General features: G+C 45.6%; 1 protein-coding gene across 1 annotated transcript; it reads left to right on the top strand.

Annotated features, from left to right (window-relative positions):
- Positions 1-4,410: 4,410 nt before the first annotated feature.
- On the top strand, positions 4,411-85,510 carry POLR1D (RNA polymerase I and III subunit D). The gene is made up of 3 exons (XM_069639046.1): positions 4,411-4,598; positions 31,872-31,946; positions 83,737-85,510. Exons 1-3 carry the CDS (start codon positions 4,507-4,509, stop codon positions 84,011-84,013), a joined length of 444 nt encoding a protein of 147 aa, XP_069495147.1. The 5' UTR covers positions 4,411-4,506; the 3' UTR covers positions 84,014-85,510.
- The last annotated feature ends 36,386 nt before the right edge of the window (positions 85,511-121,896 follow it).

Genomic DNA, 121,896 nt, shown 5'->3' with positions numbered 1-121,896 from the left:
AAGATATCTTGGATGGATGCTGACAACATCCCCACAACCCTGACCAATTGCCTGAGGGAGATCCTCCCTTTCCTGAGGATGTATCAAATCTCCTTCCTTATCTTTAAAAGTCTGCTGTCCGGGAGAAGGAGGATGCAAAGCTTTGAATCTATATTGAAGCCCAGAAATTGGATACATTGCGTAGGCTTCAATATGGACTTTTTGACATTTAACACAAAACCTAAGCTCTGTAGAAGGGTCACTGTAAACTCCAGATGGGCACACAGAATCTGAGAGCTCTGGGCTAAAAGGAGCATGTTGTCGAGGTATATGATAATCGAAATCCCCTTGGACCTGAGGAGAGCCATCATTGGCTTCATTAGCTTTGTGAAGCACCATGGGGCTGATGACAGGCCAAACGGAAGGGAGGCAAACTGCCAAACCTGACTCCCCCACTGAAATTGAAGAAACTCTTGGTGAGGAGGGAACACAGGAACCACTAAGTATGCATCCTTGAGGACCAACTTGACCATCTAGTCCGCCAGAAGAAGGGTGTCCCTGAGTAGATGGATCCCCTGCATCTTGAAATGGTGGTATATAACAAAAGAGTTGAGGGCCTTCAGGTTTATGACCGGGCGAAACCCCGATCCGGTTTTGGAACCAGGAAAATGGTACTCAGAAATTGTGAGGCCGTGTAGGAGGCCGGGACTATCGCTCCCTTGGAAATGAGGTCCTTGACCTCTGCATCTATCAGAGACTGCTTGACCTCGTCGAACACCAAGGGAAGGAGATAGGAGAACTGTCAAGGAGGGGAGTAAAACTCTATGCGATAACCCTGAACTGTCTGCAACACCCAAGGATCCGAGGTGAGGGCCTCCTACTGCCGGAGGAACCTGGCCAGTCTGCTCCCTAGACCTCTGTGGGAAAAAACTTTTAACACATGAGAAAGTACCTCTTGACCTCACAGCACCTCTGCCGCCACGTCCTCTCCAACTTGAATTTTGCTGAGGGAAAAATTGTGTATTCGCTCCCCGAGCAGAGGAGGAATTGTGCGCGCCTCTAGATGGGAGCGGGAGGAGCCCTGGGAAAAAAACGGCTGGAAGAGCAGGCTCTACCTCGCCCAGCCTTGGGGAAAACCTTAGGTGCAAACACTTTCTTAATGTTGGCTGGTGCCTTATCCAGAGCCGTGAATGTATGAACATATGCAGAAAGATCTTTCAGAAATCGATCTCCAAACAAATTGCCTTGGGCCGAAGGACCCCCTTTCCTCTCTGACATTTCTGCCAGCTTAGGATCCAACCTCGTAAGTAAGAATTTACGCCTCTCCTTGGATATAGAGGCATTCGCATTGCCAAGCAGGAAAACCCTTCTTTGGATCCACCCCCTCAAGACGTGAACGTCAACCAGGGTATGAGAGGACGTCGCCTCTTCAGCTAGTTCAAAAATGTGCGTCACTGGACCCAAGACGTCCAACATCTTATCCTGGCAGCTACGCCAAGCTTTGTCCACCCCTTTTTTGGGGCCTTTCCTCTTTTGAGCGAGAAAAACAGCCATGGACTGATCGATCTCAGGTATAAGAGCCACCTTGTCAGGAAGCACCAGCCTAGGGCATTCTGACTGTAATGTACTCCTGTCCCCCTTAGGCAGGGGATGCCTGACCCAAAACTCCAGAAACGAGGAAACTTCCTCTCAAGGATGCCACTCGGCAGACCTAGGGTGTAGGATGAGGGCAGGATCAAATAACGGTACCCCATTGACATCCAGGACCGGACCTTTTTGTGGAGAGACTGGGGCCACCTTCCTCTTGCGCCTTTTAGGAGGCGAATATGAATCGTCTGAGCTATTGGAGGTGGAAATAGAAATAGGGGGTGCACCAGCGGGAAGCTGTGAGGGGGCTGGTCAAGAGAGGGGCTGCTGGGACTCTTCCAACCTGCGTTTTTGACCTCTCCTAGGGGAAGAAACAGATAACGGCACAGGACTGAGTTGTCCTTGAATATGTTTAGTCTTACTCGTGCATTTTTTAGGGGACTGAGCTTGGACAGAGGGCCCGGCTTCCTGGGAAGGGTGAAAATCAGCAATGCGATTAATCAGCTTGTCAAAAGCTGAAGCAAGGGTGTTATTGAGGTCAGACAAGGCAGTGTCCAATGATGACTGAAATGCCTGTGCCACTGACAGCTGAGCATGAAGGGACTGGTCACCTACACCCTCCCCCAACCTATCACTTTTCTTGGAAGGGCGCACTTGAGTGCTGGCATCTACAGAAGAGGGGACCATCCTCTTATCCATGACAGCACTGCCCACAAACATGAATAAGTAAATATTAATAAAAGCAGAAACAACAATTAAAATGAACGTGTCAATGACAGAGCCTTCAGCTGACACTCGGACAAGAGCAGCCGAGCAGGCTCTCTTTAAAATGTACACCCTAGCAGGGTGACAACACTAGTGGCAACCTTGAGGTAGTAACAGGCCTGGCCTGTATCTTAGCTGGCAACTGTAATGTGAGCAGCGTACTGGTAAGGCACATGAAAAATTATTAATATTAAGAGAAAAACGTCTGTGACGCGCGGAGGCTTGAATCTAAGCATCTCAACAGACCGCGCGTCACAACAACAATGGGCATTAATTACAAAGGCCCGGAGGCCCAAACGGGGTCGCGTCCCTCAGAACACGGACATGGATTCCTGAGAGCGAAAAAACCTCTGCTACGCGCGTCACCACTTAAATTTATCTGAGGCAGGCGACGCGTGTCAGTAGCTGGAGGCGGTACACTGAAGGGAGAAAAAACGGGGTTCGCCGCCGTGAATACAAGGGAAGTGGAACCCAATACGTTTTAACCGTAACAAAATAACAAAGTTACCAGCTATTATAAAAGGAACAACCACGTTTCAAATCGAACGCCGAGCAAAACGAACGCTGAGAAAAGCAAACGTTGAGCAAGGCGAATACATCACAGTAATAGACAACGTTATTCCATACATATAGGCAACAAAGTAACACACAAAACCCAGTTAACAGTCTCTAAGGAAACAAATAGGAGGTGTGACTTAGCTGTGGTGTCAGCAGCAAAGAAAGAGGAATTGGTGATAGAGGAATGGACCTTTATTGGGTTGGCTCTAAGCCCATTGGTTGCCCCCCAGGGCCTGACCTGCCCTCTATTTTGGATTGGGATGTTTCCATTACACTGTTGGAACTGTTATGAGTTTATATTACAACTTTTTTATTACAAAAGTTTTTTTCTTCTTTGCTGCTGTGGTTTCAGAGTAAAGATTGTTATGCATAATAGGAGCCTCCGGTCTTGCCATAGAATTATGCCTCCCTGAAGTGTATTCCATTTGTATTTTTGGCACGTAAAATGACCAACACATTTTTTTTGTTAAATGGAAATGCGCTGTTTGTCACTGCACTTGCAGCATTTCACTTCTAATTTCAATGCGCTTGTCCTCTTTTTGGTGCGTTGTGTCCTTTTACACAATGTGGTGCAAGCTGGATAGATTAGTTAACTGCATGGGGTCACGTCTCAGTTTCTTTGCTGTGTCTGTCGCTGGCACCTGTTTTTCATGTGAATGAACAGATAATCACAGGGCATTGCTTTTAATCACACGAGCCACAGCTAACAATGAATGCGAAATGCCTGAAGATATGTATTGTTATTTAAACACTGGGTCTGTGGCCGAAAACCCAAAGGCCCCACGCTCTTCCCCAGAGACGAGTGTGAAAACCCTGAGGTTAGGCAGGAAAGGCTGGAAGGCAGGAATGCACAATCTTGCACAGAAGAAATAATGCATTTTACAACTTGAGATAGTGTTTGTTTGTAATACATTAATTATATGTGTTTCTTTGAACAATAATACTTAAACCCCTAAACGCTACTGAAGTGTAGTGCCTTGACATCCACTATCAAGAGTTAGCCCTACTTTTATGTTAAGTGCCCTGTCCCATTTTTTTACTTTTTTAACCTGGCCACCCTGCCCCGCCCTGTTACACCTAACAAATCCACAAAACACCCCTCTCCAACGGGCAGGACCCAACCAAACTCCTCCACGAGAAAAACAAATATCCACATTCATGTAAACTGGTAATTGGCCTGGGAACTGAGGGATACCATTGCTCAGCTCCACTGCAAAAAAACACCTCCATGCACACACAAAATACCCCTCCTCCAGCAGGCCAAATCGCCCCGCTAAACTAAAAGAGCAACCAAGTATGCGACCGATTTAAGACTTACTGCAAAACAATTTCGCTTGGAAATGGAGGTTCATCGGCTCTTGACCACGATGCTGTCTAAAGCTTCGGTCTTTCCCTCTCTGCCACGAGGCTGCGCCACCTTTCCCGCTCGTTCCCCTCCTTGCAAAGACGACACTTACATTCGCAACCTGAGGCACATGACTTGGAAACACGCACAAACGTGCAACCCACGTGACGAAGACTTGAAAACACGTTCCTAGGGTCCGTTTTTCGGATAGAAACTAGACTCTAGGCTGCCAAGTGCCAATTCGTGGGTATTAGATAACCGAAGAAGGACGGATGTCGGCTGTGAGAAAGAACCTGCAACCTGCCGTAGGCAGAGCGCCACTGAACACGACGGCGCCTACGGCGGGGGAGGAGGACCTGGAGAGGTAAAGGTCGTTGGTTGCTTTAAATGGGGAGTAATCAAATCACTAGCGGTACTAGTTATACTCTTACCTGGGAAGAGGTGCCACTGCCTCATCTGATCTTCATAACGCGAGTAGTACTGCCGAGTTTGAAAAGTATAGTTGCCAAATGATGTCCCACTTTGTACCCACACTCTACAGCATGACTATCAGTTGTGACTCGTGAGTTAAGGCTCGTATGGGAGGTGTGCCGCCCCACATACCATAACGTATACACAGTGCTTTAAGTGGGGTAAGAAATTGAGGGGAGGGAGCCTCATTTGGTAGTGTAGATTGTCTGATGGGCGTGGTCTAAGACGTGCTGTGCGTGGTCTACAGAACAACATGTGAGAATGAACAGGTGGTGTATGGCCTACATAGTGCATGTGGCAACACTGACCGCTTTGGATATCATTCATAACAGGCTCCTTGGCAAATCAAGTAATTGTACTGTTTCTGATCTGCAGCCTTGCAAGTGATTATGTTTTACTTCTTCATAGCTTACGTTAATCCTGCTATTATTTATTTATACGACTGTAAAGTTGCGTTGTGGGACTGGGGGGGGGAGACTAAATGGTAAGAACAAAAGAAAGTGTTGAGAATGAAAGGGGTTGGAAAGGATCAGAGAAGAGTAAGCAAAATAAAGGAGGCAAAGAAGAAAGAACAGGAAGGCACTGAGGTCTTGATGCAAGAAAGAGTACGGAAAGGGAAGAGAAGGCAACAAAATTGACAGGAAGAGAGGAGGCAAAGGAAATAATGGAAACTAAAGGAGGGGAGAAGGGAAAGGCAGGCAGGATCGAAGTGGAAGGTGATAACACAAGTATGAGGAGGCAAATGAAGAAAAGGAGGTAGAAAAGAGTGCAGCGGGAAGGAAATGGAAAAGGAAGGGAGAAGGAAAATCAGCAGAGGGGGAAATGGGAGGTGGAAAGACGAGAGACATTAAGAGCATTGAAACAAGTTGGGAGAAAGAAGGGAAAGGGAGTAGGGAAAGGGGAAAGATGCAGAGTGGATGGGTGAGAGGAGGAAGAGTAAACGGGGAGAAAGGACAAAAGGGAGTGCAAAAGGGAAGCGGTAGTGCTGCACAAAGCTTTATAGTTGGATCAGGAAGTTGGGGTAACAGGTTAGCTCCTGCTTCGATGTGCGAGTTCTTGCCCCCAGTGGATTGGTGAGAGGTGTTGGTGACGAAGTGTAAGGCCCACGGGAAGCGAGGGATTTGTGTGTGTCAGTCGGATGGAAAGGAGAAGGAGAAGGATAAGGAGTGAGATTAAAGGAAGTAGTTAGAATGACAGGCTGCAAAGGATACAAGCAAATGGAAAGAAAGAGAACAAGAAGGGTAAAGACCGAAGGGGGGAGGACGAGAAAGGAGAGTTTATTGCTAAGGTCTGCAGGCATGGTGTATTTATAAATGTTGTGCTTTAGCCAGATGCACTGATCTGTGGAAGCACTGGCCCAAAGTTTTGGGTTCGGCTCTGGATAATTCTTTTTCAAATCGGAACACCTGTTCCAATGAAGCTGTGCTAGAAACAAAAGCTGAATGTAGCATTATTCTGGCCTGGTTTACACAAAACTTAGCTACAGCACGGGGCTGCAAAAATCGAGAATTTTACATTGATTATGGTTTTGAAATGCAGGAGGATATCTGCAAGCCTTTTTGGAACTCTCGGTGCTTGAGGAAACGTCTGGAAGACATAGATCATTGAAAGGAGAGAAGGGGAATGGAACTGGGAAAGAGGTCGAGAAAGGGTGGAAATGAAGCAAGGGAGAGAAGGGGTACTTAAGATAAGGGGGAGGAATTGAAGGGGATGATGATGTGAAGGGGAAAGGTGAGGCAGAGACGGGTGAAAATAATTAAAAAGTAAGATGGGGAAGAGAACGGAAAGAGAAGGGCAATGGGAAAGTGAAGGGGGGGGAGAGGAAACGAAGGGAAAGCTGGGAATGATTCCGTGAAAGGAGTACATTTTTCCTTTTCTTTGCACCTTTATCAGCAAGTGACTTACTGATGTGCAAAGAAAAGGAATTTTGATTAACTTAACTGGCTGTGGGGTATCTTGTCCGGTACAGCGTGCAATCCTCTCTTCGGTTCCAGGCGCAGCAGGCAAGGCCAAAATGGTCGCCAGGCTTTGTGCTTCAACTTCCTCTGGGATACCAGAGGCAGTTACGTACCTGGCGCTTTCCCCTGCAACAATTCTCTTGGCTGCTAGTGCTGTGACAGACAGCAGTGCCAGCCAGTCACAGCGTCGCTGAAAGTTCAGCCACTCTGTGGCAGGCTGGCCCTTCTGGATACAACTGGAAGGTGGTGGCTGGGGGAACAGAGTTAAAATCAGGATGGCTGAGTCCTAGGCAGGCTAGAGGCAGAATTCTCACCAGAGGTGGTCAGCCCATATTGGAAAGTGGGTTCCAGACAGTCGGTGAAAAGGAACCTTTGAGGCAGCAGTTCCAGATTGAGGGTTTAAGCAAGTGGTCTGCAACCTGTGGCGCTCCAGATGTTTTGGAATACGACACCCATGATCCCTCTCCATTGAATGTTGGCTAGGTCTAATGGGAGTTGTATTGCTAAACATCTGTAGAGGCAAATGTTGCAGACCCATGCTCTAAAACTGTGTTCCCAAAATGAGAAGCCACATTTAAAATGTAACTATGCAAACCTCCAAAATAAATCCAATTGCCCATCGTATTATCCATGGTAAAATCCTGGGAATGTAGGGGAATTGTAACATGGATAAAGATGCAGTATTAAATCTAATGCCCTATGTCTGCCACTTAAATGCAGTACAAAGCGAGATACTATTTCTTCAAAACCCATGGTAATGCATTTTTGGCCGATATGCACAATTTAAAACTGATAGCATTTTGGTGCAACTTAAATGCTAAGTGTTTTGGAAAATTAAGCACCATTAAATGGAATCCTCAGCTTATCCCTTCATAGACTCACAGGTTATAGTAATTCATAACACCCTATGGTCTATTGTGTAATCATGAAAATTTGTGCCTGGAGGTGAGCATCATAATTTGTGCAACAGAAATTAGCACAGAGAATTGATTCTATTAACAGAAAATCGTGCTTGTGCTAAGTGTTTAACCCCTAAAGTTCCATATCTGGAAAATGCATTTGATAGACCCATCTGCAATGTGACAGGGAGAGGGTGCTTTAACATAGTACCTGTTACAAGAGAATATTGCACCGCCAACCCAAAAATGCATATAGCTGAAGGCAAATAAGTGGGAATAGATTAATTGCACAGACGTGTCCAGAGAAGAGTGCACATTCCACAATGCTTTTTATGCTCCTGCTCTAAACCTGCGAGTTTGATGCAATTGTTTGTCTATATGTAAAGGACATGCACATGGGCAATACATTTCCCCACCCCACACTTGTACAAGAGAATCTAATTGAATGAATGTGTTTCTAAATCTTAGCCTAGGACCCTCTTGGATCCTGCAGATCAATGCAAGATCAGCAGGGGCTCATCAGTATGACCTTTAAATAACAATCTGGAAGATATGGGCCCATGTATATCTTTTTTTTGTGTGTTCTAGACCTGGTTTTCGCCTAGCTCTGACCCTGATCTTTGTCAGACGCTGCCAGAAACCTATGTGGTACTGCGCCTAGACAGCCCCCTCCCCCCAACCCTCTCAGGGTGATGGCATAGCAATAATTAATCTTGCTTCCTTCCAATGCCAGCGTATCTTAATGGAGCACTCACTGCTTCGTAAACTTTTTTTGGCCAGAGTGCAGGTGAATTGTAACATGGTATGTAGACCACCTTGGTCGAGCACATTTTTCTGTTAATTTTGCTCGGTTGGTTGCTAATTAGGTTTTGATACATCACAACTTAGTTGTGCTGGGGTATTTTAACCTTCATCTGAATGACTCTACTGATCTGTGTGCCAGTACTCTGGTGACTAGCCTATTCGACTTATTGTTAGGCCTGTGTAATCATCTTCCCACCCATAAGAATGGGAATCTGCTTGACCTCATTTTCTTGGAAGAGAGTCTGACAGCAGGTTTTACTTGTTCAGGTCACCTGGTCTGATCACTTGGTACCATATTGCTTTCCTTGGGTCTCTTTTATGGCCTGCAAGCTCACAGGTTATGGCACAAAGTGGACCCGTCCCTTTTTTGCAGATCAGTTGTTTGGGGCTGATGTGATGTAACCACAACTGATGTCTAGAAGAAGTTGGCTGCCTTGAGAAGAGCTGCAGGACAATTCACAAATCCTAAAAAGTTATCGAGAGATTCCCCATGAGGTGACTGGGTGTGCTCCCATTGAGAGTGATCAAATATCAGCTGAAGGACCACATTCCACGGCATGAAGCTTATAACTGCATAAAAGATGAAGCAACTGGTGAGAAGGAAAGTGAAATAAGAAAGGACAAAGTTTGGACCGCTTTTAAGAGAAGAGCTGAAGAACATCTGATGCCGGTAGATGAGGGTATACTAGGGGGCAGAGTCAGCGAAGGAAGATGGGCTCTAGTTGAGTCAGAGGGTATACTAGGGTGGCAGAGGCAGCGAAGAAAGATGGGCTCTAGTTGAGTCAGAGCCCCTAACTGTGACGTCTGTTAAAAGGCCCATGGTCACTGACATGAGGGATGGAAGTGAGTTAGCTGGGGATGCTTTGTTCTCATGCAATGTTCCTGGATGATTCAGATGGAGGAGAAACATGTGAGGAAAGGTGGAATGAAGAACCACATGAGGGGCGGGGAAATGAAGAACCTGTTGGTCTCATGTCACTCAAAGACTGTGGACATTTCCACCTTGTTTGCCTGGCAAGGGAATTCGAGGGGCGGCCACTATTCGGCCTCAAAGATCTATTCGTAAACCCTTAAGTCTTATTGGACAGATTGAGGAGTGAACTTGTATGATAAGCAAGGGGGGGGATGTTGTGGCTGGTAGAACATGGAATGTAGCTGGAGTAGAACCTGAAGGAGGAATGGAATGGGGATAAGGGAAGGCAGTTGATGAATAAAGAAGTAAAGATGTGTGGGATGTCTTATGTTAATGGTGACACTATAATTATAGTTGTATGATGGAGGTACACACAACTATTGACCCTCATATGGTCTTGGTTCTCTCCCATCTCTTCCTACCCCATTAATGGTGGTACTCAGTGGGAGGTCCTCTTGGCCTCCTTCAACTCCTCCACGACCATCATTAATGTCTATCTGATTGGCACAGTTTTGGTCCATGGCCCTCAGCCCAATCTCAACCTTTTTGAAAGGCATCCCCCACGGAAGTTGATTAGCCGGAGATGCCTGTCAAAAAGAAGGCTCCTCTGCCGCCTCTTTGGCACCTCTCTCCTCTCTGGCTACTATCCCACCTCTGCACACTCTCTGCCCTCTCTACCACTTCCGCTGGGTGTACCTCTAGCCTGCACCCCACCCCGGAAGACTTTTTTCAAATGTGGCAACCTGCTCCACGTTGCTACTTTCAACTCTTGCTCTGCTGTCCAACACTCCTGACATCTTCCACCTCGTCGAAGAACTTGTCCTTGATGTCTTTGCTCTCACGGAGACATGGTTCACGGCCAGCTTTCACGAGTTTTGACTTTCCCATCCCTGATGGTTGCAAGATCCTCGCCGAGCCCAGAACCAACCGACCCGGAGGTGAAGTAACGCTGATCTTTCCAGAGGGGGTCCCCGATTCTGTCCTTGTTCCCCAGGCTTACTCCTCCTTCGAATGCCTGGTCTGCAATCTCTCCTTGCCTCTCTCGGACTGTGGCCACCATCTACAAGCCTCCTGGCCAGGTTGCCCTCTTCCTCTGTGTGGGCTGTCCTCTCCTCTCCTCGCCTCTAGCTCTGTGTGGGCTGTCCTCTCCTCGCCTCTACCTCTCGACCTCTCCTTCTCTGAGACCTCAACAGCCACCTGGATGTTTCTAACTCCTCCTCTGGGTTCTTCTGCGACACACTTTCCATTCTATCCTATGGTCCGACACATACCGCTGGACACACCTTGGATGTTCCCATCTCCTCAGATATCCCCCCCTCTTTAACCCTCTCACCACTGCTCTTGTACTGACCCCATTCTGCTTTCCTCTAACCTGAAACTCTGTCCCTCATGCAAAGTCTGCCCCAGAACTGCCACCTACCTTCTCGATCAGTCGTCCATGAAGTGTGTCAATGAATACCTTTGCCTCTACCTACTCTCCTGCGGCTGACTCTCACTCTGATACATCCCTCTCTAACCTGCATCTTTTTATCTCTAATGCTCTGCAAATCCTTGCCCCTGTCATGAGAATCCGTCTGAAGCCTACCTCCAAGTGGAACTCTTGGAATGATTCTGACCACGCCACCCTGAGACGCCAAGTGGGGGGCTTCAGGCACATTCTCTGACAAACTGGCCCTGCCGCCCCCTCCAAAGGCAATACAGACTGTCTTGTCCAAGAAGAGTCTTCATCCAAGCCAGCGTCTCCGCAGCCTCTAACAAAACTGCAGAACTCTTTCAAATCTGCAAGGAGCTGGCCAATCCTACTGCAGTCTCCAACTCTCCTGTTCCCTCCCAGGCCCTCTGTATGGCACTGGCTTCTCACTTCACCACTAAAACCCAGTACATCATGTCCTCGCTCTCCCCTTCCTCTTGGACCCCCTCTGGTCACTTCTCCCTCTCCTCCTCCATTCTCCTTCTCTCTTCCTCCATTCTCCTCTTCTCTCTGGTAACACCTGACCATGTTTCTAGACCGGTCCGATCTATGAGTGTCGTCCAACAGGTGCTCCCCTGCTCCTCCAGGACAATCAAGGACCACATTGACACAGTCGCTCCGGCCTGGTTCCTTGTGAACCCCCTCTTTTAAAAGCCTACTGCCGACCCTACCTGTCCAGCAAACTATCGCCCGATCTTTATTACTCCTTTCCTGGGCAAACTCCTGGAAAAGCTGGCCATCTCCCAGCTTACTCTCAATGCTGAATCTGTTGGTTGTCTCCATAAACATCAGTCTGGCATCAGAGCAGCCAGATGGAAACTACTCTTCTGAACACACGTGAAGATCTGCTCTCTAATCTTGATTCTAGCCTTCCTTCTGTCCTCATCCTCCTTGACCTTTCCTCTGTTTGTGATGGGGTCAATCACGCCATCCACTGCAATCGACTCCGCGAGAACCTGGTCATCACGGATCAGGACTTGGAGTGGCTAACGACCTTCCTTCTGGACCGACCATCCCAGGTCCAACTTGCGTCCTTTCTCTCCTCCACCTCTCACCACATGTGGTGTTCCCCAGGGCTCTATCCTCTCACCCTGGCTCTTGGCCCCTTTGGCCCACCTCATCTCTAACTTCTCCAACTTTTATTGTTAATGCAGATGACACTCCGCTCCCCCTCAGCCTCCTCTCCTCTATTGCTCATTCCTAAATGTCTATCCGCAGTTCAGGATTGGTGCACCTCCAACAATCTCTGCCTTAATGTCAGTAAGACTGAGATTATTCTCATTGGGACCCCTGCTCATGTTTTTCCTCCTCTCACTCTGAGCCCTCTCCTTGGGCCCTCTTCCTTCATCTTACTGTGAGCCAAAAACCTTGGTGTCACAGGGTTCAAAAAGATTCAATGAGCAGGAGCTAAAACCATCTCATGGATGTCGGGCATCACCCAATAGGTAGGAGCTAACGCTGGGGAACCAGGAGGGAGTACCCAGCACACCGCAAATATAACTTCCACATGAGATGCACATTTTAACTTTTTGTATGATTCATTGTTTAAATGTGTACTATATGTGCCATAGTTCTTCTTTGTAAGCATTCTCAAATACTCAATGTTGTCGTCACATGGGCATGTTTGTAAGGCAACAATTGGCCTGGGAGTCAAAAGTAGCTCCTGGTAGATGTTGGTTTTAAGCTAACCAGGCTCTCCTATGCTAGAAGCATGAGCCTAAGTAGCTCCCAGTTCCCTCAATTTCGAACACTGTCTCCTCTTGATTCCATGCTCTCCTTCTCTCCCCACATCCGACCTTGCCAAGAAGGCCTACTACCAGCTGCACCTCCACAGAAGTATTCTTCCTTTTCTTACTTCCCCCAAGAAGCTTGCTGTTTCCAGAGCCCTGGTTCTCTCTAGGGTGGACTACTGCAACATCCTATTTCTCAATCTGCCTTCCGCTATTCTCCTCAACTAATCCGGACAGGACTGCGAGACTTATTCTTGGCCTCAAGCCCAAGGTCCCCATCTCTCCAGCCCTGAATCTCTCCACTGGCTCCCAGTGGCGGCAAGGATCAATTTCAAGCCCCTCTGCATTGTCCACAAGGCTTTGTAGGATGTATTGTCGTCCATGTGGCTATGGCCCACAATACATCTAACTCTCTTCCAAAACAGCTTCCTTCTTGAGCCCTTCACTCGGCTACCTCCAATTCTCTGAGGGTCAGACACTGTTACAGGCAGAGAGTGGGAGGGTAAATCTCTCACTGCTCTGTAGGTGCCTCCCTCTGGAATGGTCTCCCTGCTGCTCAAGACCTTCCTTTTCTCCTCTGCCTTTTCTCTCACCTGCTGATCTACCGGTCTGCTGCGCCGACTGGTGGCTTGGCTACGAGTCTCACTGGGTACCAGTCTCCTCCATGATCTGTCCCCCCTGAACTGATTAGGAATCTAGGTATCGGAAGAAGAGAGATGGGTAGGGAACTTCCCACCCCCCCATCCATTCTACCAGAAAGGAGAAACCTTTAAAAGCAGCTTTGCTGAATGTCAGATTAGCAGGAAAGCATGCCATAGAAATCAATGTTTTATTGAATCTCATGATTTACATTTTGTTCTTACTGACACCTGGTTTAATGATACCTCACATGCTATGTTTTATTTATTAGTCCGCCAAACTACTCAATACAGAGTATAAACGGAACTTCAAAGAGGGGTGGTGGAGTGGCAGTGATTATTCGAGCTCCTCTAAAGCTGTCCCATTTATAGACACTAGACTGGGACGAATCTATTGAAATAGGGCATGCGCATATCTGGTGTACCCCAACCAGGACTATACAAAATTTGGGTATCGCCCACCAGGACCAGCAAAAAACTTGTTGGAAAAACTGGACCAATTCCTCGTTAGCAAGCATAGGGAACTACTTTGCTTAGGTGACTTTAATATCTGGTCTGAGGATTTGACTTTGGTTGAGATCAAGGAATTATTAGAAATCTTCGAGACTCATGGTATGAGAACTCTGGGTACCTCACCCTCTCATAGCCATGGTCACTGTCTTGATGTACTGCTATACAGAGGGGAAATTATACACTTTTTAGACACTCTGCCAGTCTCATGGACTGACCATGATGCCAGAATGTTTGGGATGAATGCCCGTAAAATTGCACAAGGAGAATGACGACTGTACAGCTAACAAATTTCGCAAACTAAAAGATCTATTGAAGATATCGGGGAATTAACTGAAATTTTGCCTTCGCACAAACTGATCCTCCTTTGCCTTGTGATGAATTATTTTTAAGGAAGGTGTAGTATTCCAATTGTAATTGCTAATGTTAAATGTAATCCACTCATGCTCCTCGCCTGCGTGCGAGTTCGAAGGTTTGTAGAATGTTTGGTGTGAGAGAGAGCGTTCGATGGAGGACGGTTGGCGAGAGACAGAGCGGATGAGAAGGACTCTGTGCGGGGCGCCGGCTAACTTTAATGTACATAAACAAAGTTATTTACTTACCTTGACTTCGCATACTTCAGAAGGCACATAAATTATTGATAACATGTGCAAACAGTTGGCTCCTTTTCAACAAGGCAAACCCGGGAAAGTGGTTAATTCATAGTTCTCACAAGAACTTGTCTTAAAAGCCGTCCGCTGAGTTCTCTGGAAAAGAAATTGAGGAAGAAGCGACCTGATCACTATTTGTGAAAATAACTTGGACAGATTTATAGAAAGGCTATCTTCCTTACTGACAGGATTGAGAAAGCTACTAATGGAGCGCAAGAATTATATTCGGTCATTTTAAAGTTTGTGGAACCCAAGTATGCTTAAGCTGCTTTAGAAGCTTCTCAAACACAGGCAGATGCCCTTTTAATAACTATTTTGGAAAAAATAGAACTAATTAGAGAAATGATTACCCAATCTCTAGCAACAGAACCGGAGGAGCAAACGGGAGACAAGGTGGTTATTAATTCAGTTAGCTTACCAAGTCAAAAACGTTTCTCTTTTTCAAATGTTTCAGAAGAGACTGTATATTCACTACTTTCTAACCTGAAACCTACAAATGACGCTCTATTTGTGATATCATAATTGGTAGCAAAACGACTGGCGTCGGCTATTTCTCCTTATCACAGATTTTCTGAATAAATCCCTATCCACAGGTATCGTACCAGCAAATTTGAAAAAGGCGGGTTTTGCATGGCCTGGGAACATTCTGGGAAAAAAGTCACATCACAGCTACAGGAACACATGGAAAAATAATTATTAGAGCCTTTACAGTCGGGTTTCCGACCAGGGTTTGGAACAAAGGCCGTGTTACTGACAGTCTGGAATGACCTCTCTGAGACAGCAGATCAGGGCGACTTATCATTGTTGATTATGTTGGACGTGTCTGCCGCATTTGATACAGTACATCATAATATCCTGTTGAGTCGATAAGTGGAAGTTGGAAAGGTCTTTTGTACAAGCCTTACAGAGGTTTAAGTCATTTCTGACTGCAAGAGAACAGAGGGTCACATTTGAAGGATTCCTTTCCGATTTTCCTATGCAAACCTGTGGTGTAGCACAAGGCTCCTCACTTCCCTCTCATTTTCTATATCTATATCCTCTCGTGGATATCTTGAGGAAAATTCCACTCTTATGCTGGTGATACTCTGATATTGTTGAGAGAGAGGAGGAGACTTTTGAACTAGTGGAACACTGCTTAAAGGAGGTGCAAGCATGGATGAGTGCTAACCAGTTGCTGCTATGTGCCAACAAGACAGATAGCGCTGTTTGGCTCTAAATATCATTTGTAACATAATAAGCAGGTGCTGTTGCCTTACTTCCTGGGCTCACAATTTGATTTCTCCTCAAAAATAAAAAATCTGGGATGTATCTGGGAAGATAACATGGGGAGTGGAACCAAGGTTAGTACGAGAAGTTCAGTCTGTTTTATACACTACAGATTCTCATACAGATGATCCGTTTATAGCAGAAAAGGACCGGGCCACAGTCGTGGGTACTCTGATCAACTCCAGATTGGACTACGGAAATGCTATGCTGACAGGTATTCCAGGCTTCCAATTACAGAGACTGCAAGTAGCACAACATGTGGCAGTTGGATTAGTTTTCAGGGTGGCAAAATCATCCCCTATTCCTAACCTAAGGTGGTTTTTACATTGGCTTGCTGCGACAGAACACATAGATGTCAAAATTCTCATGTTTAAATGCGAGAACCAGCTAGCACAAAGTTATTTGGTGGGAAAAATTAGGATTTACACCCCAGGCTGCCAACTATGCTCGTGCGTTCAGGTATCGATGGCAAGTGCCACAGTCTAGATACCTGAATAAAGGGGACAGAACGTTCGGAGTCTATGGTCCAAAATGTTTTGTACCGTCTCCCGAGTGCCATTCGAGAACTCTCATTTCATTCTGAAGGGCGGTGAAGACCTTTCTTTTTGTTAACTGCAACACTCCAAGCCTGGTCGTTGATATGTGAAATTCTCTTAACTAAGTGTCGCATAGATGGATGATTTGCAATCAAGTAATAATTCAAAATCAAACTGCCTCTGGGCCTACCTCCCTCTTTCTCACCACAATACCTCCCCACCATACATCGGTCGGATCACCATTTTGGAATGGTAATCCGATTGGTGTATGCAGTTCAGATGGGTCTGTATGAGATTGGTTTGGAGATTCTCTGGGATAGATAGATGGGTGCCGTGTTATGGTTGCATCTGTGCGTGAGGGTAAGTGTTTTTAAAGATGATCCGCTCTTTGGGGAGCCAGTGCACTTTCTTCCTGGCTGGTGTGACTTTTTTTTTCCCTTTTGGAAATGCCAGTGGCTGCTCTAGGGCATTTTGTACGGTTTGGAGTTTACTGATTTTTTTTTTTTTGAGGAGGTGCCTACTAGGAGTGCGTTGCAATAATCGAGCCGATAATTGCTCTCGCTATAGTGAGGCAATTGGGCTCTGAGAGGAATGGTCTTGCAGCGTTTAGTTTTGAGTGGTAGGCCGCAGCAGAAGCCATTGCGTTCACCTGTCTGGACATTAAAAGGTTTGAGTCTAGACAAACTCCCAGGGTTTTTACTGATTTTGAGACGGGGATGGTAGTGTTGTCGATCTTGAAGGAGCAGTATTGATGGTCAAGCTTCTTTAGGGAATCCAGGGATCGTTAGTAATTCAGTTTATTTTTCCCCATTAAGGCACAGCCAATGTTCTACCATCCATGTTTGGATCGTAGAGTAGATGAAATTGATGTTTTCATTTGTCGGAGTCATAGTCCCCGGAAAGGGAGCCGAGTATCTGCGTATCATCGGCATAATTGGTATAGGTGATGCCTAATGTATCTAGGATTTGGAAAAGTGGCCTTGTGAACAGATTGTATAGTGTAGGGGATATGCAGGAGCCCTGTGGGACTCTGCATTTGAGGCTTGGATGAGCACAGGCTTTGTCAGAGTAGACTTTCATGACTGTCATGAAGAAAGGAGGTCATCCAAGCTGTGACCATGGGATAGAAATTGGCAGCGGAGGATGGGTGGTGGCAATGGGTTTTATGGTCTGCCAAGTCGAAGGCCACTAACCAGTCCAGGAGCAACAGGAGGGCTGGTTGGGCTGAGTCCCTGAGATCATCTATTTGATTTTTGAGGTCTAATAGGGCAGTCTCAGTGCCGTGGCCAGGACGGAAGCATGACTGGCGGAGGTCGAAGTTTTTTTAGCCTCAAGGAATTTCTGGACCTGCAGAATAGGCTGCTTTGACCAGATTTTAAGGAGGAACGGGACGGTGGTGACCAAGGATGAATGGGTCTAGCAAGGGTTTTTTAAGGAAAGGGCATACTCCAAGCTTCCTTGAGGCTAGTTGGGATAGCATTAATGAAGACGGTGAGGAATGGAGCAAGGGTAGAGGAGCATTCTTTGAGTTTGGCTGGGCATGCGTCCCCTTTGCAATTGGACAGTTTGAGGGCAATAACTTCCTGTTCACTCATTTCTTTAAAGGTGAACAAGGGGAGGTCCTAGGAGATGAAATTTTGGATGTTGGCGATTTGGTGGCTGAGGGCCTGTTGGTGGGCGAGGATGTTGCTTTGAAGAGGGTTAGTTTGTCCTGCAATGGAGATTGAACGCTATTGCACCAGTCTTCATCTTTGGTGACAGTAGGCGGGGTGGGAGATTGGGATTCAAGCTCTCGGAAGATTGCAAAGATTTCCTTGGTATGTGATTTAGCATTGGCTATCCATTTGTTAAAGGAAGCGGCTTTGGTTTTGATTATGGCAGATTTATATTCTCTGCAGAATATTTGGAATGCTTGTTTAGATGAGTCGTTGGGGTTGGATTTCCATCCAGAGAGAGCAGCCCTTTTCTTGTTGGATAACTCAAGGAGCTGGGGCGAGAACCAGGCATTGGTGTGTTTGGTGCGCATGGCATTTCTATGGGTGAGTGGAGCAATGGCGTCAACTGATGAGTTGTAATGGAGTTGGAAGTGCTGGCTTAGGTTTTAGGATCATTGGAGAACTGGGCAGGGGGTTGAAGGGCAGGCACCAACAAGTAAGGTGCGAGTCTGTCTTTGGTAAGTTGCGTGGAGCTCCTGGTGATGGCAGGGGGGAGTGGAATCTCTTGCTTGAGCGATCTATTGGAGGTGTTTGTTAAGGTGAATGGTATGGTGGTCAGACCATTGAATGGGAGATATTGCTGAGATAGTGAGAGAGCAGTTATGGTGGGCAACCCAGTCAAGGGTGCGTCCTTTGACATGGGTATGCATAGCGATGGCCTGTGCCGAGCGTGGCTGCATGAGTCATTTGGGTCATTCAGCCGAAGTTCATGTCTCCTAGTAGGATGGCTTTAGTGGAGACCTTGATGTTGTCGGAGAGGGTGTGTATGAGTGCATCCTGGAAGTCTAGGATTGGCCCTGGGGGTCAGTAGACTATAGGGAGGGCAATTGTGCAATTAGGTGACTGGTTAATTTTAATGCAGAGGTAGTCACTTCATTGCCAATTCCCCTTCCATTTTCTTGATGGGTATGGATTCTTTTGCTATGAGGGCAACCCCTCCTCCTTTCTCTAGAGTGTGGTTTTGCCAGAAGATATTGTAACCTGGAGGGATAGGAAGGGCAAGTGCTGGGCCAGATGCTTCGCGGAGCCAGGTTTCTCTGAAGATGGCCCAATATTCATCTTAGTGATCACTGTTGACAGAGGTGGTACACTATAACGGGCCGAAACATATGTCGACTGCTAAAGGGAAAATCTAATGGTTTTTTCCCCTGTCACTAATGCATATCTTGATTTACCGTTATGCACAAAGCTGTTTAAGTTGTAGTGTTCCCCTGTTAGAATAGATGAATGATGACTAAATGGTTTGATTAAATATGTATTAAGTTTGTTACGTTTTGTCAAGTTTGTAATGTTTTTTAGGTATTTTTATGACTATTAAAAAGATAGAATTTTTTTGTACTTAGTTGCATTTTTGTGCAATTTTTCCCAAAAAGGCGATAACCTTACTAACAAAGTGTACAGGTCAACCTTTATCTTCACCCGTGACCCATACAGGACTTAAAGAGAGGGGTAGTCGATCTGTTTTTCCTAATAAATAAAAGGACATCTACGACCCAGGATAAGATCTTCGTGGCTTGCTAGTCGTGAACTAATGTTGACACCCGCCGTATTATGTTCTGATGGCGGATCTGTAATCGTGGAAATAAAGGAGCAACTGCTGCTATCGCCTTCCTCAGCAAGTCACTCTGAAGGTTCCACAAGATTTGGTCCAATAGACGGATCAGTCCCAAGGACCCCTAAATCATCCAGTTTTAATTTGAGCATAATCGGTGGGAGCTGTGGAGTCTAACTTGGCTGTAGTTGGAGGGGAGGTCACGGTGAGCAGTGAGGGTAAAGACAAAGCCTCATTAAGTGTCTTGGAGCAGACACCTTTGTTTTTACCTCAGAAAAAAATGTAATTTTAGTTGTCAGCTTGAGGTGTTCAAGTTACAGTTGGCAACTGTCCTTGGGGTAGCTAAGGGTCTGCTGGATGCTTCTTTGCGGAGGAGCGTGTATGTTAGAAAACCTGGACTTATTTACACATTGAGGGACCACCGTTCTCTTGCTATGTATTCCACTGATGTTAAACCCAAGCAGCTTCTGAGAGCGTACGCACGCGGCACAGGTGGCTTATCAGCCCTTCCGCTCTGTTTTTGTTGCGCTATTATCGTCATGGCTTTATATTCACACAGTTCTCAAAGCAAAATTATATAAAATAAAATGACTTTTCGCCATTGTCCTAGGCGAGCAGTGTCGGTCACAGATTATTTCAATGTGTGATATATCTAGTAGTTATGTAAAACCTTTGACTCCCCCGCTCACTGGCACTGACTGCAGGGACTGCTTCAACTCACGTGCTGTACCAGCCTCTTTATAGTTGTTTCCAGACCACACTTGCCGATTTTCAGGAAACCAGTAAGGCAGGAAAAATCAGTCCAGAGTATCCACTACAAGCGTCTCTGGCACTGACTGATTCAACTCAACTCGCACCTTATATTTTAGTTTATGGTGTGAGGGTCAGAATAGAACTTTGGACACAAGGGCAGTTTTGATTTCGACATCCTGACCTAGACCGATCTGAGATTTGGTTTTAGGTAGGGATAGAACTGGGTCAGAGGCCTTTTCCCAACGCTTTTATTTTCAATAAGTCTTTAACCAAAAACATGGTTTACTTGTCTTGAGTTTCATTCCTGATTCCTCGCACTACCCAGATCCCACCATCTACCTCAAGGCATAAAATAAGTAGTGTTGCATTGCAATTTGCTATGCAAGGCCTGCTAACTAAATTGACACTTGTGTAGCACAGCTATTTATATTACCTTGATCAATGAATGCACAGCTCACACTGCATGCCACTTTCCCTTGCCTTTAGGGATCCTGCCACCCTCTTTTCTCTGTTAACTGCAAGTTTGAAGGGGCTAATGGAGACCGAGTGCATTAGTAATCATCTGCTCCAAGTGCCACATTTCTGAGTTTCAGTCAAAGGTTTGCTCTTTTTCAAATAATTCCAAACAAAAAGTAATTGGGGATGATACTTTTATGAAGCCAGCTATATCTTGTCTGGCAAAGACCAGTATGTTAGTTATTTTTTTTTTTTAAGGCAGTCCAGCCATTCCATTCCCAGGAATGTACGTTGTTGCATAATTACAGTATTACTATTGTAAAACGCTCTATTTCATTGTTTCAGTAAAATTTAGGGTTGTGTGTTTAAATCTCATAGTGTAAATTGGATTTCATTTTGGTGGGGAATGTGCATCATATTGACCAGTGAACACTTTTGAAAATAGGGCCCAAATGCTTTTGATGGCAAACCTAGTTCTGTGGTCTGCTGGTTGCATACATCTGTGCAACTGGTGCTCAAGCCAGGAGCGGAACTGCTTGACATTCTATCTTATTGTCCTGTTGCTTTTTGCCAGCTACCCTGAAAGTGAGATGGCCGCAAACTACAATATTCCACCTGGTTTGCCCAGTTCTCTGCCTGCTGTGCCATCCACTCTGCTTAGTCTTATTTTCATTTCTTGCAAAATGAATACACAAAGCAAACTAGATGTTTACGCGAAGTAGTGACCAATAGTTCCATTCAGTCTTAAACATCTACAGATCTACTGCAGCACCATACACTGTAGTTGGCCTCCAGAGCTCGCTTCTGATTTACCTTATATGTTAGCACCTGCAGGACAGAGCTGGCTAACCCGAAGGACATGAGTGCAAGCGGAATCTGTAAGTAGCCATCCGTATTTCATGCCGGGCTGCTGCGCCTCTATCCAGCCTTCACCCTGTCCAACGAGGCAGTGCCCCAGGCTGATCCTCGACAACAACCCTACACCCTCCAACTCACCTGCACACCACCTGGCTCACCTGCTGGTCCTGGAAACAGTGATTTCCAATCACAGGCATACGAGTAATTACTTTATAAGGGAAGAATGAATTGCGCAAATCTGGTTCCCTTTAAAAATGAACTAAAAAAGGTTTGCTGCCACAGATGGCGGCTCTGAGTGCTAATGGCGATAAATACTGCTTTCATGGCTGCCCAGGGCTAGAATGCTGCGCTTGTGCCTACCTGACTCTGGCTCGAGGACTGTTGGCGACCCTGCCCTCCCTACAAAAGTTGTATTTAACACTATATATTAACAGTGACCTCGATGACCGGCAAGGGCCATTTTAGCCACCTGAAGATGACTTTTACCCTGTCTGCCGCAACACCATACTAGGTACTTGGCCTTAGACTATGACTTTCCCTTAACCGATTTGTGAAACGTCTGCAATTTCCCTTACACAGCAAGCATACAATAAATGCAACACTGACTACACAGAGCCTTGCACATTTTCAGAGCCTTTTTGTCAGACCTAAAATGTGTCCATTGATGCAGCTAACCTTTTACAGACACTCCCCTACTTAATGTCTGTCTTAAATGCTGTATTGTTGCTATTTTTTGGGTACAAATAACTTCAGGTGGCCTTAAAAATATGAGTACAAAATTGCTCAATAAGTTTGCTAATAATTTATGCTTTTGTACCTACCAACCATTTATTTATTTCATTTGTAAAGCACACATAAAACCCAGATGCATTGAGGCGCTGTTGCACATACAAGTCAGGTACAGGTATGGGGGGGTACAATTAGTCAGAACAGTAGGGCATAGGTGGAAGGACAGGGAGAGATGGGTACGGATACATAGGTTGCACAGTGATACATACATATTAGTCATTCTGAGTCGTACTGAGGAAGGGAGACAAAGGGGTATTTGAATAGATGGTCAAGGAGGGGAAATTGGAAAAAGAGCTGGGTTTTGAGGCCTTTGCAAAAGACCAGTAGGATTTCTCAGTCCTTAATGAGCAGGGGTTGGGCGGGAGAGTTTGGCTGCAGAAAAGGGAAAGCTAGCTCCTCCTGCTCTACATCTTCTCACTTTTGGCACAAGCAGTCGGTCTGAGTGGGGGGGGGGGGGTTGTTGTAGGTCTAATGGAATGGGCTTTTGTGATTTATTTATTTTTCGATGAGGTAAGGAGGGGCTGTATTAGAGAGGCCCTTGTGGACAATAGACAAGGTTTTCAAGTGGATCCGTTCCTGGATGGGCAGCCAGTGAGCTTCCCTTCTGGCATTGGAGATGTGTTCCCATGTTGGGATGTTTAGGGCTGGTATCAAGGCATTATTTTGACTAGCTTGTAGTTTTCTGATATTGCTGACGGATTTGCCTGTAAAGAGGACCTTGGTAGTCTAGTTTTGAGCCACTGACAGCCCGGGAGATGGTGAGAGTTGTTTGTGAGAGGAAGGGTCTGGCTGCATTAAGGACTTTGGTTGCATAAGCTGCGAGGATGCAATGGCGCTCACGTGTCTAGATGGGGATAGAGGAAGATGCAGATTGTCTTTACTGTTGTTGAGACTGGCATCACACACTGGTCGGTTTGGAAAGTGGTGTATTGAGGATTGAGACTTGTGGGCATGGGGCGAGCAGACAATACGAATGTCAGTCTAATCATTGTTTAGGCATAGGTGGTTCGCTGCCATCCATGCCTGGATAGTGTAGTAAATGTTGAGAGTATCTCTAGGTAGTTGCCTGAGAGTGGGGATTAAGATTGGCGTGTCATCTGCCTAGTTGGTGTAGGCTATGCCGGGGAGTCTCAACCATGCTGGTTGGCTCTCCATATATAATCGATCCCTTTTCAAGTTCCTTCTCCTTGTCTAAAAAGCTGTTGGTGATCTTCTTCAGTATGCCTGTTCACCATCTCATTCCCTCCACTCCGCCTTTGCACTCAACCTCGCTGTCCTCTTCCTTCCCCCTACTCCCTGCTGCTCCACTTGCTTCCATTGCTTCTCTACTTGTCCTACTGCCGAAACTCAGCTTACTTTCCAGGAGCTCCCTCTACTACTTTCTTCAGCCCATCCTCCATCCCCACTTCTCCCTCCAAATGCAGTGTAAAAATTAATTTAGTATATTTGTACAGTACAGCTCCTTAGTTTGAAGCACCTGTACTATATATAGAGCTTTTCGGCAATGTCTGTGCTAACTGTAAATGTGTTTTGGTCACTTATGATCGAAATGCACATCCCTGTTCTCCAAATAAAATCAATATAAATGTCAATTTACGTGGCGGTGGTCAAAACATTTCCTGTGGAACAAAGTGCATTCTAAGAGTCATGAACTAGAAATACCTCATTTTATCAACCAAAAAAAAAAAGGAGCCTGTTAGAAGCATTTTGTCTATTTGCGGGTGTGTATGCACAGTGCTGCGTTTATGTATTTAATGGGAACTATTTTTGAATAAGAGTACACTTGTTAGTGATTTACTATAAGCTCCTTGGCCTAGGTCTTCGGATGTACTATCCTGGTTTAGATACTGTTTTCTCTCAAGCTCGCCAGGCTCTCTAAATGATAGTGGCACAGAGCAGCCCAGGCCTATCTTTCTCAGGGGATGAGTGGGGTGGCTTACAGTTACAGTATAAATATTTCATTAATAGTAAATGAGAGCATGCACTGGCTCACACACCAAGCATAATTGGAAAAAAGGGTTGGCCAGCCATCCCTCCATGCACGGCTTGCAAAATCTACTAGCCCACTAGCGTTGGCGAGTAGGTTGTATTATTTGGCATTTATAAAGCACTCTATAGATCATTGGTATGATCTGAAAGCGCTGGTAGGTTGAACACCCACTGGAACCGCAGTCCAGGTCAGTAGAGCGAGATAATGTCGTAGGGTGCATGGGTGCACCAGTTATGTGTGCAGCTGATGTAATTTTCGGATGGTAGCTGCATCATAGCGTTAGGTGTGGTGGTGAAGATACCAGTTGAATGTGTGCAATCTGGTTGATGGACACCCAGACTGGGTTCTGGCTGGGTTAGGCCTGGAAGACGCTTATGTGAGCAACTAGGCTGGATTGTCATGGTATAGCTGCGTTTTATGAGGGTGATGAGGTGTTCATGTGGTAGTGTTTTCGTATGTGAACAGCTTGGCCAAATTTATCAGGGGTATAGCTGTGTTATAATTGTGTGATGGTGTATAGTAGAGAGTAGGCGTAGTGATGTGATGATTCATCTTAAAAGCGCCCAAGACCAGGCCGGTGAACAGGAAGGCAGGGGTACACAGCGGCACACAGTGACAGGGGGCTGGGCTTACAGTGACCGGGGGGGGGGGGGGTTGGGCAGAGGGATATATAGCGACAACATGGGGAACAAGAAAGCGGGATATACAGTGACAAACGGGCACAGTGGGCACACAGGGACTAGAGAGTAGGGCAATACAGTGGGATACATAGCAACATCATGTGAGCAGGGGGGCAGGGTACACAGCGACACATGGGCAGAGGGGCATAAAGCAACAGGGCTGAGCTTACAGCGACAGGACGGGGTGGCAGATGAATATAGTGAGAACAAGAGGGAGGGAACACAGCGATGCGTGGGCATACAGTGACATCACGAGGGCAGGGTACACAGCAACATACGGCGACACACAGGGTTTACAGTGACAGAGGGCTGGGCTTACAGTGACAGGATGGCAGAGGGATACATAGCGACATCATGGGGAACACAAGGCAGGGTACACAGCGACACGGGCACAGTGGGGGATATAATGACATCACAGGGGCTAGGTTGATGGCAGTATATACAGATACACGGGGGGGATAGAGGGGAGGGTGATGCAGTGGGCTATATAGTGACACCACAGGAACAAGAGGGCAGGGTGACATTGCAAGGGTGAAGTAAGGGCACGCAGTGACATCACGGGGACATATTACGGGCTGGGGATACAGCAGCCTAATGGGGGTAGGAGGAGTTATGATCTAAGGAGATCATTGCTCAGTGTTGAGGGATACGGTTGTCTATAGCCAAATCAGTGGGTGTATTCATTGAAGACATGGTTGGGGGTCCCATCATTGGGTTGTTGGAAGTTCAGTCGCATCTTAAGGTTGAGGTTGGTGTTCTGGAAAGAGCCACTTTTTAGTAATTTGTGGAATGTCATATAGTCTTGGGAATGTCGAATGTGTGGTGGCAGCGAGTTCCACAGTGTCAGGACCAAGACTGAGAAACAGAATCCTCCGATCCTGACAAGAGTTAGTGGTTGGGATCACTAAAAGGAGGGCAGTGCCTTATTTTAGGGTGTGGAGTGGGAGGTAAGATTTTAACTTGTCTTGCAGGTATAGTGGGCCAGTCTTGTGCACTACACGGTGAATGATGCACAGGGTCTTGAAAGTGGCCCTTCGTCCAACTGGGAGCCAGTGGAGGGTTTGGAGAGCCAGAGAGGTGTGGTCTCTTGGACCCAGGGCGAGGAGCAGTTTAGCAGCAGTGTTTTCACTCTTTGGAGTTTATTAAGGTGGTATGCCGAGACCCCTAGGTATAGGGTGTTGGCATAGTCCAGTCTTGACATTACAATAGACCGAACAGCGCAAGTCTGTTTGGGAAGGAGAGGTATGGGAAAAATGCATCTGTGAAGTTTGAGATGGTAGTGACAACATTTAGAGATGTTGTTGATCTGTCGGGAGAGGGTTAGGCCAGAGTCCATAGTGCACCGTAGGTATTTTACTGTGACGGAGGGGGTGGGGGTGTTGGCCCAGGGAAGGGGGCCATGGGAGTGGACGAGGTAGAAGTGTAGTGTTGCTGCACACCATGATTTTGGTTTAAGAGGAGGTGGTTTATAGTCCTCCATCAGTCGATATCTATCTAGGTGGCAGGCTTCGAGGTTGGGCTGGAGGTTGGAGTCTGGGTTGTGGATTTTAAGGATGATTTGTGTATAGTCTGCATAGTTGTAGTACACGATTATGCATGTGGATGATTCCAGGAAGGGTGGACATATAGAGGTTGAATAGGAGAGCAGATAGACATGCAGTACTCCAGTATTAACCGAGTGAGCAGCTGAGACAAAAGGGGAGAGGAGGGTTATTTGTTTCCTGTTGAGGAAGGAGGCAATCCATTTGAGAGCGGTGCCACGGATTCCAAGGGAGTGTAGACCGTCAAGGAGCATTGAGTGGTTAATTGTGTCAAAGGCTGCAGAGAGGTTGAGGAGAATTAGTGCAGCGCATCCTTCAGAGTCTACAGTTATCTTAAGATCATCCCAGATTGAGGTCAGAGTGGTTTCGTTTCCATGTCGTGGTCTGAAGCCTGATTGTGCGGGATGGAGGAGGTTGTTGGATTCCACAAAGGCGTTTAGTTGGGAGTATCCTGTTCGGTGGATTGTGTTCGAGATGGGTCTGTAGTTTTTGGGGCCAAGGGGGGGGTCGAGGGATGTTTCTTTAAGGAGAGGCTTGACATGCGCAATTGTGAAGGCACCTGGGAAGATTCCAGAACTGAGGGAGTCATTTAGTATGGTTCTTGCATGTTCTTCGGCGCAGGTGGGTGAAAATGTTTCTTAAGGACTGAGGCGGGGCAGGGGTCTAGGGAGGGAGCCAGAAGGTTTGTTAGCAGATAGGTCAAGAAACTCCTCTCTGGAGATCGGTCTGAAGGAGTCAAAGGTGGTTAAGTTGGCGGATGGGGGGGGGGTGTCAAGGAGGGAAATTGTTGGATTGGTCTGTAGTTGGAGGGGGTGGGGCAGTTTAAGGGATGTCGTCCTGTCAAGAGCGGTGGTGTAGACGTGGAGGGAGGGTCGCAGAGCAATTGCGATGGGGCAGATTGGGAGGAGGTGCCAGTGGGTTTGACGAATAGATGTGATTCTATGAAGTTCTTTGCTGCGGTTTCCACACTCGAGAGTTGTAGCAGGCTTTTTTGGCTTTCCAGATTTCGGCTTTGTAGTTGCGATGGTGCAAGGCAAAAGTGGATCTGTTGAGATTGGTTGGTTTTTTGCTCCTCACCATTTGCGTTCCAGAGACTTATTTAGTTTTTTGGCATTCCTCAGTTCGGGTGTGAACCATTTGGGGAATGGTCCATTGCGCGAGGAAGCTGGGCGCAAGGGGATGAGATGAATTAATGATTCATCGAGCCATGAGTCAATGGTTAAGGATCTGTCAGGGGCGGGTGGGGCTTCGGCCAGGTCAGGAAGGATCTTTACTTTGTTCCAGCATTTGAGGTGGTGTGGGGAGGCCACGTGGGGGGTAGGGGGAGGGATGGTATGTGAGAGAATGGAGAAAGGCACGACAAAGTGGTCGGAACAGATGAGTGGTATGGAGCAGATGAATCTGGTCATGGGAGCTGAAGATGGCATCTAGGGTGTGGACTTTAGAGTGGGTTGGACCAATCATATGGAGGGAGAGGTTGAACGCATCAAGACTGTCGACCAGTGGATGGGTCATGGGGTTGGTGAGAATGTCCAGCCATATATTGAAGTCTCCTAGGAGAGTCGAGATGGGGTGATTCACTTGAATGGTGGCTACAGAATCACAGAGGTTGGTTGAGAAATGTCTGTCGTAACCAGGAGGTCTGTGAATGAGTAGGAAGCTGTGGGAGAAAGGTGGAGGTAGTGAGTTTAACGAGCAGGAATTTGCATGATGGAATATATGTCTGAGATTCAACGAGTGAGCCGGAGAAAAGAGATTTGAAGATAACTGCCATGCCGCCGCCTCTTGAGAGTCTGTTGAGTGGGATGAGCGTGTAGCCAGGGGGAATGCTTAGTGTGCAACGGGGCAAAGTCGTCAGAGCCAGGTTTCAGTGATCCGGTTTTTCAAAGTAGAGGAGGTCGAAAAGTCTGTTTTTCACTACAGAGCAGGCATTAAAAAGGATGCACTTCGGAGTGGGGTGTGGTCATCGGGGGGGGTGTCACACTTCAAGTCAATGAGACTGGGAGAGTAGTGGTAGTGGTGGGGGGTAGGGTGCCGGGGGTTCTGAGTGACCAGGGATGGGGTATATCAGTGGAGGCTGGGAAGAGTAGGCGGGCTGAGGAGGATATGTGAGGGGTGTGGGTAGAGCCAAGGAGGGGTGGGCGAGTGGGCAGATGGTCAGTGGGTGAGTGGGGGGGTTTAAGGGGAGAGAGTCTCAACGGATTTGGGGAGTCCGGTGGGCAGGGTGAGACGTCGAGAGAGAGGTTGGAAGCAGGGCGAGGGCATGGGGGAGTGTAATGAGGGAGGGATTGGGAAGCTAGGTTGAGATAGAAGTGGTGAGGAGTGACAGTCGAGGGGGGGGTGGGGTGGGCTCGTTTTCTACTTTTTCTACTTTTCAAGGTATTTCGTGCAGTTGTGGTGTGAGAGGTTGGGGGTGTTGGTGCTGCTTTTAGAGAAAGGAAGGGATCAGGAGGGGGGGCTACAGAGGGGGGTGTGGGAGGAAGGGGGTTGTGGGCGAGGGGTCTCCGAGGTAAGGGGGAGAGGGAGGGAGGGATGTTCGGTGGAGGGTGAAAGGAAGGAGATGAGGGTTTGAGTTGTTTGGAGCGCCATCGGGCTCCTCTGGCTTGGGAGTTTGATGGGGGGTGGGGTATTGGAGTTCTCAATAGCGGTCAGAGGGAGGGTGGGCAGGGATGAGATTGGTTGGGAAGGGGGAGAATAGGCTTCTGAGTACATGGGTAGTTGGCGCCCAGAGTGCAGCTCTGATGAGTTCGATGTGGGTGGTGGTAGGAGATTGGGTGAGTGGCGATATGCTGTAGTGAGGTGGGTGGGGGTTATTTACAGTTGTCCTCGGGGAAGGAATGGTGGGGGGGCTCGAGAAAGTGGGTGCTAGAGTGCGGGTGGTGAGCCTAGGGGGCTGAGTGAGGATGGGGGGGAGCAGGGGATTCTAGGGATGTGGACGGGCGTGAGAGGTGGATACTTGCGAGACAGGGTCTCCATCTGGTGAAGGGAGGGTGACCTAGTGGAGGTAGGTGGGTCCCGGATGTATTGCCTGTTCTTAGGATCTGGACGCCGTGGGCATGGGAGAGGATTAGGAGGTTGGGATAGGGTGGGGGTCAAGATGAGGAGGGGGTGCTTGGATGTGTAATCAAGTGAATTACAGTACTATCTCCGGCGGCACTTGTAGTTGTAGGGGAGGCACCGCAGTAATCTATAGAGCGTATTAAGTGGATGCGGAATAGGCTAATATGGGGCAATTCGAGTCAGGCAGAAATGACACAGTAATTTCTTGTGCGCTCTCTGGATGTAAGCTGGCTTAGGAAGGACAGTTTCTAGGCGTTACTGACTGTCGGAATACAGCACAGTAATCTCTAGGTGCACACTATCTAGAGGTGATCTAGGCATTTGGGCTGGCAGAATACAACGCAGTCACCTCTTGGACACACTATCTAGATACAACATATGCTAACGGAAGCAATTTCTAGGCGATTCTGGCAGTGTACAGCACAATGGACATAGTGGTAATTAAAGTTCAGCAATCCTAAGAGTGAGACAGGCAGGACCAATCACAATTTTAGACTGGCAGAATACAACTCTGTAGTAACGAAGGCGCAATAATCACAGTATTCTTTAAGTGCACTAACTAGATGTGACAACAGTCTTAAGGGGCAGAATACAACACAGTAGTCTGTGAGTGCACTATTTAGATTTGGGACGGGCTAAGAGGGTATAATACAAACTTGATATCTCTTGTGCACACTAACGAGATGCTACCAGGAATAGTTTCTAAGCGGTTAAACTGATAGAATAAACACTGAAGTACCTTAGGCGCAGCAGTCTTGGGGGTGAGATACAGGAAGGGAGCAGTACAGTGGTTTTAAGGGTGTACTGTCTAGGAGTAGAGAAGGAGGTGGTAGTTTTAGGAGTTAGTGATGTATACCTTTTACCACAGGTCGGTCTGAAATGCTTAGCAAGGATTGACGTAGACTAACATTGCATGAGGTTGGGTGTTTTGTGAGGTGGGAGTGGCCTTGGCTACACTTGCTTTGTTTGTTGAATGCAGGTTGATGGCTGGCCACTGGCTCCCCCTGCTGATACCTGCAGACACGAACTGGAGCCGCCTCAGTGGGCGCTGCCCTTTGCTTTGGGCCCTTCGCTACATGGGCTGCCGGGCAGAAGGCTGCCCTTGTAGGCTGGTTTAATCCAAACACACGGAGCAAAGCTCCAATCAGGACAGAGGGGCAGTGGGTTGGTAGGCGGGAGGGGTAGGAACCAGTAAGAGGGAGCTTGGAAGGGGAAGCAGGGGTAGAGCGGTTCTAGGCGCAGACTTTATTTTTTTCTTCAAATGGTCAAATTAAACGCACGGCAACAGCATGCACAAGGGTGGCCTTACCTTGCTTGTGGCGGCAAAGAGCCGGGCAGAGCCACGCAGGTAGCTGGACCTAGGGCACATGGAGCAAAGCTCCAATCAGGGCAAGGGTGCGGGATGGTAGACTGGAGGGGTGGGAACCAAAAAGGAGCTTGGAAGAGGAAGCGGGGTTACCATTTGCATGATACTCTACCTTGTTGGCGACTGGGGATGTAAAACGTTTACTGCAAACACACTTCAGTAAATGGCAAATACAAGTTTCTGTGGTGCATACTTGACAAAACTGCACCAAATATGAAGTGTGCTTATGATGACCTGCACCATTTTACAAAAAGTACTGGTAAATATTTTGTCACCAGTCACCTTGCGGAAAGTGCATTTCTTAGGTCGGGTATGTAAAGTAAGGAACTCTCCCTTCAGATCTAGGGGGATTTTTAAGAACTTGCAAGGCCTACCTCCATGTACACAGGAAGGGCTTTCGCACAAATAAGTGAATCCACGCTGCCAGTCGGAACTGGTTCCAGGCTGACTGGAGTCTCAAGTCTTGGGATGCAGACATCCGGTGTGCACCTCTACTTGTGCACGCAAAGTGGGATGAGGGATACACATGTGACCCCTCTGGTCTTTGAGGCAAAAAAAGCCTCCATTTTGTGATGTGGAGGAGGATGTCCAAGAAGGACCCAGCCAGGTTTCTACCATGTGGAGAAATTTTACATGGCCGAAAGACACCCAGCCTAGGCACACGATGAACCAAGAAGAACTTCCTCTGCACTGCTATGGGGTACATTTTGTGGTACGCCTGTCTGAGGAGACCTAAGGACTCTTAAGGTGAAATACATAAAAACCGAGCTACGTTTTGTCAGGCTTGGGATGAAACCTAGCTGGAGAAAATAAAATCCAGAAAATTGAGCAAAAAGTACAGGGGCTGCTACCAAATCAGGTAAGAAGTGGGCTATTTACATAATCGTTTTTCCACCCCTTCTTTCAGCATTAGTTTACACATTGATTTTCACTTCCACTGTTATGCTGCATTTCGCGAATTTCTTATTCTAAAAAGTTTATTGAACATTCCAGTCAAACATTGAAAGATGTGTTCCCTTTTTATTTTCAAGGAAAGCAGTTGAAGAGCTTCTTACCGAGGCAAAGCGTGGGAAAAGTAGAGCTGAGACTATGGGTCCAATGGGCTGGTATGTTAAAACATATTTATATTTATCCATGAATACCACTGGTTTCATTATTACTGCATTGTTTTTCATGTTCTTAATCTTGCAAACTATTTCTTTCCTCCTATTAAAGTTCTTAATCATTTCTTTCATTAAAGTTGTATTTAGCCATGGTCTATTCCGATCTACACCTAAATCAGCAATATGGAAAACCTGCACACTATCTTGTTCTGATAGCATCAGAAATAGGCCTGCCATACTTTGTTTCCATTATCTCCACTTTGCGTCGTACATTAGCATATATAAGACTGTGCAAATGGATGTGCTGGTTATGATGGAGCCCTATGATCTGTAGATGCTCTCCTTTACAAGATTGATCTGTTATAACCATTGAGATCTGCTACTTTTTCAATTAATAGCTGCCTCTTTGGTGGGCTCTCTCCCTTCTGATAATGTCAGTATGTTTGCATAGTAAATACCTATATTTTCCTGCTTGTTTTTACGCAGTTTTTGTTATTTGACCTATTGAGATGCAAATGCAACGTCCCAAACATAAGGGAATGTACAAGTTAAGGAAATCCCTGTAGCATGAGACATAACCACACAGAAAGCCAGCCACCTTGCACGACATAGGCCTTATGTGAAGCTGACAAAGGGATAGACGAATGTACTGAGCAGTCCATGAAGAAATGCAGATTAGAAACCTGAAGCATCTAATTTATGAGAGTGCAAAGCTTGTAGAGTAATGTAGGTGGTTAGTAGTATGTAGTAGTGAATTAGAAATAAGATAGACTTCTAAGTAAAGGAAGGAGACAAATGAGTGTGGAACATAAAATCATGTTTTCAGCCGGCATGTAGCAGCTGGAGTTTGTGCCATTCTAAAATAAAATGCATTTCGACAAGCAGCCTTTTGCAATATTTGGAAAACTGGGACACATTCACATTTCTTGTGGTAAGATGCACTTCATTCCTATTTTTCTCGGACCCTGCAAGAGTCATGGTCTGAACCCTTGAGGGAAGTTGAAAACAGCTGCACAGGGATTGGTTAGAAGCAGAGGGTGCAGCAGGTTCCAAAACCCTAATCTAGTGTGTTCTTACACATGGCTTAAAACCAGCAAGATGAAGACTACGTTTTGGTTAGATGTGCACAAAGTTGATCAGGCAGGAGAAAAACCCCCTGCCCCCTGGTGGAAAATGGGCACTTGGACCAAGCAACAAGTGTACTTTGTCAATAGAGGCAAAACGATACCTCTTTAAATGCAGGGAATAAAGTATAATATCATGGAAAGATGGGGAGGGGGGAAATGAGTGACCCTACTGTCTCACAACCAACTATAATCATAACATCTACTGATTATACACACATCCACATACAGCTGTAATTTAATATTCGCACATGGTCCTGGAGTAGCACAAGAAATCTGCCACATGAGATCATGTACTCACACAATTGGAAAAGGAGATGTTCGGAAAGGTGAAACATGTTTCTGAAGACCAGTCTCAATATTAGGTCATTTGTACAGTCACTAGCTGAGAACAATCAGATGGTGCCAACGTTTGAGTCTCATGACAAAGCGATGGAACACTCCAGGTTGGAATAGCCAATGGGGATATTGAGTTACATGTTACAAAATGTAGTAATTTACATCGACCAATTGGGAATGGGGAAGCTGGATAACCTGATTATTAGGTCATTGTTTAATAGAGTACATTAGATTGGTCACAAGGGGTAGTTTAGGCTAATAGGGCTAGGTGTTCTTATAGATTTCTTTTAAGGACAGCAACCAATGTCCAATCAGGTGAGCAATAATTTACATGCATTGCTAAACGTTGTTTGGCGGGGGTGCTGTGGAGTAGCCATCCAGTATGGCGGCTTTCAGCTGAGCTCTATCCAGATGAGTTGTAAGCCGTGGTGTGGGCTGGTGCTGTGGAGGTGGTGCAGGGAGAGGGAGAGCTCAGTGACGATGCAAGAACACCTCCGCTGCACTGCAGGATAACCTGCTTGCTCTGTGGGCACCGGCTTCACCTTTGGCACGGGACGCCCACTGCAGCTGACAACTCTGCGTATCCCTCTTACCCGCTGGGATTCGCCCTTGGTGTGCTGCAGCTCCCCGCCCACTGTCTGCTATAACACGGAAGTGCGGACTGCAGGGGCGCAAGGCCTGCAGGGCCTGCTTGGCATGAGGAGCGCGGATGGATGGGGAGATGGGTGGGTGTTTGGGTGGATGAGCTGAGCTGCTGGTGACCCAGTGGCCCTAGGAGTGCCCTGACTGGACGGTGGGTCCCTGAGATGAGGCAGATGGAAATCATTCAAAACGATTTTCTCAGATCTGGTGACGGGGCCCTCTTATCTCACACAGTAAATCCGGATAACATGGACCCAGTAAACATTAAAAAAAATTACCAAATCAATTTATTTGTAAGTATGACACATTATACAAACTAAACACCTAACCTAAAACAAAGCATCACATATACCTATACACTGAATCGCATATCAATAACAATACATCAACACTAAACAATTAGACACCTTTAACTCCATCAAAATAGTGTCCCTATTTCAAAATCCCAACATGTTTCTGTTCATTGCACCACGTTGGTAGAACATTCATCGGGGGATGTCCTTTTGGCAATTTATGGTAAATATGACATGGCGTCATTATCAGAAAATGTTTGCCCTACAGTGAAGACTTTTATGTAAAAAAAAAATACTAGATTCAGCATCAGTCCTGTCCAGTACAGGTAAGAATGAGCGACCACTGGAATAAGCAAGCCCAATTTAAGAAAACGGCTCGTATGGATTGAGTTACAAGGGGCAATAATGTTGGAGTATTTAAAAAAAAAAAAGCATGCTCTATCCCAGGGTCTGGTCGTAAAATATGAGCCACACTGGTTTTCTGGACAATAAGGACTTTAAGATCTGGAGCTATATAGCCAACAAACGTGGTCGTGATTGGCTCATACCTATCATTGACACTGCTAATGAAGTTTCTAAACAAATATAAATAGACGTTAATGAGATGAAGGACGACTTGAAGAACTGGATTTGAAAGCCTTTTAAAAGAATGAAAAAAATACTTCACAAACTTTAATCATGAAAAGGCGTTTCCATATGTGACTGATGGTCATAAATTCGGCAACAGCTATGTGGCACCGAATGGGAAGAGATGGGTACACTTTTGAGATACCCCCTTTAGCTCCAGCGATGATGAAAATAATTCCACAAATGGGGGCACTGGACAACCGGGTACTAATGGAGGGAGAGGCCGTAGAGGAAACAATCGCTCATGACACAATGGACCTTTTTTAGGTCCGAGCCCCAACAGGGGAGACTGAAACGTTCAAATCAAGCACGTAGTCGGTCGATGAAACAATGTTAATGAATTTGTCTGCCCATGTTTTGGAGTCCATCTGAAGAAGAGACATTGAACAGAGGTTTAAACTATGTTCTTACAAAAAATCATGATCCCTTTGAGTTTAGGACGGAATTTCAAACGTTTGAGGAAGGTCCATTTAAATTAATTTTTCACTAACCAACCTGATTTTGAAATTACCAATCATAGTGGCCTATGTAACAAGTCTACCTTCAATGCACCGACACACCGTTTTCCCCCGGCTCCTTAGTCTTTGAGACGAGTGTTGGATGAAGTTTTGAAATTGGGAAAATTTGGAGAGCGACTCCTTCCAATTTCAGTTATAAGCAGAGAGTTGATGGTTAAATCGGCCAAATCCCACAAGGTCATTGTGCGGCAGGTGGACAAAGGTGGGGCAATTGTGCTTTTGAACCGCACAGACTACCTTAACCCTTTAAGTGCCATGGGTATTTCTCCCCAGTGCCAGGGCCTTTTTTGGTGATTTCGGTATGTGGCCATTCAATGGCTTGTAACTTTTTTGTTACATGAGATATCTCGGCCAAATTTGGCTTCTATTTTTCCCACATGTAGGCGTTCGTAACGCCACCCAGGAATCCTAGGTTGCTGTAGGGGGGTGAGAGAAATATCCAACAAGGGGGAACTTTTTTTTTTTTTCTTTTTTTTTTAAATGCCAATAAACTGATGTACACAGTAGCCTGTGGTTTATTTCCTTGTAAGAGCTAGGAACGAATGGTTTGCTGTGCTGAATGCCCCAATTTCCTGGCTTTCAAGAACAGGTTGCGTGGAAACTGAACATTTTTTTTTTTTATGTAGTTATCAACCATTTTGTGAGAGGTAGGCGATTTTGGCCATTTTTGACAATTGCACATGCATGGACGGAATGGAAGAAAAGGGTAGGAAAGCCGATTTGGAGGACGGAAAGGCATATATTTCTGAAAAGTAGACGACATTCCAAGTTTAGGAAGGGGTGATTTGCGTAGGTCAAGCAACAACTAGGTAGGGGAAACTGACATAGATTGGGAGGAAAAGCGGGAAAATGACCGAAAAAATGTATGTGTTGACATGGTTGCCTGGCTTCTATGAATTTTGAGAAAAGCAATGCTCTGCTACATTCCCCCGACTCTTGCAGTTAGGAGAGCACACATTTTTTGTAGTGTTTTACAAAACGAGCAATACCACAAACCAAACGCTGAGCCATGGTACACAGGAGTTTTACGCTCACGGCCCGAACAGACGCACTTAGCATGTGTAAATCGGGAAAACCAATGTGGTGAGGAACGGCAAGCATACATCTTTTGAAAGAGCACAGGCAGACCTTTTCAAGGGTAGGTGACTTGTGCAGGTTACAAAAGTGTATGGTGCCTAAAGCAGCGACTAAATGTAGGTCACATTTGGGAAATGAAAGGGTTGTGTGACAAAGGGCACCATCAAATGGGTCAAAACGTTATGAAAACCACACAAACGCAACACATGGCCTACCGTCCCGCATTCCCACAGGTGTCCTGATGAAAACGGTACCTCACATGTGTAGGTGCACCTACCTGGGCGCCAAGGGGAAAGCCTAAAACACAAGTAACCCAAGTGTTTTCAGACCGGAATTTCAGACTCTCTGCTGACCGGCACACCATACAGAATGGGCCTCGGGTGTCCAAGCCACCAAGGAAACAGGGAACCCCCATGCATTTCCGAAATGAGGACACCCGTGGGAATCCGCAGAGGTACGATTTGGGCAAATCGCCTCAGAATTTAGTATCCAGACACCCCCGCAAATTCCAAAATGTGGGGGGAAAAAATGCATTTTCCGCACATTTCACTCGGCTCACCCATCGAAACACGTCCCCAACAACACATGGCCTACCGTCCCACGTTCCCACAGGTGTCCCAATGAAAGCCAGACCTAGTATGCGTGGGTGTCGTACCTGAGTGAGAATGGGTACATCATTTGCACAGCAAGTGGTCTTTAGTGCTCCCAGTTCATAGGAAAGTGCTGTCAGTAAGCCCCTTCACATGCACCTTTGCTCACGCTTCTCATACATTCACGGCACAATGCAGTCGGACAAGCAAGGTGGGATTTAGCACATGGACGAGCCTCCGTGCTCAGAACAAGGAGGAACGTCCTTGTGAGCAGTGATTCCACGGCAGGGACACACCGTATCACTGGCCGTTCTTTCGTGTCTGCAGTCAGTGGGCATCCATGTCAGCAGTCGCACCTCTACCAAATCACTTGCGCCAGAGCAAGCGTATCTGCACACTTGTCCCATGTGTCCGTGTGCTCACAATGCAACCATGTCTCCAGGCAACATCTTTCACATCATTTTCCTGCAATTGCACATTTACTGTCTGCGTTCAAATGGCATGTGCCAACAATTGTATCTGCACACTGATAGCAAGTGCACATTGGCTCCCTTGGCTACCTGGCCTACAGGTGCTGTCTCTCACACCAACTTCAAGTATGTCCATAGCAAGATTTTTACAGCACTCATGTGCACCCTTACCCACTCTAAGCTAACACCCTCTAACATGCTACTCATTTCTGCGGTGCTGGGAAAGTGCATTCACAGAAATTACATCTGCATGTTCTATGTTGCTATACCCCACTCACACACCAATCGTATCCAAGTAATTCCTACAGAAGACATTTCTGCTACACCACACATACCACAAGTTACGGTAAAACAATAAAGAGGGCAGAGTGGTACGAGGTATGCAAGACACCGCCGCCATGTAGGTGTCCAGTACCGCTTTCATGACACTTCGACCTCAAGGGAGGGAGCCAAAGTGGCGTGTACCATTTCTAAAATACACCCCTTGAGTGGAGGGAACTGGAATGGTGTTCCCATCTTCACCAATGCACCACCTCCAGTGGAAGGAGCAGCACTAGCAATGCTTGTGAAGGCACGCTAAATGAAGTGACGTGAGGTGAAATGCTGTTGCGTTTTCATTGATGGTACACCTCCAGTGCAGGGAGCAGGAGTGCCATTCCTTTGTAAGAGGTGCACGAAATCGGAGTACAATGGTTCCTTTCAAGGGATGATGGCCATTTCCGGAAATCGGTCCATCTCCCAATACTTTTCCTTTGTATGATACAAAAGGAAACAAGGCTGTAGGCCTGGATTGGAAGGGCATTGGGGACAGTACACCCGAGTATCCTTCCTCACTCCTTGTTTACTACACACCTTACATCTTCTGTAAGGGTGTGTCTTCATTGCTGTGGCAGGAACAAAATCAGCAAAGTGTCGATCTTGCAATCTGGTCACATTTTCTACCTCTGGAACAGAGGGAATTTCTACATGGACTATAGTCAGCGATCGAACAATTTCTGTTTCAAAGTTCAATAAGGACAGGTTGTTTTGTGGTACGGTACACCAAATGAGCATTGTACGTTGCTATATGCATAATGCGTGTGGCCAACTTTTTGTACCCGAAGCGCGACCTGTGTTCAGCCTTGTATGCTCAAGCACTTGGTCGGCTTTATCTACTCCACCCATGTACTTGTTGTAGTCCAGAATGCAGTTGGGCTTCCACACTTGCTGAGTGTGCCCGCGCTCAGTGACTGCTAAAGTACTTTCATCATGAATAGTACTCAGCATGTACACATCCCTTTTGTGGCAAAATTTTACTGCCAACAGTCCATCCCGCCGCAATGCCATACGTTCTCCCTTGGCCAACTTCTTGCACACACTGGGGAAGCCTTTGGGGTTACAGCGCATTGTACCGCATGCCAGTGTGTCCACATTGAACAATTCCCTGAACAGTGGAATTCCTGTGTAGAAATTGTCCACATACAAATGGTGACCCCTGTGGAGCCATGGTGTGAGAAGATCCCAAACAATCTTCCCAGTTGTCGCTAAATGGGCTGGGCAGCCCGGAGGGTTTAGGGTAGAGTCTTTCCCAGTGTAGACTCTCATGTTGCAGACATACCCAGTGGTACTTTCACACATCATGTAAAACTTGATCCCATATTGCGCTCTCTTGCTAGGAATGAATTGCTTGAACACTAGCCGGCCTTTGTACAACATCAATGGATATGTTCTGGCTTGGAACATACACCTCTGCAAATCGCTGAGTCAAGTGCTTCAGAAATGGCTGAAGTTTGAACAGCCTATCAACGTTTGGGTCCGATCTGGGTAATGCTGCCGAGTTGTCATTGAAATGCAACCATGTTCAGAATGAAGCTCCAAAATTGTCTCATCTCAAGATCGGTTGTTGGAACCCATGCTTGTGCTCTGGAATGGGGTTTCAGAGTGGGACCCCTTGACCTCGAACTGACAGCGTGAAAATTTGTTTGCTGAACCATATCTGCAATTAGCCCATCATAAACAAAAAGGTTGAAACGGTCAATAGGCTGAAACCCATCTGTATTTACTGTGCACCCTGATATTCCAGTGAAAGGGGGCACAACAGGCTGAGCCATTGCTGGAGGCACCCACTGCGACTCGTCATCCATGACAGGAACTGGCACATGCCGTGCACGTCCTGCTTGTCCCCTCCCCTTTACAGGTCTGCTGCGTGTGGGAAGAGTGGGAATAGCTGCATGTACTCTTTCCACCTCTTCGTCGTCAGATGAGCAGGAAGGACTGCCATCCACGGAGATATCACTTTCATGCTGACCCTCAGAAGCAGTATCTGTTTCAGGTTCCATATTCACCTCTGTGCCATGCGCGGATTCCATCAGTGCAGCTAACGCCGCTGCACCAGACGGTGATAATCGCTGAGAAGCCATCTGTCGCTATGGAACCCTGCACTGTCCAAAGAACAGAGAAAGACTGAAACAATAACTGTGTGCTTCTCAAGTGTGGAACCTAGTAGAGTAAGTGCTATGCAATGCCACAAATCTACACCACACCAGGACGCCAAAATGTCCAAACTACTCGCAAACTGTAGCAGCCCTCTGCAATATGATGTACTCTGAGCATGGTACAAAAAACTGAGTACAATTTTGCAAACACTCACGTGAAATGCTAAGGACCAGCTCACTGCTTACTTACAAGTGGGTAGATGGCTACAACACACCTGCACTTAAAACAAAGACCACAAAAAATGTAAGGAAGATGTCCTCTTCCACTATACATTACAGAAATACAAGTGTGGAGATGAGGATTGCACCCACAGTACCAATTCAGAGACGGCCAACGTGCATTGCACCCTTCCCTCCTCCATGAAATGCTGATGCATGGGAAATGGCGTTGAGAAGCAACCATGTAACGTATTAGTGATTGGGTGAGTTGAAAAGGCAATCAAAACAAAAGGAAAGTACATGCCAGACCCTTCCAGACAATTGTTGGCACACTTTTCACAAAAAACCCTGCTCATTCACGTAGGGTTCAGTGTTGGAAGGGGAAAGGTCACACGGACGGAACTACTGCAAGGGCAAGCAAGTGCAATTAGGCTGTTGAAAGTGGTGATGGTTAGCAAACAAATATGCAGCACCGACATACTGAATACATTCACATGCCATGAACAAAAAGCAATTGCTAGGAAGTTGAGTCTCACTGTCAACAAATGTACTTACTCGATAAGTAATAAACATGTAAGTCCATCAGTCATTGTCCCCCCCCCCGCAACATATCGTCAGGACAAAGGTGAGGATGTCCTCAAACGGCTCCATGCCTCTTTTAGAAAGGTGCACCCCGTCTCGGTGAAGCATCACTTCACCTTTTATGAATCCATGATGGATTGTTTTAATTCTGTCATTCCCCTTTGTTAGTCTTGCCAGCTCCCCATTCAGTTTCCTCACAGAGGAGTTGATGGCCCTTGAATTCCCTGAGGTTCTCCAATCCCTCCTGGGAATCATCTGGGACCAGGCCACCACAGTGTTTGGAAAAACACTGTGCAAACCATTTGAGTTCCGCCATGAGCAACTCCCGTACCCCTTTCTGTCCCACAGACGCCAATTCATTTCCTCCCAGGTGCACCACTATAAGGTCGGGAGGTGGGGGGGGGGGGAGAGACCTCCTTTTGGCTGCTCATCGCTGATGGCTCCTCTGAGTTGGTGACGGCCCATCCCTCCAACCCCAAACCAATGGACATCAAGGCCATCCCTTCCAGCCCCAGATGCAGTTGGCCCTCGGAAAAGTCAGTCAGCCCTTTTGATGAGAGTGGCCGCTAATCCACACAACCCTCATCCTCACTAGGAAATGGCATTGGGGAAAACCCCCCATAAATATGGCCCTACATACAGTTCACCAATAAGCACAACTATTGCTTGAACATGGCTCTTGCACTTCTCATGTGAGATTACAGTAGGTGCTTACAGAATTGGTACATTCTTCTCTGGGAAAGTGGTGAAGAACTCTCACTGTATGCCAATGACACAGTTCTGCTGTCACAATGGCAATCAGTGAGTTTCTGCTCCTGTGGGCCACCAATTGGACAGCACGATGGTAAGGTGACTTGCACATGCTGCAACGTTTACTTTGCCAGGGTGACTATTCCGACAGAGGAAATGAACTCCACAGCTTGTGTGCTTTGTATGCTCTCTAAATATAGGCACCCTGAAAGAATGTGCACCATTCATCACAAATGGATGCCATTTTTGGACAGTTTCATTGTGAGAGCTTCGGCCACAGCTCCAGCACCACTGGTGAACTTGGGGGCAGTCGACCAACAAGGCAGAGAGGCGGCCAGAGTCACACACATCAACCGCAACCACCCTACATCTCTGCCTGGCCAATGCTACCGCTTTCCCCTCCAGGAAGGGATGGGGTCCCTGCCGGGGCTCCCTGCAACCACTGTTGAACTTTGGGGATAAAAGACCCACATGGGAGATGGGCGCCCATGGCCAGTGACATCACCCCCTGACTGTCCTGCCCCTCTGGCTACCCTGCGCTACAGCTTTGCCCCCTGTGAAAGGATGGGGACTCTGGCGGGTCACACTGGGACCACTCCTGGACTTAGACGACAGAAGTGGTGACCATTGCAATAAAAGGAATGAGCTCCGTACCACGTGGGCATTGCATGCTCAGAAGAAATGACCATCTGCATTACTAGTGCACACAGTTTTGTGACCCTGCTGCTAGTTATCATTACCACATTTGTATTTCTGCAACCACCTTCCTCTATGCAAGCCACAACCATCATTGCCCCCAGGACCTCCCCACTACCCATTCCCACCCATACCACTGACGCTGCAGCAACAGTTCCTCCCACCACAGTAACCATCCACCTCCACATTACAATGGATATCTACAAAAGTAATATATGCAGTACTTACATCAGTCAGCGAAAGCTTTCCAGGAGCCACAACTGCAAAGGAAACAAAAAATAATTACATTCAGTACTTAGCCTACCAAGGGTGCCCAAACCCTACTGCCACATCTATTGTGGGGCCTGTCCCACCATTTGTGGTGGCCCTCTCCTCACCCACACGGAACGGAGGGGGGGCACATCATGCAGCCCTTCCTGGGAGGCTCAGGGAGGGCTGCATGAGGTGTGCCCCCCCCCCAGCCATTCGGGGTGGGGGGAGAGGGCCACCACAAAAGGTGGGGCAGGACCCCCCAATAGATGGGGCAGTAGGGTTTGGGCACCCTGGGGGCAGAATGGCACACTAATGTGGCCATCTGCGCCAAGCGAAGTTGGGTAAACAAAAAAAATAATACAAAATCGTAGGCTGCTTTTTAGGGGGGGGCTGAGGGGCACCCTAAATTGGTAGCGAATGTGTAACGGGGGTGGCCCTCTCCCACTATGGAGGGGCCCACCTCATGCATCTCTCCCTGGCATCAGATAGGGGGGGTCCCCTCCTCATGCATCCCTCCCTGGGGTCACTCCCCCTTTCATTCAGTAAAAAAATCCATGGTGGCTAGTGGCCCGCACCCCCTTTTCCTTTTTTTTTTCTTTTTTTTTTTTTTTTTTACATTTCCTGTGGGCAGATGGTCAGCCATCTGCCCCAGGGTTCACATTACCAGCAATGCCTAATGTAGATGGACACCACTTTTTGCCATATCCGTGGTGGTCTAGTGGGCCCCAGGGCCCCAAACCACCTCCCCCTCTCTTCCCTCGGTATTTTTTTTTTTTGGTCCTCTTCACCCCTGGGGGCAGTGATAATCTGCCCCCAGGGGTCTCTGGCGCTGTGGCCCCATGCTTTGGGGCCACGGGGGGGAAGGGGGCCGCTTAGCTAGTAAGCAGTCCTCCCTCCGCGTCACAAACGGATCTGTTTTGATCCGGTGACATTGCTGCCCACGGATCGCGTGCCCTGCGCCCGATCCGCGGGCAGCAATGCCACACAATGGGTATTGTTGGAAAGGGGAGAATCTCCCCTTTCCAACGATACCCGCCTCGATCTCTGACAGCCGGAGATCGACGCAGAGAAAGAAGGGCTCTTAAAAATGGCTGCTGCAGTGATTGTATTTTCAGTTTCACGCCGACGTGCTTTACGCACGCCGACGTGAAACTGAAGGGTATCCAGCCCCCTGGCAGTGAGGGGGGACCTCCCCCTCACATAGCCATGGGGGTTGGATTACAGTTTTGCTCGATCACTGCGTTGCAGGGATCGAGCAAAGCAGAGTGCCAAAACCGACGAGCCGGCTTGTCGGTGGCACTGAAGAGGTTAAAGAGTGCAAAAGCTGTTGGCAAATGAAGATTATTGTGTACTTGACTCTGACCCCACGGCAAACCTCACTAAGGTGATTAAGGAAAAAGTTTTGGGTGCTTTGGAAGCCAAAATGATTGGCAAACAGGAATCTGAATATCTCATAAGAGAACAGGAGAGAACTTTATGTATTTACATTTTACCCAAAATACATAAGAACTGAGTCCCCCTGTGTGGGCCTATTGTGTCTAGAGTTGGCTCCATTTTGGAACCTTTATCCCAATATACAGATTACTTTTTATTTTTTATTTTATTTTTTATTGATATAGTTGATACATCAACTTTTCAATACACTGCTTTTCAATACACTGTATACAAAAAATATTCAAACACATATGACAACTCATTCCTTAAAAAGTCAATAAAATATAACAATTTCATGCATAAAATGTACTTAATTTGTTAGCATAAGTTTAACTAATTTGGAAAAAGAAAATCCAAGTCAAACACATCGGAGTCAGACATATAGCACCAAAAGCATCATGACTCCCAGAGCACCAAACTCGCTGGTTTTAATTATCCTAATGCATCTTCCTTTAGGTTTAAAGCTTTCAGGAAATTTATGACCGTAATTCTTATAGTGGTGATCTGGGTATTATAGATGCAGTGCCAGAAATCTTCCGCCGTTAAAGCAACATGCGTTACAAAATGTTTTTTAAAATGCTCTATTCTCATTTGCAATAGAGCCGGACAGACTGCAATCAGATGGTTTAAGGTTTCTGTTTTTTCGCAAAACCGGCAAAAGTTTTCATTTTTATCAATAATTTTCCACTTGGCCATGTTACTTTTAGTGTACCACCAGTTCATTCTAAATTTAAGAAATTTATTTCTGGCCTCTGAACCAGGGAACTTTAATAAATAGCTTTCTGTTCTTGCTTTTTTGATAACCATTTTATGATGTGATGCATGATTTGTTCTTTGACATCGATCATATGTGTCTAACCAATCCCACGTCATAACCTTTTCTTTAGCTCTGTCAGGGTTCCGCATTAGTAACTCTTCAGAAATCTGTCTTTATCAGAAAACTCCTTACTTGTTTACGCCAAGTAAAGATCAGATCACTCTATGTTCAGTAGTTTTCAGGTAGCTAGACAAAATTGCCAATAGTGATGGATCATCCTGTTGTACCATAATGCATTTTCGATAAACTGCATAGTCTCCACATGTACATTGAGTTTAAGGAGGAGAGGCCCAATTCATACCTCAATAGACACATCTGTGAGGCTTTTGGTATATTCAAGACCCTCTTCCAAAACATGCCTTCCAATTTCTGCCAGAACATCTAAGGTTTGGATTCTGCACCGTATAGTACCGTCGGAACTACTTTTTGGCAAAAAAACAGAATTGGCCTGAGAGAAAATGTGCAGAATTTTCGTTTAATAATTATAGCTTGAGAGATAGAGGTAGCAATTTTCCTTTTCAGATCATCAAGATAAGGGGTGTTCCCTTTAAGAGTATTTACATTCACCCCCAGATATTTATATTGGTGTACGTTTTCGAGGATTTTACCCCCACACAAAACGAGAAACGAGATGTTCTTGCCTTTATATTGGGTACGCTCTTTAGAATTTTGTTTTTTGCGATATTGATCACTAGCTCATTTTTTTGAACATATTCTCCCAATTGATCAAGCAGATTTTGTAGACCTTTTTTTGTTTTCGCCATAAGAACTAAATCTGCGTAAAACATCCATGGTATGGAATGTTTACCAAGGCGGGGTGCATCAGAAATAACTCGAAATTCTTCACAATGTCAGAAATGAGAAAATTGAAAAGCGTAGACGCAAGCAAACACCCCTGCTTCAGGCCTTTGTAGGTTTTGATGAGATGCCGTCCATAGACAGGCGTACTTGAATGGAAGTATCATGATGGAATTGCATTATCCAGTGAGTTAGATACTGTGGACATGCATTTCCTCTTAGCTTTTCGTATAATCGTGTTCGAGAGACTGAGTCGAAAGCAGTTTGAAAATCGACAAAGGCCATGAAGAGGGCCTGGTTTACCTGTGTTTCATGCTGTTTGATGGCCTCTATTGCCCATAGATTCACCGATGTGCCAACTCCTACTATGAAGCCGGTTTGATATGGGTTATTGATAAAGTCTCTGAGGACGAGTCGAGAAAAATGTATTTCCCGGCGCATCCAGCAGGGCAATGGGCCTATAGTTTTCTGGCTTAAGTCTGTCCCCTTTTTTATAAATAGGGATGATAATAGATTTTTGCCATGAGCCCGGAATTCTTTTACTTAAAATGATTTTGTCTGAAAGTAACCTCTAATATAGCTGCCCAAAGTTCCGGATTAGATCTCAACATTGTATTAGAGAGGCCGTCCGGACCAGGAGCTTTGGATTTGCTTAATTTCTTAATATAAAATACAATGTCCAGAGTGTCAAAGGCTAGATCTTGAGCCTCCTCCATGCAATAATTGCAGATAGTTTGTGCATAATGTACGTCTGCGTATGAGTTATAATATTGGATCCATATTTCCTCGGGTACAGCATTGATTTGTATTATAGATTGCTTTGACCCATAGACAGATTTAATAAGGCCCCTTACTAGGGCGGAGTTTTTGGATTCAATAGATTGCAGCATAGAGTGAGCATCTTATGTGCACGTCGCTGTTTTATCCAATTTCTACATTTGTTTTTACATTTGGATATCGGAGAAACCCTGTCAACCATGGTCTGACTTCTTATGACGGATTTCTCTTCTCATTGCAGATTTTCTGTTAGTAACCTCAGCATCATAGACATGCGAATATTGGAGCTGTGCTATATAAGAAGTTTTCAAAGGTTTCTTGAATAGTTGTAGGCCGTCCGTGTATTGTAGGTCAGGCTTAAGAATGTCTTTTGGATACGTCACTGCGAAAAGAAGGGCATTAAGATTTTGGGGAGACCATTTATAACTGTTGCCCTTAGACACCCTTAAGTCAATGGTAAGGATGTCATGTTTACTAGTACATATCTCATCTCGTAGAATCCAAGACAAATGAAGCAGGCTATGGTCACTGGCAGCCTGCTTTGATACTTCAAAAGTAGAGGCAGCATGAAAAAGCTCTGAATTAGTATAGATATAATCTATGGTAGATTTAGCAGGGCCTTGTTGCCAGGTTGTTTTAAATGGGATGTCACCAGATATGGCACCATTTATCATATGGAGTCCCCTTTCTTGTATCAAGGCAATCCATTGGCTCATTCCCCCCCCCCCCCCCCCTTGACGTTCATGCAATACATGTTTATATCGCCTCCGATCACAATATATCGAACCATTTGATCACTGTCAATTTTGTCTAAACATTTATTCAGATCTGAGAAAAAACGTTTTTCTGTGATGTCCAGGTGATTCCAATATATATTCACGCAGGCGATACCATAATTTTTATTTGAGATACGAGTCAATTGCATGTAACTGCCAAATGAGGCCCACTTCTCAGATCTCATTCCAATGTTTGATTTTACAGCGGTAAGGAGACCAGATTTTGGGCGCCCTCTTGCTAATTTAATAGCGGGTTCAAAGATTATCATATGATTTTCCCATACTGGAGGCGTAGACAGCCAGGTCTCCTGTAGCATTACAATATCGAAGGAATTTAGGACGTTTAGAAGAAGACCCAAGATGCATATGGCCTCTGGTGTTCCAGGAAGCAATTTGAAAAGATCTTTTTCCATCGGCTGCTAGCTATCATTGGTTCACTGTTTTGGTTTGTGCAAATGTCGTTATTATTTTAGGTTGATTATCATCTGCTGTGAAATACTTAATTGTCATTGGATCAATTTGTCTTTCTGCAATTCACACCTTTTCATTAATGTTTCGTTGATGTGTTCACTTGCTTTGAGGGGTATGTATTGGCCATATTTGATGTTACCATGCTGTTAGCTTTTACAGCGGCTGTAGGATTATCTAATGGAAACCCCAGCTAGTAAATTTCATTTTTAGCTTGCCATATGGAGTATTTTACAATTGCAGACGACATCCAAATTTTAACCACAGATTTGTCATGATCATCAATGAACTCCATTTGTGCAAAATCTTCAGACTTAATTTCTTGTAGCGTTTGTACACTTTGCATTATGTTTAACACCGAAGAGCGATTTAAGTCATATAAGCCGAATTCGCCTCCTCGGCATTGCAGTACAAGGCTCACGTGAGTGCGAAGGATCGCTACATTTGTTATGTCTGTTAGTCCTTTCTTGATGTTTTGGCGGGTCCATTTGTTTTTTTTACATATGCCAGTTCTGATTTCCCCTCCAAAGCTAGCTTTGTTTTGCGCTATCATAGGGTCATTAGTACATGAAGCAAGACCCTCTGACAGTCTGGCATTTTGGAACTGTAAATTAGGCATTTTCGGTCCAGCATTCGAATTGTTATAAGTGTGAAAAACACCCATGGATTTCAAAATTTCTCCTCGCCTTTCCTCTAGTGTTATAAATGTGGGTTCTTTTACAGATTTCATTTCCTCCCCATTGTTCTTTAGTTTGTATTTTTTGAGGGCGGGAAATTTTTTAAACTATCCATGGGCAATTCATATTTACAGATCTCAGTTACCAGATTATCTAGAGGTTCATAATTGAGTTCCTTGGATGGACCATCTGTGTTTCCTCTAGGGGCCAATTGTATCCCCGGTAGACTCGGTTTGCTTCTATTGATCGCTATGTATTTTCGTACAATAGCCGCACTTTTTTCTTTTATTCTGTTATCAGGGGTGGTAAGTCGTTTAATAAATTGACTCTTATTCTTAACATTATTCGTCAATTTTAGATTCTTCGATTTCTTGCGTTCAGCTGGAATAGTGGAATTTGTTTTTTCCCTTTTTTTTGTCACCCTAAATATATTGTAGGTTTCGCTTTTGCCCATAGAGGAGACAACAGATGGCTTAATCCCTAGAACAGGCTCTTTTTCACTCTTTTCCAGCAATTTTATCTTCTGTAGTCTTGCTTTCAGCCGCTTTTTGCTATTGGTGATCGATAGTTTCGATCCTGCTTTCTTCATAACTAACAGAGTTAGAGCTGACTCTGTCCGACTGTACAGTTCATTAATAAGTCAGTTTGCGTTTTCTTGACCTCATTTGTGAGCACTTTTTTCATCTCTTTTTTTTTTTTAGAAATATTACACAAATCATTAGAGATTTGAGGTTGTGGTTCCTGACACAAGGTATTTTTGTTTTCCAACAGCTCCCTTTAGTAAAAAATTTTGATCAAGTAAAGAGAAAAGAGCGCCGTGTTCATGGCTTGTAATGGGAGTTCAGAAGAAGCCATCATAGGAGGACTTTGGTTAGAATTGAATCCCTTCTGATTACATTTAGAATGTTTTGGTGTATGTTGAGTAAGTGATATAGATAACGCCGAAGAATCGGCGGATCATTCTGGAAACATTTCTGGTGATTGAGACAAATGGTCTGCGGTAGCTTCTGAACCAATTTGTTCCTTTTGCACATCTAAATCCACTAATTTGCTTTCACATTGGGGTGTTTCCATTTCATTACCATTTGTCTCATCAGCATTGTTTGTGTTATCAACAACATCCAAAACGATAGTATCAGAGGGGGAAACATTTTGCACACCGGGGCCCTCATGTATCATCATCTCTGCCACGATTTTGTTGTCGGTAGGGATAGCAAACTCACCCAAGAGGTATTGTTCAGAGAAAGCTGCAAGCAGAGAGTCCGAAGGTGTACATAAATCTATCGGGCCTGTAAGCTCTGGTGCAACCTTCTCTGGACTAATCGTGGTGTCTCTATCATCCCCATTGTTACTTTTACAGCTCACCTCACTTTCTTTAGGTATTTCGTCATGGGATTCTGGTATATTATCAGCATAAAATTTCCTAATGTCACTCGTGTGTGATAAAGAGCGACTCCTTGCTGACCCACGACTTGGGGGGCCACTGTTAGTTCTCTTCGGGGTGGTATGTATATCTTGTAATTTGTCTAGCAATGGTTCAAAATTTGGGGGCATGTCAGTCCGCAAAGAATATAATTTCACCATGTTTGAATTTAGTTAACAGAGGTTTTACAATAACACAACGTGCCGTACCGTCACCGCTCACTGTGCACAGTGAACAGTTCACTTCTGGGTCACTTCCGGGTACACGCGCGGGTGCGCTACACACTCGGCTTTAGTAGGAAGGGAGTGGGTGGGGATGAAGGCGTGTTAATGCGCTGTCTCCAATCAGTTAGGCTGCAGGACAGGATGACAAAACAGAGAAAACAAGAAGGGGGGGGAGGGTCAGAACAGCAGCTCACAGTATGATTGAAAGCTACAGCTGAATAGCTACAAATGGGTAATGCTGAAATTAAACAATTAGACAGTCCAATTACTTGTTGGTCAGGCACAAAGGTGTTGCCTTTGAAGACGTCCTCTCGCCGCTGAATTTCAAAGACCGCAAGATCCACTAACCGCGCAACAAACTTTGCTCAGCGTGCTCTCACAGTAAACCGTTCACTTCTGGGTCACTTCCGGGTGCAGATTACTATTTGAGACCATTCGTACAGTGCATGACTAGTTACCTCGGACACCCCAGATTCCATCAACAAAATCAAGAGGCTCAATTTCCCGCCTGGTACCAATTTCTTATTGTGCCTTGACATTAATCCTTGTACACCATGATTCCATAAAGAGCTACTGAGGTCATTTAAGATGTCTTATTGGGTAGGAATGATGATCATTGTGTGAGCAATGGCTTTATTATATTTTATACAGAGTTTCCTCTCACCAAGAATTTCTTTGCATTTCAGAGGGTAGATTATCCACAAATTGAGGGCACTGCCACGGGTGCAGCCATGGCTCCTAATTTGGCCAACCTATATGTAGAAAGAGCAAAAAGGTGAGGAATCTATTTTTTGGTACTGATATCGGAGAACTCTGCGCCCTTTTTATCTTTTGTGTTCATACAGTTAAGGTCGCATGTGTAATTAGGGTAACCGTGGAGTCCTATGATTCCTCTGCTCCACTAGGAAAAGACCGTAACACAAAAGTGTTACCCTTATGTGTTGCTCATGCGCCCAAGTTGTTTTTACTCCATACAGATGGAGAAGGAAATAAGGTACCACACAAGATTTGTATTGTGATTCACCAGTATTTATATAGAAATCTGTTGCCCTTTAGTGATGACACGTGTTTCAACGTAACCAACGTCTTTCTCAAATCAGGGCTTGTATCAACAAATGACAAGTGATATCAAAAACAGTGCATAATAAATTAAATTTAAGTAAACACCAATGTGGTCCACAAGAACGTTTGCACATACATGAATTGAAAAATAATTAACAAAATGATAATAACATGGCCATGTTTGGGGGGGGGGGGAAAGGAAGGAGGTTTGTGGGAAAGCGAGAAGAGAAAAAATATAAAAACACATGATTGTTAAACAATATGTCAATAGTGTTAATCCTATTTTTTAATGAGTACATTGGTATATTTGGAATAATTTATTGTATGCTTATGTTTATTGTATTTCTTACCCAATGTAACCGTCCTCTTAAATGTTCTCAAAAGCTTGAATCCAGTCATGGGTTAAATCCCGTGTCTCTGTAGGGGAAGCATTTACATGTGCTCGTTTAACTGCCTTATACTATGGGCACAGATTGTGTCTCTATATAGAGTCTATCCAATGCTGTGTTCATGCTTTAAATACGTGCACACAGAATTTACAAGGATATGCTGTTCTCACCACGTTACATTGCATTCAAAAACTCTAGGGGAGGGTGTTTGTCCTTTTCTATTTTTCCTTTTCCTTTTGTTTGTCATATCTACAATCGTAAAACACGCAGGCCCACATGTCCGTGAACCTTATTCCTTTCCCACCTGGTGGGCTTTCCTGCTTACCTCTGTTTCCTCAAAGTCGTCCCTTTCAGTCCTTGTATGATTGTGTCTCCCAATCTCGTCTTTTGTTTGATCACGTTACTAGGTTACCTGTGTCCTACTTCTGTTTCTACATTGTCAGCCATATTTTGGGGCTGAAACCCTATGTCCTACTTCTGTTTCTACGTTGTCCGCCATATTTTGGGCTAAAACTCTATATCGGTATTGTGTTTTGTATTTGTTTGGACGCACGTTCACGTGATCGAAAATAGTTGCGCTCTTTTAAAGACAAATTGTTCTAATACTTTTTTGGTCTTAATGAAGCGGTGTGTAACACCAAACAGAGTTCATAATAAATGTTGTTCTAAATCTTATTTCCAACGACACTTCCTAAATCGTTAAAGACTCCTCCCCTTTTCTCCTTTTTTGACGCAAGTCATGTCAATGGGACACAAGTTGCTGTAACTACAAAAAATATATTGGCATCTATTAAATTATTACGTAATGTGACAAAATATGTCTTAATCAGTCTTGTGATATTATAAGACACAATGTATCATGCCTCCAAATATCATTGTATTAATCTTTTTGATCAATGTTGATCAAATGTTCAATTCTTTCATGAAACCCACAAAACAGGATATTACATTTATAATATTTTCAGAGAAAAGAATACATCTCATTGTCAGAGTTTAAACCTTTTTCAACAGTTCTAAATTTGCAAATCATTCTGGCTTCTTCTTGTCGTAATTTCAGCTCCAAATTTCCTCCTCTTGGTCCTAAGGTTATTCTTTTTAGACCCAAAAATTTTAAAAGTCTTTTTTCATCGCATTGATGCTCTTTTTGCCAATGCTGTGCTAATGGTGAGTTAGAATTAGGATTCCCTATTCCTGAAAAGTGTTCTCTTATTCTAATCCTTAATTCTCTTATCGTACTTCCTATGTACATTTTGTGACATAAACATAAAATGACATATATAACATATTTACTTCTGCAATTAATGTGTTCCAAAATTTTTTGCTTAATGCCATGTGTATCCTGAAAACTTGCAGTATTGTCTATGGTGTATTTGCACATTGTGCAAGTTCCACATCTTCTGAAACCTTGTGTTTGTTTAGGTAACCAGGTATTCGAACTCCCAGTTTCTAGTATAGGGAGCAGAGATGGACTCAATACATTTTTTATGGTTTTGGCTCGTTTGAAGATTATAGTCGGGTTGTCCTTAATGTAGTTCCTGACGTGTGGGTCCAATTGTAGCAAATGCCAATTCCTTTTTAGGATCTTCCTTAAAATTCCATTATTCTTACAGTAAGTCGTAATAAAAGTCACTTCCTCTGTTTGATTGTTGATTCTGGTTTTCGTAGTTAGGGTGTCTGCTCTGTTAAGAGCTTTAGCTTTCCTTTGTGCTTTGGCAATAATCTTAGTTCCATATCCTCTGGCCTTAAATCTTCTTGAAAGCAGTTGACATTCTTGCTCAAAAGTTTTTTGTTCCGAACAGTTTCGCCGAGCTCTGATGTATTCTCCACTAGGGATGTTCCTTACAACCGAAGAGTGATGACAGCTGGTTGCAAATAAAGTTGAATTAGCCTCTGTAGGCTTCCTGAAGGTCCTAGTCAACAGTTGATTATTTTTCACATAGATATTTAGATCCAGAAAATCTATTTGTTCTTTGCTGGTAATCCCAGTAAATTCAATCCCCATAAGGTTATTGTTGGCTCTAGTCTTAAATTGTTCTAACTCCTCTTGTTCACCTTTCCAGATGAGTAACACATCGTCGATGTAGCGGGTCCAAAGAATCACATGATCCTGATATATTTCATCTCCATAGATGTGTTTATCCTCATACATTGCCATTGTGAGGTTGGCGAGTGCGGGGGCAAATTTTACTCCCATCGCCACTCCTCTTGTTTGCTGGTAGAATTCTCCATTGAAAATGAACACGTTATTTTGCAAAGTTAAAAGTATCATTTCCTTGAGCATGTTAACTGATTGAAATTTTGATGCAGTTTGATTGGAAAATATATAATCTATTGTCTCAAGTGCCGTGTCATGCCTGATGGATGTGTATAATGCCTTTACATCCCATGTGGCTAATATATAATCAAATTCCCATTTGATGGATGCCAATTTGTTGATTACAGAAGTTGTGTCCTTCAAAAAAGCTTTGGTCTCAGTGACCATGGGGCTAAGTATATGGTCAATATACTGTGCCATGTTCATTGTTGCCCAATCAATTCCACTCAGGATGGGTCTTCCTTCTGGTACTTTTTCAAAAGCCTTGTGAATATCTGAAAATATTATAAATGTAATATCCTGTTTTGTGGGTTTCATGAAAGAATTGAACATTTGATCAACATTGATCAAAAAGATTAATACAATGATATTTGGAGGCATGATACATTGTGTCTTATAATATCACAAGACTGATTAAGACATATTTTGTCACATTACGTAATAATTTAATAGATGCCAATATATTTTTTGTAGTTACAGCAACTTGTGTCCCATTGACATGACTTGCGTCAAAAAAGGAGAAAAGGGGAGGAGTCTTTAACGATTTAGGAAGTGTCGTTGGAAATAAGATTTAGAACAACATTTATTATGAACTCTGTTTGGTGTTACACACCGCTTCATTAAGACCAAAAAAGTATTAGAACAATTTGTCTTTAAAAGAGCGCAACTATTTTCGATCACGTGAACGTGCGTCCAAACAAATACAAAACACAATACCGATATAGAGTTTTAGCCCAAAATATGGCGGACAATGTAGAAACAGAAGTAGGACATAGGGTTTCAGCCCCAAAATATGGCTGACAATGTAGAAACAGAAGTAGGACACAGGTAACCTAGTAACGTGATCAAACAAAAGACGAGATTGGGAGACACAATCATACAAGGACTGAAAGGGACGACTTTGAGGAAACAGAGGTAAGCAGGAAAGCCCACCAGGTGGGAAAGGAATAAGGTTCACGGACATGTGGGCCTGCGTGTTTTACGATTGTAGATATGACAAACAAAAGGAAAAGGAAAAATAGAAAAGGACAAACACCCTCCCCTAGAGTTTTTGAATGCAATGTAACGTGGTGAGAACAGCATATCCTTGTAAATTCTGTGTGCACGTATTTAAAGCATGAACACAGCATTGGATAGACTCTATATAGAGACACAATCTGTGCCCATAGTATAAGGCAGTTAAACGAGCACATGTAAATGCTTCCCCTACAGAGACACGGGATTTAACCCATGACTGGATTCAAGCTTTTGAGAACATTTAAGAGGACGGTTACATTGGGTAAGAAATACAATAAACATAAGCATACAATAAATTATTCCAAATATACCAATGTACTCATTAAAAAATAGGATTAACACTATTGACATATTGTTTAACAATCATGTGTTTTTATATTTTTTCTCTTCTCGCTTTCCCACAAACCTCCTTCCTTTCCCCCCCCCCCAAACATGGCCATGTTATTATCATTTTGTTAATTATTTTTCAATTCATGTATGTGCAAACGTTCTTGTGGACCACATTGGTGTTTACTTAAATTTAATTTATTATGCACTGTTTTTGATATCACTTGTCATTTGTTGATACAAGCCCTGATTTGAGAAAGACGTTGGTTACGTTGAAACACGTGTCATCACTAAAGGGCAACAGATTTCTATATAAATACTGGTGAATCACAATACAAATCTTGTGTGGTACCTTATTTCCTTCTCCATCTGTATGGAGTAAAAACAACTTGGGCGCATGAGCAACACATAAGGGTAACACTTTTGTGTTACGGTCTTTTCCTAGTGGAGCAGAGGAATCATAGGACTCCACGGTTACCCTAATTACACATGCGACCTTAACTGTATGAACACAAAAGATAAAAAGGGCGCAGAGTTCTCCGATATCAGTACCAAAAAATAGATTCCTCACCTTTTTGCTGTTTGTATCGAGGTACTTCAGAACCTGCTGACCAGGAACAATCAGCTATCAGCCATAATGGCAGAATATTTAGAAACAAGAGAAGAGGATGCTGTTAATCTTTTTGCCCCGAAGGGCAGTAATGTGCATGCTTTCGCATCAAACCTGCCCAAACCCAGAGAGGATTTACGTTACAAATTTGTTAAATTGGAACGAGCTTCTAAGAAAGAAGTGGACAAATACTGGGAGATAATTTCTTTGAAAAATTATGTAACCAAAAAACAAATACCCAGAGGCCTAAGGATCTTAATTTTTCCGGACCTTACTAAAGATGAAGACAAGGACTTAGCAGACTCATGGGAACAAAACCTCAATCAAAGTTCCAACATTATGTTAGAAATCCTAATAGAACACGCATCAAGGGAACATAAGAGAATCACCGACCAAATAGAAACAATTAAGAAAGAAATTTCAGAAGCTAAAGCCTTGGAAGTAACAAAAGAAAAAAACTACCAGAAAATGTTTGAAATTTTGAAAGACTACCAAGACGAAATCAAATTAAGAAAAATGCGAAAATTCCATCGTGATAATAGGGATTATCAGGATGATAGAGTTTACACTTTTCAAGAGAAATATAGACAAATCAATAAATCGATATCAAGAGAGAGTACACCAAATACATCTCCGGGCAGCTCAGATGCAGAATCAGAAGGAGATAATATTAAGGAAACAGAAACGACAGAAACATCAGAAGAAAAAACACTTGATGGACAAGGTTTTCTAAATCAGATAAGAAGGTACAAGAAAAGCAACAAAATCATTTTGCAAAAACAGGTCCGTTTTTTATTACCTCAGCAGATCAATGTACAAACACAGAATACAGGAGGAGGGGCAAGAGAGGGGGCAGTGGATACAGGCCACCCAGACGCTCTAGAAGATTTCAGACGTTTGACAAGAGCAGGAGCAAGAGAAGCAGCCAAGAAGAACAAACAGACACCTTAATTTTGAACCTGTCAGAGTATCACTTAAAAACAGAAGATATAGCACTCCTAAACAAAGGTTTCTCTTTTGCTCCATCCACCAACTTTGACCAAATTAATGTGCACATAGACTTGTTTAAATTTGTTAGAAAATTGAAACTCAAGAAATTTTTTGCAACACAAGTTTCGATGTTTCATGCGAAAGAACCCGACATTGAGGATAGTGACTATACCATTAAAGATATAAGGAACATTCATCTCTTAAGTTCATTACAAGATACCACAGATCGACCGATTCATGAAACCATACAGAATCTTAAGATACAACAAACTGGTCTCCAAACGAGGGATCTTAAACTGAAATCTAAGTTTACTCCACAACTAACCACAGACAACCTGGTCGACACCTTCTACAAGGCAGTAACTAAAGAACTGAACGACATCACAGATAAAAAGAAACAGAAAAGACAAAGTAAACAAGATTATGATAATTTGACCAAAGGAGAAAGAAAGGCTTTGGTGGAATTGAAACAGAATCAAAATTTGACTATAAAAGCTGCTGATAAAGGAGGAAAAATTGTGGTTATGAACAGGGCAGACTATGTAACAATGGCCGAGAACCATCTAAATACTCCTTTTTGTTATCACAAACTTGAAGGGAACCCTAAACAGAAGATTTTAAATGAGTTGCGGGAATCCATAACAAACTGGCATAGAAAAGGGCTAATCACAGATGAAGAAAGATCATTTTTAGATATGCAGCAACCAACATTACCCACAATATATTTTTTGCCAAAAATTCACAAGGCTTTTGAAAAAGTACCAGAAGGAAGACCCATCCTGAGTGGAATTGATTGGGCAACAATGAACATGGCACAGTATATTGACCATATACTTAGCCCCATGGTCACTGAGACCAAAGCTTTTTTGAAGGACACAACTTCTGTAATCAACAAATTGGCATCCATCAAATGGGAATTTGATTATATATTAGCCACATGGGATGTAAAGGCATTATACACATCCATCAGGCATGACACAGCACTTGAGACAATAGATTATATATTTTCCAATCAAACTGCATCAAAATTTCAATCAGTTAACATGCTCAAGGAAATGATACTTTTAACTTTGCAAAATAACGTGTTCATTTTCAATGGAGAATTCTACCAGCAAACAAGAGGAGTGGCGATGGGAGTAAAATTTGCCCCCGCACTCGCCAACCTCACAATGGCAATGTATGAGGATAAACACATCTATGGAGATGAAATATATCAGGATCATGTGATTCTTTGGACCCGCTACATCGACGATGTGTTACTCATCTGGAAAGGTGAACAAGAGGAGTTAGAACAATTTAAGACTAGAGCCAACAATAACCTTATGGTGATTGAATTTACTGGGATTACCAGCAAAGAACAAATAGATTTTCTGGATCTAAATATCTATGTGAAAAATAATCAACTGTTGACTAGGACCTTCAGGAAGCCTACAGAGGCTAATTCAACTTTATTTGCAACCAGCTGTCATCACTCTTCGGTTGTAAGGAACATCCCTAGTGGAGAATACATCAGAGCTCGGCGAAACTGTTCGGAACAAAAAACTTTTGAGCAAGAATGTCAACTGCTTTCAAGAAGATTTAAGGCCAGAGGATATGGAACTAAGATTATTGCCAAAGCACAAAGGAAAGCTAAAGCTCTTAACAGAGCAGACACCCTAACTACGAAAACCAGAATCAACAATCAAACAGAGGAAGTGACTTTTATTACGACTTACTGTAAGAATAATGGAATTTTAAGGAAGATCCTAAAAAGGAATTGGCATTTGCTACAATTGGACCCACACGTCAGGAACTACATTAAGGACAACCCGACTATAATCTTCAAACGAGCCAAAACCATAAAAAATTTATTGAGTCCATCTCTGCTCCCTATACTAGAAACTGGGAGTTCGAATACCTGGTTACCTAAACAAACACAAGGTTTCAGAAGATGTGGAACTTGCACAATGTGCAAATACACCATAGACAATACTGCAAGTTTTCAGGATACACATGGCATTAAGCAAAAAATTTTGGAACACATTAATTGCAGAAGTAAATATGTTATATATGTCATTTTATGTTTATGTCACAAAATGTACATAGGAAGTACGATAAGAGAATTAAGGATTAGAATAAGAGAACACTTTTCAGGAATAGGGAATCCTAATTCTAACTCACCATTAGCACAGCATTGGCAAAAAGAGCATCAATGCGATGAAAAAAGACTTTTAAAATTTTTGGGTCTAAAAAGAATAACCTTAGGACCAAGAGGAGGAAATTTGGAGCTGAAATTACGACAAGAAGAAGCCAGAATGATTTGCAAATTTAGAACTGTTGAAAAAGGTTTAAACTCTGACAATGAGATGTATTCTTTTCTCTGAAAATATTATAAATGTAATATCCTGTTTTGTGGGTTTCATGAAAGAATTGAACATTTGATCAACATTGATCAAAAAGATGAATACAATGATATTTGGAGGCATGATACATTGTGTCTTATAATATCACAAGACTGATTAAGACATATTTTGTCACATTACGTAATAATTTAATAGATGCCAATATATTTTTTGTAGTTACAGCAACTTGTGTCCCATTGACATGACTTGCGTCAAAAAAGGAGAAAAGGGGAGGAGTCTTTAACGATTTAGGAAGTGTCGTTGGAAATAAGATTTAGAACAACATTTATTATGAACTCTGTTTGGTGTTACACACCGCTTCATTAAGACCAAAAAAGTATTAGAACAATTTGTCTTTAAAAGAGCGCAACTATTTTCGATCACGTGAACGTGCGTCCAAACAAATACAAAACACAATACCGATATAGAGTTTTAGCCCAAAATATGGCGGACAATGTAGAAACAGAAGTAGGACATAGGGTTTCAGCCCCAAAATATGGCTGACAATGTAGAAACAGAAGTAGGACACAGGTTACCTAGTAACGTGATCAAACAAAAGACGAGATTGGGAGACACAATCATACAAGGACTGAAAGGGACGACTTTGAGGAAACAGAGGTAAGCAGGAAAGCCCACCAGGTGGGAAAGGAAAAGGTTCACGGACATGTGGGCCTGCGTGTTTTACGATTGTAGATATGACAAACAAAAGGAAAAGGAAAAATAGAAAAGGACAAACACCCTCCCCTAGAGTTTTTGAATGCAATGTAACGTGGTGAGAACAGCATATCCTTGTAAATTCTGTGTGCACGTATTTAAAGCATGAACACAGCATTGGATAGACTCTATATAGAGACACAATCTGTGCCCATAGTATAAGGCAGTTAAACGAGCACATGTAAATGCTTCCCCTACAGAGACACGGGATTTAACCCATGACTGGATTCAAGCTTTTGAGAACATTTAAGAGGACGGTTACATTGGGTAAGAAATACAATAAACATAAGCATACAATAAATTATTCCAAATATACCAATGTACTCATTAAAAAATAGGATTAACACTATTGACATATTGTTTAACAATCATGTGTTTTTATATTTTTTCTCTTCTCGCTTTCCCACAAACCTCCTTCCTTCCCCCCCCCCCCCCAAACATGGCCATGTTATTATCATTTTGTTAATTATTTTTCAATTCATGTATGTGCAAACGTTCTTGTGGACCACATTGGTGTTTACTTAAATTTAATTTATTATGCACTGTTTTTGATATCACTTGTCATTTGTTGATACAAGCCCTGATTTGAGAAAGACGTTGGTTACGTTGAAACACGTGTCATCACTAAAGGGCAACAGATTTCTATATAAATACTGGTGAATCACAATACAAATCTTGTGTGGTACCTTATTTCCTTCTCCATCTGTATGGAGTAAAAACAACTTGGGCGCATGAGCAACACATAAGGGTAACACTTTTGTGTTACTATATGTAGAAAGTTTTGAGAAACCTGTCATCTACACAGACAATATCCTTTTAAATCTAATTAAGACAGTGGCTGAGGTATATTGACGATGTATTTATCGTATGGGTTGGTACAATAGAGAAAGCAGTTAACTTTTGTCAGCTGGCTTCATTAACAGAATGGTTTTATTTGAAGCTCACGAAAGAAATTGGTGAACAAGCGAAACGTCCTTGATATTACTATTTTCCATTATGATGGGAGTTTCCGCACAGTAAAGTTACTGACAAGAATGCTCTGTTGCATTAGTCATCATGCTAAACATATCAAATCCAACTTACCTTTTGGTCAGTTTTTGAGAAACAGTAGTTTGAAGGTAGATTATGAGAACTACTTGGGAGAGGTTATCCTGTAAAATTGGCGACTGAATCATCCAAGCGAGCTTAAAACAATAATAGGGATGCGCTGCTGGAAAAAACTGATCAAAAAACAATGAAGAAAACCGGAATGGTGTTTAACACCTTTCCGAATTTGTCGTACAAAATCAAGATCAGTGGGTCTCTAAAATGTGGACGAAAGTATACATTAAAGAAAAGCCACCACCATTAGTGGCATACGAAGTAGTCCGAATTTAAGAAATATCATTGTGAGAAATGATATCTCAGACAAAAAACAGATCTAATAGAAAGTGTAAGACCAGGCTGATCGAAAATCGCAGCTGCATCAAGAGTAAGACCGTATTGGCCCTATGGTAAAACATTTCTTGGAAAAGGGACATAGCCATTAAGATCTGTCCTGGTTTATTCATTAAAAAAATCCATGGTCTCAATAAAGAGGATATCGATTGAAAATTGATTATTTTGAGCAGAAAATGATCTTTAAGATTCAAAGCCATCTAACCGGCTTGAATGAGTGGATAGAATGGCATCATATGACCTCTGTTTAATTGTGTTAAATGATCATTACCCAGGACGATGCAGCTGGTTTGTTCCCTGATCAGATGGCCCAATAAGGAGTTTGTCTTCCTTAACAGATGGTCAAATGAGGGGTTTGTTTGTTATGTCTTGAAAAATCGGTTTGCTTCATGAATTTCTGTAAAAACGCATAACTGCTGCTGCTACATTTTTGTAACCTCTGTCAAATAGCAGACCTGGAATTGTAAATCTGTTTGTTGCGGTGTAATCTTGTGTGGAATAAGAGGAGTTTTCTCCCTCTTAATATTCCACATTGCATCCTGGCTTAGAGCTTGTTGACATACAATTGCACAAGGGGAGATGCTATAATATTTTGGGTGTAAATTTGTGCATCAACAGAGTTATTGCTGTGAAATATGACCACCAAGTACTATGGTGCTACAAAATGTTATTTGGATCCTTTATGAACATTTATATCGGCACATATTTGCTGCTGATACACTTTTGTAGAATTGTAAATCTAACTACGGCACAATTTAGTGTGGAATAAGCATTATGTGCGTAATTGAATTTGGAGGGATAATATACTATTGGACCATTGGCCAGGGTCCTACCAACTCTTTGTGCTGTTTAGTGCAAGCGTTTGTCCCGTTGAATTGGTTTTTGTAAAGCATAGGGCAACAATTGGGAGTTCAGCGAATAAACCAATATGGCTGCCCTTTTTCCTTCTCTGATACCGGTTAAGCACTGTCCGTTATCCGTATCTACATAATGAGTGTTGTATTTTTTTATTTAACATATGGGTACAGCTCTTGTTGTCGAGTGTTGTTTGGAATTGGTCACAGAGCGCCGGTGAAGTTTGTCCCGGAATGTAAGCCATATAGCTATGTCCACGGTATGCTTGGGTGCCGATGATCAGATTGCATGAAGGGCAGCTCACTGCCTTTACACCAGCGGGGAGGAGGTTAGTAATTGTGAATGGATGGGGTAACGGTAACAGGTTTTCCGCTGCTAATGATCTAAAGGTGTGCACTTGCAGCTTTTTCTCTTTGAATGCGGCTGTTCAATAATGTAGCAGTACTACGAAGAAGTCCTCTTATTGAATAAGGATGTTACCGGCTGTCAGAGGAATACATGGTAATGGACATGCTGATAGATGACCATAGTCGGCTGTCTGTGCATGTAAATACTTCTGCAAGTTTCGACTCATATTGTTTAACTTGTAGATTGGCTTTGGAACGTTGACATCCGTATTGAAAAGAAACGATGTGTATGAATATGTTTTAAAGCATTGGACGGGTACAGCGAATGTGATTGACAGTCCTTCCCAATGTAGGAATTGTGTTTTGGGAGGGTGATGAGCAATGGTGTCGCCTTGATTCTAATATTTGATACGTTGTGGATGAAATATGAGGTAGATTAGTCTCATGTTGATATTTCTGTCGACCGATGAGCTTGTATGCTCCTTAGGAGCAACCATGAGTGATGAAATTCCTATTGAATTGGAATTGTTGAAATAACTCTACATTGTGGAAAAAGTGTCATGCGTAATTTCCTTGGATATAAATTTGTTCATCTGTACAGACGTTCACTGTATACTATAGCTATGTGTTATGGTGGGCATAGATTCAATAACCGCATTAATAGTCAATCTGGTGATGTAGTGGTATTTCTTCATTACAAGTGTTTTATGGGAGTCGCCCACAGCTCAAAGTGTTAGAAACAACATAAATGGCAAAAAGACAACCCCTGATGAATGTTCTACCAATGTGGTGCGATTTAACAGAAACATGTTGGGATTTTGAAATAGGGACACTTTATTTTGATTTATTTTTGTAAAATTGTCTAATGCATTGTTTAGTGTTGATGGATTATTTGTGATTCAGTGTATAGGTATATGTGATGCTTTGTTATGTTGGGTGTAAGTTTTTATAATTCTGATGTCATATTGACGAAATTGATTTGGTAATTTTGTTTTTTTATGTCTACTGGGTCAATTTGTTTCAGGACTTGCAGTGCGAGATAAGAGGGGCCTGTCTCCAGATATGAGAATAGTTTTGAATGATTTCTATCAATCTCTCTTCTTGCGTAGATAATTGGGTCTGCCCCAGACCGAAGAGATAGATGGACCTTGTGTATGTATGGGTTGTGGTATATCACGTATATTGGGTACATCCCTGAGGCGAGGACAAGGCGTGTGGGCACAGTGAAGGCGCACCGATAATATGCGGTTTGTCTTTAACATGGAATGTGCCGCACGGCTGCGTGGGGGTGGGGGGTGGCATTAGACCTTGCTTAATGGTGGATTGGGTGGCCACCACTGACTGAATAAGGGGGCGGGGGGGGCCTACGTCACAGGTGACATACCATGTACATAGCCTGCCGCCATCTCCCATTTGAGGCAGGGCTTGCACTGGGACTTCAGGCGCTTACAGGCTGGTGGTGCGGCCCAGAGGCTGTAGTGATATACAAGCCCCAGCTGCTGACCACTGCCTGTGCACCTCTGGAGCATCGCATGCCAGGAGTCGCGCACACTCCTCCGATTCCCCTTGCTCTGCCCCCAGCTGCAGAGCGTCGACGGCGTACCGCTGGTTTGTGGGGAACCAGCATGACTAAAGTTGCAGGGGCCAGTTTACAAGGGTGGGATCCCAACATTTGTTGACCTGTTTACAACTAATTGGATATGTGGACAGAATGTAACCTTAACATATAAAGAACCTAAAGCCTTTGAAGGGAGATGCCTAAATATAGCATTTCCTCTTTTAGACACTATTCCTGAGGAGGTATATATCCTTCTGGACTAGAGTACATCTCAAAAATATATAATGTATTCATTATATTTGTTTGTACCTCAGTGCATAACATAGTGATGGCACATAAATGTGTGCAAAAAACACACCAAAACGGTGAATAAAACAAAAAATTGTGTGTAAAATAAACTCGCTGTAAATCTATACTAATGTGAAATTTCTATCAACTAAGCAGGGAGTGATTCCAACGTCGGGGGTCGCTGTCTGTCTAAGCCAACTAAAAATTAAATTTTACTGCAGAAAGGAAGTGGCATGGACTGCTTCGCTAAGGCAACCCACAGTCCATGTGAAGGGGCGACAGCGGCGTCTGGGCGCAGCTTTTTGGGTTCCAAACTGCTGAGCGAACATGGCCAATGCTATGTTTCCTCTGAGGCTCAAATATCAACCTACTAGCAAATCCTACTTCTTCACGGTGCCCGGGGAAGCTATATCTTTTATTGAATCCCAGATACCAATGGGTGGGTCTCGACCTGAGTATTCTGTTGCCCCTGATTGAACTCGTGGAAAACAGCTACAGGCATTAGAATGCCATCAATGTATGAGTCTATGGTAATGTTGGCTTAAATGGGTCTGTTTTATTGGTCCCTGCTACTGTTAAAATGTAATGCGGGTGCTCGCTCTGGCCAGCGACATGACCCCGCCCCCTTTGCAAGAGCACATGTTGTGGTGTTGGTAGAGGGTGGGGGGTGTTAAGGGATGGGGATTGTTTTGGATTCAATGATGGGCTGACCTTTCCCTAATATGGATGGATGGATGGATGGATGGGCTGATTGTTATTAGACCGTTACTTGACGTATGCACTCAGAACGTTGGTGGCCCATCGGCATCTCCTCTGGAAAGCCGCTGATTCACATGGTTCCATCAAAGGAGCAACATGGCAGCAATTTGCATGAGCTGCCATGTCTGGGTGCTCAGTAACTACACTAAGGCAAGGAAAATGGTGTCATATGCGGTTAGGCACAAAGTTACTGTATCATTTCTTCAGCAGACCCATGCCACGGCTGCAGTCTGTAGGGCAGTGGGCACATCCTGGGGGTGGCAATGGGTGCTTTAACCCTTCTCCAGCCAATCCTTGGGGGAGTCCTCACTTCGGTCCACAAGGCACTCAAATTCACATTGAAGGGCACACATCGTGCCGGATGGCAGACCTTAACATACATTGCATCCTAGAGGGAATGGAGTTGCTACTGGCCAACACTTGCCTCAACATTGGTACTGCCACTTTTTATGAGGAGATGGCGTCCCTTCTATTCACATACCGTGGGGTCCCCATAATTTGAGGGGGGAGGGTGGGTGAACAACCTTCTCGATTAGCACATGGATGGGATTGGAGAAGGACCCCTGTCCAAAGCATTCTGTTCTCTAGAACGCCAATCTTGATACGTGACATATGGAGGATACTTCATCCTAAAGATGTGAGTTTAAAAAAAATGTATTCTGTGTTTGGCTTAGTATAAAATGTTCACCACATAAAATTAATATATTTCATCTACAGTTTAAATACTCATTGACAAAAAAATCATTTAAAATACATTCTTTATGAAAAACCTATTCTTCAAAACATTTCATTCTTTCACATCGTAAAACAAGGGACATCAATAGTATGCAACAAAGACTCTTCCGAAGCCTAATGGGACCCTACTTTGGCCTACTCCCTAGATCAGCAACACTCCCACAAACTTGTTTAACTCGAGTATTGTATCTCGTTTCCAAGTGGTCATACATAGTCCCTGCTAATACAGAAGCTTCTTCATCACCTTTAAACTAGCCTGCTAAATGTATCCTCCTAGGAATTTCATCAGCCATATTGTTGACGGTCTCACTACAAATGAGTAAAGTCCACAACTTATCCACAGTGATTGTTTTCATTTCATCAAAAATCTTACCACAGTAGAATGTTCTTTTGTCACTTAGATGAGGACAGGACAATAGGTTGGGTTTCTCTAGATTTCAAATTATTACAAAACCTACAAGACAAATCCGTATCCTTCCATTGTCTTTGCTTTGGAACTTCCTTTGTCAGGTAATGATTCATGCGAAATGTAAAAATTGTGCTCCATAGAAGCTACAGGGGAACTTCAACAAATATTTGGGATGGGTATTAAGGTTGACATTCTGCAGGAAGGTTTTGCTAAAGCTTAAATTGCGATCTCTGATCAAGTTTTTAGCCCAATGCTTTCTTCATAATTTGGTTTTTACCGCTGTTGGGTTAACAAGCAACACTTCCTTATTTCTGCCTATATCTGATGTTATGGAGGAGCACACCATTCTCCATTCCTCTACAATCGGCTCACTGTGGTTAGTCAAAATCTTTCACCAAGCCAAAACCTCTCGTCTGACACTTTACTATACATTTCCGGTGTAAAGACTTCCATAAAAGGAAACCAAACCCAACTCCTGTCTCATGACCTGTATCGGAGTCCCCTGCGGGAGCTCCCAGAATGCTCCTTCAGAAGAGACCATCCAGCACAGGCCATATGGTATACAAGGTTGAGAAAGAAATGTCTGTCCAATATGGCCTCCACCCTTCATTTTATAGAATGGCACCAGTGGTGGCAGAGAGAACCAACAAAATCTCCTCAAACTTCCTGAGAGGCTACATTTTTGGCTTTTGGCTTTTTGGCTTTCGCTCTTAAATGAGCGACCCTTGGGGATTCATTCCGACTGATGTTAAGAGCGTAAGGCTAAGCTATCAGTGGGAAGGCTTGCCCCCAAAATCCCCATCCAGTCCCTCGAAATTTGGGTCTTCCCATGAGGTGAGAATCCTCTCATTTAAAAAAAATAAATAAAATAAAAGAAAGTTGAGGAGCAGACGTGCCCCGTCATCGCGAAAATCAGGCATATATCAACCTCTCCTTCTGTTTTCCTTAGTAGCGTAGTCTGCCCGACTAAATCCCCTAAAGATGAGTGGGACCTCCTTTTTAGGAAAAAAAATTGCAAAATCTTTGAGCATCAGGCCCTGTCCTCCTCGAAGCGTAAACGTGGCCATGCTACGGTCCAAGATGAGCATGAGACCAAGACTAAACCACGCACGCCCTCCCCTCAAGCCCGAGTAATCGACGAGAAATTGTCTAAGGAACCGTTGTTGAGGGTCATGTCCCTCAAAGCACAAGACCAAAGTCAAGCCATCGCAGATACTGAAAACATTGATGCTGACTGTACATTCTTCAACGCCTTTACGACAAAAAAGCCAAGGTTTTTAAACCTTTACTTAAAAAGATTTTTTCAGATTCTTAACATCTATATATGAGGGCTATGAAAACCTCAGATGAGACCCCCTCCATGTGGTCTCCAATTAGATACCTAGTATTCAAAACAATACTAATGTACTTTATTTACAAAGAGACCAGGGTTAGGGAGCTACCTAACACCCTACAGACAGCTAGTGGGGGTAGACTCCTCCCCAGAACTAGATTTTGGGAAACCGGACCCAGCTGATCATGCAGATGCATCATACATAAGCCTAATGTCCAGAGGTGTAGAATTCCTGGGATGGTGTAGATCAACTCCTGCATTTGAATAAGACGACCTAACTGACATGTTGGACAAAGGTCCTCCTTATGACCCTATACTAGCATTTCATGTGCTACTCCAAAAAAGGGTTGCAGCAAACTGGGAGGCTCCAGAGCCCAGCCCTGCAGTAAACAAAATCTGACAGAAAAATACAGGCCATCCAGCAGCGACTCTGGCTACCTGTCAATACATCAAATTCCGGAAAGCCTAGTAGTGCAAGCAGCTCCATCTGCCTCCAAGCAAGCTGTGTACCAACCATGCCACCTGATGGGGATGACAAACACAAGAACGTCTTTTCAGCTAGCAACATGGCTTTAAGTCTGCTAATTCTACATGTGCCCTTGCAAAGTTCATTCACCCTGTGGGACTGCATAGCGATGGCGGCTGCCACATCCCTGAAGGTGAGGTAAGAGATGGCTTCATGAACCTGATGAGGGATGGCAAGGATATGCGAGTCTATGCAGTCAGGTCTGGCCACTGCTGATGGCGTCAGCAGGGCAATGACGGCAAGCACTGTCATGCGCAGATTTGATTCGTAAAGGAAGATTTCCACCTTGTACTTCTTAACATGGCCTTTGACTGTTCCGATTTATTTGGTAATAAGGCTGATGAAAGCTTTGAAAAGCTGCAGACCTCAAAGGCAGCAGGCGCAAGTCCTTAGGTGCCGCCATCAGGCAGCCACAGCCTTTTCAACCCATCGGATCATCTTGGAGGGTTAGGTCCTTTTGCTAGTACACTGTTGGAAGAACGAGAGGACAGGCTGGTCAAAGAGGACAAACAAGATTCCCTCGTGGTGGACAAGGGAGAGGTGCAAAGGCCGCCCAAGCAGCAGGGTCTTTAACATTAACCACTGCTCAGCCGCTGCAAAACCACACTGAGGTTTTGACTCTCGACAGACACCCTGGTGAAAGGCAGATTATCACAGCCAGCATTTCAAAGAATGGGGAGGTCTTATTTTGAATGCATGGGCACTGGAAACAGTAGCCCAGGGTTCCTGCCTCCCCTTTTATACAAAGACCTCTGGATCATCCACCGGGAAGCCATTTGCTAAATGTTCCAGATCCATTACTGTTGCAGGAAATGTTGACCCTGCTAGAGAGGTGCTATATAACCAGTACCTGTGATGAAGAGGAACAGAGGATGGTATTCTCCATATTTCCTAATCCCCAAGAAGGACGGAAGACTGAGACCTATCTTGGACGTGAGATACATGAACAAGTTCCTTAGTAAGGACAATTTCCAGATGGTCCCATTTTCTCAGATCCTTCAGGCCCTCTGGCTCCAGGATTGGATGGTGTCATTGGACCGTCAAGATGCTAACTTTCACGTGACAATCCATCACCTGAGGTTCGCCGTTGGCGGTTCACATGATCAATTTCGACTTCTGCCATTCAGGCTGACCTCTGAGGATTTTCACCAAGTTGATGGCGGCAGTGGCAGCGAGCCTGGGGAGGGGGGCGGGGATTCACTTCTACTCCTACCTGGAGGATTGGTTGATCAGGGCACGTTCACCACAGACTGGGCTTCTCCCTCAATTACAAGAAGTCCCACATGATACCGTCTCAGACTCCAGTTCACTGCAACGGTCCTGGATGCATCCTTGGGGGAGGTGAGGGTTCAATACGTTTTGCAGATGGTCACCAAGTTTCAGAGTGCCCAGCATCTTCCGGCCTTCGACTTTTTGAGGCTGCTCAGCCTCATGGCATCCTGCAGAATGTGATCCCTTCAATGGGCTCTCATGACTCAATGGTCCAAATGCTCAGGCAGGATGGCGGACCTCCTTCAGGTTCCGAGCAGTCTCTCACAGGACCTTCTGTGGTGGGCCTGCAAGGGCAACATTTTGAAACGAGAACCTTTTTGGCAGCCACGGACAGAGATAAGTGATGGATGCCTCACTCAGTGGTCATTGATCTCGATCAGAGTCCAAACTACACAGCAACCCTTTGGAGACTAGCGCTGAAGGCTTTTCTGCCCTCTGTACGGGGAAAGAATGTGGCGATAGTGATGGACAACACAGTGAATGTACTACCTCAAGAGAGGAGGCATAGGGTCACTAACACTGTACAGAGAAGCAATTCAGCGCTGGTTCTGGGCAATGCAAGAAGAAATCTCATCAGCAGTTCACCTAGCTGGAGAGAACTCGGCGGTGGACGCTCTGGGAACTAAGCTCACAAATTCCTTCAAGAGATATCCACCCTTTAGGAAATCCCCCAAATGGATCTGTTTGCGACCAGTGTCAACCAGAAGTGCAAACTGTTCTGCTCCAGGGAATTTCCCCCAAGAGGAGCTCTGAGACGCATTTGCAGTGGACTGGGAGTTTCCACTCCTACACCAGTTTCCTCCGGTCACCGGCATTCACCGGCATTCCTCATGTGATCAGCAGGTTGAGCAAGTTCGGGAAATACATAATCAATTGCCCCAGATTGGGCCAGGGTGACCAGACCGTCTAGACATGTCCATCTGCCCTCCAATACGTCTTCCACAAAGAGGACCTTCTCTCGCGAGAGGGTCGTGTTCTCCGTCCAGAGGTCAAGACACTCGAGCCATCAAGCATGGTTTCTGAGATGCTGAGGTACAAAGGTTGGGACCTCCCAGATGACGCAATGGAGATTTTGCTTTAACCAGGCCAGCAACAAAATCCTTATTGCTGCTGTTGGAACAAGTTCTGCAGCGGGTGTAGGGAGAAAGATGTGGACCTTTTTTCAATGCGACCTACAGTGTTATTGTTTCAATTGTTCAAATCTGGAGCCCGAGATTTGCCAAATTCAATCGAGGGTTATCCTACAGCGCTTTCCATATTCAAGTTTACCTCGGATGAGGCATCCTACTTCAAAATACCTTTTGGATTACTGTTTCTTTCCCTACACCTTCTCAAGTTCTTACTTGGGACTTTAATTTGGTTATGAAGTCTTTGATGTGTGCTCCTTTTTGAGCCACTCCATTCCTGCCCATTAAGGTTGCTAACTTTCAAAACTATTTTGTTGGTTGAGAAAACATCAGCCCGCAGGGTGAGTGAGTTGCAGGCCTTATTCTGTAAACCTCTGTTTACCACTAGGATAAGGTTGTCCTTGAAGTCAAACCCTCTTTTCTGCCCAAAATTGTATCAGATTACTATTTAGTACAAAAGATTGTGCTTTTGGCCTTCTATCCTCCACCTCATCCTGGCAAGGAGGAGGAAAGATTTCATAGACTCGATCCAAGGAGAGCTCTAAGCTTTTATATCTCTAGAATGGCAAAGTTGCAACAACATGACCCAACTTTTCATTGGCTATACAGGGCACAGGCTAGGTCTGTCAGTTACCAAGCAAATCCTATCCAGATGGATCATACTGGCCATTTCGGAGTGCTAGAGCTAGCTGGGAAAGATCCATCAGAAGGTTTAAGGGCTCATTCCACTAGAGGCATGGCAACATGTTCTGCCTTTCAGTGGAGAATTTGGTAAAGGAAATCTGCAAGGCAGCTACCTGGTCCACCATCCACACATTTTACAAAACCTTTTTTGGACACCTCTAACAATAAAAGAAGATTTGGGAAGGCAGTTCTATGCTCCATTCTTGACAAACAGTAACTCAAATTTTGACTCCCTCTTCCAAAAGAACATTATACTGCTTTGGTAGTCTATCATAAGATTAGGAATGCATGGGAGGACACAATCCATTTGAAGAACAAGTTAACTTAGCCCTGGTAACATACTTCCGACTGGCTGTTCCTCCCACGGTTTCCTCATTGCCCTCCCAACCTACCCCGCTCTAGAATTTTCGACCTTTAGAACTTACACACTCTTGGTCTGATAGATTAAAGGCACTTATCAATGGCAGTAATTCTGCATATGGATGCGAAAGAAAAGGGGCCAACGGGCGCTGCGTGTGGTATATGTACTTGATGTCAGCTGAGATGGAGGCCCTCGAGGGACTTTGTGTCGACCGTCTCGACGCACAGCACCCTCTGCCGAAAGAAAAGCTGAAGCTGGAAACTAAGATGAGGAATACATGGGAGGAACATCCAGTCGAAAGAACATTACCCAGGGTAAGTAACTTGATGTTCTCAACGTTTAGCTGTAAAGCTTTAAGTTGGTGCTGAAGCCCAATCGGCGTTTGGTCGATGAGTACAAAGTCATCAACAGAGATGTCTCACAGGCTGACAATGCCTCCTCTTGTTGGGAATATTTTTAAACATTTTATTTATTTTTATTGCCATCTGCGTAACACATTTTAACCTGTAGCCATATTGCTACTAAACCTCTAGTGATACTACAAGAATTTCCATTCATAAATCCTGTCCCATCCCCCGCCCTCACACACTTGATCCCTCAAGTCCAGTGTTCAGTTTGTCTCCGTCGTCATACAGTTAGTTCATCTTTGTGGCTCTCTCGAGTAAGGTCAGTGTCATACTTTTCAAAAAACAGAAGACATGCACCCTCCATGTTCGTTTTGGTCTCATCCAACATGTGTGTCAAATACTCCTGTTTCCCTTCGGCGCCCGTCCACTCCCTCTAGCCAAGCCAGGACTGACAGGATTTCTGAATACAGGGGCATTACAACCATATACGATAGTATGCCATGTGTGGTTGCCTACATATCCAACATTCAGAGTCCGCTTCTGGATACATCTTTGCTAGGGTTCCGGGGTGATAGTGCCAACGATGTATGAATTGTATTGCCTGCCTCCTATACTGTGGATCCCTTTACTGCTTTACACTGCTCTACATAACTTAAGCCAGTCTGTCCGAGATGTCCCATCCCAAGCGCGCCTCCCACCTGGCTTACGCTGGTAGCATCGGTCCCACATCACTGCTCATAGCTCTAAGTATAGCCTAGCAATGTGCCCCTTGGTATCCGTGTTCCGCAGCAGTGTTCTCAAAGGGTGTGGGCTCCCGCCTTCTACCATCTATGTTCCATCAGCACCCCTTTTGCAAGTAACGGAATACTGAGAAGCTGCCCACCAGTAGACAGTCCTCCAAGCGGTCCAAAGATGGGTATTCCCCATTTTCCCTACATCTGCCCTGCCCAGGTCAGACCCGCCTCATACCAGGATTGAAATTTCCCCGGGCAGTAATTCGGTCTCTCGGGGAGGGAGCCCAGATGCAACTAAGCAGAGAGGGCCATGAGGTAAGCCATCACATGGCAGTGACTTCCTTCCACACTGCCCGCAACCCCACTAACACTGGGTGTTTCAGCACTCGCTCTGATATCGCCCTTTGCAGATCCCACATCGATTTTCCCAAGTGTCACCTGAGCCAGTGTCCATTTGTACCCACTGATTTCACGTTACCGAGTCTGTGGTCCACCGTTATTCACAACTGCGCTGCCTTGTATGTTTCAAGATCCGGGAATCCCACCCCGTCCTCTTGTGCCTGTAGTAGGGGGTTGTAAGCCACCCATGGCCTTGCCCCTGCCCAGAGAGCGTGCAATAGAGATCTCCGTACTGTTCTAAAGTAGATCGGAACTATGGTTGGGGAGCATCTGAAAGGTACATCAACTTGGGCAGTATTGTCATTTTGATGCAGTTGAGGCGAGCCCTCCAGGAAAGGTTCCTTGTACCCCAACGGTACAAGTCAGACTGCACCCTGCTCCACAGTCAGATAATTTTCTGTGAAAAGGTCCCTGGCATGAAGCTGTTTCCTAAGTATCAGAACCCTTTTTGTTGCATCTGCAGGCCTATGCCTTCAATATACCCCTTTACGCCTTGGTCCCATTCCCCCATATGGAAAACCACTAACTTCTCTGTTAATTTTAAACCTCATCACTGTTTGAAGGAGAAGGGAGAGAGACTCCTGTGGATTCGTGATATATAGAGCAAGACGTTGTCCGTGAATAGGCTCAGTTTGTAACTACCAGTTCCAATCTGAACCCCTGTAGTACTGTTCACCCCCCCCACCCCTCACACTGCCAGTGCCGACGGTTCCATAACCAGGGCACGCAGTAAGGGTGATTGTTGGGGTGGGGGGGGGGCGGGGTACCCCCTTTGCAGTCCCCCCCCCCCCCCCCCCATTAATTACTATTCTCCAGAATGAGGTCTGGCATGGATTCACATGCTCATGAATATTCCCCGTCAGGCTGGGAATCCTCGGTAAATAAAAAATCGGTATTAGTTTCGTTTCTGATCTGTCTTTCTTAGTAGTAACCAATCACTGATCTCTGGGTCATACTGCCCCCAGCCAATGACTGCCCTCTCCCTAAACCCCGCCTCTGGCAGCCATTCTCAGATTTTTACTGCACGCTCAAGTGTGTTTTTTATTTATATTTTTTTTTCTGCATTTTCACGTTTTTTCAGGAGAATTTCTAATTTTTTTCGTTTTAATCGAGCCTCGAGCTCCACCGTTTCTACTTCCGATAACAGGGACCCGTTTCGAAATTCTTCTACGCCCCTCAAGGGTGAGGTTTTCGTCGAGTTTACACTTCTTGGAGGATTCCGGAAGATCTGCGTCTACCTCAAGACATAGCCCAGGACAAAGGGAGCTCGACGCCCGGATCCAAGCTGTTTAGGAACTGCACTGGATGCAGATTATATAACGTTTTCGATTGTATAACGTTTTCAAGGAGGACGAGCATTCGCAATGTCTCTACTGCCTCCATGGGGACAAGACGCACGTGGAGAAGGACTGTGCGTTCTGCAAGAACCTTTCGGAACGGACCAAACAAGATCGTCGTTCCTGCCTCGCACCTGGCTGGAGAAGGGCACAGCAAGTGAGAAGGCGAAGAAGTCTGAGCGAGCTTCTAAGTCCTTTGAGGGTGCCCCGGGCGCCCAACAGAAGGCCAAGCACAGCGAGTCCGTGAGCGCCGAAAGGTCGGGCTCTTCGGTTGCCAAGCAGGGCGCTACTTCCCCGGCTTGTTCGACCACGAGCCAGCGCTCTGGGTCGGGGAAGAGAAAGTCTGAGAACCCGGGTAGGCCGCTGGAGCGGACCCAGTCGATCTCGAAGGGGGAGCGAGGCGTTGGCCTCCCCCCCCCCCCCCCCCCCCCCCAAGCCGAAGGCACAGGACGCACCTAAGGTGGTGAGGGCCTTGATCCACCCGGCTAAGGCCTCTACCGAAGTGGTCTCTGCGACCCCAGCGGAGCCGGCTGAGACTACGCCAATGGAAACGGCCTCTGGGCCCAGAGTATACCTGTCGCCGCAGAGGGCATTCTCTTTCCAGCCCATCGCTAAGACCCCTGTGAAGCCCCCGGCTGAAAAAGAGGGGGTGGGGATGTGGCCGTTACAGACTCGGAATCAGCCTCTGAGGAGGAACTGGTGGAGACCGAGAGGGGCCTCAACAAAAGGTCCATAGGCCTCAACGAGAGGTTCGAGAAGGTTTGATCCCAGGGGACGGTCCCTACTGATGTGATCGACGAAGACGACGAACAGGGTCCACTGAAGCGGCCATCCCGTCCGTCGCACCCATTGCCCGAGCCCCAGGATAGCTCGGCGGCCATTTTGTTGGCATCCAATCCTTATGTACCGAGATAAGGATGAGATTACCACGCACCCCGACGGAGGAGCCAGAACCAGGCCCGTTGGGAAGCCCTCCGAACAAGCGGAGACCGGCGGACCCCTCATCCCCCTCGCCGGGAGAGGATACGGTGATGGATACGGGGACGGACGACGATGACGGCGGCGATGACACAGCGGACATCCCGTCGTCAATTTCCCCCCCTGCGGGTGTCCCCAGCCGACGACGGCTCTTTCCACGCCATGATAACCAGGGCATCTGAGCTCTTCCAGCTCTGCCCTGAAGAACAGAAAAAGGAGGGGTTTCTGTACCAGCGACGAGAGGCTAAGAGGAAGACTGTCCTCGCAGTGCCTTTACTCGACATCTGGGACGAGGGGCTTGCTGTCCTCGAGAACCCTGCCACGACACCCGCCAAGAGGGACAGGAAGTACAGAGTCCCTGATGCTGCCCCCTTGTGCCTCAGGGCACAGCCCACGCCGGACTCGGTCGTCTCGGCAGGGGCTAAGAAGAAGGCAGCGGGCGCGGCGGCTTCAACTTCCACCTCCCCGCCAGACAGCGAGGGTAAGAAGTCGACGACTATTAAGGCGGCCAATGCCTTGGCGATCGTGGCCCGCTACGACAGGGAGCTTTGCTTCAAGATAGCTCCCCTGCTAGATTTCCTGTCTGATGACAAAAGGGCAGAGGCCCTAGAGATTCTGCAGGAGGACGAGGTGGCGTTGGATCACGCCATTACGGTGCCAACAGACATTGCCAATACCGGATTTCGCCAACTGGGCAACAGTTTGCCTCTGATGACGAGGATGGCTAAAGGCGACAGACGTTCGCCAGGACGTCCAGACCAGAGTGTTGGACATGCAGTTCGACGGCAACAACCTCTTTGGTAAGGCAGGGGATGGGCCTCTACAGGCCATCAAGACCGACTCGGAGACGGCCTGGGCCCTTGGGGTGCTTCAGCAGCGACGGCCCTTTCGGAGCTCTGGAGGCAGACAGGGTGCCTCCAAAGGATCCAGCGGTGGCTCCTCCACCTACCGCCAGGCGGCCCGCTCCTCTTCCCAGGAGGCCTACAGAGGTCGCGGCAAACGAGGGGGTTCCCGCCGTCGTCGCCAAGGAGGCCAAGGCGGCAAGGCCGCCTCCAAGAAAGACTGACCCGGCCGTGTTGTCGGGCCCCCACCGAGGCACCCCGGTGGGAGGCCGGCTGACGAAGTTCGTTGGCGTGTGGGTGTCCATCTCCACCGATCGTTGGGTGTTGGACACCCTGGCCAACGGGCACTCGCTGGAATTCCAAAAGAAGTGCCCTCGCATTCCTCCCGTGGCCAGGAAGGAAAATCGCGTCCCTCAACTGCTGTTGGAGGTAAGGGCGATGCTCAAGAAAGGTGCCATTGAGCTCATCCCCAGAAGGCTACGGGGCTCCGGAGTGTACTTAAGGTACTTCCTCCTCAGGAAGAAGACAGGCGGTTGGCGCCCCATCCTGGACCTGCGCCACTTAAACAAGTACATCAAAGCACAGAAATTCAGGATGGTCACCCTCCAGCATGTGCTGGGACAGCTGGAGGAAGGCGACTTCCTAGCGTCGCTGGACCTGGAGGATGCTTACTTCCACATCCTCAGGTTCGTGGTTCAAGGACGCCACTACCAATTCAGAGCCCTACTGTTCCGATTAAAGTCGGTACCCAGGGTTTTCACCAAGTGCCTGGCACCAGTGGCGGTGCACCTGCAGGGGATCCACGTCTACCCCTACCTGGACGACTGGCTAATCTGGTCAAGGGAACTCGCTGTCGATCATACGGCGAGGACAGTCCAGTTGCTCACGGAGCTGGGGTTCTCCATCAACTACCCCAAATCCCACCTGGTTTCGTCGCAAGTAGCACTGTTTTTGGGGGCGAAGCTCGATACAGTGGAGCGATTGGCCTCCCCTTCAGAGGAAAGGACCAATACCATCCTGGGCAAGGTACGGCGACTGTTAGCCACGGACGTGGCCAGGGTGAGGTCCATCAAGTCCCTTCTCGGGATGATGTCCTCATGCATCTACCTTGTACCCTTTTACAGACTTTGGATGCGTCCGCTGCAGGAGTTCCTCGACGCCCGCTGGTTGCAGCCGGGGGGCTGCTTCAAGGACAGGATCCCCCTCGACGAGGAGTTCCGTCAGGCGATCCTATGGTGGGGCACCCGGGCTCACCTCATGACGGGCACGGACTTTCAAACCCTGGCGTTTCAGGAGACTGACTACGGACGCCTCTCTGGAAGGTTGGGGGCCCACACCGGATATCTCCATGCAAGAGGCCTTTGGCTCCCGGAGGAGAGGTCTCTTCACATCAACATCTTGGAGCTCCGTGCAGTGTTCTGGGCGCACAAGTCGTTCCTCCCGTCCCTCAAGGACAAAGTGGTGAGGATCTTCACTGACACCACCACGATGTTCTACATTGGAAGCAGGGGGGCACCGGATCCCCAGCCCTATCCAAGGAGGCCCAGGATCTGTGGCACTGGGCCGTCGCCCAGGGGATGTTTCTGGTTCCCTTCCACTTGGCTGGAATAAAAAACACCATCGCCGACTCACTCAGCAGGGAGCTACGCTCGTGCCACGAGTGGGAACTGCGCCAGGATCAAGTGGATCGACTCTTCCAACGATGGGGCAAACCCCAGATCGACTTGTTCGCGACGGCGACAAACTCCAAGTGCCAGAGGTTCCCCCAGCTGAGGAGCATGGGCGATGCTTTCTCGTTCCCTTGGGACGGCCTGTTTCTATACGCGTTCCCTCCATTGCCATTGCTGCTCCGCCTCATCAACCAGCTCAAGAAGTCCAGGTTCAGGATGATCCTCGTCGCACTGGTGTGGCCGAGGCAGATCTGGTTCCCGGACCTTCTGGACTTGTCAACGTCCCCGCCAGTCAGGCTGCCGGCGGACGCTGATCTTAGAGAAGGAGGCGCCATTCTACGCCACGACCCACAGTCGCTGAACTTGCAGGCCTGGCTCCTGCAGCACTAGAGTTTGGAGGGTACGATATCCCGGCTGATTGCAGAGAGGTTCTTGCAAAGGCCAGGGCGTCCTCAACTCTGTGTTACGGTCATAAATGGAAGAGGTTCTCTGTCTGGTGCCGTGCACAGAAGATTAACCCTCTGCGGATTACGGCCCCTCAAGTGCTGCCGTACTTGCTGTCACTGGCCAAAGCTGGACTGGCTCACGCCTCCATAAAAATACATCTGGCTGCCATCTCCAGATGTACCAGGACTACGGGACGGGCATCCTTGTGGTCTCACCACCTGGTAAAGGAATTTATGAAGGGACTATTCTGATAATTCCCGCCGGTGAAGGCCCCTGCCGCGGCATGGGTACTTAATGTGGTGCTGACCAGGCTCATGGGGGGGGGGGATGGTGCTGCTGACCAGGCTCGGGGGGGGGGGGGGGGGGGGGAACGGTCCCCATTCGAGCCTATGCATTCGGCGCCTTTGAAGTTCCTGTCACGGAAGACGGCGTTCCTCGTGGCCATCACCTCTGCACGACGAGTGGGAGAGATTCGGGCCCTATCTTGCAGGCCTCCGTACTTGACTTTTCATGACACGAGGGTGGTGCTGAGGACGCACCCCTTCTTCATGCCCAGGGTGCCGTCGGACTTCCACCTCAACGAGCCCTTGGTGTTACCAGTTTTCTTCCCGTCGCCTTCGACGCCGGCCGAGAGGACTTTGCACTCGCTGGATGTAGCTAGAGCGCTGAAGTTCTATGTGGACCGCACAAAGAGTTTTCGGAAGACGTCACAACTGTTTGTGAACTTTGGGTCTGTGAATCAAGGGAAATCTCTCTCGAAGACTTCCATTTCCAGATGGCTCTCTGGCTGCATTATGCATTGTCACCGGTTGGCAAACCGACCGCTGCCCGGCTGTCCGAGAGCCCATTCGACCAGAGCGATCGCTGCTACCACGGCGTTCCTGTCTGGTGTGCTCCTGCTGGACATCTGCAGGGCTGCTAGGTAGAGGTCGACGCACACCGTCACAAGATTCTACTGCGTCCATCGGGACTCCAGGGAGGGGGTCCAGGGTCGGCCAAGCAGTGCTGCGCAACCTGTTCGCTTAAGGTGAGCCTGGTGAGGAGGTAAGAGATGCTTAATGTTGAGCCTGTTGCCACCTCCTGTGGTTGTGCATACTACTATGTATTCTTTTATTCATGAGCATGTGAATCCATGCCAGACCCCATGCTGGAGAAGGAACAAGTTACTTACCTGTAACTGTTGTTCTCCAGCATGGGTCTGGCATCGATTCACATGCGAACCCTCCCACCTACCCCTCTGCGGCTCTTCACTTGGTCATACTGCCACTTGGCGTGCTACCAAATCTGAGGATGGCTGCCAGAGGCCGGGCTTAGGGAGAGGGCAGTCATTGGCTGGGGGCTGTATAACCCAGAGATCAGTGATTGGTTACTACTAAGAAAGACAGATCAGAAACAAAACTGATACTGATTTTTTCTTTACAGAGGATTCCCAGCCTGACGACGGGGAATATTCATGAGCATGTGAATCCATGCCAGATCCATGCTGGAGAACAGCAGTTACAGGTAAGTAACTTGTTCCTTCTTTATTCTTGCCCGGGGTGCAGAATATAGGCCCGCGATCCAGCCCAACCATGTTATTTTGTCCAGGACACACTTCATGAAGAACCAGCTAACTCGATCGTAGGCTGTCTCCACGTTGAGTGCCAAGATGGGCTCCCTTACGTCGCACCTTGGGTGCTGCCATGACATGTAAAGTTTTCCTCATGTGTGTTAGGGAGAATTCTCATTTATGGCTAATTTCCCCTCACCTAGTGAGTCCCCCAGCAGCTTTGCTGGACTTCTGGAGTTTATTGTATTCCACTTGGTAAGAGTGAGAGCTTTTCCCCCACTCTTACCTGTGTTTTGCTATGCGTTTCCCTCTGTTTTTGTGATTGTGGACTCTGTACACCACTTCAGTAGCCCCCTTCTTTTTGTGCGTCACACAGCACCTTCAGTGCTGTGGCACAGGGTTGTCTTTGAGACTTCCCTCGACTTCATTTCGGAGGCGACTAGTGTCCCCCAGAAAAGGGTAAAGTTACCATTAACTTTACTTAGTCAATCTACCACAGATCCAGTACACCCCATCTTCCATGGAGTACTGGAAAGGGTTAACTCGTATCCCTTTTTATCTGTACCTCCTAGAGCATTGTTTCGCTCTTTTAACATTTAGACTTGGCTGGTGGCATTGGTATCTACCCTAACTTTCTACCGCGATTATATTAGATAAACGTGGTACTGTTCTTGGCTATTCTATTAGCCTCAAACATAAACCCGCTTGACCAAATCGTCTTTCTTTTTTGGCTCTGGTGAGTTTATTCGCCATTTCGTTTTGTTAAAGCCCTTCTTGTGTTTTACTTTGCGCGGCAAACTAGGTTCCCCTTCTTTGTTCACTGTCTGTTAGCGGGCTTCTGGGCAGAAGCCCTCAAGGCGCCTGGGTGTCTAGGTGGGCTGAATGTGAGGTATGGGTGTAGTCACCCCCGTGCACAGGGTATCCTAGGAAACCCAAGTCGCACTTTGTCATGATTGGCCAGGGTAGTTGTCCGGGCTGGACAACACCCCTGCTGGGTGATAAACAGCCAGGCAGCGTGAATGGGGGTTTTTCGCATAAGGCAGGTCTCTTGGGCTAGAAGTCGGAGTCGCCACTGGAACTACAAGGAACCGAAGAGAAGCGGAGAGAACTACCCTGTCCTGGTGAAGCCCTGCTGCAGTCCTGAGCTATCTGCCCTTTAACGACTCGGAGGATCCAGTCCGGAGTCGTCTTCCCTTGAGCTTGGTGGGGATAACCAGCTCATCTTCTACAGCCAGAGGATCCTCTTCCGTGGTCGAATCGCTGCACACTGCTGTAGTGGTCTGGATAGCCACCTGCAGAGCCTCTCCTGTTTTGAAGGAGCGCACCTTTTATTCCGTGGCGCTGTTGCCGGCCTCATCCCTGTGTGGTGCAGACCCACCTTCAGACGTCCTCCTTCTCGACGAAGCTCCAGGAATCGTGGGTCCGCGGGAAATCAACAGGAACAACTGCCAGGGCACCAGCTGCACCATTGAAACAAGGTACTGTGTTCTGTTGAGGAAACTGGGTGAATCCCTTTTTCTTCATTTCCAAGGCTTGACCTTGTCTTCCCTCCTTCTTATAACTTTTGCTTCCGAACATTGACAATATCTAAGTACTTTTGGCTCTCTTTAATCGTGAACTGTTAGACCGTGTGATCTTCGGCAACTGGCCCCGGTGTCTTTCGACCCCGGCTCCGGCCCTTTGACTTTTGAACTCCTGCCTGAGTGTTTCTTGATTCTGCCTGCCTAACCAAAATATTGCCTGTGATTTTTGCCTCCAACTCCCTCTGGGTATCTAAGGTGCTAAGTGTTTTTGCCCCGGTAACATTTCATGTCACGGATACGCGTTTGTTTAGTAGACCGAACTGTCAAAAAGTGATCGCAATCGTATCCGCGGTAATGTGTTTTTGTGCCCAACACCGGTTCATTCCAACACAGGGTACTTACCTTGAGACTTGCTGTACAAAGTGAATTGGTTATTTGCAGTATATTTAACGTGTGGTTTTTATTGAAGTTTAATAGAAGTGTTGTGTTTCTAACGAATGGTTTAAAAATAAATGTACTTATATTTTTTACTTGCGTCAGTGTTTGCTTGAGTCCCAGTAATTGTGGTCCCTTTGTGTAGTCTCTGCTACTGCTCATATACTCTTGAGATAAGCCTGGCTGCTCCACCACTGCTACCACTATGACATAGTAGTACAGGCTTCTACCAAAGGTAAAACGTGTATCGCCACCTGTAGTCTTAATTTTTTGTAGTGGTCCCTAAGGGCACTGCACAGGATTCTGCCTAACAATGTTCTGACCCTTGCCTATTTTGGAGAAAGCCCCCTTGATACGGGTTAACCATTTGGGGCAGATACACCGCCAGTCTGGATGCCAAGATTCTTGCGAAGATCTTGGCCTCTGTGTTTAGCAGTGAGATGGGGCGATACGAGGAACATTGCTCCCTGTCCTTTCCTGATTTAGGGATGACTGCAATCAATGCCTCCAGGAATGTGGGTGGGAGGCTTCAGTGTCCCTTGATAGTGTTGGACTTTGCTTGACTTGAGGCGGGCTATTGCCTGCCTCACTTCTTTATGAGAGATCCTTTTCTAGGATCAGCCTCTCCTCCTCTGAGAGCCGGTGTATGGGGAGACTTCCCAGATATACCCGTACCTCGGTGTCATCCTCAGCATGGGGTTGTGTGTGAAGGTTGGTGCAATCTTCCACAAAGCACTCCTGTATGTTGCCCCTTGATGTGTGGATCCAACCTCCCAGTCTCTGATTCTTTGTATCTTCCACTCCACCTTCGCTTCCCAGATCCTGTTTTGCTAGGAATGTCCCAACCCTGTCGCCTCTCTCCCGTCACCTCTCTCATAGTACCTCTGCTTTGTGTAGCGTAACTTCTGCAGTACCTACCCTATCAAGAGCGAGTGTATCTCCTGTCTTTTGTCCCTCATGTCACTTAGGAGCCCCTCCCAGGCTTGTTACAGAGGTTTGCATACGCCACAGTTCTCCCCTTAGCCACTGCTCTATCAATGCCCACTGCTTTTTCTTCCGTACGCATTCCGCTATCAAGAAGCCCCTAAAGGTGGCCTTTGCTGCCTCGCACACATACTTTTAAATGTGTTTCATGGTTATTTGTGTCACAAAAACTGCAAATCTCCCCTTCCATAAATTCCTTAGTGTGGTCCTGCAGGAGATTTTCATTACAGCGCCACCTGGGTGCTCCCTTATATTCCAATCCACCACAACCATTTCATGATCGGACCAGGTTACTGTCTCATCCTAGGATGCACAGTTGGGTCTCTCTGTTCCAGCAAGAGATTGAGTCTGGTGTACGTTTTGTGTGGCGAGGAGAAGAAAGTGTTCCCTCCCGGCTGTGGATGGTGCATTCTTCTGTCTAAAAATAGTCCTGTAGTCTTTGTGGGTCCGATCCCTTGCCTTTTCCCTAGCCCCCTGTGCGGACCTCAAGTCACTAATTGGATCCAGGATCATATTGCAGTCTGCCCCAACCATCGTGGTTTTTATTCCCCCCAATCCTCCAATCCGGCACAGACCTTTCTCAGGAATTTCACATGATTCGCATTTGGCGCATAAACCGAGGTGAGGATGACAGTTTCCCCCTCCAATTTACCCTTGACTGCTGCAAATCTGGCCCCAAATCCCCTCCTAACTTGTGCCTCTTTTGTGTTGCCCTTCGCCAACACTATACCTACTCCCTCCTTGAACACTGCAAGGCCCAGTACATTTTCCATACTGTTGACCCCTTCAGGGCCCTCTCTTCCCCTTTATTAGATTAGCTTTATGGATTGCATTTGCTTTATTATGGTGGCCATGGGTAGTGAAGGATAAGTAGCTATGTTCGTGGCTTGTAATGAATTTAATGATGCTCTTATTTGAAATGTACTTGATGAGATGAAACAGTTATAAATATCAACTAAGAAGTAATTTGCCTCATAATTACTATAGATGGAATGCAAAGAAAGATGAAGGCAAAGTCACAAAAAATGGTGTAACTGTTGATCTTGGATTTTGTTTTTTTGGACAGGATCAAGTGTCCTCTGGTTGGGGCCAACAAGAGATTCCTCATCAACACTATTCGCAACACAGTGCCCTCACACAAACGCCACGATGAACGCTTCAAGGAGGACAAGGGGGATTCAGAAACGAGGCAAAGCCATGAGGAGGATGATGAACTAAAGAAACATAGAAGTCACGCTTACAAGACCAGTGCTCAATCACGGAGCAAAAGCAGCCGCAGTCGCTCACCTTCTAGAAGCAAAAACTCAAGGGATAAACATGACCAGAGACACCGAAAGCGATGACGGAACTGCAGCACTATTCCATGCACTGGGAGTCTACAGATAATAGCCCCCCTTTGCTGTCAGTAGTGAAAATGCCTTTCTTTCCAAATTGTATATATTTGCTGGATTTTTCTGGGAAGAGTCCCACTACCTTGATTTTTCTGCTGCGAGGACAGTTAACTGTGACCATGTTGGTGATGGCAAGCTTTTGTTACCTTTTCTGCTACTCATTTTCCCGTGAAGTTGGAATATTTAACTGCAGCCTGCATTTCCGAGTGGTCATTAAACTTTACCTTACTGCAAGTTCTCAGTTGTAGTCTGGCCACAAGGCCGAGTGCACGAGAAACTGGCAGGCTGAGCATCCCCAACACCACCATAAATCCCGTTTTCCATGTTGCTTGGCAGTTGCTCCATGCAGATCTTAACAAGCCTGTTTGTTTGGACTGTTACGTTCTCTTTATTTTTTTTATAGATCGGATTTAACAAATGACGTTGCCTTTCTGCAGTTTTCAAACAAGCCATGATGTAGAGCTAGTTTGTTTTTTTGTTTTTTTTTTTTTTTTTTTTTAAACCGCAGTATCTTAATGGGGGCATTTTTGGATTTTTTGTAAGTGAGTGTTTTTCCTGATTTTTTTTTTTTTTTGTTTTAATTTTTTGCATATTCACTTGTCTGTATCCTTCTTAGAATGTTCATGTTTACTTTAACATTTTAAATTAAAGTTGGATTTTAAACACTTACACTCCCCATGCTTTTCTTCATCGGAAATTGGGGGCTAGATGCCAGGATCACATACTAAAATGTTATGGCACGCATGATGCCATCAAAGGATTGCTTTCATATGACCACCCACTTGGAAGCTGACTCGGGTAGCTTCTTGAGGGGGCTGCATGTCCAGTTCAGAATGGCTTTGTTCAATCCTTTCTGTAGAAGCCAATATTCACTTGGAGCCTTTCCTCATGCTACTTTGCTTCCCTCAACATTTACTAATTTGCAAACTGAGGCACAGCATTGTCCGGTGGTGTCCATGCAGGCTAAGATCTGCTTCCAAGTTAATATTTTGCTACTACAAAGCACCAGAGTTCTAGATAAAGTTCAGTGTGTTATTGGAAAGAGCATTGTTGTAAGGGAACATTGATTAACAGCTTTGAGTGATCGATTAAAATCACAACACTGTAACAACCTCTGAAATGCAGCTTCTGATCAAGTCTTATATCGGTTGATTTGACAAGTGCTTCTGTTTTTCCTATTCATACATGTACATATGTAGAACATGGAATAGCATTTATTTAAAAAAGAATCTTAAAATGGATGGTTTAGCCATTGAAACAGCAGTGTGATTGTGAGTAGAACTACCATTAAACATAAGTTTCAACCTGGTGCAATTCTCATATTTGTATGGTGACTTAGACATTTATACTGTACCATTTCAGTACATGAACACATGAACACATGATTGTGTTTGTCTAGGTTTTACATGCCATTTGAGTGCTGTGAAATAAACCATGATTTACCTCAAACTTTCCAACCTCTCAATCGTCACTGCCTTTTATCCTTTTATTTTATGCATGGTTATGCTTTGACTAAAATTAATTTGCAACTGAAATGTTGTAAGGAGTAATGAATCTTCTAGGTCAGTCTGCACATTGACCTTAATCTACCCATGATTTTCCCTCTCCTCTATTTGGCTTCTGTCTTATGAATTGTGTTAAGGAAAACCTCCCCAATTGGACTTCCAGTAGCTTTACTAAAACAAAAGGGAAAGTTGCTCTTGGGAATTGGAGCCAGTCCTGGTAGAAAATATAACCCACTCCTATCTTTTTAATGATAATTGATGTGGATAAATCATCTCTCACACACCTTGGCTGGGGAGAGTGTGTGTTGGGTTGTGAACATGTAGTTTTAGATTTCTCTGATGTGTAATGTTCTTTATGATCATTCACATTAGGATGAACACTTTCTTAGGGTTCTGTATGACTTTATAACACTGCGATCTTCTGGGTAATCGGGAGCTTTTAGAGGTTTTTCCTCCTACTGAGGGTTTTCCTTGAAATTGACTATTCCCTATAAACGCTCATTGCAAATTGTGGCTTCATCCATCATGAATGACTTCTTTTGGACATAACAAATTGTCCTTTAATGCAGCACCACCCCACTATTAAACTATTAAACTTGTTGCTTTTCTACGTCCCCCAAGCAAGACCTTGCATTTCAAAGGCCTGAATTTCTCAGCCGGGGATGCAGCAGAATTGGTCTTGAATCTGGTGGGTTAATTGAGGAACGAGCACCCTGAAATGAATCTTCACTTGTAATGCAATTTCTTGCATGAAATTCCTCTTGAAGGACCAACAAGAGCTGGAATCTAATTGGTGACATTTTGAGGCACCCAATAATAACAGGCTTGTCTCCCTTTGTATCTTGCTCTGTGTTGCCTGGGTACCTTGTCATCTTGTCTTAATGAATTAGTTTCATTGCCTACTAGACCTGGCACAAGTTGGTTTCAGAGCAATGAGGGGGAACTGCATCGGGTCTCCTTTCAATATGGGATGACCTAAAAACAAACGCAGACTCTGACAACAGTACGGCCTTGATACTTCTAGACCTCTATGCGGCGTTCGACACAGTTAACCACAACATCCTCATCACGAGACAAGGACTGGTAATAACGGACACCGCCCTACTGTGGATCAAATCCTTCCTAACAAAGAACAAACTATTGGATGAAAACTTTCAAATCCAACGCAAGAGAATCCACATGCGGCATACCACATGGATCATCCTTCTCCCCGCTATTATTCAATATCTACCTTTCTCTGCTGATCAAAATCATCAAAGGACACAGACTCACCTGCTACAACCGCTCCGACAATACACATATTAGTCAAAATACAAGACCCTCAAGAAGAAATCAAAATTTTCTGTACAGAGCAATAAAATTAAAAATTCAATTAAGAAACATTGGAACATCCTCAGAAATGACACGAGTACAGAATCTGTTTTACCAACTTCCGTTTTTTGCATATCAAAGGAGCAGAAATTTGCGAGATGACCTGGTACATACACGCCCGAGATTGAAAGAACCTGTTACCCTACGCACGGGGACATATCCTTGTCTTCATTGTGTCAACTGTAATTTAATATTGAAAGGGAACCCAATACACCATCCCCGTACAGGTCAAAAAATCCTGTTGAGAACATTTGGAACTTGCGATAGCACGAACACTATATATGGTATTAAGTGTCCCTGCGGGAAGTACTAGGTAGGTCAGTCCACAAGGGCAGCGAAAGTACGCTGGAATGAACATTGTTCTTGTATCCGGAACTGCAATTCCAATTCAGCGGTGGCCCGCCACTGGATTGAAAATAGACATAACCTAACCCAAATTAAGTTTTTGATCTTAGAGGTATTGAGCAAGAGAAATCCACATGAGGACCTTGGACTGCGGCTTAGTAGGAGAGAAACCTTTTGGATAGATAAACTTGGTAGTTTATCTCCTCATGGGCTCAATGAAGAGATTAACTATCATTGCTACATTTAACTATGACATAGTGATTTAGTGGCAACCAATATTGAAGGTTCAGTATACTCTATAGACTTTCCCTTGAACCTCAGATTTGTTGTACATGGACATCATGCTTTACGTATGACAGTATTCCACTGTCTTGTGCTATTCCATCTGCTTTAGAAGTTGTTTTTTTTTTCTGCATTTGATGCCTGGGTCTCCAGGTGACATACAATATTTATGTTTGTTTCCCTGATTGAGAAATGTTCATGTCGCTCTAAATCTGCTAAATTGGTTGATTTATATTTACATAGATGCATACACTTTGCTGTCGTGCCTCCCGGATGTCCAGTCTGGGACCCAAGGTGGCATTGTTTTCAATGCCACCGTTAGCGGCAGATTTTATTTTTGTTGATTCTGTTTATATTTGCCATTTTGTATGTAAATAACACAGCTGTTTTTACGGAGTATTTTTTTTCATTTCCATGCTGATTCTATAATTTTATTTAGACATTATGCACTCTAGAAATAGTATTTGACCACCGTTAGACTATATAATTACTTAGTTTACACCTTGAGGACTTACAAATCGAGATAGCATAGCTATTTGAAAGTCACACGCATCGCGCCGTCTTTCAGACGCGATGCGGTCACGTGGTTATGTAAATAACCCGTTTCCTAGCAACACCACAATACGGCGATGCACTGCAGCGTTCAGACGGCTTGTCTCACGGCCGTGCTGCGTTTACAGGTATCTTTGCATTTTAGATTGTAATAGATAAACTGCTTCACTTAAACACATGTAGCCCTCTGATTACTCTAACTTTCATGCTTTTAGAAAGCCGTTGTGACCGCTGTCCTTTATTGGACCACGGGTGTTACTGACAGCTTGCCACTCCTTAAAAAAAAAAAAAAAAAAAAGCTACACTGGCTACACACCAGTATAGAGGTACCATTTGTTATTTGTTTTCACTCCTTTAGCCTTATTATGTTGTTGATTTACTTGCTCCTTGCTGCATCTATTTTGTTGTTTAGTTTATTTCCAAACATATTCCAACGCTCACATGAACATTCCACACTCTGGTATGTGTTTAAATTTTCTTTATTCATTTATGCATGTGTTTTTATGTTGTGTGTTCACATTATTTCAATACAGACTTGCCCTGATGAAGGAGTTTGTATATTCCGAAATGCATTGGCATATTAAGTCCATACCTAACGTGATGTGTAGCTGCAGCCTCACTAAGATTCCATTAGTGCTGTGCTCTTATCAATGATCTTTTGATTTATTATTGAATTTATTTCTGACTTGGATTATTTTTGACTATCATTTTTGAAATTGGATACAAGCACGTTTGCCTATATACAGGAATATTTTGAAGAAAGTCTTTTTCACTTCATAACCCTTTGTTTTGGGTATAACGGAGAGCGGCTGTGTGACTAAGTTGGCCATACTTAGTCTTTTCCTTCACTGTTACTTTAGAATAAATTGCCATAAGTGAAGTGGCAAATAACTTTGTGGTACACAATACCTACATTGTTATATATGGAGAAACTCTATAGCATTAGGCTTTTTTGTTATAATAGCATGATATATTAACATAAGCTTTGAAGTAAATCGGAATCACATATAGAGCTTCAGATAAGACACAATGGGCTTCATTACAAGTCCGACATGAACCCTGCTGGTGCTGCCAGTGGGTTGCTGCCGGACTTGCAATATTACCAGCATCGCCGTGGGATTGCGACCCCAGCGTTCCGGGAAGTCTGGCGCTGGTAAATGTAATTCTCCATTCCCAGGACTCAATTGGAATGGGGGAACACTGAGGCACCGGCACCATAAAATAACAGTGCCTGTGCCTCCGTTATGGTCTGCTTACTGTGGTCACTGTGCCTGGCAGGGCAGACCTGCCGGGCACAGCGACTCAGGCAGGCATACTCGCAGTGTGCTGGTCTGGTAACTGTGCTGGTAGGCTTACTGGCACCGTTGTTACCGGACTGGCACACTCATAATGAGGCCCAATGTGATTAAATTAATTGCCCAGGATCACACACACTTTGGTTAAATGGTGAAACTGATTTAAGCAACTGTGCGCATCTTCCCAGGTTTAGTTGATGTAGCTATTTATTGAGGTTTTGCTTTACATTTCATGTACTTAAATAGTAATTTCTGGCAATGCCTTGGAAGCAAACCACATAACATAAGAAGCTAGCCTTTCATAGTAAACCAACTGTACACTATGTACATTGTCATAGAAATATGTTGAGGAATGAAAGTATAGCTTTATTCTCCCCATCCTGAATGCAAAGTCACAATAGCATCATGCAGATTAACGTGAGCCTAACAAATCCCCTCGGCTTTTAAAGCCATTATTTTATAACACGTGCAACATTATGCACCCTTCTCACTTCTGATCACTCCCTCCCGTTTCTAAAGGTGCAAACCTCCCTGCTAATAGTCGCGCCCCCCCACTCCCCCCCTCCTTCCCATCAGTGCCTAATGGCTCACAGTGTAATGCTCTGACACAGAGCAACATGAGGACCCTCTGCTTACTGAGCTCTTGGGACGTTGTCCTGGCAGTGGGTCACCTCTACGGTTTGGAAAGGGTAAGGCATCCTTAGCAGGAATTGTTTGGCACCCATTGTCCTTCCAGTGGGACACCTTTTCCGTTGGGCACCCTCTTTGAGTTTCCGAACGGGAGAGGCACCCCACTGACAAATGTCCTGGTCTGAGCACCGGCTCGGTCCGCTACTGCTAGGGGTCATTTGAACACAGAAAAAAAGACCTGAATTTTAATGAGTCAGACTGTTGCAGGTAATTAATGAAATCGGAATAAGCAACCTAATGTGCCGTTTTTTAAAAGCTTGCAGGCATCCATTTTGTATTATGAATATATGCTTGTTTGAGTCAGTCGCCTGGTGGCAATAATCGAACACCAGCTCCCTTCAGGCTGCTTGCAGGCCGTCTTTAGGTAGAGGGAGCGCAGGCTTTTTTATTGTCAATGCAGTGAATTCTGAAGACCAACTGTAAAATGTTTCAGAAGACTGGAGTGTTTTTAGAATTGAATTTTAAAGATATGTCACCAGAATGGACTCTTGTGGTATAGTAGTTTAGTGTTCGCCCTCAGAGCCACCATCTGCACCTCCTCCAACCTGCCACTTTCTTTCAGTTGTCATGCCCCCCTCCTAACCCCCCACCCACATTTTCAGCAACGTTACTCCACTGATACAGGCACCAGAGTCACAATAGAGAAGGGCATCCCCCCATTCCACCTGAATTCCCCAAACACCCTCTATTGTTTCGATGAACTGTTTAAATTCGATGTAAAATAAATGTTCAGTTTTGGTGTGACTACATGAAAACCATCAAATGAGGGGGGTTGGGGTGGAGATGCAATCTCGATCGCAGACTCCTCAGCTCCTGTAACGGCAGCCCTACTCTGCCATGGTGCTTTGTGGGCAGGCGCCACAGCAAATCACTGGGGGCCCCACTGGTGCGCAGGGGGGGTGAATCCACCCCCAGAAAAGGCCGGACACACCGCTGGCAACTCCTGGTGGCCTCCTCATTGTCCATTCCGCATTCTTAATTTCACCGTGCACCCTGCAACATGCAAGCGGCAGCAAAATCCTCAGCTGAGTAGTCATACGGTAGGCTCCCACTTCCTCACAGCGTGCCTGGCACTTCCACCTCACCAGGACCGCTCATCGGCATCTAACTGGGCTATAGGACCAACTGCACCGGGCCCAGCGCGGTGCCCATCCGAGAGGCATCGGTTTACAAGCCCTCTCAAGCCAGGCTCCTGGTTTTCTTTTCAATATCATTTCCGGTGTGTATTTATTTTTATTGGCATTTGGTTAACAATTAAAACCTTTCGGCAATCCTCACACATACAAAATCAATTCATTACAATGCATAAAAACAATCCACATAACCACAACATAACATTTAGAAAAACGTAAGAACAAAATGAAAGAAACAAAAAGCCACAAAAGAAGAAATCAGTTGTGGTTTATGATAATGGTGAAAAGCAAGGAGAAAGGTAGGGACAATTTTTGCAATTCATTTAATTTCCATTATAATAAAAAAAACATTGCGCCACTTTGCAACCTCTCGTCTACTACAACTTCATTAAAACTCCACATAGGTTTAGTCATGCCCTAAATAGACCCTTCCATGAGTGGGAATATCTCTTGTAAAAATGTTGCCAATGCAAATATGTCTTTTCCCTGTGAAGTTGACAAGGCGATATCCACCTCCACCCCAAGCAGGTGTTGTCTTTGGTGGTGGTTAAGTGTGAAAACACAACCTTAGTGTTTTAATCCCTTTGACCCCTTTCAGTGTTTGTAATGATTCTCATGAAAGCTACCAAATGCATCGAAACTACTAATAGTAAAATATCTTATTAGAAACACAGCTGACGGAGTCATAACAAAATATGAGCCTTAGCTGGACACGTATGTACAGTACTAATGTAATTTTGACTTCACCATGAAAACATCAGTGAATTCCATAAGCAGCTACATTTCTTTTCTTTTTTACATTTAAATGGTGGACCATGTGATTCTTAAAATTGTGTCAAGGGTATTATAGACTAATTGCAAATAGCCTGTTCCTCCGCGCTGCGACCCATAGAAAACAGCTGAGTGCCACACAAAAATGTCTAGCTGTCCCATAGTCCCTGAGCTAGCATTTCACATTGTACCGATTGACTACATTGCACTGCCAGTGCAATATCTCTGAACTATCTCTACTGGTGAGTGAACTGTTACATGAACCATATATACTATTTGCATGCAATGTAATGCTTTTATTTCATGTTTGTTCAGTTTAGTTTAGTTTATTATTTGTATTGCGCCGCCTGGTCCTGGGGCATCCAGGCGCTTACATTGAAAAACAGCATATCGGAATAATGCAGTACAATGCAAAATGGTTCGTAGAAGGTAAGTACAGTGAATTGGTACAATGTCGGGCAAGTACAGATGGATACATGGTATGGCAGGCATAAGTCATGCAATAATATTTAGTTTACAAGGTTGCAGGCCATAGGTATGTTAGCAGTATAGCGTTAGTAGTTGATAGCTTCTTTGGTTAGTAACCAGGATTTGGCGCTGTCTGAATCTGTGAAAGGAGCTTTGATCCCTGGTCCCCCAGTCTGTCACAGGTTCACCAGGTAGAGGCAGAACACTGCAACCACCACTCTTAAAGAGAACGAGTGCCTGAATGCCCGTGTGATTGATGCTATGCATATTGCACACTCGCCATTCTCAACTGAGCTTGTGACCATGGCCAGCACATGAATATGCTGCTGTTCGATCATTGGTAAGGTTCTGGAACACTTGCTGATGAAAAAGATCGGCTGAAGGATGTGTCCAATGTGTATCTGATAACATTTGACCACACTAGTGCAGATGTGTGGATGAGGTGGGTGTGTCAGCCAGTGAAAAGATGATCTCTCTCTCTTTCTAGTAGAGTAGAGCACAACCCAGTCTATTATAAATTCTTGTCCAGGCCATTAAGGTGCTCCAACACTGTCTGCTAGCATAGCCTTTAATAAAAAGGGATGGCTGCTGGCCTGCTCAATCCTAAGCAATGACATTTGCCTATGGAGGAGGGACTAGTACATGGAAAACGGCACCTGTCCAATCAGAAAGATTATTTCATTATCGGGGGACTCTTTTCAGTCTGTCCTGCAAATATGTGTCAGTGTGTCCCACGAGATACAGGAGTCCTAGTCCCACAGGTCAAGCGAATAATCTGGGACATGTTTCCCAAAGAACTCCAGGCTGGGAGCATAGCGTTGGGACAAAGCACTTGTCTTGGGAACAAGACAATGCTGTGCAACATGGGTGTTATCCTTTGTCCATCACTTATTTATTACATTTCTATAGCACACAGCAGCCCTTGGGCATCGAGGTGCTGTTACTTGAAGAGAGCTTAGTTACAGGGAGCGGGCACACGGGGAGCAGCAGTTCTACATTGCACATAAATAGATCAAATATACATTAGGATACATATAATATACATATAAGCATGGTGCATTTATGTGAAAAACAGGTTTTGCTGGAAATTATGGCGCACTTCAGGTGAAGAGCACAGTTTTCATGGCTTTGTGAAAAGTCATGAAGGGTGCCTCGCCTCGGAGGGTAGGAGGTAGGACATTACAGTGTGAGGGTGCGAGGTAGGGGAAGCTAGAGCCACCTGCTCTAGTTCTTACCATAGGCACACAGAGCATATTGGCGTAGGGTGTCCTATTTGGGCTTGTGGAGGTAGAGGGGTGAATCCTTTGTGGGAGGTATTCAGGTGCGGATAGAAGCTGTAGGAGTTTGGAATTAAAGTGTGATCTAAATACCCAATTGGACTCTGCTCTAGAACTCTCTCCCGTTGATGTTAAGGCTTGAACCCTCAAGCACTTTGTATTCAGGAAAGTTCTTTGCGCTCTGCAGTTCAGGAAGGCATCCCCAGTAGATTGAGGATCTGCTTCTTGTTATTACCTGAAACATTGTAGCTAATTATTATCTAATTTGTTGTAAGATGTAAATGCTGATTTTATATCGGTTTGGGACTGCTGCATAAGGCATGTATATTACCATGAAGCCCTTTATCAGAGTTATTTTGCCCTTTTGCGCTGTGAATATTCTGTATACATTCAGCATATTCTAAAACACTTTTTTATAAGTGAGCAAGGGCACAGTGGAATGCTTGTGGAAGAAGTATGTTACGTTAAGGAACGGTCCAGTACCAGGTGGCCCTGTATTCCCACCCCCTCGCCCCACATTGTGAGCCAGACATGCCGCTCAGTTGTCACAATAAACCTGGACTACAGAAGAAATGGAAGGGGCAAACCAATCGAGGTTCACAATTTCAGTCATAGCCTCTTTATCCCAGTGAGCAGTGATGTGTACCAGTCGGGCCAGGTAAGGTAGGAGTACTTTGGGTGCTACGAGGCGGCCATCGGGGGTGTGCTAAAGGGAATCTGAGGACCACTTGCAATCGTTTCTGGACCCAAGCTTCTTTTCTGTCTCTTGTGCTTTATCTTGAAGCAGAGCCAGATTGGAAATAGAGGCAATCAGTGACGCTTAAACTGAAACAGATGAGGACATCAGTAGGAGCCAGAGTTCCATTCAAGGCCACATGCAGAGCTGCCTTATCAGCTAGAATTGTCCGCATCAATGAAGGATTGTGAGGGATCGCATTTGACAACTGCCATGGCGGAGGGGAGTAGCTTGTAGCAATGCAGGCACCCATCTTCCATTCAGACAAGGGGTACCCGCTTATGTCAAGTAACCCCTCTGTTGCCAGAGCTACTGTAAATCATGAACTACCCCTGGAGTGTAGTGGGAGTTGATGTAAATGGTGGCCCACATTTCTTTTTACGGGGTGCACGCTCAGGTGAGGGCAGCTAGTTTGACGACCTGGGGATACCTGACATTTGGAATCATGAGGAAAACTGGCAGAATCCCCTTTCTCATTGTCATGTGAACAAGAACCATCTACAAAGAGAATAATTTCAGGATTTTGCGAACGAACATCCTTCATATCAGTGTGGGGTGTGGTGTGGCCAGCGGATTTTCCACCCGGGTCAAGCAATCATTTGGAGTAAGGAGGCAGGATACAGAACAGTGCATCAACAGTACTGGATGTGGTACTTCTACGGTCTGCATGTCCTTGAAGCATCTGCTTTCTACCATTATGGCTGCAACAGCTTGCAGACAGGATGGCAGACTGGCTGTGACAGGGTCTAACATCCCACTGTGGTGTGAAATAGGACGGTGCCAAGAAAGGGAGGACTTCTTTAGCAGTTTCTCGCGTTCCCATCAAGGGGCAGCCTCTTGTTTAACGGAAGGAATATGTGACAAATTCAGAGTATTTGTCCCTTCTCTGAGGGGGACTCCACCCAACAGTGACTGTTCGTCTATCTTAGGTTTCAGATAGTGCTGGATCTCCCCTGAACACCACAGGAAAAGAACATCAACAGAAACCCCTTGGCTCAGACATTGTTTTGGATTCATAGAACAGTGACATTAAGTCAAACTCTGGCATCAGGCGTTGCTGAACACAGCCAGAATGCCCTGGCCAGCGAAGCACACAGCTCCATTTATCCATGTGACGTGTATAAGAATAGAACGGTTTGTAAGGAGATGAGCAATTGTTACAGAGGGAGAACTGCTACGCAGAGGCGAGCCTCGGAAGAATCAATGTCCTGAAGGGGTGGCGCCACGCAGGCTCTCAACCTGTGGCAGCAAGGAGGGTGAGCAAAGCACTAGCCAAATGCTGGATAGTTGGCGTTTACCCAACTGAGAAGAAGAGGTCGTAGGAGATGCGGAGATGGAAACATAACCGTCTCATCTGGTGGCGCGACCATGAAGAAGCTTTGGTGGACTGATAGGCCTGTAATGGATGCCGAGACCAGGCCTCCTGAGGGAGCCCAGATCCCTGAGCTACTCTCATGTCAGACCGTAGCTTTTGAGCCAAGTAGCAACGGAGAGAACCACCCAGGTTGTGGGAGCCTGAGAAACCCAACAGAGTACGACTATTGCGAATACAAGCTGGTAAAGCTATCAAGGCTAACTGAAGCCGGAGAAACCCAAATGTGCAAATACCCTATGAAATAGGAATTGAGAGAACAAGAACCTTGTGAGAAATTGGTGGGAAAGCTTTTGAGGTTGTGGGGAACCGAGCAACCCTGGAATGTAAAAATCCTATAAAAACAGGATCTGAGAAAGTACTAATGTTATGGCTGTGAAGCTATCTAAGTTACAGGAGCCTTAGAAACCCAAATGCACGAATATCCTATGAAAGAAGGAAATATGAACACTTTGAGTTGAGGCTAAGAAAGCCACATAAGTTACTTTGAACTCTGACAAAAATAGGGTGGACAGCCACCCTATGTAAAATAACTTGGGTGAAAGAAAAGCAAACTGAGGATCACAAGACTAAATGGGAGTTCTAATGCCTTGAAGATGGCAAAGAAAGAAGGATATTAGTTTCCAAGAAATCCTGGAGGACGGGGAATCTTCAGACATTTATCTTTGCTAAAAGGGGCGAGTGAAACCCATAACTTGATACCACAACTGGGAAAAAGATATCCTGTTGTGTTAGAGTAATGTTGAAGAACTTACAATCCATAAAGTCCCAGTGTTGGACCCAGCAGAAGTCTTCCCTAGACACTGTGTCCTGGCCTCTAGTTCGAGGTTTTCTAAAGTGATAGGGCCAGTTAGTTGGATAGGATTCGGACCAAAGAACTTTAACTTTGTACTTTAACATCCATCTTTAGTTTTTACTTTGCTAGGTAGGGAAATTCCCTCATAGAAATAGGGCAAGTTGGGTGTTTTGATCCCTTTTTTTTTATTTTTAATAAAAACCTTTTAAAAAGGACTTCAACTTGTACAAGCCCTTCTGATTCGCCACAGAACTCAGAAGCTTTCAGTGCAGAGTGGGAAACCCCAGTAACAACCAGTCAAGCAACTCTATGTCCAGCAATGGCACAGTCAATGTAAAGGGCGTTGGGGTGAAGTGGGAAAAGCAGAGCATCAATCTCGCAGACCCCCTGGCTCTCTTATTGTAGCTAGCGGTGGTGAAGACCCCTGGGAAAGGGGTGCAGTGGGCTGATTTGTCCCTGTGTGGTTGCTGGTGCAGCTGATTTTGTCGACCTCCCTGTGTGGTTGCTGGTTCAACACACTGATTTCCAATGCCTGTACTCTTTACAGTAATTGCACTGATCATTGTTCCCATTAGACGTCTGTCTTTCATTAATGTTCCCATACCCTGTTTGTGGTGCAAGTCCTTTCCCTCTTCACTGCCCCCATCTGTTCAATCTGAATCCACTCCTATCTTGCGAGGACTGCAACTGTTGTATTTGTAACATTAGTGTTTTCTCAGTGTTTTCTTGCTGTCTCTCACTTTGTCATAAATTTCCTGTGCGGCGAATAGTACCTCTGTCAAATTCTTTCCTTGTTGCCAACATTAAGAACAGATTTAGTCCTCACGTCCACCTTCGTTATTCGTCCCATACCAAACTGATACCAAGTCGTGTGAAGCAGTAGCGGTGGCATTTGGGATCGTGGAGTACTGATCAAAACATTAACTGTTGGAGAAAGTCAGCTTGATATTTGCCCTCCGCCTGATTACATGAATTGATCTGGGCCCAATTTGCTTTTCTTTTTTGTACAGATGCCTAAAGCAACTTTGTGATTGTGGTGAGGGGTCTTGTGCTGGCCAGTTGGACAGGTGGGCTTGTAAAAGTTAATAAGGACCTGTTAACTAACTCCTGCTTAAATATGGAGGAGGAGTCTTGGATCTTAGGAAATGGTTGGACAATGTTAAACTGATCTGTACCGCTCCAGGGAGCATGTACCATCGCCAAAGCATTCCTACCTAAATGAAATGTTGCTGTTTTGTTGGATGGGGAGGAGTTTGGGAACCCTTCTTAAGGTACTGACGTGCCAGTTGACTGGGACTGGACAGTTGCCCCTGGATGGTGTCTAGGAGTGGTAGTGATAGCGAAGGGGTGGTAATTGATTGTACAAATGTGGATTGATTGCATGCGCTTGGCTCACCAAGGGTCGAGGCTGGATTGTGATGCAGTGCCGGAGATGTGGCAGAATTCTAGATCTGTGTTTGTTGCTGATCGGGCTCCCGATTCAGAATGGCTGGGTTACCTGTGTCTCGACTGTTTAGGTGGGATTCTTTTATTGGGGTTACCCCTTGCAGGACTGGCCATAAACTGTTGTCTCTCTTGTCTAGGTACTTGCTGTCTAGCGCACATTTGCTCCAGAAATGTTTATTGAACGTCTTTTATCACACACTTTTTAGATTTATTCTTTGTTGTTTCTGGGGAGCAGGCTAAGTAGCGATCCCATTTTTATTTTTGTTAACACCAGTTTATGGGTTTTACATAGAATACAACGTTCATTACAGTGTATCACCATGTGATTCGATATGACATGCAACACAGAGCCGTATTGACATTTCACATCAATCAACCTCAACATGGGAACTCTACCCTATTACCTGCCATTTATCCCATATTTTCTGTAATTTCTTGGGGCACCCATGGGAGTTATGCATTCTTTCCTTGCACAACATGCTGATATCTGTGTCCGAATCCCATTCGCTGTTCCTCGGGGTTTCAGCACTTCCCCCACAACTATTAAGTTTCACCAACATTATCAGAGTTTACAGGATGAGTTTTTCGTACACCCAACATCCGTTTTAGATCTTGTGGGATGTCACGGCCCTTCACCATTGCTAGGTTCCCTAAAGTCAATTGCCAGAAGTGGCATGTCTGGGGCGGAGGAGGGCGCATTCCCAAAGTGTGTGAATAAAAAGGTGTCCTCTGTAATTTTACAGAATAAACATTGTGGGTGCCTGGCTCGGCCACACCTGAAGAGCATTATTCATGCATGCTACATTCTCTGCAAGATCTTGAGTTGAGCCAAACGAAACTTGGAGGATATTGGCACCACCTGTGCAAATGCCTTGGCCCAATCTTCCAATTCAAGGGATCCTAAATCACAACCCGACTTAGCTTTAAGCTTGTATAACTTGTGGGACGTGAATGGAGCTAAAGCCTGGTACAGGGAACTTCTGTGATTATTCTCTTAACCAACAATGAAAAGCAAAAAGAGAAACTGGGGGGCTGAGCCTTACCATCTCCTAAAGCAATCGATCCCAGGACAGCCCGTTCATGTATCGTATCATCCCAGTTCATTGAATTCGACAGTCGTGTGAAGATTCATCCCACTTTCCAAGATGTTGCTATGTCCTCTTTGCGTGGTCTCAATGCTTCGCCTTGCGATTGGGGTGGATTAGCAGATGTAGTAGGGTCTTGGTTGAGAGGTTTTTTGGCCCGTCGGGGTCAGGAATCCTACCCGCCTACCCCAGCATGTATTTCCATCCATGTCCATGCATCTTGTGGGTCCGTGAAGAGGTGGGTTTTCCTGTCTACACCTTTAATTGTGCTGGGCGGGCGGGTGGGCGCAAGAGCATATTTCACTCCTAGAGATTGTAATCTCCTTTCACTGAGTCAATGATTGGTTCGCTTTCTGGACTCCTCTGTCTGATAGGAGGAAAAGCTGATCTCTGTGCCATAAAGCGTAACCAGACCCTAAGTGCATGCCATGTGTCAAATTTGCATTGTGATCTGGATAATTCAACACTTTGGCTATAGCGGTTCGAGATGAGGCTCCAGAAATGGATGGGCTGGCGGGCACCCGATGAGCACTCTCAATGGAGAATAAGTTGGGGGAAGGGGGAGGGCTCTGGGTTTCATTAAGTCAGTGAGCCACTTTAAGTGTTCCACACCGGGCCTTTCCCGATTTCTCAGGGAGTCCCAGAACTTGAATATTACTTGATGGGAATCGACCCTCGCTCTCGTCAATCCCATCTCCAGTATTTTTAGGTATTGAACCATATTGGACTCTGGACGATCTACCGTGCAGAGAATTTTGTCAGGGTCTGAAATACGTTGTTCTGCCACCTCCATTCTGGGTGACAGTTTAGGTAGAACATGCCTCATTAGAGCAACGTTCGAGCTCAGCATATCCATTTTCCTCTCCATGGGTGTCAGTGATGTCCTTCATCAAGCCTGTGAGTGATAGATTGGCAGGTGGGATATGATCCTCGTGAGCCGCCCCTGTTGGCCTCTGTATCTGTGAAGGAGTTAGATGGCTCACTGTATATTGATCCATCTTATTTTGTCACATTTTTCGTCAAACTTGTCTTTGGCCATAGTGACTTGTGGGGTGCACTTGCCTTATTCAGTATCGCTCGGTCTGCACCCGCCAGGTGCCAGTTGTGCTGTCCTTTGCAAGCATGCCTCATGAATCAACCTCCAGAATATTGTGATCCTTCGGTCACTGATTTTTTGTCCCAGTGTATGCTGCAATTGAGAACACTGCCACAGGTGGTTTCTATATCTTGCGTGTGAATTCGACACATATATTCACATCTGGAATAGGGGTTGAGGGGTGGTGGGGTCGCAGGACCTCTGTCGTCTGGGGGCCCCTACCTCCCGCAGCTCCCAATCCCTTCTCCCCTATATGTGGTCCTTTCCTCCAACATCCTTCAGGTGTCCCCATCTTTGTCTCGTCCCTTATTGGGTCTGTGCCACTGCTGTCTCGTGGCAGCGTCCTCCCAGCGCACCACCTCAGTCCAGTGCCTCCAGCAGAGAAAAGAGCTGCCTCAGATTCAGTCAGGCAGTTGCCTCCTTCTCCAAGATGGCGCTCAGGGGTACCTTGGGCCTCGCCTGCTATGAAGTTACAGGATGGAGAGCTGTATCAGCAAGGTGACATTAACTCTTCCGCTCCCCCGTCTCCTCAATGTCTGCGACGTAGCGACTCAAATCCACCTCTATAAAGATATTATAATGGGATATAACCAGGCCGGCACAGAGCTTGCGTGTTCTCTGCTGCTCAACAGTGCCCCAGCTATCCCATGTTGCTGGTGCATCTTGGTGCCTTCAGCCTCTCTTCTGCTTCACAGGTGCCCTATGCCGCCCAGGTCGAATGTATCTTTTTGGGGGGACTGGCTAGGTCTTGTGTAAAATAGTCATTTGTCCAGAGAGTGATGTGTGAACATGAAGTGGGCTGGACTTCCTGTAGGAAGAACCATCACTAGGCGTGCTAGCACCCATTGTCACAGGGGAACAGTAGGAATGGCTTATTGTAGATTTTGCCCATGCTGCTCTGTCAGCAGCAAGGGCTACCACACGCACAGGCTGGCGGAGTTGATATGGCCCATGTTGACTGCTTTCAGTATTCAGTGCTTTGTGTGAGGCCACACGAGCTCTGCCCCTCACCATTTATCATTAGTTCCGAAACTATTTTCTGTTTGCACAGTCTCCCATGAACTGTGCTTCCTGCCAATGGCAAACAGTCACTGTTCATTTCCCCCTTTTTGTAAGCTCAGTATATCGTGCGGTTTTGACTTGGTACAGCATGGATGTGATGTGGACAATAGGAACATGAGGAGGAAAGAACAGCCTAAAACCGCTCCCTTGCGAGGTTCGGAGGTGAAACCATGTTTTGCTACCAAGTCGCACGTATATGGTTTTAAGGGAGGGCTGACCAGACAGGGCGGTTGGTGTCGCTTCCAGTATTTATTCTTCACAACTACGCTAGTCTCACTCGCACAATCTTTTCTACCTTTCTACTCCTATATTCTTCATACATTTTCTTTTCTCTAAAATGTGCATGGCTGCAATGCTTCGTGGGTCATTCCAGTTCTTTTTCTATAACGCGTAATGGCCAGCCACTTCCTGATTTTATCTAGACCAGACTGAGGTTGAAATAGGCAGGATGCCTTCCTTCCTAGTTCCTTATAGCTAGAACATCAGACTGTTACCTGAGACCAGATAATGGGACAAAACCATAACGTGTAGTTTTGCAATTATCTGCACTCGCCAACACAAGCTTTGCGAGTTCTTCTGCAGCTGCTCTGCATACTTTCCCGAATCCCTACGCGCACCTCCCTATGATCACTTGCCTCATACAAGCCGTTTTACCTTGGGCCCTTTGGGGTCTCCGGGAGTCTGGTCCAGCAAACCCCGGCTTTGTCTCGGGCATTTGACGTCCACGGCACCAGCTGGTCAGGCAAATTCGCCATCCAGGATTGATGAGCATCTTCAAAGGCAGTTGGCAAAGTAGACACCGACAAGACAGCACAAACATAGCAGGATCCCATTTTGCTGATGGAGCACAGAACAACCCCCCCCCACCCCCCCAGGTTACATTGACTTTATAACTTCGCTTAACAAGGTCTTCTATGGAAGGGGCGTGCCAGACAACATTCAATGACCACAGAATAAAATGTAGTGGATCGTTTGGTTACATTAGTCTTCTCAAAGTTTGGTACATAAACTGTAACTACCTTCTCACGTTAGGGTGAGAACACCTTGCAAGATGGATCAGGCGCATATTGATACAATTTCATCCTGTCATCAGTATCTAATCCAGACTACAGTTCTTGCAGATTCTGGCAGTACATGGACCACATAATGTTGCTAATTTACACATGTTGGCTTTCTTGCAGAGGGAAGTGACGGAAAGGCAGTAGACCATATGTTGCTTGTCCGAGCCAGTATGGAAATACGTAAAGGGCGAGCAGCATATGAAGCAGGCCGCATCACAGCGATTACATGTGGTTGGGACAATTTGAGGCAGAGTGGCGCGATTGAACATGGCAGACACAAGACAAGGCTTTATATTGCGAATAAGGCATAGAAATCATTAATATGAATAGCGGTAGATTTACATTTCCACCACAGTGCTGTCCACGTCGTTATTCTCAATGTACCCAAGGCCCCATGTTCTTGGGATGTTTTTTTGTGGCGCTATCCACACCATGAGAGTGCTGTCTCTCAGGAATGAAAGTGAGTGATGAAAATGCTGTTGAATAGTACTACCTGGCAGGGCGTAGTTTCGTCCTCCCAGCCAATGTGGAGGCACAGAACGGGGGTTTTACCACGTGGTATAGCCCCCGCTCCAAGCCACAGAGCTGGAGGCCACCATCTTCCCCCACCATATCTTGGGTAAGTGCTCCACTGTGCCCCCTCGTCCTAATACCCCTTCCCACATGTTTAGCCCACCCCTGCCCACTTACCGGCTGCTGCCATGTGCCTCGATGGCACCGGGAACAGAAGTGTCCCTGGTGTATCCCCGACATGTGAATAGCTGCCTTGAAAAGGGAGAAAGGACTTCTCCCAGATACATGGTGGCCCGCCTTTCTTTTTTTTTTTGTGTGTATTTCTTTTTTTTAAGTTGAGAAAAAGCAAACACATTGTTTCTCAACTTTAAAAAAACACAGTATCCTGGTAAAATGTGCCGGGATGCTAATAGCAATATAACCCTTGTGGGGGGGGGCATTACACCCCCTCACCCGGCTTGGGTTATATTGCTTAAAAAACGACGCCTGGAACTTCGCATTGGGTGCTGTCCATTACAAAAGGGGACACCTATTCACTTGCTTTGTCAGTGCAATATTTCTCCAAGTGGTTGAATCATGTATGTCCCACTTGAAGAAGCAGTGCAACTTTTCAGCGCCTCTTACTGTGAAATCAGGCAGTCTTCCCTTTCCTTTAATTCACCCCAAATAGTATTCCCCTGTTTTGGGAGCAGGATGCTGCAGCACCTCAGCTGGACCTTGCAGTTTGCTGTTGCATTGTCCTCAATTTCTTGGCTGTGGGTAAGGGCTAAGCACGATGCATGTTTGTGAATGATCGAGTTGTTGTTCATTGATTTTGCCTATTTTACTCCTACATACTAAGATGGATGATAGGGGTTTGAGACTCACAATCCCTATTGGTAGTTGAATACGGGATCTTGGGGATAGACTGTTACTGCATCTTGGTGTGAGTGGTAAGCCTGTGGGATCCCACTTCATATTCCATTGGGTAGGCACGTTTGGTAGTGGCCAGACGGACCCAGACCCTGGCGGTTTCTCCCCACCACCACACAGGAGGATGGGAAGTACTGTCAACTCACTACAGCAATTGCCAGGAAACTTCGAAATTGATTCAGAGCTTAAAGATTCATATGGATGAGGCACTAACACTGGAACAAAACAAGAACATTGTGATAAAGAAATATTTTTCACCTATGATCATTCGAGCTGACGAGGCCCTTACCTCACCTTCCCCACATAGGCTTATACTACTGATTTTATCAATAATTGACTATACCAGCAGCATATACGTAGACCTGCTAGATTATTTTACTAAAACTTCAACACATCCAAAACAATGGGATTACTATTCGGTTTCAACAGGCGAGTACATATAACACTACCCATATTCATGCAAGAAAAAATTGTATCTCATCAACCAAGAAGAAAACCTTGATCCAACAACTATTTAATTTCTTCTGGAAATGACTCCATCTGCTAGAAAGAATGACTGAGGATTGCCCTTCCCTAAAATCACGGCCAAACTCTGGCTTCCTCTGCTAAAGGAAATCTGACCAATTCAGGATCCGCTTGCGTTATTAAAGAAAAAGTGATGGCTAGCTCTGCCACACACCTTAACTATAACTAACAGACACCCCAGCAACCACCCACTGGGTTTGTACACATAACTAACAATCATAGACAGTACCTTCGTCACTGGAAAAGGCCCATGTTAATCTCTTGTATTCACCTGCTTCAAACTGTTACATGCTGATCTCCCCTCCATCTGTTCACACTGTTACTGAATCGGTTATCATACATAGTGTCCACTGAAAGTTGTACAGGATATCTCCCCACAAGTCCCAACCTAGAAGGGCACTTTGCCAGAGACCTCGCCTTTGATACATCAGGATCTCTAAACTGCTTACCAGAATCTCCACTAGCCTCTTACATTAATATCTTCAACTCCCACACTCAAAAGCACTATATGCAGATGAACTATAACATCTGCACATGGCAATCTTAAGATCCCTCCCTTCAGTCAACCTAACCCTACATCTCTACGACCAACTTAACTATTCCACACCATCATAGTGCCATGTGGGGTCAAGGCTCTCCTCTGCGGGGGTGAGGAGAGAGGGGGTGGAAGCCGCTTCTCTGGAGAAATAACACCTGGCAACAGAAACGTCATGGCACTTTTAGTCTGCATGCATCAACAGTGCAAAGCTATCTTCCATTTTCCCTCTTCTAACCCATTCCATTTTTATTTAATGACCCACCCGAGTGCCTAGAAAACATCCATAAAGGCAGCAATGTGCACTATGTATCGCAGTGGCGTAGCATAATCCTTAGTTGTTGCAGACCTTTCCTAAACACCCATATTCCCAGACGCATAAGCTCATCTGGTGATTATCTTTAACAACCAATATTAGCCGGTTAGTGGATGGTGTCAACAAGTGGGTGAAGATGAGGCATTGTGCAATTTTTATTTTATTTAGTCCTGAGTAATATCCAGAGGAGACCAGCTAAAGTATTACTGGTATTCAGTTCTCTGAAGAGACTTTGATCTATAATAGGATATTATGTACATGTAAGGAAATGACTGCACTCTGTGAGCATGATGTGGTCTGATACGTTCGGCCTTGGGCTCCAATACCAGACAATTGGGGACTAGCGAAAATCCTCCCAAAGTCAATGCCCGACGTATCCGAATGTGAAAAATCTTGTGTCCGCTTTGTCTCGTCACTTTTCTTCATTACTCATATTTCCACTATTGCTTGCACTTGTCACAATCGTCTTCATAATATTCGCTGTGCCTGTCCCTTCCCATCCCCACCTCCTGCTACTAAACATATTCTCTTCTACAGACTCGACTATTGCTCCTCTCTTCTGGCCTTCCTTCTTGCCCCTCTTGTTATTCAGCTCCACCTTTTGTCTTGGTCTCTCCCTCTCTACTCGTACTTCTATTTCCGCTCTTCTTACCTTCTTTAATTTGAGAACAGACTTCGGTTTAATTTTCTTTGGACAGTCTGCAAATGCCTTCATGGTCTTGCTCCTTCCTATCTTGATTCATTTGTCTCCCTCTATATCCCTACATGTTCTCTTCACTCTGAACTTCTTGATCTTCTCTGTTCCTAAACCTCCCTGTTGCTCCTCCTGCTTTTATTTGTTTCACTACTCTCTCCCAAACTATGGAATTCCCTCAGTCTTTCTATCTGCTCCATTACCACTTCTCAAATTTTCCATATTGCTCTGAAATCATATCTGCTATCTTTACCATAATGTGTGATTTCTGTTAATCCTAATTTGTCATTGGGGGGCGCTGTTGAGCAGCCGACAAAATGGCTGCCTAGCCTTTCAGCTCCGTGTGCCGCTGCTGCGAATCTGCCTCCATCTGCGGTTTGCTGTTCTTCCCTGATCTGAGACCTGGCCCCCACCCTGCTGATACCCTGAGCCACCTACCTGTGAAATTTGGCCCGGATTCGGACCTTCTGACTCTGGATTCAGCCGCGGGCTCTGCCCTCCGCGCTGGACCGCTCTGGGCGCTCGCACTTCCGACCGGCGGGGTGTGTGGCGGCGCCGAGATACCCCTGCTGTTACTGGTGGCTCCGCGGCTCGTTTGCCTGACTGGCCCTCCGGCTGTCCCGGGCTGATGCGAGGGGGCCGTATGTGTAGCCCACGCCGGCCGCGCTGATCCGACGTGGGGTGCCGGCGCCTGCTGCCTGGATCTCCCTGCCCGCTGCCTTGCGCTCTGGCAGTGCCTCTGCCTCGCCTCGCTCTACGCCGCGGCCGCTGGGGCGCCGCGGCCCACCTGGAGGATATCACCCGGCAGCCCGGAGGCGTCGCTGGAGCTGGGTCGTCGGCCGCGTGTGACGGCCGCGGGGGCCCTGCGTGGTCTCGCTGGACTCCGCCATCCTGTTCCTGCGCGCAGCCGGGCGGCCGCTCATGAGGTGAGGAGTTGCAATTCCCTGGCCCGACCCGGCTGCTGGCCCCCGTTTCCTCGCTAGGACTGGGCCCCGCGGCCCGGCGTATGCCCACTACACCTCCTAAGACCCACAGGAGCCAACTGCCTGATCATTCCCGGCTCGGGGTGACCCTCCCCCGATAGCTCTGCCCGCCGACAAGATAGCGGCCCTCCACCACGTCCCTGTGACCACGCGGAGCTACTGCACCCACACTCTCAGGCTTCGCGCCACACGATGTCCAGCAGGTCCAGAAACACCAGCAAGACCGGGGCCATGGACAAATTCGCAAAAGCCACCCCGAGGTCTGAATCGCCCCATGCATCATGCGTCCAGGACGAACCACCACCCCCTGCGGAAGGGCCCCCTGCAGACCTGACGATCATGATGGAGTCAATGGCTAGAAATTTTGCAGCCTTTCATGAAAAACTGGACGACATTAATGCAAATGTGGCGTCCCTGAAGGCTAAACTAGATCAACAGGGGGTGCGAATCACCGAAACTGAACACAGGATCAGCTCTAATGAGGACAATATAGTCACACTGCAGAGTACGGTATCTACCCTTGTCGCAGACATGAAGTCGGTAAAGGCCAAATGTGATGACCTCGAATCCAGATCTCGTAGGAATAATATACGCATTATTGGTGTCCCGGAAAATGCACTGAAGGGCCGACTTGAACTGGCTGTTGAGATCCTCTTGAAGGAACTTTTAGACAATCCTGATTTGTCCACCTTCTTCACTGTTGAAAGGGCTCATAGAGCACTGGCTCCGCGCCCCAAGCCTGGGGACTTCCCGAGGCCCATTATTGCGAAAATTCTGAGCTTCAGAGACCGTGACCAGATCCTCCGCCTTGCACGTGAAAAAGGCGAGCTCAGATTGGACTCACAAGTGATTCGAATTTTCCCTGATTTCTCGATCGGAGTTCAGCAGGAGCGTCGCCAATTCATTGGCGTTAAAAAGCTGCTCAGGGAAAGAAGTGTTCCCTATGCCATCCTATTTCCTGCGCGTCTAAAGTTCACATTTAACAATAAACTTTACTTCTTCACCGTGCCCTCGGAAGCAGTGAAATTCATAGAAGCACATATTCCCCCTCTTCCGCCAGCTGACATGATGGGGAATGTCTAGATTTTGCTTGTGGCTTGCTCTTGTCGATCGGCCTCTGGTCGGGCGCTTTAGATGGTTCCACTACACATTAGCCTTTTTCACAACTATCCTGCTGTTACGTTTATGCTTTTCACATGTTCTGGGCTACACTCGCTGCACCTACTTTCTCAAATAAGCTCCTGTAAGTTAATATGCTGAACTACTCATTCTGCCCATGTTGACTTCCAATTATTACTGAGTGGCATGCTTCTTGGATTCACATGCAGGCTCGACACGGCCACCTATAGTTGCAGCATCCTACATTACCAAACCGCACACACTGCTTGTTTTCTCTCGAATTCCTTTGGTTCCAAGCACGCTGGCACACGGCAATGGCATACCCCACTGCGATTGCACTGTTCTTCATAATTTTGTTTTGGGTTAGCCCCTGTTGGGCTCTTGCACAGATTGGATCATGTTGGGGTCGACCCGACTGTGCACTGGTTGGGAGGGGTTGGGTTCACACTGCTAAACTTGGGTTGGTGGTGAGGGTGGGGGGAGGGAACGGGGTGTTATTTACAAAAGGCACACGAGGTTGCGTGAGGCGCGCACTAAAAGGCCACGGCTGCAAGATTGATTCCGAATTTTGGGGAACGCACTATTGGTGGGTCCGTGATGTCCATTGAGAATATTTGTCATGTAATGGAATATCCATCACCGCAATGTCTACTGTCATAATGTCATGGAATACCCGGGGGTTAAGTAACCATACTAAGGCCCGTAAAATAATGGCCTATGCCAACAGGCATGGGTGTAGAGTAGTGTTCCTACAGGAGACCCACTCCGATGGCCACATCCCTAGATCCATGGCTCTGACCTGGGGGCCGGCAAGATTCTTCACCTCCTATTCCACTCAATCCAGGGGGGTTCTAACAATGATTCATAAGTCCATTAAGTTTACACTGCACAAAAGTTACATTGACCCTGAGGGACGCTATGTTATACTGCACTGCACTCTAGTTAACAGAGAATATTTACTTGTCAACACCTATTGCCCCAATGTGGACTCTCCTGGATTTTTCGATACTATTGCCTCCATCCTGTTGGGATATGTGGGCATACCGATCCTCTGGGGGTGGGGATTTGAATCTTATTCTGGATACGGTCCTGGACAGAACTGGTGCTGCCCCCCGGCCCCTGTCTAGTGCCGCACGCAGACTGCACTCCCACACCAAGAACCTAGACATCTGTGACGCCTGGAGATCGCTACACCCCCAATCTAGGGACTACACTTACTACTCATCAGTGCATGATAGCTCCTCCAGGATAGATCTATTTCTTGTGTCAAGGGGAATCATGGGTGGAGTAGTGGACTCCCAGATCCTACCCCGCACACTGTCTGATCATTCCCCTATTACACTCTCGGTGAGGCTGGGTGTGCCTGCCCCGACTTTTAGCACCTGGCGCTTCAAATCGGATGCCCTTAGGGACGTGGTGTTTAAGGCTGAAATACTTGCTGATATCCAGTCCTTCTTTGAACACAACAATCTCCGAGATACCTCGGCTGCAGTCAGATGGGACGCCTTCAAAGTGTATATTAGGGGTATGTCCATCTCCCGTGAGGCTGGAGTGCTGATAACGATCAGAACCGCACTGGGTCGATCTGAAGCCAAACTGAAACAGCTGGAACTGCAGTGTGCCACCAGGGCTGACCCTGTCACGCTTGCCCAAGTCTCCGATGAACTCCGGGTGTTCAACACGCTTGCCGTCAGCGAAATACAATACCTTGGCCGCCCTCAAGCAGCCAGGAAATATGGGGAGGGGGACAGGCCCGGGAGAACGTTGGCGTCACTGATTAAATGGGAATCTGGCCGAAAGCAAATCACCTCCATTAAAGACAATCTGGGCAATGCTCAATGGGCTGACCAACAAATCCTGGACACATTCACTGATTTCTATAGGTCCCTCTACTCCCAACCCGCTGAACACACTGAACAATATATGCGAGAACTTCTCAACCAGATCCCCACCACAGAGATTTCCTCCACTACTCGGGACAGGTTGGACTCCCCTATTGCACTTGATGAGATAGTGACAGCCATTTCCGACTTGCCCAAAGGCAAAGCCCCGGGACCTGACGGCCTAACTGCCGCCTTCTACCAAGAACACGTCGCCATAATAGCCCCCAGGCTGCTTGAGGTCTGGAATGAATCGCTCCGATTATCTATCCTCCCTCCCTCCATGCGCGAGGCAGCTATCACTGTGCTGCTCAAGCCCGGTAAACCGGAGGATGAGTGTGGGTCCTACCGACCCCTCTCCCTTATGAATATAGACACGAAGATCTTTGCGAAAATCATTGCGAATCGTTTTTTGCCCATTAAGACGTATTTGGTCCATGAAGATCAGGCCGGCTTTGTACCTGGTAGGTCTACCTCCCATAATATTAGGAGACTCTTTAATGTGATGTCCCGCATCGATCAGAATACGCAAGCGGTGGCGGTCACACTGGACGCCCAGAAGGCCTTCGACATGGTCTCCTGGAAATACACATGGCTTGTTCTGGAGACTATGGGCATTGGCCCAAACATGATCAGGTTCATTGAATTGCTATACACCTCTCCCGTGGCGAGGGTGAGGACCAATGCGTTGACGTCCGACCTTTTCACACTCTTTAGGGGTATCCGACAGGGTTGCCCCTTTTCCCCAATACTGTTCGCTCTAGCAATTGAACCAATGGCGGACTATGTCCGTGCTCATCATGCCCGCAAGGGGATAAGACTGAAAGACAGCCCCGAGATTATATCTCTATATGCGGATGATGTTTTGCTATACATCCGAGACCCCACGTTACATCTTGACCCAATATTGAGAGATATCACCCGTATTGGCACCCACTCCGGCTTCACCATCAACTATTCAAAATCTGAGATCTTTCCGCTCACTCAATCCACCCAACAACCCACCACTGAATACCCCCTCCGTTGGTCACCGAAGGGTGTTAGATATCTGGGTGTGCAAATATCCTTAACTAAATCCACCCTCCTTGCTGATAATTACGCTGCGGTAGCACAGATAGTCGAGACTAAAGTCCAACGGTGGTGCGCCCTTCCGTTATCCATCGCGGGTCGGCTTTCCCTCATTAAAATTATCCTTCTCCCTAAACTTCTTTACACTTTTGGTAATATACCTGTGTGGCCCGGGAAGGACTACTTTGCTAGACTGCACACAGTTTGTGCACAGTTCCTCTGGCACTCTGGCGCAGTGCGCAAAAAGTGGACGGACATGACACTCCCATATAGATTAGGGGGACTCACGGCTCCGGAGCTATCACTCTACTGGTACGCGGCCCAGGCACAGTTTGCCACTCACTGGTACCCCGGTACCCCAGTGCGTCCCCATGTCAAACTGGAACGGCTGGCGGCGACTGGCACTGACCTAATGTCCATCATACTAAATCGGCAATACACACCCGACTCTCCCATTGACCCACTCAACACGACCCTATTAGCCTGGGCTCGCCTTCTGTTTCAGACACCGGAGGCCTCCCCGTACTACAAATGGCTTCCTGTTTGGGACTTTCCCGGCCTGGAACCCACTCATGATGCGGCATTGGCTCGTCTGGGGGGAGCTGGGATACCGGGCACTGACGGACTTCTACCCCGATTGCAGGTTTATTGACCCCCAAACTTGGAAATCGGGCCACACAGGGTCCGCCTTGGAGACCCTTCAATACTTTAGATTAAGGGCTGCGTTCCGTACCAAATGGTCCTCATTTCCTGAAGAGCCCCCTGACAACTCGGCCATTGCATACATCGCTAACTCTGGTGGTGCCCGTGGAATAGTCTCAGCACTTTACAAGATCCTTCAGGCCACTACCCCTACACCCACCCTCAAGGCACGAGTTGAATGGGCCGGCGAACTAGGCCTGGAGATATCAGACGGGACCTGGTGGGCTATGTGCCTACACACCCAAAAAGTCTCCCTCAATTTCCGTTTCCGCGCCATGCAGTATAAACTCCTAAATAGACTGTACTACACTCCGCACAGGACCTCGAGATTCGCCCGGGTTGCGGTGCACCCCTGCCCCCGCTGCGGGGCTATAGAGGCTGATCACTTACACATGTTCTGGTCCTGTGACAAATTGCTTAGATTTTGGGAAAGTATTTTAGAAACACTCACGGCCATCACTGACACTGTAATTGACCCCGACCCGCTGGCTGTCCTATTTGGTGCCTGGAAAACAGAAGACACCAGGGGCTCGGCTAGATTCCTTAATATTGGTTGTATGATGGCCAAGAAATGCATTCTTCAGAGCTGGAAAAGTCCCTTCCCCCCGACCCACCAGAAATGGCTTCACATGCTAACTTGGTCGCGCAACTGTGAGGAGGAATTTATATCTATGCTCCCTGCCACCTCTCGCCCCAGAAACATCTGGACGGAGTTCAACTCATACCTGAACTGTCAAGGGGAGGGCACCTCTAGCTCTGTTTCGTCCCCCACTCCTTCAGTGACCATCCTTACTACATGAACCCATACCTACATGATTCCCTTATGTCTGTTGTCTGACACTATTACCACCAATGTACTATGCTTCATGTATTGCTTCACCTTATACTGTCTAAATTGTGATTGTTGCCTTGATGTGTGTACCATGCTACCTCTGCCGCCAAAAATAAAAGTTTAAATAAAAACTAATTTGTCATTTTACAGTTTTATAGGTCCCGTCTTCATATATTCACTGCGTTGGCGAAAATGCTATGAAATACAAATGCCACAAACAGGAAATCTCAGAATGAGGAACAAGGTATTTTTGGCACCTGGGTACTCTTGCTTGCATGGTACTATTAGTCTGGTCAAGATCAACAAAACGCCTCCCCACATCTAGAGCTCTCGCTTATAAAATAAAATGCAGCTATATGCAAATGAATGCCTGTAAAACGAGTTTATGAGCAATATTATTGTAAGTGAATTTAAATTCAAGTGCAAGAAGTGTACTGTTTTGACGACTATGCCTCTATGTTCAGTAGTAGGCCTCATGTATCTTAGAGAGAGTCCATTTTGAATGATCTGCGTGTAGTCCGAATGGAGTGATGAAAATTGGCAACTAATGTGCTCATACGTCTGTATTCTGCTGGTTTAGCACATTTATCTACTATTATACTTGCACTGCTAAATACATATTAATGTTGCCTAAACAGTAGTTACGTAAAACAAATACTGATAATGTAACTCTTAATGGTTATTGCTTGACAACTGGAGAAGTGACCTTGACTGCCTAGGACCCATTGTACTAAATGGAACGGCTGAAACCCTCCTTAGTGAGGTAATAGATTCTTTTGTTCGTTGCATTGAAGTCCGTGTTCTACAATCTGCTGATAGGGTGCAGGCTATTGTGTGCTGTTTATTCCTGTGTTCAACCTGCAGTGCTGCTATTAAAGATTTACCAAACTAACCTCACCAGAGATTTCCATCCCATCTGGTTTCTGTGACTGTTGTGGTGCCTTCAACCTCCATTTCTTTTTCAGGTCCCTCCCACCCACAGGAGTTGCAGACAAGCCACTCTGCAAAGCCCCAGGCCCGCTAAAGAAGGTTGCTTTTTATTCATGGGGAACTTCCTAAGAGGAGTGTCCTTCAGTTGGGGTGCCTTTGACCAATTCAAGACCTGGATGGTTTTATTCAGAGGATGAGTTTGTAAATAATAAATCATAATTTGTTTGTCTGGTAACTTATTATGTATAAAATACTGTATGGGTGCTGAAAAGTAACTGTGAAAGGGTTTCTCTCAGTCTACCTGTTCCAAACCCAATTCGTTTGTGCAACTGTGCACTTGATGCTTGTGCAGCTTCGTGAGGACTTTCTTTCGATTCAGCTTCTGTTTTCTATCGGGCACTCAAGTCATGGGGACAGCCATTCGTGCAGCCCTAGTTCCAGGAGTTTATATAAAGGAGACACTAGTGACAGACTCCCTCAAATAGTCCTATTTCTGTTCTTTCTAACTTAGGCCTAATCAGATCCCACTGCTATCTATCTCGGCTATGTTTGCAAGTATGTGACCCCGTCTCCTTTCGATCCTGTCCCTGAATTGCTATCTGATTATAGGCTGTATCTCTGCTGTAGCCGGGAGCGTGGTAACTGAGCAGCAGTCATGAGCGGTTTTGGACGTCACTGCACTATAGTGCTGGGCATTGTGACGAGCAGCCATGACCTCCTCATAATCTATCCTTTTCTTACACCTGTGAGAATTGGAACAGGTCATTTGAGGCACGTGCCGCCTCCCATACTAGAAGTGCAGCTTATTTTCTGTACACATTATTTGCTCAAGACCTGCATTTTTCCGGCTAAGGTGCACTATTTTATGCAAAGTGACATCACAAAGCAATTCCCAGAGGAAGATGCATTTGACTTTGACAAGATAATCTTTCTGAAATGAGATCTAGAGTCCCTGGGATTCACAAAAAACAGTGGAGTGCTTGATCCCCGGAGGCCAATAAACTGTGTTCTACATCAAGACTGGAGCTCTGAAAGATATCCAGAGGGCAAACCAAAAGCAGCTGAAGGAGTTAAAAGCAGAGCAATCAAATATGTCCGTCTATAGAAACAGAAGGTTACAGCAGACTTAATCTGCCACTCAAAGGGAGACTCCACCCGCAAAGAATCTACAGAAGAAATTTTAGACTTGTATTATCCTGGTGTATGGAAAGAAAGGCTTGATCAGGCACAGTCATCCCTAAGCAGCTGTCTCTGCCCACCATCTCCAATGGGGGAGGGGCATCTGCCTCTGCCCGCCATCTCCACTGGGGGAGGGGCAGCTGGCAGCTTCAATTTCAGAGTCCAGATTCATCCATCTGAACTAACAACGTACAGTCGTCCACTCCTATACGATCATTGCGAAGCTCTACATCATGATTGCTTTCACCTTTTTATGTGCTGCGTGATAGGTTGCCAATATCCAATCTTTGCGCCTCACCTGCAAGTTTTGAAAGGTTTTCTAAAACACCCTTTTGAAACTAGCATCGCAGCGTACCCTTGAAGAGTCTCCTGTGGCAGTGAATGTGCATACACCGTAGGGCTCGACTGATCTATTTAATATTGTGCAAAGGTTTCCTAAAATGTGTGAAGTCTGTTAGGTTTCAAGGAGAATTGTAAGTTATTGATGGTTGCAATGCTACTTGTGCTGATGGCAGTCACCTGTTATGAGCTGCCATTTTTCCTGATATGTTCTGAAGCAAAGTAGTAACTGGCCTTTGCAAGAACTCCCTATAGACCAGTTTCCTGAGGAGTTACTCCATACCATTACAGAGAACTGCCCAAGAAGACTGATAGGACAAAGATCAATGAATGCAAAAAGAATAAGAGGGAGATCTTGGAGATGATCTCGAGAGACTTGAGTAATGCTGGAGTAAGGTTTAGATCAGTTTTCGAGGATCTCCAATGAAACAACTACTGCATAACAAGCTGTTGCTTATGCATTTGCAATGGGTCTGTAGTCCAAGATTGCAGAGCTAATTAAAGGTACTCAGTGACTGGGAAGGCAAGAATCTGACAGATGTGTTCAACTGTGCAGCCTTTCATGAAAAGGCAGAGCAACAAAGAGACTATTGAGGCTCGATTAATGGTGCTACAAATGCCTAAGGAAAGGTGGGGGAGGCAGAGGAAGAGGAGTCTGTTAATGAGACAAGGAGCAGCTCAATACTGACATGCTGACTGTGTACAACGATCCGTGTAATTTTTGCAAGGTGTTTGGACCATGCGTGTCTAAATACCAAAACTGATCTCTTCAGTAGGTGGCACAGCAAATGCAGCTCCCTTCTTTTCTCTCATTTCCACCACCTCTCCTGCTTCATTCAATACAACAGTAGGACAGCGAGGGGCCCAGGAATATTGTTGCACCACTGATCCTGCTATGTAAGCTGCTGTTAGTGGGAAGAATATTTCTTTACTGGTTGATACTGGAGCGTCCCTCTCCACTTTGATAACTCTGTGGACCAGGTGGTATATCTGTGGACCAGATGGTATATGCTGTGGCTATTGGAGGTAGACTGATACCTCAGCCGGTCACATGGCTGTCCCTTTGAGTCCCTTCTCTGAATCTCTTGCATTTCTATTGAGCCCTTTAGGATTGCATCTATTGGGTACCATAGATTTTGCTATATATTGTTCCGTTGATGGTATGCATTTAGATGTTCTGATAGGCTCGGAACTCGAATGTCAGGTTGTTGGAAGTCTCCAAAATCAAAAAAGAAGCTTCGGGATGATACTTCCTTGCTGCAATAGAGATTGTTGGTCTGAGTTCCTCTGTGATTGTGCTCAACATGTTTAAGTGGAACCAATATGACTTGCTCTGAACCCAGTCAAGCCTCTTCCATGTATTCCACAATACCCCATTTAAAAAGGAATAGGAAGAGGATATAAAACCTGCCATTTGGTCATTGCTTAAGCAAGGAATACTTGTGCCCAACCATAGAAATTGCAATACTTGCGTTTTTATCTGTAAAGAAACACGGTGAGCAGTTCTGCTTTCTTTCCCTTATTACCTAATTCTGCAATTATTCAACACATTTTACAGTAGTAGATTTATGTTCTGAATTATATTCTATACATTTGTAAGTCAAAATGTATCCACTTGTTATTAATCCTTGTGATACCAATGTACTTATTGTACCAAATCAAATGATCTGGCTTCAGGTCTGCCGAAATATTAGAAATCTTTCAATCTATATTGTGATCATTGTGAAGGTTTTGCTCTACGAGTGTTGGCTCAAATGCATGGCGATGAGCACCACGCCATTGATTGATTATTACAGTTCAGCATCAGATGCTCTGGCTGCAGGTTTATCATCTTGTCTTTAAACCGTGGCAGCAACAGCATTGTTGGCAGACAAAGGAGACCCCTGGTTTCAGGGGCAGTTGGTTACAGTAGAGGTACCTCCTGCTGTTCTAGCATTACTTCTGAAAGCAACACATTTCTAAGTCTGGTTTAACTAAATATGAAAAAATGATTGCCTTCTGCTGTTTATGCAACTATTACCTGTTCTATTCTAAACCCTGTTTCTTTTCTTTGGACACCTTCTGATGGGGAGCAACACGATTGTGTCTCCCAGGAGAATTGATTTAAATGATGTACCACTGCAGAACCAAAGGTGTGTGTTTGTTGATGGACATTCTTTACGAAATTCTGTGGGAAGTATGTCTTATAGTTATGCAGTTGGTGCACCTTTTTGAGATTCTAGAAGCTTATCATCTATCAAATGTTTGTTTTGCTTAGGTAGTTGAACTGATTGCTCTCAGGCAAAGGGTACATCTGCTGTGATCTACACAGATTCTCGCTAGGTCCAGGGTGCTGGTCATCATTTTGGCATATGTTATGTTAATGGGCGTTTGTGTGGTGCCTTTCACCAGTCTCAATGCACTGTAGGTTGAACGCCCTCGGTGACCGTAGTTCAGGTAAGTGTAAATGGTCAGAGAAATAAATAGTTTGTGTGCGCCGCTAGGCTGGATTTATCGTGGGGATAGCCTCATAATATTGGAGGTGGTGTGCAGAGTATGTGAGACGGGTAGAATGTGTACAGCTAGGCCGAATATGTTGTGGGGGGTAGCTGCATTCTAATGAATGTGGTGCTGTGCAGTGAGTAGGGTAAGTGGGATTATGTGTGCAGCTAGGCCGAATTGATCGCTGGCGATAGCTGCATTCTAATGCTCGTTGCGATGTGCAAGGTGGTAAAAGATTGTGTGCAGCTAGACCAAATTTAATAGTTGCATATTAGTATTCAAGGTGCTATGTAGGGATAATCTTCACAATTCTATCTAAATGTGGCGCACATTGGCCAACTATTGTGTGCAGCACAATGGCCAACTATAGGGCTAACTTGCACAGTTAGTCTTAATGCAAATAGTATTTACTGAGCAAAACTTAAGTGAGGTACTCAGTCAATTAAAACCAACTAACTGCAAGGGTGATGTCTGTCCCGCCTCAACAGTTAAAGAATGTGGTAATCAACTCGAACCCTCATTACTAAATTTATAAACCTTTATTTTAAGGAAAGTAATGGTTCTACTAACATCAAAAAGGCCTGTATCTCTCTGCTCATTAAAAAACCCCACCTTGGACCAGAACCTTCCAGAAAACTACCAGCCCATCACAAATGTTCCTTATTTGCTAAAAAATACTTGAGAAAGTGGCACAGTTACAGATTGAGGAATTTCTTATTCGACATAATGTTTTAGGGCTAAAACAATCTGGTTTCCTACGAGGCTAGAGCACTGAGTCTCTTCATTTGAAGACCAATATGTTAAATATCTTTCACAAGGGGAACTCGGCTCTGCTTGTGCTACTAGATCTGTCTGCAGCATTTGCTTTGGTGGATCATCCATCCTTGTGGACAGACTATGTAGAAAAGCACATTTTTCCATCGCAGCAGCTTGATGGGTTCAATAATTTTTTTATCAGACTGTACTGCAAGAGTCTTTTTTTTCAGGACTCTTCAGCAGAAGAGGTCCTGGTCTCCTGCCGCGTGCCACAGGTATTCTGCGTGTCAACAACGTTGTTTAATCTCTTCATGCTCCCACTATTTAAACAACTGGATGCAGCAGGGAACATCTATGCAAATTATGCTGATGATACGCAGTGCCTTGTGCCACTGTCCGGTGATTATACCATGGACTCCATTGCCCGTGATTGTATCTATGGGCAGATGCAGGTGAATAGACTAGCATTCAATGACTCCAAGACTGAACTCGTGGTTATGGGTACAGCTCCCAAACTATGGAAACTCTGCCAAGAGTGTTGTCAGTTCGCCACAGCAGGCTGTTCGATTAAAACACTTCCCAAGGCAAAGACTTTGGGAGTCACCCTTGATCAGAACCTGTCCATGAAAGCACACATGCGTAGCCTAGTCTCCTGTATCTCCTACTACCTCAAACTATTAGCCCAGCTTCATCCTTTTTTGGACATCACTAACTGCGCCATGATTGCCCACACTATTACAGGCGCCAAGCTGGACTATTGTGCTGGTCTTCTACTTGGGGTAGCCAAAGGGGAATTGTCCCGACTACAAGTTGTTCAGAATAATGCAGTACATATTGTGAAAGGGCAGGGTGGACCATGTCTTCTTAGCCAGAAGGGCATTGCAGTGGCTGCTGGTGAATTGCTGCAATCTGTTTTGCGTGCATTGCATAACACATCTATGGCTTGGATCTGGAGTATCTGACCAAACACCGCTTATGGCTGACTGCTCACAGGATATTGCGCTTGAACACCACCTCTCTTTTGGTGACGCGATGGTCCAAACGTTCCTGTGTGGCAGGAGGGTAATTTCCACATGCAGCTCGCGGTTATGGAATGTGTTTCCCCTCAACCTACGAGCATGCACATCCTTCTGTTTTTAAAAAGGGATTGAAAACAGTTCTCTTTTGTGGAGTCCCCTCTGCATTACAATGATTTTGCCTGTCTCTTATGTTCTGTTTGCAAGTCCTGTTTAGCGCCCCATGGCCTACGGGCTCTGTTTGTGTGCTATATAAATAAAATAAATACCTTACACAATTAGGCTAAATGCAAAATATGGCTACCTTACACAATTACCTCACTAGACCCTGCAGTAACCAACAACTATCGGCCATGCGCAACAGTCCCTTTTTGACTAAAAAACTAAGATGGAGCAGCTCTATCCAAATCCAGCACCACCTGGACACGAACCACATCCTGGGAATGCACCAGTCTGGCTTCCGGACAGGACACAGCACTGAATTAGCCCTCCTGGACTTGAATAACCAGCTTGACAAGATCAGAGATGTTTGGAAGCCGGCCCTTCTCCTCCTAGATCTCTTGGCTGCCCTTAACTTGGTCGATCACCAAATACTATGTCACCACCACACTTCGGCTGCCAATTTCGCACCAGAAGCTACAACCTGGGTAGCATCATTCCTTGAGGATAGATCAAGGAGTGTTCGCAGAGTCGACTAGTGCCCTGCCAGAATCCATTTCATTCGGGCTACCACAAGGGTCCTGTGTATCCCCCACCCGCTACAATGTATTCACCAAACCTCTTCGACTCCATCAGCATATCATACACCAACAATGCTGATGATACCCAAATTCTCCTCTCCCCTATTTGGCAACTAACTGGAAGCCTTGCTCATCCTAAACATGGTCTACATGACAATCAAGGCTAGATGGCCATGCATCGTTTTGACCTGAATGATGAAAAGACCGGGATCCTGCTGGTAGGACCCCCAACAGTGATTCAATTACCAATATGCTTCCTTTTACATTGACAGCCTCCAGATCCTAGTCTCTTCCTCAGTGAAGCCCCTGGGGGACCATGTTGATGCCACCCTCTCACTTGCATGCCAACCGTTCCTGTCCCCAAACAGCTACTTCACCATTGCCTGAGCTGTCATTGGATCAAGGCTCAACTATTGCAATACTTTTTTTTTTTTGGCAACTCATAGCGCAACATTCAAAAGATGCCGGTGATCCAGAATAAAGCACTCCGTGCAGCCCTCAAAATTCCAAAACAAGATCACATCTTGTCTGCAAAAAAAGAGTCTCACTGGCTCCCGATTTGGGAAAGGATTATTTTCACAACCCTATCCATTACACATATATGCCTCTCCAACTTGGCGCCTCCCTACCTGTCACAAAAAATCACAAAGGCCCAATCCTCCAGACCACCCAGATCGGCCTACGCACACTGGCTTGCCCAACTGAAATTCAAATGAGTTTCTCAATCTTCCCTGCAGTGACAGCCAACCAATGGAACTCCCTCTCGCCCACCTTGAGAACAAAGCAATCATAGTGGGACTTCCAATGAGCCTTGAAAACCTGGCTGTTAGCCTAACCCTGCAGCCTGGGACCCCCTCTGAAACCCCCTCCCCCCAAAGTGCTTGAACTCCTTTTGTGTGATTCCTCTTGTGTGTAACCGGATCTATAACAGCACCTGGATTTCCTGGCGTTTAGGTGCTTTATAAATGGAAAAATAGATACTATTAGGCTAAATGCAAAAAATGGCTACCGTACACAATTAGGCTATATTTTATTAGGCAGTAAGAGGGCTGGGCTTTTAATGGAGTACAGTAATGGCTGTACACCCTGTCCATACCCACACTTGCCTTATCATTCACTGTAGGTTGTTTGAGTAAGGTAAACACAGGCAAACATGGAGTGGAGCTGCCTTTTTTCTGGCTAGCTGACTGACTGGGCAAGGCTGCCTTGGGTCCTACTGTTTGGCTGGTTTTAGGCCAAGCCACCTTCCTATCAGAAGGAATGGAGGCAGGAAGAGGGAGGGAGGGAGAAAGATAAAGGGAGGGATTGTGGGTATAACCCGGCAAAGGAGCCGGGTGGCCAGAGAGAAAGCGAAGTAGAAACCAAAGGGGAAGAAAATAAGATGGAGGGGGCAAGAAGAGGGCACTCGCCTGTATTGGGGCAGCCGCAGCAAGACCTGCATGCTCAGGCCGCTGCAGATGGAAATGCCATCCCGAACCGAGCAAGTAGGGAAGCAGGCCTACAGCCAGCCAATCGGAAGGAATGGAGGTGGGAAGAGGGAGGGAGGGATTGTGGGTGAAACCCATCAAAGGAGCCGGGTGGTCAGAGAGAAAACAAAGTAGAAACCAAAGGGGAAGAAAATGAGATGGAGGGGGCAAGAAGAGGACATTCGCCTGTATTAGGAAGGCGCAGCAAGACCTGCATGCTTGGGCCGCTGCAGATGGAAATGCCGTCCTGAACAGAGCAAGTAGAGAAGCAGGCCTACAGCCAGCCAAGTGGAAGGAATGGAGGCGGGAAGAGGAAGGGAGAAAGGCAAGAGGAGGGATTGCGGGTGGATCCTGGCAAAGGAGCAAGGAAAATAGTAGTAACAAGTGCACCGGCTCTTGTGGTCCCACAAAGTGAGGTGCAGACTGGTATTTTCCCCCTAATGAGTACACACACCAGACAGAAAAGGTTTCTTGCCCTAAAATGTATCCCAAAGGAGAATTATTTC

This window comes from Ambystoma mexicanum, chromosome 7q (genome assembly GCF_040938575.1).
Source record: "Ambystoma mexicanum isolate Mex_15411 chromosome 7q, UKY_AmexF1_1, whole genome shotgun sequence".
Classification (NCBI taxonomy): Eukaryota; Metazoa; Chordata; class Amphibia; order Caudata; family Ambystomatidae; genus Ambystoma; species Ambystoma mexicanum.
Note: the sequence above shows the minus strand (reverse complement) of the source record. Positions and strands in the feature narration are given on the sequence as shown.

Coding starts and splice junctions, on each gene's coding strand:
- POLR1D (XM_069639046.1), top strand. CDS start 4,507: ATGTCGGCTGTGAGAAAGAACCTGCAACCTGCCGTAGGCAGAGCGCCA. Junction 4,599..31,871: donor GGGGAGGAGGACCTGGAGAG/GTAAAGGTCGTT, acceptor TTTATTTTCAAG/GAAAGCAGTTGAAGAGCTTC. Junction 31,947..83,736: donor ACTATGGGTCCAATGGGCTG/GTATGTTAAAAC, acceptor TTTTTTGGACAG/GATCAAGTGTCCTCTGGTTG.